This window comes from Mytilus edulis, chromosome 10 (genome assembly GCF_963676685.1).
Source record: "Mytilus edulis chromosome 10, xbMytEdul2.2, whole genome shotgun sequence".
Classification (NCBI taxonomy): Eukaryota; Metazoa; Mollusca; class Bivalvia; order Mytilida; family Mytilidae; genus Mytilus; species Mytilus edulis.
The window spans coordinates 18,906,423-19,025,918 of NC_092353.1; the positions used below are offsets into that span (position 1 = coordinate 18,906,423).

General features: G+C 32.0%; 6 protein-coding genes across 21 annotated transcripts; 3 read left to right on the top strand and 3 right to left on the bottom strand.

Moving 5' to 3' along the window:
- Positions 1 to 5,233: 5,233 nt before the first annotated feature.
- LOC139490557 (dehydrodolichyl diphosphate synthase complex subunit Nus1-like) lies at positions 5,234 to 13,987 on the top strand. The gene is made up of 5 exons (XM_071277392.1): positions 5,234 to 5,621; positions 10,212 to 10,346; positions 11,303 to 11,461; positions 13,259 to 13,358; positions 13,772 to 13,987. The coding sequence occupies exons 1-5, from the start codon at positions 5,345 to 5,347 to the stop codon at positions 13,860 to 13,862; spliced, it is 762 nt and encodes a 253-aa protein (XP_071133493.1). The 5' UTR covers positions 5,234 to 5,344; the 3' UTR covers positions 13,863 to 13,987.
- An 11,609-nt stretch (positions 13,988 to 25,596) lies between these two features.
- Positions 25,597 to 51,961, bottom strand: LOC139490560 (serum paraoxonase/arylesterase 1-like). Of its 2 annotated transcripts, none has more exons than XM_071277399.1 (10): positions 51,854 to 51,961; positions 40,257 to 40,328; positions 39,401 to 39,477; positions 38,178 to 38,236; positions 37,512 to 37,653; positions 36,809 to 36,938; positions 34,601 to 34,804; positions 32,564 to 32,645; positions 31,841 to 31,978; positions 25,597 to 26,067 (listed from the first exon to the last, which is right to left on the bottom strand). In XM_071277399.1, exons 1-10 carry the CDS (start codon positions 51,874 to 51,876, stop codon positions 25,894 to 25,896), a joined length of 1,101 nt encoding a protein of 366 aa, XP_071133500.1. In that variant the 5' UTR covers positions 51,877 to 51,961; the 3' UTR covers positions 25,597 to 25,893. The 2 variants fall into 2 exon arrangements, with proteins under 2 accessions (XP_071133500.1, XP_071133501.1); XM_071277400.1 differs by lacking the exon at positions 51,854 to 51,961 and adding an exon at positions 42,475 to 42,583.
- LOC139490558 (5-aminolevulinate synthase, erythroid-specific, mitochondrial-like) lies at positions 48,392 to 68,186 on the top strand. Of its 10 annotated transcripts, none has more exons than XR_011656362.1 (12): positions 48,412 to 48,463; positions 56,423 to 56,586; positions 57,460 to 57,561; positions 58,077 to 58,280; positions 59,230 to 59,452; positions 59,880 to 60,064; positions 60,594 to 60,773; positions 61,248 to 61,412; positions 63,291 to 63,430; positions 64,666 to 64,794; positions 65,360 to 66,029; positions 66,440 to 68,186. XR_011656362.1 is itself a non-coding variant. In XM_071277394.1 (11 exons), exons 2-11 carry the CDS (start codon positions 56,442 to 56,444, stop codon positions 65,696 to 65,698), a joined length of 1,812 nt encoding a protein of 603 aa, XP_071133495.1. In that variant the 5' UTR covers positions 48,392 to 48,463; positions 56,423 to 56,441; the 3' UTR covers positions 65,699 to 68,186. The 10 variants fall into 10 exon arrangements, 5 of the variants coding, with proteins under 5 accessions (XP_071133495.1, XP_071133497.1, XP_071133496.1 ...); XR_011656365.1 differs by lacking the exon at positions 48,412 to 48,463 and adding an exon at positions 51,837 to 51,984; XR_011656363.1 differs by lacking the exon at positions 48,412 to 48,463 and adding an exon at positions 51,933 to 52,050.
- A 2,170-nt stretch (positions 68,187 to 70,356) lies between these two features.
- Positions 70,357 to 88,897, bottom strand: LOC139490561 (TLC domain-containing protein 4-like). Of its 6 annotated transcripts, none has more exons than XM_071277403.1 (7): positions 88,381 to 88,897; positions 85,900 to 86,089; positions 85,039 to 85,128; positions 78,585 to 78,643; positions 73,729 to 73,823; positions 72,455 to 72,528; positions 70,357 to 70,848 (listed from the first exon to the last, which is right to left on the bottom strand). In XM_071277403.1, the coding sequence occupies exons 2-7, from the start codon at positions 86,070 to 86,072 to the stop codon at positions 70,539 to 70,541; spliced, it is 801 nt and encodes a 266-aa protein (XP_071133504.1). In that variant the 5' UTR covers positions 86,073 to 86,089; positions 88,381 to 88,897; the 3' UTR covers positions 70,357 to 70,538. The 6 variants fall into 6 exon arrangements, with proteins under 6 accessions (XP_071133504.1, XP_071133507.1, XP_071133506.1 ...); XM_071277406.1 differs by having other exon boundaries at positions 88,737 to 88,893; XM_071277405.1 differs by having other exon boundaries at positions 88,453 to 88,893.
- A 6,000-nt stretch (positions 88,898 to 94,897) lies between these two features.
- Positions 94,898 to 111,578, top strand: LOC139490562 (UDP-N-acetylglucosamine transferase subunit ALG14-like). Its single transcript, XM_071277408.1, has 5 exons — positions 94,898 to 95,030; positions 102,764 to 102,912; positions 103,457 to 103,579; positions 104,182 to 104,241; positions 111,316 to 111,578. The coding sequence occupies exons 1-5, from the start codon at positions 94,973 to 94,975 to the stop codon at positions 111,484 to 111,486; spliced, it is 561 nt and encodes a 186-aa protein (XP_071133509.1). The 5' UTR covers positions 94,898 to 94,972; the 3' UTR covers positions 111,487 to 111,578.
- Positions 111,579 to 114,553: 2,975 nt separating this feature from the next.
- On the bottom strand, positions 114,554 to 116,771 carry LOC139492375 (uncharacterized). The gene is made up of 3 exons (XM_071280582.1): positions 116,585 to 116,771; positions 116,401 to 116,472; positions 114,554 to 115,063 (listed from the first exon to the last, which is right to left on the bottom strand). The coding sequence occupies exons 1-3, from the start codon at positions 116,739 to 116,741 to the stop codon at positions 114,585 to 114,587; spliced, it is 708 nt and encodes a 235-aa protein (XP_071136683.1). The 5' UTR covers positions 116,742 to 116,771; the 3' UTR covers positions 114,554 to 114,584.
- Positions 116,772 to 119,496: the final 2,725 nt, after the last annotated feature.

Below are 119,496 nucleotides of genomic sequence, written 5' to 3' on the forward strand. Positions count from 1 at the left end.
GAACGAAAATAACCCATCAGGCCCCTCAAATAAGATCAAATAAGATCAAATAATTCCAGTTAAAAATTATAATCTTCCTTTTAAAAGTCTTGATAAAAAAATTCAAAAAGAGAAAAGAGAAATGATCAAAACTATACAGTTTAGTATATTTATTAAACTGGTTTGTTTAAAAATCTAAACTATTAGGGAAAATTAAGGGGGAGTGTATGCGGTTTTTTTCTTTAAAAATATTCTTAACTCCTATTTAATGAGAAAAAAAATATCCTATTTAAGTAGATGACAAAAAAACATTCTGTTTCCAGATTTCACCCATACCTAATAGTGTTCAATATTTAAAAAAATATTCTGACTCAGATAAAACGATATTCCCCTTTTCTTAAACTAAATTGTTGCTCCCAAACAAATATTTCACAGGACGAATTACGGATATTGAATCAGCGGGAACCCAGGCTAAATAAATGTATGTTATCTTATTCAAGGAGTTTATATATTTCCCGTTGTCATAAGTAGATATAGGAAGATGTGGTGTGAGTGCCATAAACTTTCATGTGACTGTCGGCGTTTCGACTTTGAACTACCTTTTTTATCCACGATACTTAGGAAGCTACCATTCCATTTTTAGGGACGGGGGGGGGGGGGGGGGATAAGATGAAATTTGAAAAAAGACAGGACAACGGTTTTGCCGGATTAAAAAAACACGCAGGATGACAATTTATGCACAAAAAGTCAGGATCAACTATAATAAAAAGGGCAGAACAGAGTTTCAGTTCAACTAAATAAAATGCATTCAACATTAAACATCAGCAAGTTTTTTGTTCCAATATTTCAACTTTTATTTCCAACTTTCAAAATTCGATTTCAACGTTCAACATTCGTCTTCAACAATCCGGCAATTTTCTTCAACATTTAGCATTCGTTTTCAACATTCAACATTTAACCTTCGATTCCGAATTCAACATTCGTTTTTAAACTTTCGATATTCGTGTTTCAACATTATGAATATTCGTTTTCAACATTCAAAATTCATTTTCAATATTCAACATTCGTTTTCAATATTCAACATTCGTTTCCAACATTTGTTTTCACATATTCGATTGTCAACATTCATTTTCACCAATTTACTTTCAAAATTCAACATTCGTTTTCAATATTCGTTTTCACATATTCGATTTTCGACATTCATTTTCAACATTAAACATTCGTTTTCAACATTCAAAATTCATTTTTAATATTCAAGATTCTTTTTCAATATTCAACATTCGTTTTCAACAAATTCGTTTCCTTCGTTTTCAACATTTGTTTTCAACATTCGTTTTTAACATTCGTTTCCAACATTTTTTTTTCACATATTAGATTTTCAACATTCATTTTCAGCATTCAACATTCGTTTTAATTCAACATTCGTTTTAATTCAATATTTGTTTTCTACATTCGTTTTCTTCTTTTTCAACCGTGATTCGTTTTCAACATTGGTTTTCAACATTCGTTTTCAACATTGGTTTTTAACATTCGTTTTCAACATTTTTTTTCACATATTCGATTTTCAACATTCTATTTTCAGCATTCAACATTCGTTTTAACTTCAACATTCGTTCTAATTTAACATGATTCGTTTTAATTCAACATTCGTTTTTAAACTTTCGATATTCGTTTTTCAACATTCAAAATTCATTTTCAATATTCAACATTCGTTTCCTTTGTTTTCAATATTCGTTTTCAACATTCGTTTTCAACATTTGTTTTCAACATTCGTTTTCTTCGTTTTCAACATTCGTTTTTAACATTTTTTTTCACATATTCGATTTTTAACATTGATTTTCAGCATTTAGCATTCGTTTTAATTTAAAATTCGATTTTAAACTTTCGATATTTGTTTTTCAACATTCAACATTCGTTTTCAACATTGAAAATTCGATTTCATTCAACATTCAAAATTCGTTTTCAGCATTAAACGTTCGTTTTCAACAGTCATTTTCCATATACAAAATTCGAATTTCAACAATCATAAAAAAATTGTTTACAATTTTTGTTTTTCTCTTTTTCTTTTTTGAAATAATTTTGTTCTTCAATATTCATTTTTCAAATTTAACATTTAAACTTTCGAAATTTGTTTTTCAACATTCAACATTAAAAATTCATTTTCAATATTCAACATTCGTTTTCAATATTCAACATTCGTTCTCAGCATTCAACATTCGTTTTTAAACATTCGATATTCTTTTTTTTTTTTAACATTCAACATTTTTTTTTCATCATTCAAAATTGACCTTCAATATTCAACATTCGTTTTCACATATTCGATTTTCGCCGGACATTCATTTTCAACATTCAACATTCGTTTTCAACTTTCAACTTTCATTTCCGATCAACATTCGGTTACAGCATTCAATATTCAAAATTCGATTTCAACACCACTTTGGTCTCATACAATTCACATGTCATCCATCTCAAGGTAAGGGGTTAAATTAAAGTTCAAGATTCAAGATTTCAAGATTTTATTGTAAAGCAACGCTCAGACACATATATGTGTAACATGAGGTACATATATACAATGATAAACATGATTTATAACACAAAGGTAACATTCAAAAAACGAAATAAACAATAAAAAACAATAAAAAAATAAAGACAAAAAATAAAAAAATAAGACAAAAAAGAAATAACTCATACAAATTAATATACATATCACAATAAGTTATTCAGCTTTCTGATAAAAGATGCCACCTGTCTATATAAATTAACATTGCAGTAAGATACCATTACAGATAATTTCTGCTTACTGGTATAATAACTAGGGATAATATATGTTGTTCTCTAAAACAAACCAGTTGAGGAGACTTGCATATAAAAAGATAGTGAAATTCGTCTCCTGCACTCTCTTTACATATGTGACATTTTCGGTCATCCACCGGAATATTGTACCAACGCCCAGTTTCAATCGGAATTTTTATATTAGACGTTCTTAATTTTGTCATCCAGATTCTTGCATTTTCCGGTATTTTTATAATGTTAATTTTCAAAACCAAAACAGTTTTTATAACTAGAATAAAATACACCTCGGGAAGATAATTGGACATCTTGATGCCATTTTTGTATATATTGGTCTTGTCAAACCTGTTTTATCAGATGCTTGTAGTCAGCACTATCTTGATTGACAAACACATATCCTAGTCCTGTATCATTAAATATTGATTCTATAAAGTTCAGCCATTTGAATGATTGACCGCTAGTTTGCATTAAACTTAATAATAATCTATATATATATTACTACTTAATTTGTCACCATGCATTATTCTTCTCCAAAATGATGTCATTCTTATTTTAACTTTTATTTCTAATGGAAATCTGCCTAATTCTCCATATACCATATAGTTTGGCGTTGAAGATCTTACTCTTAGAATACGTTTACAAAAATTTAAGTGAATTTGTTCTAAAATTTTCAGGTTTTCGTATCCCTAAATCTCACAGCCATATAAAAGAATAGGCATCAAACATTTTAAGCTGTAAATCTAGTGGGATGGCTTGATTTCTAATACTTTTGTACAAGCTGTATAATGCTTTTTATGCTTGATTAACTAATTTTTTCTTCGCCTCCGTAAAAGTACCATTACATTTAAATATAAGGCCAAGATATGAGTAGGTATCGACTAATTCTATATTTTTGCCTTGTAATTTAAATTCGAATTTCCGTCGCACTTTGCCTTTACTAAATACCATGCTATTTGTTTTTGTAACATTAACTTCCAGTTTCCATAATTCACAGTAGTTCTGGAAAATATTTAGTGCATTTTGCATACTTTCTGCAGAATCCGCCATACTGATGACGGTATCATCAGCGTACAGTATGGCAAACAGTTTCATAATTGAATTTAACTCATTTTGACATTTTTCTTTAACTATCTCAAGGGGACATCCACCTAAATCAATAAAGAATTTTTCTATGTCATTTAGAAAAATTGAAAAGAGAAAGGGAGATAGATTTCCCCCCTGCTTACACCAGTTAGACAGGGGAAATATTCTGACTGTTGGTTGTTGTATTTAACACATGATTTAATATTATTAAACATATTAAAAATAACAGTAAATATTTTTCCTTTTATACCACTGTTCTGTAGTTTTTTCCACAGACCACTTCTCCATACAGTGTCGAAGGCCTTTCGGAAATCAACAAATGTACAAAATAGTTTTTTACCAAAAGACTGATACAGTGATATTAAGGCATGCAATACGAATAAATTATCGGTTGTAGAGTGATCTTTTCGAAATCCAGCTTGGTTGTTTGAAATTAAGGAAATTTCATTTGCAAAAAAGGTTAACCTAGAACTGATTAATTATTGATGTGAGGACTTTTCCTAGACAGCTTATTACTGTTATTGCTCTGAAGTTATCAGGATCCATGGTATCTCCTTTGTTTTTAAAAACTGGTATTATTATACCAATAGTCCAGTGCTCTGGTATTATTCCTGTTTCTAAAACAATGTTAAATATTTTACAGTAAATATGTACCAGTGCTGGAGTTGAATATTTTATATACTCATTTAAAATATTATCTAATCCTGGTGATTTGTTATTCTTTAAATTTTTTATTGCATCAGTTATTTCAGAGGCATGCATATGGATTCAATGAGGTCAAATTATTCACTTTCAAGTGAATAATTCATAATCAATGTGGTTTTTTTTTAGCTTATTTTGACAAAATTGAACCATGCTGGCTGCTAAAAACCAAATATTATTTCCGCTATTTGCATTTCATTAATGATTGAGCAATGTTTTATATATCTCCTAGTGCCCCTTTAACATTGCGATGAATCACCTGTCAGTTTTCAGAATAGAAATAAAAAAGTACACAAGGGACTCTCTATACTAGTATATTAGTATAGAAAGTCCCTGTCAGTTTAATAATTCAAGATGGTCAATTTTATAAATCAGATCAACTCTAGGGCATATGAGATTGTGGTCATAGTATTTCAATCCCATTTTTTTTTAAATTTTTATAATTTATGTTCAATTTTAAACGCGGACGTCAAGGAAAGCACAGTGAGTTGAAAATGTTATTTTTGTGCTCCATACTTTTTATACTTTTCCGTTTTCTTGACAGATTCAATGCACAAGCAAAGGGGTTTTAAGGGATACTGATATTTTGTATTTAATTTCAGTAGAAAGTTGATCTGCATCAGGTTTTATTATCTTATGTGTTTTTATAGTGTTTTCCACGAAAGAGGAAGTGCCCTCAGCATTCTAACCGTATTACTTCCGGTACACGAGAACACAAGACCGGTGCCTGATCCGATAAATTATGATATCCACTCTTTCAGAAGCTAAAACTAATAATACTACGTAAACTATGTTTGAACAACTTGTGTTACGACTAATTCATTGTATTTTATCATTTGGAGTGTTTGTAAAACAATGTACAAGTTATTTTATACATTTCGGCTTGGTATTTAAACAAAAATCGTCAGTCGACTTCATCAAAGCTGATGCAAGGCAGATAAACAAGTTGCCGGTACATATAGGAATAGTTGTTTTAGAAGAAAAACTTTCATACACAGATATAGCTAATATTATAATATGGTCACTAGCTTTAGGGATATCTTGTATCAGTGTTTATGATGTGAATGGTAAGTTCAAATGGTTAAACTTCAAGCAAATATAATTTTCTGACACATGAGCAAATTCTAGATAATATAAGAACACTACAATACACCTTATCGCTATTTGTCGGCCATTGCTTGATATCATGCAGGTTCCCATAAAATGTTGACGTCATAAAACAAAACATCTGACGCCACAATGGAAAAGTTGTTGTTGTATGCGTCAAAAGTTCAAGCGGCCGGGTCAACTGGGATTAGCGATAAGGTGTGTCTTCTTCATCTCTTCTTTTGTTAATCAGCAACGGAAAAATGCCATCAAGCTGATGCTGTATCATCAAGTGCAGGTGCTGTACAGGTTGTGATCAACAAAACCAAGAAAATAAATAAAATTTATATATATCATGTATAGACAAGTTTAAAATTGTGATCAATGCAGGACAAAAACAAGGATGGTCTTTACAGCAATTCACTGTGTCTCTGGCTCAGGATGAAAGTGTGACCAGAGGTTGTTCGTTAAAAGTGTCAGAGTCGGTGTCAATTGTGTTTTTTCCGGGTAGATGGTTCCAGTCTCTGATTTCGTATTCGGAGGTGTTGCATTGTGACTGCATGATGCTGACTGTGTGGCTATGTCGTGTTTTCCTGTTGTTGACGAGGTAATATTTGGGATTTCAGTGGTTACTTGATGGTACACTATTTTCTAAAATAATATTAAGCGATTTGCTGTTCTTCTCGTTTCAAGAGTAGGCCAATTCAAAGATTGTATATGATTGCAGTCATGGAGCCAGGTTAGTAGTTGTAGTTCTTGGTTACAAAAATCTTGCTGCCCTGTGTTGTACCATTTCTGTACATTTGATGTCCAGTGCAATGGGGGTCCCATACTTACCAGAGCAATGTAAGCGTGTTGTTTAATTTCTTGAGGGCATTTATATAAATTTCTTCTTTAAAATACAAAATTCAGCTCCACTCCTAGGTATGGGTTATGTTCTTTTAGTTCCAGCTGTGTAGAATGTAAGAAGTATGGTCTATATGATGAAGACATAATCTTTCAATCAGTTTTAGTTTAATTGAAGTCTGGAGCTGGCATGTCAGTTAACTGCTAGTAAATATATAGTCTGGTGTTATTTATGTATTTTTGTTTTTTTGTTGGTTTCTTGTGTATAGTTCAGAGTTTAGTATGGCGTTCATTATCACTGAACTAGTATATATATTTGTTTAGGGGCTCAGAGACGGATTTAGAGGTGGGGCCTTGTAAATAACAGTGATGTTATTAGTCAAATTATACCTTACTCATGACTTCCTCTTCATCCATAACAGTTTAAATATTGAAGTTTTGCATGATTTAAAAAACAAATAAAAATATTGATGAATTGTTAGTCACGTTTGGCTGTCACTTAAAACTTGAGTACATGTATCTCACATAGTTTCATTCAACACAATTTGTATGTATACTCTCATTTACAATATGGAACTTCTTGTTTGAACAGGCTTCTCGCTAAGGATTTTTGAAGGAGAGTCCAAGGACTCGTCATTTTAAGCCATGATGAGTCCAACAGCAAGAAGAAAATATCTTATTGCAATAAGGCCAATTAAAATTAATTGATAGATTTTCATCCCCGCCCGCCCCTCTGAAATCGTCCTGCCTCGATTTTTTTATTTTGCAAAATTTACGATTTCCAGATTTTGTTCATTTCCGTTACCGGTAACTGTCAATAATTTCGTTTCATTCGAACTTCCTGTTTATAAAATTTCGGTTTTTCATATTTCTTGTTTCGAGTGACTTTAAAACGATTATGTTGACAAACAGTGGTCTCGCTAGCCCAAAATAGAAGGGCGCCGCACCCTGGGTGCCCTCAGCCGCGCCCTGGGTGCCCTCAGCCGCGCCCTGGGTGCCTTCATCCGCGCCCTTCTGCCCTGACGTCTTTTTCCAAAATTATCTTGTGCCGTTTTGGTAAAATTTTGTTTCATCGATTTCTGATCTCCAAGTTAATTACATATATGACACCTGTGTGATTGCCCCCAGGTTAATCATGTCATTACAATCAATTACAATGATAAAGACTTCAAAAGTGTTAATAACTAGGTAATTTAATTAGGACAATGTATCTTTTTGTCATACTTTTGATGAATGTGTCAACGAGTGTGTTTAGCTTGGGTCGGCATTTTCGATCTCCAAGTCACAATGGAAGAGCGTATATAAATGAAGACTTTCATGACTTTAGAATTGAATTTAAGTCATCAAAATAAAACTATGCTTTTACAGAATTGCCTTCCATCTCAACTTGTTAGCGACAAGCACAGTTTTTAATTAACTCAAACGTGGTGGAAATTGATTTTGGAGTTACTTCCCCTGTTTTAGCTTATTACAAATTTGTGCTCTTAAAATATTATCTAGTATCAAAAAAAAGAATAAGTTACCAATTGAATATATAATAACATAATAATGTTACCTTAAAGATATTAACTGTCTTTGAACATATTAAAAAATATATATTGCAATTTCTACTTGATAATTATACTTTTAGCAATCCATGTTCTAAACATTGTTAAATTAGTAATGCTCTCAGTTTTAGGTCAAATGATGTATTAAAAGCTGTAATTCCTATATAGATTAAAAAAAAAAAAAAAACACATATTCGATAATGGGTAGAGTGAAGTTAAACTCTAAAAACATAATATGTTAATGAAGATGTACTATACCATTCATAACTACACAAACAATGAAATAAAGACTATAGTTGAAAAGCATCTTTATTTAAAAAAAACAACATATACAGTCCAAAAAAAAAAGAGATTCGTTAACTCGTGATACACACAGAAACGTAGACAAAAAAATGAGCAGTGCCTTTTCTTATCAAAAAAAGTGCCCTGCCCTCCACTGGCACCCTGCCCCTTTTAATTTCTAGCTAGAGCACTGACAAAATCTGCTGCTCAATGATGACAGTATCATCTACAGAGAATATAGAAAGATTACCAGAAGGGCATGAAATATTCGGATTACGAGTATTAAATACGCTGTGTCCAACGCAAATCGCGGTATATCACAAATTGGAACTTATGATTTCTTTCATCAGAAAATTGTGGATTTATTTAATAATACATTGACTTTGTGTAAGCAAATTTGGGCTGTGAATGATTTCCAAAGTGCAAGAATCGTGGAACAAATTGGTAGAAAAAAAAGAGTTCAAAAAGTCGGCAAACATACACATTGTGTACTAGAAACCCCTTAGATTAACTTATGGCTATTGTTTTTGTTTTAAAAACACAAAATACCATTTACAATGTAATTATATATGCGTCACTTCTTGCATAACTTGAGAGTCTTAAAAGTGCCAACTTTACTATTCCTTGCAGCACTTGTTTGAGTGTTCATTTCATTCATAATACTTGTGCTGCATTCCATTGCATTTGCATAAGTTTATGGGGACTACAAACCATCGCTTAGAGAGCAAAATAAATTTGGAGTTGGTAGTCAAATGAATAGAGAATTTCTCCATGGTTTTACTGTTTGCTGAAAATATGTTTCTAAAGTAGCAATTGCATGTAGAACAGTCCGCGTTGCAAATCAGAGATGTTTATTCAAGAATTATGTACGATTCTTTATACATGTTTAAACATTTACATGGTATAAGCTAAATTTTGTAATGATAACACTTGCATATATATATATATATATGAAGTTCACGCCACAAGAAGATTTCAAATTGATTAAAATTTAAAAAATAAAATCCTCCCACCCGCCCCATTTTTTTCAAAACTTTGGATGAAAATCTACTAATTAATTTTAGTTGGCCTAATATGTAGTATTTTACAAATGTTTTGGTCTCTATTTCCTAACAGAGCAATGAAATGACATTAAACTCAGATCACTTTTAAACTTTTTCTATAAAATGATGATATTTGTGTTAAACTGTGTTCAGTTTAAACAAAATATTTCAATCTTGATGCATCTGTGGACTCACCAGTTTTGAAAATGGTAAGTTCAGACAGATTTTGATGAGTCCACGACTCATGGACTCGCCTTAGTGAGAACCCTGTTTGAAGGAATATATACTAATCTATGGCTACCAGGTCATTTTTTCAGTCTTATGAAACTATGTTGATATTCCTGGAATCAATAAAAAACACACCAATTGAATCAAAACCGACAGTACATATGTAACAACCTAATATATAGCTCTAGCACTTCTCAAGGTTGTACATGTAATTTGCCACTATAAAAAAAACACACCTGTATATATATATTATATACAATGTAATATATACAATGTAATATATACATGTAAATAAAAAATCAAATGTAACTCAAAATGATAAAGAAAATGATAATTTCAAGTAAGTCAGGGTTAAAGTAAACTGAATTTCTTGGTACATCAGATACTAAATTTATAAGCAGAGTTATCTCCCTTTGTCCTTTAGATTTTTGTTAAGTACATGTTTGTGTAACTAAAGAGCTAATCATACTTTAGTCTACATACAAGATTATTTGTCGAAAACATTTATACTACAACCTTGAACATATTTTATTATAATATGTTTATATCATTGTGTACCATGTATATATCATGTACATGTAGAAGCTGAGCACTAATTTACATGTACATTTGTATGTCTTTCCAGGTGATTTTAAAAGAAATCATGCTGTTTTAAAAGGGGTTGTAGCAAAGAAACAGAAAGAAATCTTACATGATGAGAGCACAAAATACAGTATATGTTTGCATACCAATAACCAGACAGATTTATATTTAGAAAATGGTATGCATCAAATGTCAGATTTTCTAAATATTGATAGGACTAAAATCATAAAACAGTTTCTGACTACATTTCTAGTAATAAAATCTTAGGATCAAAAACCAAACTTCGTCATTTGCCATATTTAATGTTCCAAGGGTGTTCTACAGATAGTGAGATCACTGATCCTTCAAGATAATTTGGAAGACAAATTCCCTCAGCTGTATTTAGCAACATTTTTAGGAATTTTGGATCTCAGTGCTCTTCAACTTCATACTTTATTTGGCTTTTTTTTGATTCAAGCGTCACTGATGAGTCTTTTGTAGATGAACTGCGTGTCTGGCGTATATATAAAATTTAGTCCTGGTATCTATGATGAGTTTTTTTACAACCACTGGGTCAATGTCACTGCTGGTGGAGATTTATTTCCCCGAGTGTATCACAAGCCCAGTAGTCAGCACTTTGTGCTGACATGAATTATTATTGATATTGTTATATTTATAAATTAACTGTTTTCAAAATTTTGAATTATTTGAAATACTAAGGCTTTTCTACCTCAGGCATAGGTTGCCTTGGCTGTATTTGGCAACACTTTTAGGAATTTTGGATCTCAATGCTCTTTAACTTCTTACTTTATTTGGTGTTTTTTTTTAACTTTTTTGGATTCGAGCGTCACTGATGAGTCTTTTATAGACGAAATGCGCATCTGGTGTATATATAAAATTAAGTCCTGGTATCTATGATGAGTTTATTGACTTATCGTTTTCTGCTCTTTGGTCAGATCTCTTTGAGTTTGACACTTTTCAAAAATTGCTACCAAAAGTGACATTATAACGAAGAACAGAATTGGAGGCTAATAAATTTGATTAGGTACAGGTACCCTGAAACAATTTGATTTTGACCTTCTGGATTGCTACTGACATGACTGATATCAATAAATATTTAACTTTTGATATATATGCTTTATATTATCATTGCAGGATATAGTAATAATTGTAAAATAGATATACAACTTGTGGGTCCTGAAGATGGTAGGAGAGAACTAGTCAAGTTAGCACAAAATTTATCCAGAGAAGTAGCAACACATCAGCGAAAGTTGGAGGACATTACAATACAGCATATAGATAACATTTTACAAGGTATACTACTTAGATTTAAATTTCATTACTAATATTCTTTTTCAGTGATACTGCATTCTCAATTTCCATGTTTACTATAAAGGTAGAACTCCTGAAATGTACACCTGGTACTTTGGCATTGGTTGTTAAAATACAAAATTTGCCTCTGACTTTTTCAGAGAAATTGACTTTGTTGAAAAGAGACAGTGAACATTATGAACTGTTACCCAAAAGAAATATCCATATTACTGCTTGCTCAACATGGAAGTGGGTAACAGGAAACTGTATATGTACATGTACAATTAAAGCAAAAAAAATAATGATGTACCTGTTATTTGTTCAGTAATTAACTGATTGCAGGATAACAAGGTGACATTTCACAGGAAAACATTCATATCTTACATGGACAAATATTTTTGAATCAGAGCTTTCATAAAAGGCTTTATATCAAAATCCCAAATACTTCATTAACTAGAAAAAGAAAATCCTTGTGTTTTATAGGTTAAGAATGGTCCATAGCCCAAATGATTGCACCCTTTAAATGTTGGGTAGTTACATGTAAGTGTAGTTATCTTTTTTTAAAACTCTTTATTAGAACCCAGGAAAAACTGTATATTGATTTATTATTGTGGGTTTTAATAGTAAAACTTACATTCTAATGCAATTATTTTGTATCAATGGTTCTGATTGAGTGACAGTTAGCGTAAAATTCTCTATCTCCTTGTCTGTAACTAAGGAAGCCGACATTTTGAATTGCTGAATGCATTGACATGTAATTTCTACAATTATAAGCCAAAAAAAGTCACATGTTGCACCTAAAAATCTTCTTTTTATCAAATTTTATTACATTCTGAAGCGGCATAGAAGCCAGAAAACGCCCGGTGTTTATGCTTGACGCAGGAAGCATACCTATGACATCACCTAGTGTAGGGACCTAAGAAGATAACATCTTTTTGCGAAATTTTCTTTAATGAAAATTTTACACTGAAATAATGATTGACATTAAATTATGAACTTGTTTTGCATTAGAATAGAGATAACTGTATTGTATTTGAAGCTTTGCGGACATCCATCGGTAGTTTTACTGTCGCAACTACCCGTTTACTTGTCTCTGCTACGCTTTGCCAGGTAAACTAAATTTGTGATAGTAAAACTACCGATTGACGTCTTAAAGCTTTAAATACACAATACAGTTATCTTTAATTGTTTGTGGATATTTAATTTGACTTTTGTAGAAGCCTATATAAAATTTGTCAATTGTTGAGCATTTAATTTAGTGGTTCACCTAGCCCTATACCAACAAAATTCACGAAAATTGTTATCCAAGGAATATTACTGAATCACAGTAGACATGGTAGATCATTATTGGAAGATCATAAATGTGATTCTGTACTGAAAAGAGAATGTGTGAATATGAGTGAATGGTATTTGTTTGATAGTCAAACAAAAAAGTATATAAAAAAATTAGGGAGTTGTTTGTAACATGATTACTGGTAAAATAGTAATATCACAAAAATACTGAACTCTTGACAATCTTTGAAGAAAATTCAAACTGGAAGTCCCTTATCAAATGGCAAAAGCAAATGATAAAACACATCAAACATTTTTGTCAAATGAATGGACAACTGTCATTCCTGACTTGGTACAGGCATGATTTTCAAATGAAGAAAATGGTGGATTGAACCTGGTTTTATAGTGCTAAACCTCTCCCTTGTATGACAATCGCATCAAATTCAATTATATTTACAATGATGCATATACAAAACAGACATAATAAGTAAAATTGTCAAAATATGATGATTTTCTTTGTATTTTTAGGAACAAATAAGTTTCCAGATCCTGACCTTATCATCAGATTTGGAACAGTTGATTCATTACTAGGATTTTTACCCTGGCAAATAAGACTTACAGAAATTTTGTAAGTACTAGACTATTCTAAATTAGAGCATATCGTGCATATAGATACAACAAAAAATTAAAAAAACAATGAAAAAACTACTTACTCATACAGGGGGAGGGGAGAGGATTTTATAGAAAAAAAACAAGTAATAAAGAACAACACAATTTTCTGACATGACCTGGTATATTCATAAAATGTGTAAGCATGAAACTTCCCCTCTTTGTCTGAACTTGTCAGAAGGATTTACTCTTTAATTTGAAATTGGTGGTCATAACAGAAAAGATTTTTTAGATGATACTTAATTGAAATATGCACATCAGCTTAAAAGATTAAAAAAATGGGAAAACAAAGTAAAAAATATAATATATTTCATTATTTCAGGGGATTAGATTATTGATATTTTTATATTACAAACTTTTTTTATTTTTCAGAACGCATCAAACACATGATGGATTGACATACAAATCTTTTATATCATTATTACACTCTTATGGAGATACAGATCAGAGATTTGGAAGATAGCATAGTCACATTAGAATTTTTACTATCATAGCATTGTAGTCATCCAGAATACTTACTGTGAATGGAAGGGGGATGGATCTAGGAATTGTCATAAAAATATAATATATAAAAAAATTCACAAATGAGCTTTGTATTAATTTATGAAAAGAGGTATCCAGTGATAGTTTTCTAATTGTTATTAGATCCTCTATTTTAGTTTCCATCAATTTTATGTAAACACAAACTGAGTGCACTTCCACATGACCTTGAATTGCATCTTTTGTTAACTTCTAAAAAAATTAAAGGAAGGACAACTCAGTAATTGTGTTCAGTTATTCCCCTTAGAAATGTAAAACCAAAACAGGCTGTCAAGTCTCTTATTTTGAGTTCTTAAAATTTTCTCTTTGTTGCAAAAATCTCCCATGTGTCCTGTATTTCTAAATTGGTAAAAAAAAATGAGTTATATGGACTTATAAGGAAAGATATAGTCCTAAGTTCGTTGATTTAGGAGCTATAGGAATGTAAGATAAAGGTAAAAGTAGTGATTAAATCTAAACAGCAACATTATCAAGGGGTACAATCAAAATCACGTGATGGATAAACACACACAGGAAGTTACAGTCGAACTCGCCGCTTGAAAGGTTAGTAGTTGCATTTTCTTGTTTATATCAATTAAATTTTGATTAATAAGTTGGCACACCGAATGTCGGATAGTATGTAGTTTTAAAATACACAATTGTTTTTGCTAGAAAGCGTGCAGTTATTGCAAACACTTCGACGGTGAAATTTTGGAACTGTGTCGAAGTGTTCGCATTAACTGCACGCTTTCCAGCAAGGATAATTGTGTATTTCAAAACTAGATAGTATCCTACATTCGGTACACTACCTTATTTATTAAATTTTATTGATATAAACAAGTAAATACGACTACTTACCTTTCAAGCGGTCTGCTCGACTGTTACTTCCGGTGTGTGTATATCCATCACGTGATTTTGATTGTACCCCTTGATTATGACATTTATCAGGTGTTGAAGAATAATTTGTTCCATTTTCTACATCTTGACCTACATCTTGACCTACAGCTTTTCCAAGTTGTTTCTGTACTGTTGATTCATTTATTTTCATTGGTTCCAATTTTTGTAGATTGGGAAAAATTTGCATTTTCGTTGATAATTGATTTTGTGGTTTTCTCAAAAGAATGCATATAATCATATAGCAAATTTCAATTCGTTGAACATTTATATTTGCGGTTTCACTGTTCCAACAAACTCCTAGAAAATAGGTATACTTCAAATAATAAATCCATAGTATTCCTAAATATTCTGTACGTTTTTTTTATTCTAATTTAATAACTATTAGAAGGACAAAGTGAAACCTTTATGGCGAACAACTAAAGGTGATAACAATGTCTTGATAAAAGTTGGTGTAAAGCTTGTTCAAACGTTTATACAACTTATTGCTTTTGGTGCAAAAAGAAATTTCTGTTGAAAAATTAGAATTTAATTAAAATGCCAATACACAATATTTTATTTATTTATTCAAAGTGTTTACTAGTATATCTTTACACATAGTTTCAAATATAGATGAAACACCAGAAACTTGAGGAAAAAGTGACAGATTTACATGAGATATCAAACTGTTTGACAAATGTTACTAAAACAGAAATAATTTTGTAATATTTTGAGGTAATCTGAAATATTCTTTTGACTAAGTCAGCTTGATATTATGACCAAATGTCTAGTTTCTAAATGGAGTACAATATTACATATATTTATATATCCAATTTTCAGTATCTTCCCATTAGTTGGTCTCCTGGATTATTTTCTCTATTATAATTATGCCCCGCGACGAAATGAAGAGGCGCCTATTAATTTTCCCCTTTTGTCCATCTGTTCATCTGTGGATATAAGTAGATGATTTGTATGGCTATCTTCATTTTTGAGCTACATCTTTAATATCTTGCAGGATGCTTCTATAGGTACTATATTATTTTTATGCCCCCACAGTAGTGGATGGGGCATGACATTTACCCTTGTTCGTCTACATCCGTCTGTAAGTACCAAATATAAAAAAGAAGATGTGATGATATGATTGCCAATGAGACAACTCTCCACAAGAGACCAAAATGACACAGAAATTAACAACTATAGGTCATCGTATGGCCTTCAACAATGTGCAAAGCCCATACCGCATAATCAGCTATAAAAGGCCCCGAAATGACAATGTAAAACATTTCAAATGAGAAAACTAACAGCCTTATTTATATAAAAAAAAAGAATGAAAATCAAATATGTAACTGTCATGGTGTGTTATTTGGCTTAAATTTGTGTTAGTGTTATTTTGGATAAAAATATGTTTTATTTTATGAAAGAAAATTTAATGTTTGTATTTTGAAAAAGTTTTATTAATCTGTTTAATTAATTTTACCTATGCTGTGGCATTAGTACTCGAAATGTCACAGTTTGCTCAAAGCACTTATTTTGAAATATTAATTGTAATTAACACATGTCACTTTGAAAGTTTAGGTTTTATCAAAACATTACAGGATTAGGCTTTGTCAATTAAAGTATATTTTTGCTAATGAGAGTATTATTAACGTGTCGAGACATATTAATTTATTTTAGATTTTAGTATAAATATCGTTGTGAAATTTTGGAAAGGCAGTCAGTGTTTCGGAAGCGTGACCTCACACTACTCATGTCATTATACTGGCCCTATAAGACTGTCTACCAGTCTACCAGTTGACTGTGTAGTGTGAGACTAAATTTATCTCTGACTCATAAATTTAACTTTAGAAAATACTTTTGAGAAACTTTTATTTTGAGACTTTTATATTTTGAAATTGAGATTAATTACATTTTATGTTTTAGTAGTTTTGGCATTTATTTTGGATTTTACATTTAAAGAGAAATAGTTTTACTTTGGATTTGTTATTTCGAATTGATACTTTGTACTTTAATTAGATTATTATTATTTGGCATTGTTTATTGATTGATTTGTTATCATTCGTCTAAATCGTTATCGTTAATTAAATTATGAAAACCTTCCTTGCGTTTTAGCTATGCCTATCAGAACATTAAGTCTAGCGATAGACTGACCCCCTGTCCCTTGGTTCCAGCACATATGAGTTAGCTCCCCCTTATCTAACAGTGCTCTCGAGTGGACCTTGGTGACAGATATGGTGGATTGACCCGGGGCATGATACAAATTAGATTCTAAAACTGCATAGCTAGAATGTAGGTTGGCAAAATTAATTCAAAATTATTTAAAACTTAAAATTTCAAAATTGAGATAACAGTAGGAGAGACAATGAGAGGAAGAGAGAACCAGTAGCAGGAGAGACAAGTTGCAGATTAAACAACACATAACTAAAAGATAAGTACATCTTGCCTATTATCATACACTTTAATAACTTTTAAGTGAAAAGTATAGATGTATGTTGATTCTTGGTGTGAATCTGTTAACTTTAGATAAATATTTATTTGTGCAAAAACTTTACAGGAGATAAAATTCAGTTCAGGAGAAACTGTACTTGTGCAAATAATTTTATACGATCTGGAAATTTGACTCATAGTAGAGAGAATTTAACATTTAGTTCAGGAGAGATTTTATTTGCATAATTAATAAAGTTATAACTTAAGTCAGAGAGAATCGAACATAAACAATACATGTATACTGACAAAAATACTTTAAGTTTCAGTTTGGTAATTGGAATAGAAATATCATCATGGGTAGAAAAAGGATTTCAAAAGGATGGTGCTGCCAAAAAGACAGATGTGCCAGGCTATCCAGTGTAATACCAGGAACAGCAAGTTTCCAGTTTACTACAACCATGGAGAGGAACTTTGTCGAAATTGGACTAGAAGACCACCAAGTGAGATGTTTAGTTGACAGTGGAGCATCTTTTAGCTGTATCAGTCAACATCAGCTGTACCGTCTAAACACCACTACAGCGATACAGAAATCAACGATAAATAGTGCAATAGGTGTCTGTGGAGAAGTGCATGCGATAATTGGTGAAATAGTACTACAGCTATCTTTTGGACAATACAAAATTTACCAGAAATTCCGTATATTTGAAACACTACATGCAAAAGCTATATTAGGATTAGATTTTTTGAGAGACAATAAAGTGAAAACCGACTTTGAAAATATGACTTTAACAATACCAACTCAGAAGAATTCAGCAATGAACATGGAACATCAAGATAATGGTGCTCATGTTACCATAGCAACCTTTCAAGACAATAGTGCAGTTATAGCTTTGGCAGAAACCGTGAATTCAGTGATTTTAGAACCTCAGTCAGAAACAATTATACCGGTTAAAATTCCAAAATTTCATATAGGAAGTACTGTAATTTTAGAACCGTGCCATAAACTTCAGTCACGCTTTTCTATAGCTGGTGGAAAAACAGTTTGTAATATTGATAATAACAACATGGGAATTTACAGACTTTTAAATCCAACTAATCAAACTATCTATTTGGACTCGAAATTACAAATTGCTGTTGTGCAGCTACTTAACTTTAGAAATATTCATGCTTTCAAAGAACAAGATGAAGGATTTTTATGCAGTGTTTTGGAAAGTGAGAAATATTGGAATAATAACTGTCAAAATGTGTTAACAGACTTAGGGATTAATTTAGATGGTGCAGACTTAAGTTTAAATCAGAAGCAGAAACTTTGTGAATTTTTAAGCCAGAACAGAGATATATTTGCCAAGGATTTATCTGAACTTGGTAAAACTGAAATGCATTATCATACCATCCATACAAAAGGTGATAAGGTGGTTAGTTTAGCACCTTATCGTCAATCACCACAGATGCGTGCAGAAATCGAGCGACAACTAGATGAGATGGAGAGACATGGTATCATCGAAGAGTCTACATCTCCTTTCCACAGCCCTGTAGTGTTAGTGAAGAAGCAAAATGGTGAATTTCGTTTTTGTGTGGACTTCCGAGTGCTCAACAAGATAACAGAGCCACTTTCGTTTGGAATTCCACACATGTCTGACATTTTGGATACATTAGCTGATGCCAAACCTGAGCTATATTCAACTATCGACCTTCGTTCAGGATTCTGGCAGGTACCGTTAGACCCTGCCACAAAATACAAGAGTGCATTCATCACACACAAGGGAGTTTATGAATTCAACAGACTAGCATTTGGTATGATGAATTCACCAATGACATTCCAGTGTTTAATGACCAAAGTGCTGAAAAATCTAAATTTTAAGATCGCGTTAGTCTACATAGATGATGTTTTAATTTTTTCAAAGAACTTTGAGGAACATTTGCAACATTTAAATTTAGTGTTTACCAATTTAAGAAGTGCTAATCTAAAATTACATCCGTCCAAATGTAAATTCGCAAAGAAGGAAGTTAAGTATTTAGGACATGTTATTTCTAAAAATGGAATTAAAGTGAACCCAGAAAACACAGAAAAAGTGAACAATTTTCAAACTCCTAAGAATGCGAAACAAGTGAAAAGTTTCCTAGGGATGGCAAACTATTACAGGAAATTTGTAAAGGACTATGCGTGTATTGCTACACCATTAACATCACTATTGAAGAAAAATATAAAATTCAACTGGACATTGGAATGTCAGAGGGCATTTGATACTCTGAAAAATGCACTTATTTCGGCACCTATTCTAGTGTTTCCAGAATTTGATAAACCATTCATATTATCCACAGATGCATCTGAATATTCAATGGGATATGTGTTAAGTCAGATTCAGAATGGAGTGGAGCATTCCATTGCTTATGGTGGAAGATCTCTTCGTGGTTCTGAACTTAGATGGCATATTACACAAAAGGAAGCACTAGCTCTAGTGGATGGAATACAGCACTTCAAACATTATTTGGCAAATCAAGAATTCACTGTGTATACCGACAATGTATCTGTTAAGTATCTGCAGAAAATCAAAGACTGTCAAGGTCGTCTAGGAAGATGGAGTTTGCTACTTCAGGGATACAACTTCAAGATTATACACCGTGAAGGCTCTAAGAATACTGCTGATTGTCTATCCAGGCAACAGTACACAAATTCAACAGCACAAGATTCAAACGATTTGGGAGAACATTTGTACAATATCAATGAAAAAGAGTATACTGAAACTGTATTTTTTTATAAAGGAGAAAGTGAGGAAAATGTAATCGCAAACATACAAGAAACTGAGATTCAAGAACTTGAACTTAACAATTTATCCAAACATCAGAAAGAGTGTCGAGACTTTTCCGAAATTTACAATTATAAGTTTAATAGAGAATTACCAGATGATGCAATTTTAGCGAGAACAATAGTAGCGGAATCATACAATTTTGAAATAGAGGATGGAATTTTAAAACATTTTTATTCAAAGAGGTGTAAACAAGTACCGAGACATGAGCGTTTAGTGAAACAGATAGCTGTTCCTAGAATTTTACGTGACGACGTTTTAAGGTCTTACCATGACTGTATTCTAGGCGGTGGTCATCAAGGTTTCGACAGAACATACTCATCTCTTCGTAATAAGTACTTTTGGCCTTCAATGTATGAGGATATTAAACAATATGTTAAAACATGTGAAGTGTGTCAACAATCGAAAAGGAATTATGGTGCTAAACGACCACCTCTTAAACCACAAATAAGTGATGACATATTTAGTAGATGGCATATGGACATACTTAGTGGTCTACCTACAACTCCAGACAAATACAAGCATGTACTTTTAGTGGTGGACAGCTATTCTAAGTGGAGTGAAATATTCCCCTTAAAAACACAAGAAGCTGGTGAGGTAGCAGGAATACTGTACAGGGAGATTATCTCACGATACGGAGCACCTAGAGTTCTCATATCAGATCGCGGCAGGAATTTCACCTCAAACCTTGTAAAAGCATTATCTGAAATGTTTCAGATTACAAGACATTTAACAAGCTCCTATCATCCGCAAACCAATGGATCTGTTGAAAGAATGAACTCCGTTATTCTTCAATCTATTCGCAGTTATGCTAAAGATCAGCAAGATGACTGGGTTCATCTATTACCAGGAATCATGATGGCATACCGAGCCACTCCAGCAACTCAGTCAACTGATTTCTCACCATTTTTCTTGTTGTTTGGACGAGAGATGTGTCTGCCGATTGATACTTCTCTCATACCTAAGGAACATTTAGCCCAAGATCATAGGATATTTTTAGGAAGAATTCTGCAAAATTTAGAAAGAACCAGGAAAATTGCATCAGAGAACATAGAAGTAGCCCAAGAGAGAAATAAACGCCAATACGACAAGAATACACAGGAACCAGAATTTAGACCTACCCAAAGAGTTTGGCTATACTGTACTAAAGTTCCTGTAGGAAAGGCCCCAAAACTGCATCGTAAATGGGTAGGTCCATATTATATAACACTTGTGAATAGATCAAACCACACATACAGAATCCGTAATTGTGCTAACAACAAAGAAGTGAAGTCACTAGTAACTGCCCATAGGTTGAAGCCATACTATGACCCTAACACTAGACCAACTAATCCGCCTCCAGAACATGAAAATGATGACGATGAGTTAGATCCAGACGAAATAGGAAGACAAGATAACAACGACAGACAACAACAACATCGAAGACAGCAAAATGGGGACAACAATGTCAGACAACAACAGAACAGAGGACAGCAAAATGGAGACAACAATGACAGACAACAACAGAACAGGGGACAGCAAAATGATAACAACAATGATAGACAACAACCAAACAGAGACCAGAGAATTGGTAACAACAACCAGAACCAACCACGCAATCCACCTGTTGGCAACACCAAACCATCGTGTCAAGATTGTAAACGTGGAAATTGTACTCCATTTAGTGAAGAAAACATTGACCGTCTAATGGCTTCAAATCGAGGTAATGGTACACTATATTACAAAATAAAATTCAAAACAGGACAAACTGAGTGGCATTTTCCATGCAAAATTCCAACAAATATAGTGCGTCAATTTCATGCGGATAGAACAATGAGTGGGAAAAAGAGAAAAAGACCTCTAAATCAAACAAAGCATAAATTCTTTAATAAATCTGACAAACCAGGAAATGAAGGAAATAACGAAACTAGTACCAATTCCCAAAAGGAATCTGTAAATGTGCTATCAACCAATAACAACCCTTCTTTGGATTATTTACAACCTGAAAAATTACTGGCAGTGCGTTTTATAAATCAAAGGGCTTATTTTCTTATTCAAACTGGAATCATTCAGAGGTGGCATTCAATTACATCTGTTCGAAACCATGCTCATAATTTTATCAAATACTTTACAACAATATTTGAGGAGAGATTGCTGAAAGAGAAATTGAACTATCTTCAGGAAAAACACCAAGGAACACTGAAACAGGAATTTAGTAGCTGTGGTCAAGGATTTAAAGTACATGAAGCAAGAGTTGACAATAGTGGAAAAATGGAGTTTTTGTTAAGTTGGATGAACCCAAATATGCCTCCAGAATGGCAGACTTTTGATGAAGTGCCGAATGGGTGCATTGACACTTTCTTAAAAGAGTTAACGAGAGAGTTCCAAAATGAGATAAATCCATGGTGATTTGTTTTAAACAATTTGTGACTCGTTAGGACAATGTTTAAAACTTGAAAATAGTATTTTAGTAGCATGTAAATCTATTTAGTTTTTCTAAAACTTTTTTTTTGATGTAGGTAGTTCTAGGATTTAGTGTGAGTGCACGCATACTATTTCTTATTACTACATCTTTTGGTTAAAGTGTCTTGTTTTTTTGGGAAATTAACACAAAAATATAAAGGTTGAGAGAAGCTAGCTAGCTCACAATAATTGTATATATATTTTTTTTCTGGCGCCAGGTTATATATAATTTGTATAGAGTGTATTGAGATATTTTTAAGTTGTTAATATGTGAATGTATATATCATGTTTGGGGACAAACATATTGGAGTAGGGGGGAATATGTCATGGTGTGTTATTTGGCTTAAATTTGTGTTAGTGTTATTTTGGATAAAAATATGTTTTATTTTATGAAAGAAAATTTAATGTTTGTATTTTGAAAAAGTTTTATTAATCTGTTTAATTAATTTTACCTATGCTGTGGCATTAGTACTCGAAATGTCACAGTTTGCTCAAAGCACTTATTTTGAAATATTAATTGTAATTAACACATGTCACTTTGAAAGTTTAGGTTTTATCAAAACATTACAGGATTAGGCTTTGTCAATTAAAGTATATTTTTGCTAATGAGAGTATTATTAACGTGTCGAGACATATTAATTTATTTTAGATTTTAGTATAAATATCGTTGTGAAATTTTGGAAAGGCAGTCAGTGTTTCGGAAGCGTGACCTCACACTACTCATGTCATTATACTGGCCCTATAAGACTGTCTACCAGTCTACCAGTTGACTGTGTAGTGTGAGACTAAATTTATCTCTGACTCATAAATTTAACTTTAGAAAATACTTTTGAGAAACTTTTATTTTGAGACTTTTATATTTTGAAATTGAGATTAATTACATTTTATGTTTTAGTAGTTTTGGCATTTATTTTGGATTTTACATTTAAAGAGAAATAGTTTTACTTTGGATTTGTTATTTCGAATTGATACTTTGTACTTTAATTAGATTATTATTATTTGGCATTGTTTATTGATTGATTTGTTATCATTCGTCTAAATCGTTATCGTTAATTAAATTATGAAAACCTTCCTTGCGTTTTAGCTATGCCTATCAGAACATTAAGTCTAGCGATAGACTGACCCCCTGTCCCTTGGTTCCAGCACATATGAGTTAGCTCCCCCTTATCTAACAGTGCTCTCGAGTGGACCTTGGTGACAGATAACATAAACAAACAACAACCACTGAATTACAGGCTCCTGACTTGGGACAGGCACATACATACATAATGTGGCGGGTTTAAACATGTTAGCGGGATCGCAACCCTCCCCTAACTTGGGACAGTGGTATAACAGTACAACATAAGAACGAACTATAAAAATCAGTTGAAAAAGGCTTACTCATCAGATGGACAAAAATACAAGTGGACGTGGCCGGGTACTTGTACATTCTAACAACAAAAAGACACTAGGAACAGATCTGAGAGTACTCGTAAATAACTGACAGCTAGTTCAATGCCTATAAGAACTTAAGAAAATAATCCTGCATATAAGACTAAATCATCAATCCGTACACATCCAGCATCCAATGGATTTAGTAAAAAGACGTCATAAACGGTCAGAGAAAAACATGACCTTGTGCAGTTGGTTTCCGTTCTCTAACTTCAGTTTGTCTCAACCAAATGGTATGAAATTATAAAACAAGTTATTACCACAAAATACAGATCAAGTTTTAAATTTGCAGGTGTCACTTTAACCGTTTTAAATTATGCCCCTTTATAATTGGAAACATTGCTAAATATTTTGTTTCCGATCTCTTACTTTGGTGATGTGACATGCCACTTGTAGACAGTTCTATAATGCTTCTGGTACTAAGAACAATTCATTGTTTGATATTAACATTACATATATTTAGTCAATATTTTGAAAAGATACAAGATCAGTGAAAAGTAATATAACAAACATACTGAACTCTTACAAAATTTAAAGCCAATTGTCCCCAATCAAATTGCAAAATCAAAAGCTAAACCACATCAAACGTACGGACAACAAATGTAATATTTCCATACCTGCCAACTTTTCAAAATTCCCATGGGGGTTTTGCGTGCAAGATGGCTGTCATAGTCCTAAAAAACCTTCAATGGGGCCTTTAAATACATTTTAATGTTGTTTTTTGGCTTCTTCATACTTTTATAAGCCTAAAGTCACTAAAAATAATTGTTTTGTTTAAAATTGTGGACAAAATTGCTCTTTCAAAATTTCAATTTGGGAGCCTCCATGGGGGAAATCTCCCGCAAATAGTGACAGTTGGCAGGTATGTATTTCTGCCTTGGTACATGCATTTTCTTATGTGGACCTGGTTTTATAGCTAGCTGAACCTCTGACTTGTTTGACAGTTTCATAACTGTATGAACAAAATAAACAGAGTCTGACATAATAGTTTAAAATGTCAAAAAAGGAATACAGCAGTCAACATTGTGTTTTAATCTCTATCACTATAAAAACAACAAAAAATATGTACCAAAGCAACACAAAAAGGCATATAGACAAACTAGATGGCGAAAATAGAAACAAAATTTTACCATAGCATAATAAAACAATGACGTGATGGGGAAGTAGAGAGCCTAAAGAGCTAAACAGTTGAAGTAATATATTCATATTTAAAGATAAATAAAAGAATACTTAAACACGTTAAGAGGATAAACAACATCAGTAGCCGCAACCTACACTACAAAACCATCGTGTATTAGTTGTGAAGTTGATACGAAATATTTATCAACAACGTCTTGGTACCATCCGATGAACTTTTAAGAAAAGGACGAGACGTTTTTTGACAAAACCATCGTGTATTAGTTGTGAAGTAGATACGAAATATTTATCAACAACGTCTTGGTACCATCCGATGAACTTTTAAGAAAAGGACGAGACGTTTTTTGACAAACCCATTGTTCATTAACTCGGATAATGGTGATGTTATACAACCTGAGTAGCAGCTGGAAGCTATTGAATACCGAATAATTTAGGAAATATATATCCCTTATGCATTGGCAATTTTGCTGAAACATTGATATTTAATGAAAAAAAATAGTCACCTTTCTTTTGAATTGATAGCTATATATACGTTTAAATCAATCAAAAAAGGAATACTAGTACATGTACTAAAATATATTCTTGTTTCTAAGTCTACAGAAATGTGAAAATACATGTAAGTAAATCAGCATAGTTCGAATTGATGATATCATGTAAATCAAATCAACATCCAATGCTTACAATTAAAAGTTAAAGCTAGCATATTCCTGAAATATACAAAATACTGAGGTAATAGTTGAAATCATAGATTGATCATACATGTTGACACGTAAGCTTACAGATTTAAGACACAAAACAAGTTTAATAATTGAAGACATAAAGCGATCAGTATCCTAAGAAATAAATGAGTATCATTCCTCATTACGGGTTATAAAGAACATCACATAGTATCAGTTCGGTTCCAACTGTCCCTATAAGTAGTCGTCCTTTATAATACGAAGCTGTCGCTGATCCTGAACAAAATTCACCATTGTCAAGAAATACTTCTTTGATATCAGATGTAAGGTTGCCATTCTTTGTTTTTATTTTGAGGACCTGGAAAATTTGAAAAATCTACTAGCATTTTGATAATTTAAGGTTTAGTTTAAGACGTTATTAAACAGGTGAAAAAACAAACTTTTACAAGATGATTTTTCAATACTTGTCTGGTATATTGAACATTAATCGCTAGAAAGAAAATCACATGGCTGATTTTACATAGAGCCATCATAACAATATAGGCATTGACTAAATATAAAACAGAAGATGTGGTATAATTGCCAATGAGACTACGGTCCACAAGAGACCAAAATGACACAGACATTAACAACTATAGGTCACCGTACGGCCTTCAAAGTCTTGCACAACTTCGATATGTTATGATACAGAATATTATTATAACTGATCATGACGATTCGAAGTTTAAAGTTCCCTATTTGAAAACATCGATAAACAAGACGAATACTTTCTATGTGAAAGACGATACATAACTTTTCTTTTGATTGTTTGACGTTTGATTATGGCTCAAAATGACTTGGTTCTTACTCATACTTTGTAAAACTAAGAATCACACAAAATTATTGACCATTAATTTAAAATTTGACTATAGGTTTCTAAATATGTAAAACTGTAAAATGATTTCTAAAATGACATTTGGTTGTCTACGTTTGAAGATCATTTGTACCAATTGTCATGAAAAAGCCAATAATGCGATTTTTTTTAAAATTTGAAAACTATACAGCCAAAAATAGACGGTTTGTTCTACATTTATGAACATCTGATAAATTTTAGTTATTTCTAAACAAACAAATTAATAAATTTATAAGATACTTATATAAAAGAGAAATTATAGATTATAATTTAACAAAAAAACAGCTTGTGTTTATATTTGAAAACAAAAAAGTTATGTATTTCTGTCGAAGGTAAACATGGTAAAAATACGCCTACAAATCAGATTTTTGAGCAAATATCTAAAATTCCGACCTCATTTTACTCAAACTATACAGCCAAAAATAGACGGTTTGTTCTACATTTATGAACATCTGATAAATTTTAGTAATTTCTAAACAAACAAATTAATAAATTTATAAGATACATGTACTTATATAAAAGAGAAATTATAGATAATTTAACAAAAAAACAGCTTGTGTTTATATTTGAAAACAAAAAAGTTATGTATTTCTGTCGAAAGTAAAAATACGCCTACAAATCAGAGTTTTGAGCAAATATCTAAAATTCCGACCTCATTTTACTCAAAATGTAGCACATGAAGGTATATGTTTTATTACATATTTTATTTAAGCAGGTAAAAAATAGCTTATTGGCACATGTTCATCAAAATTTCAATATGGGATAAAAACTGTACCGTATGCCCTTAAGCAGTTTTATTGTATATATGTTAGCGGCAATAAGTGAAATTAGGCATTAAGCTTAAATCCTAGCTAACGCCTAGGCAGTAGGTCTATTGCCTAAATGATATTATGCATTAGTTTTAAAGTCTTGGATTTAAGCTTAAATCCTGAAAAATGTGTGCAGGTATTAAGCTTAATGCCTGAAATATAAACAAAAGTAAACTTAAGACACTTATTTATTTAAATAGAAATCTATGTGTTACATAATAACATTTTGAGAACTAGGGCCTGTTTATCGAAACTGTTCAAAGATCGGTCCTATAAGATATTCTCAGGACAAAAATTATGATAAAGTTAGGACCGACTTAAATGTCTCAGTATATGCACATGGAAGCTATCTCATCTGAGGATTAACTTAGCTAGGATGTCATAACCGCTGTCCTACTTATTGGCGTAAAAGAAATAAGCAAATGAAAAAATTGAAATACGGTATCAAATTTAGCCAACAAACTTTAATTTAAAAAACGATTAATTATTAGAAAATAATTATTAGTTTTATATTGAAGGGTAATAAATAATTTTGATTATATGATTGTACATTTAAACTCTTTGAAACAAAACATAAGTAAAAAAAATATAACTATGTTTTATATTAGAATTGAACAAACTAACTGTAAATAGTTAAAATGCAATATATAATCGGTGAAATCATTATATGCTTTGAGGGAGCTTAATTCAAAGTGTCACAGTTTCATACTCAAAAGTTCAAATCCAAATCTCGTGCAAATCAAATTAACATACGTTTGAATATGAGCAAAAGAAAAAAAAAATCTAATTTTACCAATGCAAAACAACAGGGCCAAGTTTCATCCTAAGTATAAAAAAGAAGTTGTGGTATGATTGCCTATATGAATGAATAAGACAACTGTTCACAAGAGACAGGAAATAAAATCACTCATACAATATGTTATTTATATTAAAAAACATCAAATAATAATTCAAAACTAAGAAAACTTGATAGAAAATTGTGTTAAAATCATTTTTGTCGAGCCTTCAACTTTTTTTCCGGCGGCGGCGGCGGTAGCTCACTTCTTAAAAGCTTTATATTTTAGAAGGCGGAAGACCTGGCTGCTTCATACTTTGTATATAGATGCTACATATTACGAAATTTCCGTCAGTCACATGTCCAATGTCCTTGACCTCATTTTCATGGTTCAGTGACCACTTAAAAAAAAAGTTCAATTTTTTTGTAATGTTGAATTCTCTCTTATTATAAGTAATAGGATAATGATATTTGATGTGTGTGTACCTTGCAAGGTCTTCATGTCTGTCAGACAGTTTTCACTTGACCTTGACCTCATTTCATGGATCAGTGAACAAGGTTAAGTTTTGGAGGTCAAGTCCATCTCAGATACTATAAGCAATAGGACTAGTATATTCGGTGTATGGAAGGACTGTAAGGTGTACATGTCCAACTGGCAGGTGTCATCTGACCTTGACCTCATTTTCATGGTTCAGCGGTTATAGTTAAATTTTTGTGTTTTGGTCTGTTTTTCTCATACTACATGCAATAGGTCTACTATATTTGTTGTATGGAATGATTGTAAGGTGTACATGTCTAGCGGGCAGATATCATGTGACCTTGACCTCATTTTCATGGTTCAGTGGTCAAAGTTAAGTTTTTGAGTTTTGGTCTTTTTATCTAATACTATATGCCATAGGTCAACTATATTTGGTGTATGGAAATATTTTATCATTTTTATGTCAGTCGCCCAGGTTTTATTTGACCTTGACCTCATTTTCACGGTTCATTGCACAGTGTTAAGTTTATGTGTCTATTTTTCTTAAACTATAAGTAATGGGTCAACTATATATGTTGTATAGAAGCATTGTTAGCTGTACATGTCTGACTGGCATGGTTCATCTGACCTTGACCTCATTTTTAAGGTTCATTGGTCTTTGTTTAGTTATCTTGGTTAATGCTAAGTTTATGTGACAGTTGTAATAAAGCTTAGCTTTATACTTAGGACTATCAACATAATATCAATGATTAGTATAGAAGGTGAGACATTTCAGCGTGTGCACTCTTGTGGTATTACAAGTTGTGGTGTTAACAAAGAAAATTTACTTATCAAATAAAACAAAAATGGAAAATGATATGCGCAAAAAAATATATCAAACCAGCTCGAATACAATAGTGAAGTGTACAAATTTTCAAATAAATATAATAATTATTCTGTAGAATCTCACCCCTTTTTAAATTGGATACAATCACTTTTTTAAAAATCTTTTGAGTAATTTGTAAATCCACAAAAACATGAAAAAGTATGAGTAAATTCTGTTTTTAACTGCTAAAATTGCTAAATAAACCTACTTAATTTAAATATTTGTCAAACGAATGTATATTTATATATGTAATTATAGAAATACAATTAAGAAACAACTTTATATCAAGAATAAATTGTCAACGATGCATAAATTCCAGAGTTTACATATTGCCTAAAATCATGTTCGGCAATAGGATGAATCAAAGTACTGAAGTACTGAACATCGGATGACTGCAGGTTCTTGTGGATGGTCAAAAGCGCATGTCACAGAAACAGATCACATCTCTATACCTGAAACTTGGGTTAATTTACAGAGATATTTTTTTCTGATAGAAGTTCGTGCTTGGATGATGAATAATTGACAGGAAGTTCAACCTCACCGTAATAACTATTATATTGTAGTGCAAGAAAGCAGTATACCTTGGACTATTATACTTATATAATAATAGTCGTAGAGAATACACTGGTTTGTTGTTATATATATTATTAATATTACGATTGCATGTATATATAATTTTCATCTATTTGTATATGATAATTCTATTCTACTATTATTATAGTGCAGTGCAAGTGCATGGTGGACACTCTTCTGTAAAAAAATCAAAGCCTTAAAGACTGTAAAAGCAAATGCTGCCATGTTAATGTTTTGGGGACTTTTATTTTTCATCTACATATATAAGAATTAAACCTGACAGGACATGGTTGTCTAGTGAAAAGCAAGAGGGTTTTGACTTTATATCAATAAAAGACTTAACAAGGAAATCATTTTTAATATGTTTTATATTTCACAAGGAGACAACAAGCTTACCAGGCTAAAGTTGGGGGTAATTATGTATTATCCCCTGGTAGTGTTTGTAACTGGGCAATAATTACTTTTATTTATTTAATTTTAACAATTTTCATGATTAATTTAAATTAACCATTCAGTTAAACATTTCACCTTTCGAGACGCTAATGTTGAAAAATGGGACAGAAATAAAATAACTTACAAGACATAAACATAACATGTAAAAAATAAATATATATTTCAGCTTACTAAAAATATTTTCATAGTGTTACTTTGACATCATTTCTTAAAACTAAGTCCCACACATAATTGTTCATTTGATATGTGTCATCCTCATGCGATACGAGAAGTTTTCATGTCGCTAAATAGTCTTCGTGTCGCTTAATTTATTCTTCTTGTCCGTTCTTGACGCTTCTTGTCGCTAAAATTCTTCTTGTCGTTATTAGTGAGACCGCTATTTTTAGATTACAGGTGGTCATTTACACTACACGTATAACCTGTGTAGTGATTTTTATTTTACGATAAATTTTATGAATGAACGATAATTTTATGAATGAACAAGAGCACCTGACCTCTTTCTGAAACACCAATTAAACATATAAAATCGTATTTATTAAGATATAATTCAGTCAAATTTTCACCACTAAATCAACAACTGAAATGATTCCATATTTTGTTGAAACATCGTACAACCGGAGAACAGAAATCGCAGGTATGAAAATGCACTTTTTTCACTGGTGTTGAAAACCCAAAACTAATTTGACTATAATTTATGAATGACGGAAATTTAAGCGATAACAATACATCGGAGTGACCTCAAGGTCATCCTCTGTAAAAATCATCTTCAAATTTTAGTAAATAAGCTAAATGCCTGCGAACAGGCAATAACTTAATGCCTAGGCGTTATCTTATTGCCTAGGATTTAAGCTTAATGCCTAATTTCACTTATTGCCGCTTACATATACATTCCAAAAAGATAAAACAAATCCTCTGCAAATTACCGAGATGTGAGATAAATTCAGGAGATGTTGGCCCTACGTTTTCTAAATCATTCTATTCTTGTTATTTAAGAAAATTGCATAATTTTTCGTTCTTGATGCATGTTAACATTGTTCAGGAATTAAACCACTGGAATGTAAAATTAGAAACAGGGAGAGTGTCCGTAATAGAAAATATTTAACACCCTGGAACATCCACTAATACCATATCCCATGTTCCTTCTATTATAGTTGATTTCAAGTTAATTGCCAAATATTCTTGTAAAATGTTTGGATTATCGTATTCTCTTTTTTGTCCTTGTGCTAATTTATCTTTTGATATTTTTTTGGTATTTCAGTTATATTTTTTTTTCTTTATTTTCTTACCTGGGATGGTGACCATGATTGACCATTTACTTCTTCATATTTATGAAGGAGATGGGTACGAGCGTGGCATCCAATCCAAAGGTCTCCTGTCACAGGATCAACTTCTATGTTGTCTGGTGCTGTATCAATGAATAAAGTCTGCAAAAACAAAGACTAATTAACATTTGTAGTATAGAACATCTGCAAAATTTGGACCATTCGACGACAGACAACGATAATGGAACGTTTTCCCTTAGAATTATAAAATCATAACCATAAGTCCAACATGTCATCTCTTATATCATTTCATTCTGTCATATATCGAAAATGAAGTACTTAATTGTTTCTTGATATTTAAATTTGATCTAGAATAGAAATCAAGAGTAAAATACACGGTCTGCATCAACAGATAGGTGAAGATATAGTTAACAGAACTGTCCTAACGACCAAAGTCTAGACGAGCTGATAATAAGTACTATTAAAGACATATCTTTTAAAATACTTGAAGGTGAACATCAAGTAAGTATAAAAAGCGCGATATATATATATATAGTGATCAAGTATGTTATACTTTGGTCTTTAATTATTGGGTTTCGACTGGTAACATCTAATCCATTATTGTCCATAGTGAGACAAAAAATGAAATGTCAAACGTTAGACAGACAGTTCGCGCGAAAATGCGTCATATATACCAGCCGATACTTAGATAATTGACGATATATGTTTTAGAATCATATAATATACCTGCATCAAATGAAGACTGTTGTCCTTCTGTCGCTTGAATGCATTGATTTGTTTACTCCAGAATTCAGCGATGTATATAGTGCTGTTAATAAACTGAATGTTAGATAAAACAATCATTTTTCAATCAAATATAACACTTAGGAATAAAAAAATCTCCATAGACTCAATGCTTTCATAACGTACACAAGATGTGTGTTAGGTTTGGGAAAGACTCATCAGTGATGCTTGGGTAAATAGGTTTATGTCTATAAATAAAGGCAACAGTAGTATACCGCTGTTCAAAACTCATTAATCGATGGAGAGAAAACAAGTCCGGGTTGTTACAAACTAAAATCGAGAGAAACACACCAATTATAAGAGGAAAACAACTGAACAACAGAAACACTGAAGTGCAACAAAAACAAACGCCAACATACATATAAACAGACTATTCTATAACAGCTGCCATATTACTGATTTGGTACTGGAAAATCAAAGAAAACTAGCTAGCCTAAACCTCCCGCATATATTACAATGTTAAAAATATCGCTAAAATGACAACACTACGCGACAGGAATACTGTACAAACAAACAACACTCAGCACTGAGAAACGCATAAACAAATAGTATAATTCATAGTTCATTTGTACATGTATTGTTAACCACAGAATAACATTTCCTCATTAACAACACCACAGTACACCACAAACAGTGACGTATTTTTAAAACAAAAGGCAAGTATTATAATTCAACATGGCAGTCCTCGAAAATTTTGAAACAATACTCTTTTGTATCTTTTTTTTTTAAATAAGTGGATCGGCGGTCTTTTTATGATAACACCAAAGTAACATTCATAGAAATACCTGCTATGTGGAAAGTCCCCCGTGTGATATTGATCAAACAATATTCTTTTCTATTATTTGATATGTGGATTTTAAAACCAGAAGAAAAGCATGGAAAGTCAAAGAAAGGCATTTGATTAAATTGGAATTGCGACGTCATTTTCGATTGAGTGTTTAAAACCCAGACAAAGCCACTCTGTGTAATAAATTATAGTCAGTTGCCGATTGCCTATTATTATGGAACTTTTTTTTACAATACAGACATAAGAGATAATATAATTGAACGGTCTTGCAAAATAAGATTCTCTCTTAATTTTGAAATAAAAGAAATATACCATATACATGTATAATATATGTCTCTGTTGATAATAATAAGGATACAACAACAAAATATCACATTGCTTCTAACAAAGACAAATACAACGTTAAAAAATAAAAGTGAGATGCGACCGTAAAACACACTATTTAAAGCAATCTCAACAACTCCAGGAGATATATCACGGGATCTAACCTAATGCTACCAATATGATTGGAACCGATATTAAAATTAGTTAATCATGTTAAATCTTAATCAAACTCCAAAAACATCCAATAATACTCAGACATTGAGCTTGCAATATAATAATGCCCAATATATTTTCAGAATGTGTAAAAGTTGCTATTTACCATAGAAACAAAACGTTTGGAAAATAAATGAGCAAAAGTGAGACGGAAAATAGCAAAGGGATATAAGTCGTAGTAACCGACGGCATCCAGATAAAAAAGAAAAACAATGAATAGACCAATTAAAGCCTACAAAAACAAAACCTAAACAGCTAAAAACTGAGCAACAAGAACCCCATAAAAACATCGATGAGATGTTATATATATGCTTTAGCTCTACATATGGCAAACGTCATGTTGTTTGTGTAAGTATATATTCAGGGATATCACATTGCAGGACTTTGGATTTACAACAAACAAAAGCTCGGAAGGGTATTTGTAATTGATTAAAATCACCTGAAATAACTGGTATGTGGAAAAACACGAACCATAAAGGCAGCAGTAGTATACCGTTGTTCGAAACTCATAAATCGATAGAAAAAAACAAAACAAATCCGGGTTACAAACTAAAACCGAGTGAAACATTTTTATGTTTTTTTTTTTCAAAAGTGTTTATTACCCTGTTCTTTAATAATATTTATGTTGTAGTACTTAACCTGTACTGACCACCGACCTTAAATCTGGTGAAGCATTTATTCCGTTTGGATATCCAAGATCAGATATAACTTGTTTAAACTCATGCCCATCATAGAACCAGACTTTTCCCAACTTCATCATACCGTATATTTCTAATGGTGATAAATATTTGTTGTTGTAATATTCCAGATACTGCGTTGCATAAAATGATTCGTTACTAATTGCTAAGATATCATTCATTCTGTAAAAAAAACCAGACACTGCATTGATAATCTATCAAACGGCATTAAAGACATTATATTCAATGTTTCATTCAATTTGCAAGGTTAGCTCAACCATTTTCTACATGGCACAGCCTAACCTCTATTCTAATATGGCGTGCTTCTTTCGCTTTGTGAATAAACACATGTTCTAAATCCAATAAAATTTGTGTGCACATGCGTATATAGACTTCTTCAGAATAATGAATTTTATCAAATTATCATGCACTAAATATATTTCTTTAACTTTAAAACACTTTTTAACTTTTAAATGGTGCACATGATGTTACTAATTCATTTATTATGACTGTAATATGTTGCTTTCCGAAATTGACATGTTTGACCTAGATACGACAAGCGTTCATGCTGGCTATTCAAACTCCTCCCTCTGAAAAATTACAGTGCCTGCCGTTTGCTTCTTTACAAACAAGACAGGGAGGTTCATGGAAGAGCCTTCACAAACGCTTTTACACTTATACTTAATGGACATAGAAATGACCTTAATTGTCCTATTTAGAATCGAAATAATTGACGCAAGCTATACTTTATTGTAGTTTTAACATGGTTAAGCATTATATTTGTGTTATTTTAAAAATAATTACGAATATAATGCCTACCATGTTAAAACTACAATGTAAAGTATAGCTTCCATCAATTATTTCTTAAACAATGAATAAGCAGATGAGAATTATATATATATATATATTGGCAATTCATCACTTCATTTGCACAAATTTTAATTTGTAGTCAACGAATTAAAAGACAAAATGTAACAGTCGTATTAATGAATTTATATTATGAAATTTTACTTTTCAAATTTTCTACACCGAGTCTATTATATATGGCCGTTTTTATTTGTTTACATTCGAATTAAAAAAATGTTTGTCTGTATGAACCTTGGGAAAATTTGACTCTTCAATGCACGTTCTTAAACTTCGAACTTTATTTTTGGCCTATTAACTGTATTTTGAATTGAGCGCTACTGACAAGTCTTTGGTAGAATAAACGTGCGTCTACAATGTTAATACTATTATATACGAAGACTTTATTTGCCGTTAGATTGTGTCAGCTAGTAATTTTTAAAATCTTGTTGTTTCATAAATGTAAATTAATCATCACTTTTATTTATTTTTAACACTCAGATAATCATAAGCAAATGCATGTAAAATGTTCATTAATTGCAAACCAATTGTTTTATAAGACGAACCGATACTAGTAGACTACTTTCCTACTCCTCAGCACATCAGTTTATTCCCGAAATATGGTAGTGTTCGTGCGTGCTGTTCAATTTATTGTTTTCGGTGTTGTTTTTTTTTTATTCTGTATAATTTTTTTTATCTTAATAAGCCTTATTTTAATGTTCTATGTAGTGTTTTGTTGATTTATATACCTCCCTCCTTAATTTGTTCTCTTTTCCAGTCTTTTGTGGTATGTGGAAATTAATTACGGATGAAAGGGCAGATGTATATGATTTTACATCTGAGTTTCATATGAATAGGATTCACATATTCGTATGCAATGAGAACATAAAAGCAGGTATAGTTTTCAATCTCAAAATTGCAAACATTAACTGCTAAACGAAAACATCAGAAACATAATTCAAATCATTGATGACACGAATATTTGCTGTTTGTGTGATGTTTAAAAGAATTCGGCTCTGTATTTTGTATGTTAATATATAGACAATTGTCAATTGCTTAATCGGCACGTATCAAGATTACAGACAAGAACACATACAATTATCATGTTGAGGTCATGCTACTTGGGATCATCTTTAAGGTTTTATGTTTGAAATTCTGAAATCATACGGATAATTGATGATGAACTTTATTTGTCATAATATGATGAAACAGTACTAGTCTTTATAGTAAAACGCATCATTATTAAATATTTGGTGTTAGACAGATGTCAATCATAACTCAAATAAAATAATTACAGACATGTATTCTTATGACCGACAACCTTGTATAAAACTTATTACTTACAGTCTACCTTCTGATGAAATGGTTTTTATATGCCACAGTTTTGATATTCCACGTTTGAATTCAAATACCTCAATCGTTTCTGTTACTCCGCCGTCAAAGCCCGTATTCACAACAAAAAGAGTTATTTTGTCTGAAATATTCATTGTAACATCTTATCTTCTACATAGCAATGCAGTGATAAATGAAAAAGAAATCACCTTAGATATATACCCGTCTTAATTCTCATTAGTGCCACTCGATTTAAAAAAAACTTGGACGAATACACGTATGTGTCGAAAAGAATATGTATATGGTCGAGAATTCGTAACCCTGAATTACATAGTTAGCCCAACAGTGCATGCAGGTATTAAATTCTGATCATGTCAATGCATATCGTCTCTGTCTATTTGGAAAACATGCTGTTCCGACCGTTCGTTTTTTTCCCTAACTTTTATTTTGGTGTACCATGTTGGCGTTTGTTTTGAAAACATGTTTTTCGTTATTATATATGTAGTCTTTTATGTAATTAGTTATGTGTTTTCAATACAAAATATGTTTTCATACGTTAAAACTATAAACGTTTATCCAACTTTTAGCTTTGATAAAACTCTGAAGTTTGGTTTTTTTTTATCTATTAGAGTCAGTACCAAGTTTAAATTTAGTCCTATATGATAAACAAAGTGCAGGTAAACAAAAATACATAGGAATACTACATTATTATTACTTGATGATTGCTCTTCCCAAGCACTTAATCCAACGGGGTGAAACTTTGGAACCGTAGGCTCTATTACTAATTCTGTTAGGGTTTCATCGGGATCACTTAAGTTGAATGTAAGAATCCGACCTTTCGATGATGGAAAAAATCCCTGAAAAAATATATATTGTGATCCTAAAACAACAGTTAAGGCGTCCGATTAATTACGTATACTTTATAAAGAATTATAAATGATTTATTTTCATTGATAATCAAAATAAAGAAAATATGCAAGATATTTTTTGTTATATGAAGTTCCTTATATCATATGTTTGTTCACATTAGTCAGAAGAAAAAAGGAAATGAATAGATGATAACGAAGTTCGCATTACTGTACGCTTCAGTGTAAATCCTCCTGAAGTCAACTATATGATGGATTTCAGAATACCATAAATAAAATGGTATATTAAAGTGCAGTTAATTGTAATTTGATATAAAAAAGATTTTGTAAAAATTGACTCTTTACATATAAGGAAAATTCAAATTGCAACGTATTTCTTTTATCATATGATTCAAATCTGTCAGTAATTTACCAACGTAGATTTTTTTATATGAAACTTTAAAAATATAAGAATAGTGGTTATGATTCGTGCAACTAAGCAAATCTCATTATTGTAACTGAACACTAAAACTTACAGAGCTTATAAACGTTAGACCATCAGACAGAGTAGTGATATCCTCCGAACCTCCGCCGTCTAAAATGGAACATTCACTTGTTTTAATGCAAAGACTTATTACAAATAATTGACTATCTACAACTGTTAGTGGATATCTTCCACTCTGTGGCCATTATCTGTACGTCTCTGAGGGCAGCATTCATATTTCATACACAATTAAGATTAAATATAAATAGATATTTTTGAAATGTTTATCCAAACATTAGTAAATTCTTCACACAAAATTTGACATGTGAGCACTTAAAAGTCTCTGATGGACACTAAGTATTGTTAACTGTTGTAAATCGCATTTTTGGATGATTGATTGTTTGATTGTCTGTGTTTTATAGAGCCCTCCTGACCGCGTATTGTCGTGACGGACAGTTTTCGTTGGTGGGTATTGTGTCGTTAGATGAGTGTTTTATTTACGTATATCTTAGTTTCTTTGAACTTATTGTTAGTCCTCCTTTTTGTATTAAGTAGTCATATTGAGGAAAGTCAAGAGAAATAGGTTCAAGCATCTAAAATTCTTAACTTTTGATTTAATAATAATAACGAAAAATACTAAACTCCGAGGAAAATTCAAAACGGAGAGTCCCTTATCAAATGGCAAATTTAATGTCCCTAACACATCAATTCCAATTTAAAACAAGTCATTTCCAAACCATCAAATAAAGGCAACAGTCGTTTACCAATGTTAAAAATTCATAAATCGATTAAGAAAAAAATCCGGGCTGTAAACTAAAACCGAAGGAAACATGTCAACTATATAACTGCCCTATGGTTTCCTTTTTAAAAGACATTGTTCTGACTATTCCCTATCCCTATCAAATCATATTTGATTTAAAGGGATTTTTTTCTAATGCCTTCAATAGCTATATATGACAATGAGGGTCAATCGTTTGAGGAAGTAAGCTATTATAAAACAAGCTGTCGCTTAATGCCTTAAAATAAAAACTATTTATATAAAGGCCATGGTTGTAATCAAATAAAAATTATTATAAAATCATTACCATAAGCCATAAGTCATTAGATAACAATTATGTATATATATATATATTTGTAACTATTTGTATGATATTTCATACAAGATTTTTAGTGAAGGATCTTAAATCTTGTGTTTTGTTCTGATGTGTTTTATATAAGCATTAACATTTTGAAGTCATATATTCTTTGTCTATTACATAGGTTTTAAGTATTTACCTTTTCCCAATAATTGTTTACACGGTCCAGGATAGTGTGTATATATAACATCATATTTCTCATACTGCATAAGTAATCTGTAAATTAAAATCAAGATAAATTATTATGAGCATATTTATCTAAATGAAATTCTATGGAAGTGAACAACAATAATTAATAAGAAAGAAGGATATATAACAAATATGGATCTCTGTTTTTGCATATAGTTATTTATAAGATCCGATTATCGAGTTTGCATATTGATTTTAAAAGAATCAGATGCCAAGCACAATATTAAGCTTTGTGCAGCGTGAGCACAGGGAATTGGTTTAAAAAGGCTCCACATTTTGTAGAGTAGCTATTATTGTACAAAATTAATATGCAGACGTCCAGATACTCAGTAATCGATAGTAATTGATTTAAAGTATCGTTTGTGTGTGCGTTTTTGTATAAAAAAAACAAGAGTTTTCTTTAATTCACTGAGAAACCTAAAATAAAGTGATAAGTTCGGGTCAAACTTATCAAAATCGTTTCATTCATTATGGAGTCGGTGATATGTCCAAGTCAACAAATTTGGTAGCATCACCGTAATCTGCAATCTTATTAAGAGCTGAACAGAGTGATACAGACAGTGGAATAATTCAAAATTGTGAAACTGCCTATTCTAGAGGTGGCGTGAATCCGATGTGGATATTAAAAAAATCCTAAGAACTTATACGAGTACATACAATTTAACTCTTTTTCATCTTGCAAGAGGTGGTATATCTAGTATTAATTCCTCTATGGCAATTCTATGACAAATTCAATGTGTGTGATCATTACCGAGCTGGTTGCAATAGTTGTTACTAATGTTAGGGTATATAAAAATACTACTTACATGTACTTGTATACATGGTGTGTAAAAGCAGCACAGAATAAAACAAAACCTAATTTAAACAACATCGTGTGCCTGTAAATAAAGAGAAAATTATGTCACTGTGTCAAAAATGATTATACAATACATGAAAGATTTCAGTTTGAAAAGATGGCAAAAGAAAGTGTTGATTCGTTTTAATACAGTTCATAAATTCATACATACACACACATATACGCATTAAGGGAGGAAAAGTATTTTATTTGTATTTATCCAAATTTTAATTGGGGATATTTTACTGTTTTTTTATCCAAATTTTAATTAGGGATATTTTACTGTTTTATCAAAATTTTAATTGGGGATATTTTACTGTTTTTGTTCAAATTTTAATTGGGGATATTTTACTGTTTTTGTTCAAATTTTAATTGGGGATATGCATGCACACCCGTAAACACGCACGCAATTCATCAAGTGGTCTACATAAGTGTTAAGATGTTACTAGTAACACCCAAACCTATCCACCTTTCTCCTAGGGACCATGGATTGAAAGAGCACAAAAAGAAATTTTGGATAAGGCTATCAAATGTATCTTTTTTAATGTGTGCTGTTTTATTGTGGTAAAAAGGAGACACAAGAATTGCAACAAAATGTGCACATAATGTCAAATAAAAATGCGGGCTACCAAATTTTTAACAATCAGAACACTGTATCAGATTGGTAATTATCAATCTATGTATCCCAGATATACCAAGCACGTTCCCCATAGCACGGCTTTCAACACAAAATTTTGAGGTAGACTTTTCAACAAATTGTCAACATTCCTATGGAGACAACTTGTGTGTCGCTCCTTGTCCTATTATTATTTTCATATGAGTCGGAGTTCTATCAGACACTTATCAAAAACTAGAAAACGTACGTACGTACGTCCATACAGACAAAGATAAACATAATGCCCCTCTGCTACGGCTGGGGCATAACAAAAGTTCATCGGAAGATACCAAGACCTTAATGATAAATTTTCCTTTAACATCAACTTTACAATTTAAATGATGGAATTTTATGCGAGTGTCATACAAGTGATAGGTTAACCTAAATATAAAACAATGTTGTTTGCATCGGATTGATGTGTTTGATATGTTTGAGCACTTGAGCTTTTGATTTGGTTTTGGATTTTTCTTCGTGTTCGGTAATTTTGTTTATTTACTATAGTACATCCAAAAAGTCATTGATCTTGTGCATTGGTTGTTTTAAACTTTCTTTCAATTATATTTGAATTAAACTTGATTTAACCCTAGCAGTGTATTTCACCTTCACCCTTTTTACAGATGGTGTAGCTTTATCAAAGGGCGATAACCTAAAATGTTGTATAACTGTTTAACACGTCAGTAATCTAGTAAATAGATCAGGTAAATATTCATATAGAACAAACAATCAGGTGAAAATGAATACCTGGATTTGAAAATCTAATGAAAATAATAATTCACGATCTGTGTTTGTAACGAGGAATTCAAAGTTATATGTCCCTGTTAAAACAAAGGTATAGCATTTTAAGTTCAAAGGGTGTACGATACATCAACAAAGTTCTAGGCCAGATGTGTCTAATTATTTAAAAAACGACTACAAATTGTAATGTGGTTTGTTATGTTGATTGTTATACTTACGTAGTACTTTAGCCTGTTTGAGTCTATCTAGGAATACGTATTAGATATAGACTTTTGCCACATATCTGAGTGGTGACAGTTACGAACATAAGAGAAAACTATACCTAATTTACCTACAAATAATGAATAATTATTTTCTCTGCCGTCCTGTTCTAAAAAGGGCAATTAGTTTTGCTAAATTCGGAATACTATCAATCTCTAAATGCATTATCACTTTTTAAAGATATCTTTAAGTTATGGATTTTGGAATTAAAAATCTTTATTGCGTCTTTTTTCTTTCATCAACAAGATACCTAACCACTGTTGTTAATGACAATATGAATCGCTGTACTGTTTGTCTTGTTTATGTGCGGTTAAATTGCCAAAAAAAAAACTGAAATTTTGCCGATAAATGATCACATGTCTATGAAGATTACCATACATCAGCTTTAAACAGCAAGTGTGTTAACGATATTTTAGTGATACAATTTAAAGTTTTTTAAGATAAATAAATTTACTAATATACCATCTTGACGTGTTGATTTTGCTTTTAATTTTTCATACTTTTGTTTAGAAGATCAAATCAATGTATGATTTCTTACTTGCGAACTGCTGCATTTCATGACTAAATGGGTCATATCTAAGATATTTCGATTTCCACAGAAATAATCTTCACCCCATCGTGTTGGTCAGGATATTAATTGGCATCCTAGATTTGAAATTATAAAACTTCAATTATTTGTATTCTCCCTTCTCTTAAATTGGCTAATCATGTTACTTCTGATATTCTAATGATACAGAAATTGTACGCCGTCTTTCAATTTGCTCAAAGATAATCAAAATTATGATTTCAGTCGAAAAGTGGTTATTTTTGTATTTAAAAGTAAACTCATTATAGATACCAGGATTAAAATTTACGCCAGACGCGCGTTTCGTCTACACACGACTCATCAGTGACGCTCAAATCCAAAAAAAAGTTAAAAAGCCAAATAGAGTACGAAGTTGAAGAGTATTGAGGACCGAAATTCCTAAAAAATTTGCCAAATACAGCTAAGGTAATATATTCCTGAGGTAGAAAAGCCTTAGTTTTTCAAAAATTAAAAAGTTTTGTCAACAGTAAATATATGAATATGACCATATCAATGATAATTCATGTCAGCACAGAAGTGCTGACTACTGGGCTGGTGATACCCTCGGGGAATTAAATCTCAACCAGCAGTGGCATCGACCCAGTGGTTGTAAATAAACTCATCATAGATACAAGGATTAAAATTTATATTTACGCCAGACGCTCGTTTCGTCTACATAAGACTCGTCAGTGACGTTCAAATAAAATAAGTTAATAAGCCAAATATAGTACGAAGTTGAAGAGCATTGAGGACTGAAACTCCTAAAAGTTTTACCGAATACAGCTAAGGTAATAAAAGTGTAACATGGCATTTTTGGTTTATTTTTTTTTGTTTTTCATACATATATATTACAGTTCAGGCGATTTGGTGTCACGATATCTCAGTAGCATGGGTTCGAATCCCGGAGAGGGAAGAACCAAATATGATTGGGAAGACTCTCTAGCAAATACTAAAGGGTTTTAGTTAACAACTTGACAAGTACATTGAACCATCGTTGCATTGTAAGCTATCCAGTTAGACTCGGTCTAGTGTACCAAGCATCCTCATCAAGGTGCGACTAATCCTCTCTGGAATTCAATTTCCCATTGGATGGTACGGTGTTGTTCTGGATTTCTTCATCCCAGTTAAGACGCAAAACTCTTTGATCATTCTACTTTCAATATTCGCTCCTCTGTCAAAGTGGAAACGTAGTGGCATTCCATGGTGAACGATGTAGTTGTCAAAGAGTGATTAGGTAGTCCTTCTAGCTGTTTGATTCCACGTTGGTATTGCATGGGCGTATCTAGTGAAATGGTCCATAATGATAAGTGAATCTTTGTATCCTCCCTTAGAACGCTCAAGTTTCAGAAAAAACTAGCTCCAGTGGAGATCCGGTAGTGATGCTGACCAATAGCACAACTTGACTACTAGCTGGTGTTTTTCTTTTCAAACATATACTGCATTGTCCTATTCAGTTATTAACTGCCTTGTCCTTTCCTGGTCAGTAGAATATGTCATGCAGTAGTGATAGCGTTCTATCGTTGCCAAGATGGTCCATATCATCATGCAGTGCCTTAAGGACGATCATTATATCTGCAGGTGGTAATACCAGCTGTGATGTCCTGTCATCACAAATCATCACGTCTCTATACAATACGCCATCTTTGAAAATAAGGTGTTGAAACTGTCGCAAGAGTAGTGACGATCCAACCTCTGCTTTTGAAGGTTTCCTTCCTACTCTAACTCTAACTCTCACAAAAGGCGTTATCTGTGAATCCAAGGCTTGTGAATGTTTCCAATCGATAGATAATATCTTCATCTTTGTATTCTTCGTCATCATCATCTGACTGCACAACATCTACGTTAACAGCTAAACGCTCGATGAATGCGTTTGGAACCTGTGAGTTGAAGATAACCTGTACGGACTCTATCGATATGATTTCTCCATTATCGGAATCTGTACTTTGTGCATCTGGAATTCTGCTGTGTCTATCGGCGTCTCCATTTTCTTTCCAGATATTATGGTTGAAGTCTGCAAAGCTGCTCAACCATCTGTGACCGGTGTCATCGAGCTTAGCTGTGGTCAACACATATGTCATGGGGTTGTTGTATGTTATGACTGTAAAGTTTTTGCCTAAGAGGTAATCTCTAAACTTCCGACAAACAACCCTATTCAAAGCGAGGATTTCAACTTGTGTGATGGATATCTCTTTTTAGGCTTGGATAAGCTGTTGCTGACTAAGCTGACAACCCTTAACAGAGGGTCAAAAGATACCAGAGGGACATTTAAACTAAAAGATCGAAAACAATCTGACAACCACAAAAAAAACCTGGGAGTGATCCTAGGTGCTCCGGAAAGGTAAGCAGATCCTGCTTCACATGTGGCACCCGTCATGTTCTCCCTGCTTCTAGTACAATACAACTCAAAGTGCAAATCCTGATGCATTTGTATGTAACTCGTGTAAAATATTGCTAATAGCATATCCAAGTATGGGTGCTGACATAAGCAGTTCATTAAGTGTTTCAATAGCTTTTTCTTGGTCTGGACCCCAGTGCCATAATTTCTGTTCATGTTTCTTGACTGTCTTCTTTATTTAATTCGGCATTAATTCTGTAAAACGCTCACTTATCTTGCTGAAGTGTCGAATGAAGCGACGATAATATCCGACGAATCCAAGAAATCGTCTTACATCTTCAGGAATGGTGAGTTTTGGCCAATTCACAACTTTATCTGTCTTGTCTGGGTCAACCTCCACACCTTTCACTGAAATAACATGACTGATGTATTTTCCTCAGATCTTTAAGAATGAGCACTTGCGAGCTTCATGTTGTGTTCTTGAATTCTGTCAAATACTACGGTGGAAACTGTCAAAATGATCTCCATATTATCTGCCAAAGATGATAACGTCGTCTATAAAGATATCTTAAGGTGCAAATCAAATAAACATTCCTCCATCATTTTTTCGTGGGTTGCAGGCGAATTGGTCAAACCAAACGGCGTCCTGATGTATTGTTAGAATCTGATTGGACACATCGTGAAGGCGGTTCTTTCTTCGTGCTGCTCTAGGGTCTTGACTTGGTGATACCCGCTCTTCATATCAACGCAAGTAAAATTCTCAACTTGGTGATACATGCTCTTCATATCAACCCATATAAAATTCTCGAAATGGTGGTACCGGCTCTTTATATCAACGCATGCAAAATATTAATACCTGCAGGTTCATCAAAGAGATCTTTTATTCTAGGCAAATCCTAGTTGTCCTGTTTCGTGATTCGGTTAAGGTTTCGATAATATATACATAGGCGAAGCTTGCCGTTCTTCTTTCTAACCGGTCTACATTCGAGGCATAATGGTTGTGTGATGTTCTGACAGTTACGTTTCCAAATAACTATTTGAGAAGTGCCTTTCCTTCATCATACATGGCTGGTGGTATATATACGCTTGTGACGTTGTTTGAACGGGTTTTCCTCTAACAAGGCTATCCGATGTTTTATTATTGTAGTGCTGATAATGTCAATAATTCTTTGCATAAATGTCTTCCATTGGCGGATCCAGGGAGAGGGGTCCGGGGATTGGAACCCCCCTTTTTGGCCGATCAATACATTTGAATGGAAGCATATAGTTGTAACCCCTCTTTACTCTGGGTTGGTACCCCCCTTTTTCAAATGGCTGGATCCGTCCCTGTCTTTCGTACGACTTTATAAAATCTACCCCTCTCTTCAGCTACTCATCTGTTAAGTCAATGGTGTTGATTTCCAATTGATCAATAATGGGTATAGTTCTTTTCCGATGTAACCTGGTATCTGAACCGTTGAATTTGGTTTGATGGTAACTGGTTTGTCACATTCATTCTTGATAACAGCCAATGTGTTGTTGTGAAGTTAACGTTGAAGTTCCTTATCTGTGATTGTTCCAAAGGTAAGGTACCATGAGGTGCTGAGTTCAGATGTCTGTAAATACCTGGTGCCATGTTGGTGTTGTAATGATTCATGATGAGTTAAAGAATGGTGGCGCCAATAAGTAGTGGTACTTGGATGTTGTAGCTGCTACTAGTATCTGGAACATCCAAAATAATGCATGGGTATTACTCTCTCTAAAGTGGTAGCTGAAGTCCTGTTTCTATATAACTTTCATATGACAGTTGCTGTTCATCTGCAAACTCTATGTCTAATAAGGTGTTAAGTTGTTGAAGTGACAAATCCATCAAGTAAGTTGGTGTTGTGTGGCTGACTGTATAAACAGTTGATCCAGTGTCAAAAAGACTATTTACTGTTTTACCACGTAGTAGAACATCGGTTTCTGTAGGACTTCCAAACAATGCTGGTGCATGGTACTTGGTTATTATGACTCACATAAGCCTTATCGTGGTCCTGATCCATAGACTTTAATAGACTTTATAGAGTTTAAATCCTTCTTTTCATCCAATATTGCGGTACATCCAATCTTAATGTGTCCTGTCGATCTTCATCTAAAGCCTCACCTTTCTTCCTAGTGTTTATAAGCTGAAGTCATTTGTGGTGCAGATAACTCATGGTATCCCTGTCGTTGTCCTTGTCCTTGTTGTCTGTTGTATTGGTCCTTAAAATTGGTCACTGTTTAAATATCATCACCTCGACATTTGCCTTCGTCTTCCTCTAAAATATGTTTCTCATCTATCCAGCATGGTTGTAAGTTGATTAATCAATTCCTTTAAGTCAATCATCTGTGATTCCTGCGTGGTGATATCAGAAATTACATTTCCTGAAGCATGTTAATAAGGTTAAGCTGGTTGTGGCTTATGAGCTGATAACTTCTTCTCTGATCTCATCAGGGTGTTAAACTTGTGGCCTGATATATCCTTATATATGTTATGTATGGCGTTGTCAGTTCATTTTCGATTTATGAGTTTGACTGTCCCTTTGGTATATCTTTCGTCCCTCATTTACAGGCATTTTCTAAATTTAGGCATTTTGTAGAATGACTGAATTTTTAAGTCATTTTAGATGACTGCATTATTTAGGCATTTTTCAAATTGATTATTTTTTTTCAGGCTAAATGAAAAAATTGTAAGGGATTTAACCAAATGCCTAAAGGTCTAAAACTGAATGGAATGTACACAGGCACTTATTTCTATCCATTGGAAGACCCACTATCAACGTATATTAATATACGTTGATAGTGGGTCTTCCAATGGACAGAAACAAGTGCCTGTGGGAATGTACTCAAAATTGAAACACTGGAAATATTAAACAGTTCATTTTATTCTATCATTAAATATATACTGTTAATCTTGTGCAAGATATCTCGGGTATGCTGGCTTTTGTCGAAAGGTGCATGCTATATAATAGTTATCTCAGTATGTGGTAAATTTCTTATTAATATAAAAAAGAAGATGTGGTGTGATTGCCAATGAAACAACTTCATTTTTATTACATAAATAAGGCCGTTAGTTTTCTCGTTTGAATTGTTTTACATTGTCTTATCGGGGCCTGTTATAGCTGACTATGCGGTATGGGCTTTGCTCATTGCTGAAGGCCGTACGGTGACCTATAGTTGTCAGGACTTAATGACTGTGTCATTTTGGTCTTTTGTGGATAGTCGTCTCATTGGCAATCATACAGTCCACATCTTCTGTTTTATATCTCCACAACTTCAAGTGACCTTAATGACACAGAAAGTAACAACAACTTTGGGTCACCATACGGCCTTCAACAATGAGCAAAGCCCATACCAAAGACGGAAATGGCAATGTAAAACAATTCAAACGAGAAAACTAACGGCCTTATTAATGTACAAAAAAATGAACGAAAATATATTTAGAAGTGATAAAGTATAGTTAATATTATTTGATCAACTGGACCATCTTTGTTATCCTTAATAACATGCGTGAAAGAGACGACATGGGGACGAGTTAACGTTAATTCAGGATATCTTTTTAAAAGGTCAAGGTCAAGGTCACCGTTCAGGAAAAGTAAACACCATACCGTACATTACGAAAGACAGGTATGACAGTATAGTGTAAAATTATATGTTTATTTTACAGAAAAAAACTCCCTTCCGACAACTCATTTTTTTTAATATCACATGGTTTAAGTAATACGTGTTTTGCCTGTATGAATAGAGATCTGATAACAATAATTGAATAAAACTGTTCGAGACGTTCCATATCGCGACCATAACTTGCATAAGGGCAGTACATGTACTATCGCCTACTATATCTGCGTTTTTGCAAATGAACAAGAAATCTTGTGTCCGCTTAAGTTTGCTGCTGATGTAATTAGGCAAGATCTATTGCAACCAGGAGATTAACTATGCAGTACATCATTTGACATTATGACTGTCCATAGCTGTGTTCTTGTAGGGTTTGCCATTTCAGCTGGTGTTATACTAGGTTTGTTACACTGATGATTCGATGGTACAAAATGTAGTCACCAGTTACAAATCTTGCTGCCCTACTTTGTACCATTTCCAGGTTATGAATTTTGTTTGCAGTGTATGGATCCCAAATCATGCTAGCATACTCCATCAATGGCATCATGTCCATCTGTGGCCTCACAAGGGTTTTGAAGCCGAGTTCCTTGGTCTTGCGTGGGCAATTGTATATCTTTCTCTACAAAAAAAAAATCCTGGTGTTGTTGGTTTCCCTTCCTACTTGATTAACAAGAATGTGGGTACACTAGTTTAGTTTTTGTGATCGATGTTGGCTCCAAGTTATTTTGCCGATTCAACTTCTTCTAAGATGTGGCCATGGATGTTATATGGCTGTCTTACAGGCTTTCTCTTATTGGTAATGTGGACCCTTTGCCTTTGGCTGAAATGGCTGCATTTTCACCTCAAACTTTACTCTGAGTACAAACAAACATGTGTATCTACAAAAGATTTAAGCAGTCTGCCCCATTAGCCACTATTCCGATGCCCCAGACCAGTAAATATTGATTCAGTGGTAAACGGACAGAAAGTCACAGGACAAAAAGTCACAGGACATAAAGTCACAAATTTGGTAGGACAAAAAGTCACAGGACAAAAAGTCACAAATAATCTGTTGACAATTATTTGAAAATATATAAGAAAAATATGTTGAAATTTTTACTTTTTAATACATATATTCATATTAAAGTGTAGGAAATGTGTCATTATACTTGAAAAATGAAGATTTATTTAATTTTAATCATGCAAAGGGTATATTTCTTGGCACTATGAAGCCATTTAAGTGCAAAGCCACGTTGACATTTTGTTTTTTTAACAATTATTTGATCATCTTTGATATTTTTTTGATAAATTTTGTTTACAATGTTGTTTTACATACAATACATTTGTAGTTATAAAAAAAAATACAAAAATATTCTTGTAGAAATAAGTGTTTTTTATTCAAAGAAAATATTCAGAAAAAATGAATTGTGACTTTTTGTCCTGTGCCTTTTTGTCTGTGACATTTTGTCCTGTGACTTTCTGTCCTACATTCGATTCGGTTTCCTGAAAATTCTAACACTTTTATATAGGAGGAGGGATAGGACCTTTATCGGGATTCCGGGATCGGGAATTTTTGATTTCGGGATTGACCCTTTCAGGATCAGGGAGTTTTTTTTTCGAATTTCGGGACCTCGGGATTTCGTGTTTTTAAGCCCGGGAATTCGGGATCTGGTGTTTTTAAGCCCGGGATTTTGGGATCAGGACTCCTCCTACCATCCCTCATATAGTCATATAGGGACAAATTTGATATTTAGTGTCCGGACTAGTAGATGAAAAAGTTTTTGGCGCAGACTGTTTAAGCCATAGCATGCACTAAATAAATACAAATGATATATATTTTATGTTGAAGAAAATGAAAAACTCAGAAAAGAATTTTGTAGTGCACTTTTTTTCATTCCTCCAGACATGCCAGAAGTTGTCAAAAAAATTAAGTTGTAAAAGAGGTTTGAGAATTTCCCCACAAGTAATAATTAAAGTGAACTTTATTGATTGACATTCATACACCCTGTTCAAAAGAATTTCACTTTGTTTCAGACATTTTGTTTCAGAACTTTGGGGCCCAAACAATTTTGCAAATCATTTTTTTTAATACATGCATACACCTACATTTGTATACCAATATGTTAAATATGATAAAGAAATGAGAAATAAATATTTGCAATAAAATACCTAAATCAAACTTGATTATGTTTCTAGATATATACACATGTAGTCAAAACATAATTGATTTTAAAGTTGTGAATTTATCAATATTTCAAGTAGACATTATATGTTTTGTGCAATGATTATCAAAGGAGCACAGATTATGTTTGTACATTGTAGATGGTGATCGTTTGATTTCTAAAGTTCTAAAGAAAACCTGTAAATACATGTAGATTTGATTGTTATTTAAAACATTCCAATTATTTAGCCAAAAGGTGCAAGTCATAATTGACTATAATCCCCAGTATCAAGAATCTTAAAGCAACAAAAACAGTTGGGATATGTATGCAATGATAATTATACATGTATCTAAAAGTTAATTTTGGAAAATAGACCAGGTACATGTAGTTCTGGGAAAATTGTAAGGTTCTGACTTGTCTTGCTATCAAATGTGTTTATTATGTTTATGGGCTGGGATATATTATATTCAATTGTTACTTTATTTCCTGTGACTTTTGAGCGTGACTTTTTGTCCTACATTTTTTGTATATTAACCATTATAGAATTGAAAACTGTTCTTATAATTAATGAAAAATGAAAACCTATGAAATTTGCCATTTTTAAAAAGAGAAATTTAAAACAGCATGAACAGTTAAAATTATCAGCAGGCATGGAAGGGCATGTCTACAAAAGTGTCAACATGGGGCCAGCTTTCATAGCTGACTTTATTTGATAACAGGAAATAAACTGTAAAAGACAGGACTGTTCAGCAGGCATAATTCTACAAACAAGTGGTTTTAATGCTAGACAGATCAGAACAACTGTTAAAAACAAAAAAAATGATCAGCAAATGCAAGGAAAGATCTACAAACAAGTCAAAATTGTCCTTAACAAGTTATTAAACAGCAATTTTCCTGAATATTTGTAATTTTGCATAAACTTTAGGAAATAAAGAGAAAATAGAAATAGAAATAGTATCTGACACCAGGATGTTTAAAAATCTACAAATTTGAAGATCCTTAGCTATGCATGACTAACCCCTTTTAACATGTTTAAAGACCAGAAACTAAACTTTTTTTTTAATTTAAAAAAAATTATTACACTTTTTTTTTAGGTCCCTGGTAACAGTTGTTGACTTCCTTTGTATCTAGGATACTAGATATTTATAACCTACATGTTCTTGTATTGAACTCCATTGCCTACATTTCTTATATATTACATCAATTAACTATACAAAGAAATAGGATTTAAATCAGGAAATCGTGACAGATACAGTTTTACCTTAAAAATAAAACATCTTTCATTTCCACACTTTACTGATTTCGTCCAATCATAATATATCATATGTTGACATTGACGTATGTCTTAAAAACTCTTGCACTTATAGAAAGGACTTTGATCTAAAGACACAGGTGAATTAACATTGTTTAATAACTTTAATGTACATGTATAGTATTGCCACATCATCAATTTGACAGGTAAGAGAAGGTTCTTATTATTTGATAATATATAGTATAGTTATAATAAATTTAATCTAAGTAGGACTGGGTATTATCTATCTAGTGACTTTAATACATTTTAGTTATAACAATAGGATTGAATTTTTAATACTTACATAATTTGAAATTCATTTCATAATTACTTTGATTGTATTATATACTTTATTTTGAGTTTTGAAATTAAACAATTTGGGGTCATCTATATCAATAAGATATAACATGTATAATGAAAGTGTAAAAATATAAAGACAAAAAAAAAAGAAGTTTATTTTCAACTAATTTTATCACACTTATATCTACTTATATATAATGATAATGTTATGTATTTCAGACTTCTGCATCATGGACATAAATTTTGTAATAAAATAATAAAATTTAAATAAATTAGAGCTTTACCAAAAGGATTAAATTCAGTTGTCGAAACTTCTTTCCTCTAAACATGTTTAATATAATTTGGTCAGCAAATGTCAAAAGAAGGTGGTCTGCACCCCCCCAACCCCGCTTTAAATGCCAAATGGTAAACACTGTAATAAGTTTCATAAATTTTAATGTAAGAGTATGGATACATACATATTAAAATCTTAATTTCTTTGAAAAGAAAAAAAACACATTTAAATGATACATGTACATGCAATACACAGCCCCTTTCAAGAAGCTGTTTAGATTTTCATGTTTGTTGACATTATATTTTTCTCAAAAACATAAAAGAAGTATGAACCATCCAAACAAAAAATCTCTTTCTAGGACTCCATTTAACTTTCAATATTGTGATCCATTTTTTTTAAGATCATTGTTCATTTTGTTTATTAATTCTTTTTGAAACTTATATATGGTGAATTTTTCTTTTAGAAAGGATTAAGGATGTAAAAGAACTACTTGAAAAAAGTTGAATGAAAAATAGTGAGAAAGATATATACGTGTATGCTATATTGTTAGATATTACATTTCACATACATGTACATGCCAATCTTGGGTATTGTTCTATCTTTTCTTGTTTTATTGAATTTTCTTTATTTCTTGAAATGTTATAATCTATGATATTTCATGATAAATATCAGCAATTTAAAGTAAAATTTATTATAATGACTTGCCATATAAACTTAAGATGTAAGTTATAAATTATTGGATTATTCTGTTTGAATAAACTTTCAAGGGCCAGACTTAAAACAACATGTAATGATTTTATATCGTATCAGAGTTGTCATGGTTGTATAAGAAAAATAACAAAAGTCTTTTGTTATTATTGTAAAAGAGTTGTTTTTTTGAAAACAACTCATCTTTTTCTATTCACTTCATCATCATCAGCATTATTTAAAACAAACACCACTTAATCATAAAAACCATGAAAACTGTGCATATATTTGCATGTCCCTACAGCCTCCAGCAGTTTGCATATATAGCATTATTTGTCGTTTAATTAATCAGTAAATGACGAAGTTACTATGGTAACTTGCTATTTATTTTGATTTATTGGTTATTATATATGATAATGAGAAATTTAATCATTTATCAATATACTTATAAGTTCAGTAAGAAAATTTAGTCGGAAGTGTTTTGTATTATCATAAACTTTTATTAGGTAAGTCTTAAAAACTAATAAAAGGCATATATACAAATGTATGTTAAGTTGAACCATACTAGAAATAGATTTGTAACATTTGATCAAGCAAGGCATATAGTCATGATAGGTTTATAGATGTTACAGGTAAGAAAAGAAATGTGTATACAAATATGTCCTTTTTACCTTTATGTTGTTTAGGACACAATTATTATACCAGGGGTATTCAAATGATAACAATAGTAATTTTACATCACCATGTATGACATGCATGAATTTAATGGTTCAAAAACTAGACTTTCAAAGTTTTTAATCTGAAGTTGTTAAGGTTTCAAACTATAATAGTTTGAAACCTTAACAACTTCAGATTAAAAACTTTGAAAGTCTAGTTTTTGAACCATTAAATTCATGCATGTCATACATGTATAGGTGATGTAAAAATGTTAAAAGTTGATAATGAACTGACTAGATTTAAAATTACTATATATATATATATATATATGAGGAGGGTGTTTGTAATATGGTTTGAACAAACATCTATTATTAAAACATTCAGGATTTAGCGAAAAGAAAAATGATTGAATGACATTGCAGGATGTTATTTTATTATTAATATAAAGCCACCCTTTGTTATACTCACTGTTGGGTTTTATTGTTGTTTGTGTTGTTGTTCTTTTGATGATATCATTTTTCATTAGACAAATGATGCTCATGTCTGCATAATGGAATTATGTATTTAAAAGTGTAATGTTTTTATCCACATTGCAGTATGAGGAATAATCAAACAATTTATCTTCCCTAGCCAAGTGTATGTTAATGCAATTTTCTGGAATCCCTCGTTTACCTTTAAACGTTCTCTATTGCATGACATCTTTAACTTTTATGATACATGTAAGTTTTTGGCAGGGTTAATCATTCATAATTCTTACTTTGTTCCAGTGGAAGATAATAGTCAGAAATCATTTATTGATTAATTTGTTTATTTTTAAAATTGAGAATGGAAATTGGGAATGTGTCAAAGAGACAACAACCCATCCAAATAAAAAACAACAACAGAGGGTCACCAACAGGTCTTCAATGTAGCGAGAAATTCCCGCACCCGGAAGCGTCCTTCAGCTGGCCCCTAAACATTTTTTAAATTCTTCTCTCTGGCCACTACAAGGCATTTGGCTTCATAACAGCAGCAATGATGTTTCAGTTATTGAGTTATGTCCCTTTATAATGTTATGTTTTTTTTGGGGGGTAGGGGGGAGGGATCATCTGTGTGCCTTGGACATGTTCCCCAATATTTTTTTTGTAATTTGAGCCCCTATCCTTAAGTTAATGTTGTATCTAAGTATTATAGTTATATGAAAGATTTCTTGATGAATTTAAAGTTTAAAAATTTGTGAATAAACCAATAATTGTCCAAAGTTATCCATCAAAAGGATTATTGAAATTACATACAAAATGAACATGATATAGAAAGTAATATTTTATGATAAGATTAAATATTTGAATAACTACATAGTCCTGTTGACCTCATTGAACACTTCCTGGATGGCAATAACTTTTAAGTGAACTGTTTGTGGTTTTAAACTTTAAATTAAATGTAGATTTGTTTAAATGAACATTTGATTAGAATGGGAGGCAGTTTAAATTAGGTCAATGTTTTAAAGAATGACAGCTATTTACATAACTTATGAAAGAAATTGAATCAAAATAAAAAAAATCATTCTATATTGTAAAGTATTCATTAAATAGTTTAAATTGAACAAAACATTAAAAAATAACTTGAATATTTGGGCATTATTAATAAGCATGATAAGTATACATGTCTTTCAAAAGTTCTGCTTTAATAATTTTCTTGATTGAAAGATGTCAGAAAATATGAGTATGTCTGTAACACATAGATTATTCTTTATAGCTCTGTTTGAGTTAAAAAGGCCATGAAGTTTCTACGGATAGTCATTGACATCTAATTCAGTCTATTCAATTTTCTTGTTACATATATGTGCGTCAAATTAAAAAGAAACAACATTATCATTTTAACTAACAGGCAATTAAAAAAATGGAGGATTATTCATTAGGGTGTTCAAAATCAAAACTTTATTAGAAAACACTACCAATGAATAAACATGGCCATTGTTACTATAAATAGAACATAAAAGCATATATAATATCTTTAGGTTCACCATACATTGTACTTGCTGCAAGGCAAAGGATATGTAATCTCTGTGTTAGCAGTTTGATTAACACACATTTCTGTGTTTACATGGTGTGACATAGTTTGACATTGTACATGTTGAAATTACATACATGATTATAGGAAAATGTTGAAGTTAACAGGTTGTTGAAACATTAGACTGTAACATTTGTGACAACCACCTACATAATTGATGTTATACATTTTTCGGTTTGAAAATTATAAAATGGCATCCTGTTGTTAAACTTTTTCTATGTTCTTGTTGGAGTTATCTCTAGATGTACATGTATATTTTAACAAAACTACAGTCCATATATCTATATACATGTAAATACCTCAGTACTGTGGTCCAGAGAAGATGTTAAAATCCATTTACCGGTATATTTATAGAATTTTTAGAGGGCAATGAGTTGAAATATATTTTCTTATATTTCGGTTGGTCACAAAATTTTCTTGTGGTAAATATCTTTTGAAAACTTAATCAGGCTGCAAATATTCTTCGTTATAAATATACAGTTAGATTTTGGATTAGTTACATTAAATGCTAATTTCTTGTCTGTTATATATGGTTCAATGAATTTGATATTTGAGTTATTTATATATTTTAGATCTAGAAACCAGAAAACCATGACATTAAGATGTCCATTTCTCAGTCGAATTCCAGTATGCCAAGTAAAAACAGCTGCCCCACAGCTGATGAATTATGCAGAAAGATGTCCTATTATGGCACATGCAATGAGATACATGTCTGTGGGAACAACTCAGACAAAAGGTATAATATGCTTCTTACCATTTTGGGCTTTTTGTTCAATTGAAAACTAGGACTCTGTTATCAATGCTCTTCAACTTCACACAATTACTTGTTTGGTTTTCTAACTATTTAGATCTGAGCATCACTGATGAGTCTTATGTAGACGAAACGCATGTCTGGTGTATGTAACTATAAGGCTGGATAACTATTCTCAAAAAAATTATATAAAAATTAGAGAATATTGTATGATTACCGATGAAACAGTTCCCTATCAAAGACCTTATAATGAATAATAAATGCTTATCCGGGCGCAGACTGAAATGACCGCAGAGGGTTAACCCTGGTGCAAGGTTGAACACAATATTCAAGCTTTATACTATCTGAAATTGGATTGTGATCAATTTTTTTGCGATCGTTTAAAACCTACCGTATATAACAAGCTATTAAAGGCCCTGAAATTGCAAAACAACTCAAACAAGAAAACAGTTTGATTTATGTACAAAAAATAACAAATTTGGTACAAGCTTTAGCTTTTAATGTTTCTGTTGAATGGATCAATCAAATACACTATTAGTTCAGATGAATCATCAAAACAAGAAAAATTCTGATTGTGTTAATCATTGTATCATACAAACCGATTTTACTTATAACATTCAAACTGCTCAAAATTATACAACTACATGAAAATTAAACAATTATAAGATAAAGTTTTACTTAAAAATAATCTTATAAGAGAAAAGAGAGGCTATGTGGTAGGATGACTGGTATCCATCCATGAAAAAAACATAAGATAAATATGCAAAAAGCATACATTTGTAGGAACAACACTCTTATTGCTGTTCTTCAAATAGAATTCACAATAAGACCTGCAACTTGTTATGTTCTTTTTTTCAGAAATAAGTGCAGATCAAATGCAACAATGCCCATATATGTCTCATAAAATGATCAAGGAAACACCAAAGCAAGAGATGAAAGTAGAAAATATGCAGATGATGGGTAATTATTGATTGTATGGCAATATAAAAGATTCTTAGCAAATAATGGTTCCTTGGACTATGAAAGATGTTCACTAGTCATGTTCCTTTTTATTAGTTTATGCTCATTTGGCTTTATTAATTTAATACCATTTGTAAATTTTGCTTAACTTATGTTATGTAAAGGAGGAAAGGTTTGATTATAGATTTCTCTATGATAAGTTGTATTTTTCGTCCCTGAAGAAACTCTAAAAATCATCAGATGTCCTTTGTTTTATTTTGTGTGCCATTGGGTTGCCTTATATATCATATACAGTGTAACCTGTCTGATCTGACACCTGAATATTACAACATCCAGTTTTAACTGACACATTTTCATGATCCCAAAATATGCCTATCCTTGCAGAAAAAAACTGAGTATTCCAACAGCCTGCTTAATCTGACATTTTTTTCTGGTCCACTTGTGTGCCAGATTACACAGGTTGCACTGTACACATCTTTTAGTCATATCTCATATCTATCTTCTTATATATTCAGATGTTGATAAAGAAACCAGTAGAGACTATGTAAGGGAAATGTCACCAACACCAGACAGTAAACCAGTTAAAACACAGAAGAAAACAGATGAAAAAACATCCAAGAAACCAATTGAAGCTCCAAAGATAGATTATGCATCTGGCTTGAAAGTTGAACAAGTTTTGGATATGTTGAAAAAAAAATCTTTTGCAGAAACATCATGGGGTGAGTAAGCTTAGAAAAGAATAAACATAAGTATAGTTAATGTTGTCTTCAGCAAACATATCTTACAGTGTATATTGTGTTTTTGTCCTGAAAACCTTTAAAATACCTATTGGACAGCTTTGACCTAAATGAACTTTCAGGAAAAATATTACATCTGTCATTCCTTGAAAAGAAAATGAATTTGTTAACTGGGTCAATAAATAGGACACAGAGTTCAAACACAACATGTAACATGTCATTAGTTATATTTTGTCTCAAATGTCTTCTCCAATGAAATTCTTATACAATTTATAATCAAATCTTTGAGTGTTCTCTCATACAGTGTCATGTTTATTGCCTGACTGGTCAGATCCCTAGACAGGAATCATGTCAATGTTCAGGTCCAGACTGAAAGTAGCATAAACTACCATTGTTGGGGTCCAGACTGAAAGTGACATAAACTACCATTGTTGTGGTCCAGACTGAAAGTAGCAAAAACTACCATTGTTGGGGTCCAGACTTAAAGTAACATAAACTACCATTGTTGGGGTCCAGACTGAAAGTAGCATAAACTACCATTGTTGGGGTCCAGACTGAAAGTAGCATAAACTACCATTGTTGGGGTCCAGACTGAAGGTAACATAAACTACTATTGTTGTGGTCCAGACTGAAAGTAGCATAAACTACCATTTTTGGGGTCTAGACTGAAAGTAACATAAACACCATTGTTGGGGACAACTGATCTAACTTAAGTTACACATTCTAAATCATATTTAATCCATCCAATACCTGCATCTGAAAAATAAAAATTAAAAAGCTCACAACTAAATTAAAAAAAAAACCACAACAGTAATTACTTGTACAAATAGGGCACAATTTCACACTGGAAAGCCATCATCTAATCATTTACAACTATTCATTCATCATGTTCATATCTCCACACAATTCAGTGTATAATTTTATATTTCAGCACAAACTGAGGATGACACATTTGACTATGAAAGCTTTTTTGGTGAGCAAGTGGAAAAGAAAAAACAAGACCATACATACAGAGTATTCAAGAAAGTTACTCGTAAAGGTACACAGTTCCCATTTGCAGAAGAGTATTCTGGCCAGAAACGAGATATCACAGTATGGTGTAGTAATGACTATCTTGGTATGAGTTGGCATCCTAATGTTACCAAGGCTGTTAGGTAATTATATAATACAACATACTTTTAATTAAAGGACAGTTCAAAGTCATATTTACTTGCATATAATTTTGTGGTTACTTGCATATAATTTTGTGGTTACTTGCATATAATTTTGTGGTTACTTGCATATAATTTTGTGGAATTTGTGCACCATTCCTTTGTAGCTAAGTTTTTGAAATCTACAAAACCATTTTGTTTGTTTGTTTGCCATTAGACACCTATTCAGACTTTAAACTTTAAATGTAACTCGACCATTATTTGAATAATTTGCATGTATCACCAACATGACCAATGAGCTTTCTCAAAACAGAATGTAATTTTTTGATATTTTTCAAATTTGGCTGGCATATATATGTATCCTATTAATTTCCTTTAAGTGTTAAAGATGAGTATTTAAGCTTAGTAATAATACTTGTTTATCTTTCAGTGATGCTTTGTACTGTCACGGAGCTGGGGCAGGAGGGACACGCAATATATCTGGTAATTCACCCCTCCATGAGGATTTGGAAGCTGAGCTAGCTGGTTTACATCAAAAAGAGGCTGCTCTTGTATTTACATCGTGTTATGTGGCTAATGATACAACATTGGAGACACTAGGGAAAATGCTGCCAGGTAAAAATAAAGTCTCCTTATGGGCCTTACAGATCCTACTGTATAATAGTATTGGGTATAAAAAATACTTTTGTTGAATGTTGATAGTAAACATAGCAACTATGGTCTCAAATTCTAATAATTTTTTTTTTAACAGTTTCAGTAATACAAAAATAAGTTGTGGTATATGATTGCCAATGAGATGACTACAGATTTTTCAAATTTTCAAAATGGATTTGAAATATCAGTTTCCTTGAAACTATAATACCAAATTTATAAATAGATTCTATAATTATAATAGCACCATCATGCTATATGTATAAGAACCTTATGAGAAAACTATTTAAAAGAAAATATTTTACATGAATGACAAAAGGAAAAATAAGTTTTAAATGAATTATTTTTGAAAGATTTATAGAGATCAAACGAACTATATCATAAATATTAAAAATAATTAAGGTTTGACTTTGATATCAATGTCACAATTTTTTATGACAGATGGGCGTCATCAAATGATATTTTTGTATGATTTTCTTTCTTTTTGTTATAGGTGTTCATATATTTTCTGATTCTGGAAACCATGCCTCAATGATTCAGGGAATAAAGAATAGCCGTGCACCAAAACATATATTCCGGCACAATGACCCTGTACATTTAGAAGAGCTTCTAAAACAAGTGGATATTAGCATTCCTAAGCTGGTTGTATTTGAGACAGTTCATTCTATGTCTGGTAAGAAAAATAATATAAAATTCTGTTGGATCATAGGTGAGGAGTATTGAAACCCAATATGATTTATAGAAAATATGAGGTTAAATTAAAGCATCTCAACAACTTAGTTAAAGAAAAAACCTCTCCAAGTATGGCTGTTATGTCACCTTCTCTAAAAAAAAAAAATAATTTAAAAAACCGAAGGTGTTCCATTTCACCCAATGGCCATTTTGGTACTTTTAAATGTTAGTACACAGATCAATACTCTTTTGTGTAATTCCTAGCTTGGATTAAGAATTAATAATAAGGTTGCCAAATCTGTTTTGAATAGAAGAGGCCAGACACCCTTTGTTTTCAGAGTAAAAAATTGGGTAAAAAAAACAAATATGATAAAGTTTTAGGGTTTTGTTAAAAAAAGAAATTAACAAGCAGTATCTAAATAATTTGTGCATGCTGTGTATTTTTTGTTATATCTATTGTAATGTTGTTTTTTAGGTGCTGTGTGTCCATTAAATGAACTATGTGATGTAGCTCATAAGTATGGGGCACTGACATTTGTTGATGAAGTACATGCTGTAGGATTGTATGGACGCCAGGGAGCTGGAATTGGACAGAGAGATGGATGCATGGATAAAATCGATATTGTATCTGGAACACTTGGTAAGCAATACAATTTATATTTGATAATTTGGAAGTGTCATTTTATTATGTCCCCAATCAGAAAGGAGGGTTTTTTCTGGTTCACATCTGTCCATCCTTCTGTTAGTGTTTTTCTTCACTATGTCAATTACACTAAAGATTTAATATATCTTTAGTATACTGACTTATCCACTTTTTATACGACCGCAAAAAAAATTTGTGTCTTATAATGCTATCATGTCGTCTGCGTCGTTGTCGTCTGAAGACGTATTTAGTGTTTGTGTTTGTGAATGGATCTCTATAAATTTTTACCAGAATGTTCAATACCACTAAAGGAAGGTTGGGATTGATTTTGGGGGTTGATGGTTCCAATATTTTAGGAATTAGGGGCCAAAAAGGGGGCCCAAAATAAGCATTTTTGTAGTTTTCAAACAATAACTTGTGTTTAAGATTATGAATCTCTCTGAAATTATTCCACAAGTTTCCATACCATGAAGGGATGGTTAGTATTGACTTTGGAGGGTTATTGCTCAAAATGTTTTAAAATTAGGGGCAAAAAAGCGGGAAAACTAGGTTTTTCTGGTCAATGGACAATGAAGACAATTTAGGTGAAATTTTCATCAAGGAGTCGCACGTTAGACGCGGACAAGCTACAGTGGGTCTCTCGACCATCGAGGGCGGCAAACTATACCCTCGGTAAAATTAAAATCATTGTAAGGGAGGTAGTTAAAAAACATTTAACATATAATGTTGGGTATGTTCGGATTTACCTCCCTTATACTACCTGTAAATTATGTATAAAGAAATGTCAGGTTTTGGACTTATTGCAAAAAAAGGGGGGTGGTAGTAGTTTTCATTTTTTTTCTCCAAATTTCTCAAATTCCAAGTTTTTGAAAACTTAACCCTTTCGCCGACGAGTCCCGGTTTACCGGGATTCACGCTTCAGACAGCTGACGATGAGTCCCGTTTTACCGGGATCGGAATACCTCTTTTATGTTTCCCGCTCAAACAGTGCAAACGTGGGTTATCTTTCTTTGATGGATAACCCGGATGAAAGTGTAAACATGGCGGTTCCGTTTGTTGAAAACCGTGTCAAAATCAGAGGAAATTTACGGAATTTACGAGAATTTGAAATGAGGGAACATTTTTTTTGAAAGAATATGGAAGAATTGAAGCCAAACTAGTATACTTTTTTGACATAAAATGTCGTTTTATGTACAAAACAGTTGGAATGGACATCGATCAGTGTGAGGAATTTGTACAGCCTCATAAAATTTTTAAAAATTTTGCCGTTTTGGGTTAAAAAATTATGATTTGGGGTGAAAGAGTCGAATTTTGAGAATTTCACCTTGATAATGACGAAAATTTGAAAATTTTGATATTTTATGAAGAAAAAATTGTCAAAACATGAACAAAACTGTGAACATGGTCTTAGTGAATAAAATAAATACACAAATAACTATAAACAAGTTTTTATTGACATTTATTATGAATATTTCCAACTTGAGTAATAGTAGCCAGGGACGCCATCGTCTCAGAGTAGCTTCTGTCTGAGCAGCAATCGGTGAAAGGGTTAAAAGAAGAAATGTTTAATTGCATAAATATTGCGCAATAGATTTGTAAGATTTCGACATTTTTTTTGTGTCAGAAACCCATATTATGTCAAAAATTTGATCACAATCCAAATTCAGAGCTGTATCAAGCTTGAATGTTGTGTATATACTTGCCCCAACTGTTCAGGGTTTGACCTCTGCGGTCGTATACAGCTGCGCCCTGTGGAGCACCTGGTTATAAAATCAATCCAAATATAAGAAATGAATTTGATATTTGATATTCAATTCAGTATGTAAAATCACACATTTTAGATATGTTATCTTAGATGTTTTATTTGTTTTGCAGGAAAAGCCTTTGGAAATGTTGGAGGATATGTTGCCAGTACAAGTAAAGCTATTGATACAATCAGAAGTTATGCCTCAGGATTTATATTTACTACATCACTGCCCCCTACAACTTTGTCTGGAGCTATTGCTTCTGTTAAGGTACTTGCATTACATTTTAATTTGGAGTCCACCAATAAATCGACAAAAATCCTATTTAGTAATAATCTTTCTTATTTCAAACAAAGTTGTTGTCTCAAAAATATTTCAATTTAGCTAACCCTAAGCATACCTGAAAAAAATGTTTTCTGATCTTTGTTTATTAAGGTAGCACAATACAAAGATTTTATAACTCCAACTCCAAAGTTTTAAAATGCTGTAACTTTCTTAATAAAGCTTGCAAATTTATAAAAGTGGTAGTTTTGGATAACAGATTACTCTTTCAAATAAATGCAATGTTAGTATTATGCTTTAATTATGTAACCAATTATAATGTTAACTGTGTCTAAAATATTTTTCACCAAATTTCCACTTTCAAATGAAATTAGCTTCTGCATATGTATCCCTAGAGGGTTGATTTTATTATATGTTGTTCCTATGGCCATTATCTACAAAAGGGTGTCTCAGATTTTAGATAGAATGTATAGAACAAATTTTACACCTAATTAATCATTATCTTCTTTTATGTGGTTAGGATGTTTACACTAATTAGAGATTTGTGAGAGAATGGAATACCATAGAGACAATCTGAGACACCCTTTTGAAGCCCAAAATGTGTTGATTAAGATTTCGTTAAAATCTTTAGTATAGTTAAAGAGATGATAGAGCTAAATTCATTCAAGTGAACGTACCAAGATTTTGCCACTAATTACATAATAATTGATTACATAATGATTGCATAATAAAAATATTGCATTCATTTAAAAGATAAATCTTTTATCTATCTATATATACCTCTTTTATTATTTTCTATGCATTCATAAGAAAGTTACAGCATTTCAAAGGTTAGTGATTGGAAGTAAAAAAATCTTTGTATTGTGCTACCTTAAATCCCTTGTAGTTAGGCAATGGAGTAGTGATGCATCAGAAAATGTTTGCTTTCCATTGGTTTAACATATGTTTAAATTGAAAAACCAATCACAATTTACTTGTATACTTTAGCTGCACCCTCTCATAATTCCTATGACTATCATCTAGTTATTTCTATATTGATAAAGCTTAAAAAAATGAAAACATATGAAAGATATACATGTGTGATAGACAGAATCAAAAATCTATGTCTTAAAAGTTAATTCTAAAAGCAATGTTTTTTTTGGTACATATAGTATGTTAGAGTCTTTTCTACAACCCAAATATCTGTCATTAGTGAAAACAATATTTCTTCATTTTTATTATAGATTTTAAGAAGTGAAGAAGGAAGACAGCTAAGATTTAAACATCAGGAAGCTGTCAAATATCTAAGTGAGAAACTGCTGGAAGCTGGTTTACCTATAATACACTGCCCAAGTCATATCATACCAATACATGTAAGTTATAAATTTGGAATGCTAATATTTTACTCTGAATGTTCAAAAGTTCAGTTGGCTCAAATTATTTCATAGGCCGTTAATAGTGTTGCCTGTAACATCTTTTTTTGCTGAACTAGTACACTGTTTTGTTTAGGAGCCACTTGGATCCAACCTCGGGATTTTCCAGCTGTGTTAACAACCTATTAGTGCCCTTCAGCTGTTTTCGGCCCTTTGGTCTGGTTTGTCTCTTGTCTTGTGACATATTCCTTGTTTCTATTCTCAATTTTAATGGAACTTTATCAAAAAGGGAAAATTGCTATTTTTTTATATTTTTTGTAAAAATGGCAGTTTGTTCTTCTGTTGGGCTATCCCAGTTAAGGGGAGGATTGAATGCTCTTTAATGTGTTTTACCTGCCATATTCTGTACTTCCCAAGTCAAAAACCAGTACTTCAGGGGTTGTTATTGGTTGCTGTCTGCCATATATTTGTTTTTGTTTATAAAATTTATATAATGAAGTAATTTATAAAAAATGAACATAAATTGCACTGTTTTTTAATCACTATATTATTATTTTGTTCTCAGGTTGGGGACCCTGCACTCTGTACACATTTGTCTAATGAACTGATGACAAAGCACAACATATATGTACAGCAAATCAACTACCCTACAGTGGCTAAAGGACAAGAAAGGTTGAGAGTGGCACCTACTCCCCACCATACCAGACCAATGATGGACCATTTTGTTAAAGCTGTCAAAGAGGTGTGGCTAAGTTCTGGGTTGGACCTCAAGCCAGGAGGATGCTGCCCAAAGGAATGTGAATTCTGTGCAAAACCTCTTGATTATGAAAAGTTTTCTGCCCGTGAAAAGATCTGTGATCGTTCCAACTGTACCTATGCTTCTTTACAGTCAGCCATGACATAAACCATTTGGTTTTATTTCATACATGACTTTATTTATAAAATATTAAACATATACCGGTTATAATAAAGATAAGATTATTAAGAATCTGTCTGTAAACTGTATTCAATTATGTATTATACACACATTATTTTGTCAAGCAAAAAAAGTTAAAAGACAAAAATGAACAGGTGCATTTTTGGGGAAAAGAAGGTTGACAAAAATGTTAATTTTGACCCTTTGACAAAAATTTCAAAATTTCAAAAAGCTTGAAGCACACACTCTATATGATACATTTCATCAGATGTAAAGCAGTTTGACAAACTAATTTTGAAAATGTTTTAAAATAGTTCAGGTGATTTTTACAGAGTTAAGGTACCACCAAAAATCAGTGTAAAAATTAATTTCTAATTTGATAAAACTATTCTTAATGTGATTTTAAGAAGCTGTGATATGTGATTTTGTATGGAGGTTATGTAGGCATAGATAAAACCAATGATGTAGTTGAGTTTAGTTTTACAATGGGGGTAATTAACTGATATTTTTCCATTGCTAAATTGGCATAAAAAAATGATTATTATTGATTAAGTATTTAAACTACAAAAAACAGTTAAAAAGAAATGACAAATGTTAAGGAACATTATTATTTTTTATTTCATTACATAATTTTTCAGACACATGTATTATTATTTCTTTTTTTATTACGCTATGTAGTGTAAACGAATTAAAAGGTGTGTATAATACATATTAAGATTACAGGAACAGTAATAATAACAGTAATGGGAACAGGATTGAACTCCTTTGAAGTTTGTTTCAGAGGATGGTTCTTGGGTTCAGGTCTGGAAACTTGGGTCCTTAATGATTGTTACCACCATAGTATCTAATAGATTATATTTTATATACTTAAGAATACTAAGTTTAGTTGTTAGTAAACCTCAGGACAAAGGGCATGAAGACTCATTTTAACCCTCAGAATTCTGGCTAAAATAGTTCACAATAGTGTGCATATTCTATAATTTATTTTCACCATAAGCTTTCTATTGTTTTTACTATATAAAGGAAGAGGAAAATATACAAAAATGAAATAAAGAAGTCAGAAAAAAAGGTACTATTCAAAATATTTCTCTGCAGTTCTTAGATTGGTGCTGCATAACTTAGAAAATAATTAATTTTAAACATATCTTTTTTTTTTTTTTTTATAGTTGAATAGTAATGGTCTAATGCTAATGTCAAATGCTGTTATAGCATTTATTAACAATATATTTGACTTGTGTTAATTATATATGAATAAAATGATTTTGATGCTTTTAAAGGGCTGAAATTAGTCTTTTTGCGTTTTGTCCTTTATGAAAGTCAACATTTTCTTTGGCTTATTGTTATCTGTTAAGTTTATTCTCAAAGTAATTATGTTTAATATATTATCAAATCAATTTATTGGCTTATACCAATAATATATTTTTATTGAGTAATTATCTTTGTTATTTTATCTGCATGATTGTCTATCTTACTTCAATTTGTCAGGTATTTTTTTAAAACAAGATCAGTTTTTCATTGCCATTGATCTGTTCATGTGTATGTTCAAATTTTTAAAGTATGGGTTCTATTTGAGTACAGGTAACTTTGGCTTGTGATTGTTAAATGTAATAACACACTGCCATATAAACTGTACTTATTTTAAACTTTGATAGAAAAAAAAGTAAAAAATGGAAATCTCTCTCTCTCTATATATAGCATACTGTAAACCAACTTATATACATGAGATACAAAAGTTGAAAATTTAGTGAATATAAATCATCAAAAAGATGTCTAAATTTGATCTTTCCTTACGTCAAGAAAATCACTAAAATAATATCGAAGTTGGACAGGAAAGTTTCAACACAAAAATACATATCTTTGAAAATAAGATGGTTTGCAGTACAAATGTATAAGAATTTGTGATACACATATATACATTTATATTAAGTTACACATAAATGTTGTATGTATCAAGAATAATTATTATAGAATCTCTGTGAAGTTATTGGCTCTCAAAAGTATGGAGCCAACTATTTTTGAAATTGGTATAATATGAGAACACTCTCACTAGATGTGTATTGTATCTATCAAAAATATATGGGCAATATTGTTAAAGACTTTAAAATAAGAAAATATAAACCTTGTTTAGGTTAACTAAAAAATAGCAAAAGAAAAAAAACAGAGTTTGTATTTATTAAACTATAGAAATATTCATCCAAATGAGTGAGATAACCAACCTTTTTGGGGGGTGGGGGAAGAAGGGTAAGGGGAGATAATTTACAAATTCTGGTTACATATGTTTAAGAAATGAACTTTATTTAGCTTTGGATTGATAGACAGGGTGTAAAGTTGGACCATTGAAGTAGATTCTTTTGTGTGCAATTGGAAATAAAATGTCTGTTCTCTTTAATAAATTTTTCTTTATGGGAATTGGATAATACATATATTATTTCTACAACATATCATAATACAGTTGTAATAAAGTAATTAACTCTGATTAGTTTGAACTTTTCTTGTTTATGGTCTTCAATGACCAGTGGATTTTTTGCATATTAAACAAATAGAAAATGAAAACAACACTTTAAAAATTTCCTGCATCCAAAACACTTTCTGGATTTACTTTCACCAGGAACACGCAAAGTCTTATACCAGTATTATAAAGTCAAGTATGTATAAGAACCGGAACAGGTGAAGAGCATATGACCAAAAAGATAAAAAAAAAAAAACAATAATCAAACCCATCTAAGGTCAACTTATAACAGTTAAAAAAACACACAAGTTAATGTCAGATACCTGGAACAATTTACAAAGCATATAATCATTGGTTTCTCCTAGATAATAAATCTTCCCTTGTTTTATAGAAATGAAACTTGCACAGCTTAAAAGCACACAGACAAAGAAATTGCCTTAACATTTTGAGGTCAATAGGTCAAGTTGCAAGGTCTCTGGTTCTAATATAGAAATTTTGTGGAAAATGTTTTCCAGATGGTAACTAGTTCGTTTTGTTCCATTGGCATGAAAGTTGCAGATAAAAGATATAGAGAAGACACCTATTTATTTTAGAGTCAATAGGTCAGATTATCAATTATATGTTTTGTGAAAGTATGATTGTAAAGTGGACATGTCTGTCTGATGTTTCATATGTCCTTGACATCATGTTCATGGTCCATTTGTCAATATAAAGTTTTTGTGGTTTTGTAGGATTATCAGATACTAAATGTCAATTATATATTTAATATATGGAATGTTTGTAAGGTGTACATGTCCGTCTGGCAGGATTCATATGAATGTGATCTCATTTTCATGATTCATTGGTCCATGTTTTTGTTATTTTGTCATTAAATCAGATACAAGAAGCAATATGTCAACAATATTTGGTGTATGGAATGGTTCATCTGACCTTGACCCTAAATTCATGGTTCATTGAATATCTTAACATGATCAAGAGTCTATGATACATGTAGTAAAACCTTCATATGATACACTTTTAACATCAATTCAATCATGATAAACAAATCATATGAGACATTTCAGAGAGTGCATTCTTGTTTAGTATAAGCATGTGCTCCACATCTGGAGGGTAAACCTAGGTCAGACCGTCAGAGAAAAAAAAAACCTATCAAATTGGTTTAAAAGGGATCAAGAGAAATAATGGTAAACATTTTGGTTTCTAGACACCAGACTCATGTGCAGCTCAGGGAGTATCTGTTGGCAGTGCAGCAGAAGAAATATGGTAGGCAAGGCATACAATAATCAGGGTATGATACAATATTCTGAGGGCAAATCACATCCTAAAGGATATATGGCACAGTTCTGAGGGCAAATGACATCCTAAAGGAGATATGGCACAGTTTATAGCTTACAGTAGCTGTTGTACTGATGTAATTGATAATAAGGAAAGATTGATATACTGTAAATTCAGAAATTATTGTGATGTTTTTATTTTTGCTAAAAATGCACTAGGGTTATAATTGTAATAATTAAAACTCGCATTTTGAATTTTTTATATAAATTGAACAGGATTTGCCTCAATATTGCAAAAATTAAATTAGTATTTTGGTCAAAATTGACAAAATCGAAATATTAAATGAACACCATGATTTCTGAATTTACATTATTTCTTTGGTATACAAATCTTCTTTTCATAAATCCTCTTAAACCAGAGTATAGATTTCAATGAAACTTGAAATTGAGTATTGTCCATTTTTTTCTAATTTAATTTTATGAATTGGAAATCTTGTTAAAATTTTTAAAAACATTTAGAATGAAAATATGTTAATAGGTAATGAAAATGAACTCTTCTAAAAAATAAACCAACATGCTGAACCAGAATTAAGATTTGTCAGTTAACTGGAGTAACACTGCCAACAGGACAACATTTAATCCTCCCCTAGATATAATTTGATGTAAAGGTACTTCCAATTTGTTGCCATATTGATGGGTAGGTGCACATATTCCTTCATATATCAGCCAAATTCAACTTTTTACACTGAACACTAGACTTAAGATCTTTTATCAGACTTGTTTGCTCCACATGTTTCAACTTGGATAGTAAAATAAGAAATCGACCATTTACCCCTTCAAAATAGCAAACAATAGAAATAACTCAGGCAAAACCGATCTATACATGTGAAAATTTGAAGGCAAAAGAAGTTTTAAGACAGCACTTACATAGAAACTTAATTTATTTTGTATAAATAACAAATAAATGATAATCAACCTCATTACTTATAAACAACATACATTGATTGTTCGCCAACATGACTAATAATAACTGATTTAAATCATACAAGCAACCATAAATAAGTGCATCCAATAAAATAACATTAAATACTTTTAAAAATTCACATCAATCATTTTTATGAGCTACTTCATTTTTATTTGCATCCAATTTTAATGTAATAACCTTTTTAACTCCTCTACACATTTTCAAAAACCAAAATATATTAATCGTATCTAAAATAAAACAAGAAAGAACAAGTACAAGTCTTATATGACCGATTCTATTAAAGTCTTCAGTCCCAATCACCGAGTACACTATATACCAAAAGTGAGGCATCACTAATATACGCACTATCAAAAACGAGAGTGTCATTAACACACCATTGACCATATTCTGTAAACTGGTTTTAGGGTATCCAAGTGTATCAATAAACCACCTAAAAAGAGAAAAACACAATTATACTTAACACATGTAACACATGTTGATGTAGTATTATTTTCAGTTCTTAACAAATTTTGTTATTTAACCATTTAAAAATATAGGGCAAATGAACACAATTATAAAAAAAAAGATGAAACATCTGTTTTAATGTAATTTTTGCTCATTTTCTCACATTTGACAAATTGTAAATGGATAAAAAAAAAATGTTTTATGGGATTTTAACTTGATTGAAAGGATACATTATCTTTAATTCCAAACCATCAACTCCTAAATGTCGATGTTAAGACCATCTGAAAGTAGGCTAATTGTCTACTGTGCCTTCTACTGTATTTCATTCCCCAAAAACTAAATTATAATTATCACTGTCTTGAATTTTGGAATATCAAAATAATTTGTGTCAAATATAAACTAGAGGCCCCAAAGGAGTCTGAAAAACTCATCTGGTCAAATGACATCATATTGATAAATTACAAATACCAGAACAACTATATTTACAAAATTTTCATTAAATTTCAAAGATCTTGAATTGCTAATTATTCTTTGGCTGTTTAAAGTTTCTGTCTGTTTATAATACTTTTTAAAATTAAAAAGTATTAAAGGACAATAAATCCAACAGGAGTGGATAATTGGTTTCCATCATTTTCATAATTCTTAAAAGATCTTGTTGCTGATTAGTTTTGCTGTTTTTATGTTTTACTATGCATAATAAGATCAAGATATAAAGCAAGAACCCAGATATTTATTATACAAAGGCAATAATAATAAGTGGTTAATTAAGCATTTCATTAAAATTGGTATTTTAGTAGATTATTTTTCATTCCTGACCATTTATGGAAATTATGTATTTCATCCATTTCTCAAAGTTCTCAAGATGATAAGGCAAAAGTGATGAAATTCCTTATTTTCAAAAGGGCATTTACTCTTGTTTGTGACAACTATACATATCTTTTGTTTGTTTGGATATGACAAAACATTTTTGTAACTTATCCAATGATTTATTTTGCATTATGTTCTTATCCAAAATTTTAATTCTTAAAATAGGATTTTATGATTACAGAATTCTAATGAATGCATCCTCGGTTATCTCCCTTACAATTATGTGTTCCTTAACTTTTTCTCTTCATATTTTTGTGTACCGTTAATCACAGATTGTTGTTTATCTATTTTGGCAATTGTCTTAAAATATTTCTTTCAATAAAAAAACATTGAATATTTCTAAGCACCTTCCTACATACATGGTGACAAAACCAGAGGCTTAAGTATGACTAAAACATAAAAAAGTAATATAAAAGTTTTCCTTCAATATAATTTAAGCTTTGAATGATTCCCTTTGCCATAATGTTGTCTGGCTATTTACCACTAGACATTAAAAAAAAAGTTGTTTTCGTATCTTAGTATTTTTATTAGCTTAACCCTTGTACAATTCATCACTATGATATATACATGTAGGAATGATCTTTAAACAGACATGCTTGTACCACATGTTCAAACTTATCTGTCAAATAAGAAAATAAATCTGTCTACAAAAGACCATTAAAGGGAAATAATTCCAACTCAATAATTTATTGACTTTAAAAGTCAATGGAAAACTATATACATACCTTAAATCTACAAAAGGTGTTGAAATTTCAGCCAACAGTCTGTATATTGCAAAAAATGGTAGAACGCCATAAGACTAAAAGAAATAAAAACTCATGTTAAATCTTGAATATTTCACACAAACTTCTTAATCATAATTAAATATACGCCAAAGTGTCATGCTCAGTGCAATTGACACTTGAAGTTAAAAAACAAATATGTGAGGTTATCAAGTATTTGATTTCTAATTTGTTAAAGGTTTTGTCATAGGTGTTGCCAATTAATCTAGGACTGCAAACAATAATTATTACTGCTTTGATATCTTTAACATATTGCCAGGACAATCTGGTGAAATTTCATTAGAAGCATATTATTCAAATGAATGATATTTGTTTTAAATATTTTGAATAATACAATAAATCACCAAGTTTTCTTTAAACAGTCAAACCATTAAATTGCAACTCTATCTCCAAATTTGCAGATTTGGGCAAATAACTAGACCAATTTTGTACTGTAATTGTACAATCCAAATGGCAGTATACCATGAATCTACCTTAAATAAATTGTGAATAGTACTCATCCTAGCTATGTGTTAAAATTGTTAGTATAAGCTTGCACACTTTCAAAAGTTATCACCAAACATCATCTGACAAAAGTGAAATTATCAAAAAGCATATAAAATGGGCCACAATGCCACCACATAAGCTTTTTTTTTTAAATTTTAGGACAGGACTACAAGCTGTGTATTTTTCTGCATACTAACTAGTAAGTATAATGCCTGTCTACCATTGGAGAAATGGCATTATGTTTTCTGAAACCCCTCTAGCTTTATTCTTGGCTAAAGTTTTGGTTTTAGTTATTTAATCATGTAGTAGTTATTAAAAGAAGATGTGGTAAGATTGCCAATGAGAACTCTTCACAAGAGACCAAATGACAGTTTTTACATCAACTTGAAACTTGGTGTTCATATTAAGGTTTAAAACCAGGTTTCACTGTCACTAAAGTGTGAGTGGTTCCTTGTGTCCTATGGACATACATTCTTGTCTAGTTGTGCAATGACAGCAATTAATTTTATGATAAGGTCATATTTCCTTAATAATTAATTGTTACTGTCTTATTTCTACAACACTATTTTTTTTAAAGATACCTCAGGAGATTACGGTATGTAACAATATCACTGCATAATGTGTGTTTGCAGTTGTTCTGGGAGGAATAATGAGTTATTAAAAGCTTCATGAGAATTTGTTATATTTCCTATGAAATTTTGGAATTCCTAGTGAGTAATTGGTTTACTTACCATTACTGCTAAATAAGCATATATTGTGGCCGAGTGATGAAAGACAAAGAACCAATCCCAAAGTTGCTTGTAATTCTTAAGCATAATATAAAAGTCTGCAAATATAAAACAAAATTATGGTCTTAAATATTTCTTTCAAAGGCAAAACTTTGTTTTAGGACTGCAATAATTGACAGATTATCAACTTATCTGTAATAATATAGGGTATACAGTAACTGTAAAAAACACATTAAATTTGTACTTTATTTGTTAACGTTAACTGTTTATCAGATCTAATCGTGACAGCTGAACAAATTAACTACAGGCTCTTGAACCTGTGTTGCTCATCTTGGTCTATGTGCATATTAAACATAGAACACAGATGGATTCATGACAAAATTGTTTTTTGGTGGTGGTGATGTGTTTGTAGATCTTACTTTACTGAACATTCTTGCTACTTACAATTTTCTCTATCTGTAATGAACTTGGACCTTCAGTTACAGAGGAAAATATTTTATGAAAATTGTTAAAAAATTGACTATAAGGGCAATAATTCCTTGAGGGGTCATTTGATCATTTTGGTCATGTCGACTTATTTGTAGATCTTCATTGCTGTAAATTATTGCTGTTGACAGTTTATCTCTATCTATAATAGTATTCAAGATAATAACCAAAAACGGCAAAATTTCCTTCAAAAATTACTAATTATGGGGCAGCAACCTAACAATAGATTGTCCAATTCATCTGAAAAATTCAGGGCAGATAGATATTGACTTGATAAACAATCTAACCCCTTGAAAGATTTGCTCTAAATGCTTTGGTTTCAGTGTTATAAACCAAAATCTACATTTTCCCCCTATGTTCTATTTATAGCCATGGCGGCAATCTTGGTTGCTTGGTTGGGTCATCGCACACATTTTTAAAACTATATACCCTAATAATGATTGTGGCTAAGTTTGGTTAAAGGAGTAAGTTCAGTAAGGGCCATATTTGGCCCCAATTATAAAGTTCATAGTTACAAGACAATAAATGTTTTAAGTTGTCTTAAAGACATGTTAGAAAGTTAAACAGAACTGTTTTTGTCAAAGTTTAGTTCTAACACGTTGATTTTTACATCCAAAAAAGGTCAAGATAAGTGATTTTGGTTAAATTTGACAAAATCAGCTAGATTTCAACCAAATAAAGGACCAGGAAACATAGAGCGCAGGCGTCGACAAGCTTAAGATTCATATAAGACATGTGAAATGTCTTCACAAACATTATTTTAAAAGATCTTTGTTGTCGACGTATGCGCTCTATGTTTCCTGTCCAATAATCTATAGAAATTTACCCATTTTCATTGATTTTTTCGTGAAAAATCAATATGAGTACAACTTGTGACGTCATAATGAAACGCAGAAACGTAAAATTTTCAACAAAATGGTTTATATCCTAGCTAGTCAATGTATTAGCTATAATTTATCGTAATATTGGTTGATAAATCCGAATTTGAAATTTACGCTAAAAAAGGGGGCCATTTTAGGACCTTATCGAACATACTCCTTTGGCCCAGTAGTTTCAGAGGAGAAGATTTTTGTGAAAGATTATATACAAAAATTTAGAAAAAATTGGTAAAAAATGCCTATAAAGAGCAATAACTCCTTAAGGGGTCAACTGAACATTTTGGTCATGTTGATTTATTTTTAGATCTTTCTTAGCTGCACATTATTGCTGTTTACAGTTTATCTCTATCTATAATAATATTCAAGATAATAACCGAAAACGGCAAAATTTCCTTAAAATTACCAATTCAGGGGCAGCAACCCAATCACCGGTTGTCCGTTTCATCTGAAAATTTCAGGGCATATATATTTAGACTTGAAAATCAATTTTAACCATGTCAGATTTGCTCTAAATGCTTTGGTTTCAGAGTTATAAGCCAAAATATACATTTTACCCCTATGTTCTATTTTTAGCCATGGCGACCATCATGGTTGGTTGGGAGGATCACTGCACACAATTTTTTTGAAACTAAATACCCCAATGATGATTATGGCCAAGTTTGGTTAAATTTGGCCCAGTAATTTTAGAGGACAAGATTTTTGTAAAAGTTTACGGACGTCAGATGCCAAGTGATGAGAAAAGCTCACTTGGCCCTTTAGGCCAGGTGAGCTAAAAATGTTCCTTTTCCCTTGTTTTGTTTTCTAGTCACCAAAATAATCACAACATGTTCTTAGTATTATTACTGCACACAGGAACATATATAATGACAGGATTTGACACTATCTTTTTGTAGCCTAAATCAATGTAGGGTCATAATAAATAAAGATACGTTACAGAAATGGACATGTGGGACAAAAACGTACTTGCTATGATCCTAAAAAATTCTGAAAATCAATTAAATGTCATTCAAACTCAGTTTTATAGTGTAGCCAGTGTATCATACTTGAAATCTGTCACTTCAAATTTGCTATAATCGCATCCGTTTCAACACAGAAGGGTACAGAATGCAAACAGGGTAATAAACTAGAGGCTCTAAAGAGCCTGTGTCGCTCACCTTGGTCTATGTGCATATTAAACAAAGGACACAAATGGATTCATGACAAAATTGTATTTTGGTGATGGTGATGTGTTTGAAGTTCTTTCTTTACTGAACGATTTTGCTTCTTACAATTATATCTATAATGAACTTTGCCCATTAGTAACAGAGAACTATATTTGGTAAAAATTTACATAAATTTACCAAATTAATGAAAATTGTTAAAAATTGACTATAAAGGGCAATAACTCCTTAAGGGGTCAACTGACCATTTTGGTCATTTGACTTATTTGTAGATCTTACTTTGCTGAACATTATTGCTGTTTACAATTTATCTCTATCTATAATAATATTCAAGATAATAACCAAAAACAGCAAAATTTCCTCAAAATTACCAACTCAGGGGCAGCAACCCAACAACCGATTGACCGATTCATCTGAAAATTTCAGGGCAGATAGATCTTGACCTGATAAACATTTTTATTCCATGTCAGATTTCCTCAAAATGCTTTGGTTTTTGAGTTATAAGCCAAAAACTGCATTTTACCCCTATGTTCTATTTTTAGCGGTGGCGGCCATCTTGGTTGGTTGACCAGGTCATGCCACACATTTTTTAAACTAGAAACCCCAAAGATGATTGTGGCCAAGTTTGGATTAATTTGGCCCAGTAGTTTCAGAGGAGAAGATTTTTGTAAAAGATTACTTTAATTTACGAAAAATGGTTAAAAATTGACTATAAAGGGCAATAACTCCTAAACAGGTCAACTGACCATTTTGGTCATGTTGACTTATTTGTAGATCTTACTTTGCTGAACATTATTGCTGTTTACAGTTTATCTCTATCTATAATAATATTCAAGATAATAACCAAAAACAGCAAAATTTCCTCAAAATTACCAATTCAGGGGCAGCAACCCAACAACCGATTGACCGATTCATCTGAAAATTTCAGGGCAGATAGATCTTGACCTGATAAACATTTTTATCCCATGTCAGATTTCCTCAAAATGCTTTGGTTTTTGAGTTATAAGCCAAAAACTGCATTTTACCCCTTTGTTCTATTTTTAGCCGTGGCGGCCATCTTGGTTGGTTGACCAGGTCATGCCACACATTTTTTAAACTAGATACCCCAAAGATGATTGTGGCCAAGTTTGGATTAATTTGGCCCAGTAGTTTCAGAGGAGAAGATTTTTGTAAAAGATTACTTTAATTAACGAAAAATGGTTAAAAATTGACTATAAAGGGCAATAACTCCTAAACGGGTCAACTGACCATTTTGGTCATGTTGACTTATTTGTAGATCTTACTTTGCTGAACATTATTGCTGTTTACAGTTTACCTCTATCTATAATAATATTCAAGATAATAACCAAAAACAGCAAAATTTCCTCAAAATTACCAATTCAGGGGCAGCAACCCAACAACCGATTGACCGATTCATCTGAAAATTTCAGGGCAGATAGATCTTGACCTGATAAACATTTTTACCCCTGTCAGATTTGCTCTAAATGCTTTGGTTTTTGAGTTATAAGCCAAAAACTGCATTTTACCCCTATGTTCTATTTTTAGCCGTGGCGGCCATCTTGGTTGGTTGACCGGGTCACGCCACACATTTTTTAAACTAGATACCCCAATGATGATTGTGGCCAAGTTTGGTTTGATTTGGCCCAGTAGTTTCAGAGGAGAAGATTTTTGTAAAAGTTAACGACGACGGACGCCGGACGCAAAGTGATGGGAATAGCTCACTTGGCCCTTCGGGCCAGGTGAGCTAAAAAAGCACTGATTGCATTCACAAATTCACAAACCATTAATAAAACACTTCACAACAAAAAAATCACACTTATTTTGGTAATTTTATATGAAAAAATATATCTAAATGATAGTGAAATTAATGAAAGTAGAAATTATGACATCTTGATTAACCCGGTACATTCTTATGACATTGATAAGTATCAGTTCCCCTGTTCTCTTTGGACTTTTGACAGTTTTGTACAAAGTTTGTGACCTTAGTTTTAGTTCTGAACACTTTCATGCAAAAGAACTTTACTTACCTGTATATTCATTTCAATTAACTGTTTTAAACATGTTTTAAAGACAAAAATTGATTATACAGTTATAATAAAAAAAAAAAAACTAATAGGCAATGTTAGAATTGATAATGCTTAATAAATTTAAGTATATGATATAGATTTATACTAAATGGTTATTTTGAATTATATCAACTCAACTACAAAACACTCAAAGTTTACAAAGTATTGCAAACGTTTACCAAAAGATGAGCTAAATATATCCATTTTTTCTGCTGAACTTCACAGGTTACAGTCACCTCATATAATGAAATTCAGTGCTTTAAACTTACCAAATATCATATATCCAACACAAATACCACAGATAATTCTTGATATAGGGCTATTACACCTGAAATAGAAATTGTGGTACATATGTAAGACTTTTACTCATTTATTGTGGTACATATGTAAGACTTTTTTACTGATTTATTGTGGTACATATGTAAGACTTTTACTGATTTATTGTGGTACATATGTAAGACTTTTACTGATTTGTGGTACATATGTCAGACTTTTAATGATTTGTGGTACATATGTCAGACTTTTACTGATTTGTGGTACATATGTCAGACTTTTACTCATTTTGGAACATACAAATACAAAATAAAAAATAAATTTTGTTCTGTTTTGTTGAGTTCTTATATGTACTCAATTTTCAAACTGTTACAGACCTTGATTTGCATGGAGTTTTTTCAACCTGAAAAATGGGCAACTGATATTTAAGTCACCAAAACGGAGTTTTGGAGATCTTATGTTTTTGTCCCATTTCTTATTATTATTATTCTTTTTGTGACCCCTTAAACTGTCGCACCATTTTCTTTGAAGCAGTAGAGGATGGAAACTTTATATTTATTATGGGTATAGGTCTGCATCATGGGGGTTGCAGAACCCAATGTCCATGATACAAGGGTGTCATCTTGGCATAATTAGGGGGGCTCAAAGATGGGTGGGGTCAATTTTTTTTTTACATTTCTTAAATTTCCTACTGTATGTAGAGTAGATGGAATAATGATTACTTCTATGAATAATAAGAGACACATGTCTGCTTCAACATGGAACTTTTTTTATTTCAGTAGGGGGTCTCCTTGGCATAATTTTAGGGGGTGAATTTTCATGGAACATTCCAGAACATCAATGTTAAATTTATTCTGAAGACATTTAATGTTATATGATGGTATATATTTATGGAGAGAACAAATTGCAGCAGCAGTTTGACTTTGGAATTTTCAAAATGGCCGCCGTTTCCATGGAAACATAAAAAATATGAAAAACTTCAAAATGCTTCAAATTTTATGAAACTTATTACAAATGTTGCGTAGCTGACCTACCAAGTTAGACTATTTACCGGATTTGTTATAACATAATCAACACGACGGGTGCCACATGTGGAGCAGGATCTGCTTATCCTTCCGGAGCACCTGAGATCACCCCTAGTTTTTTGGTGGGGTTCGTGTTGTTTATTCTTTATGCCCGCGTCACACTGTCCCGATTTTTATATACGATGGACACCCGAATGCGAAAATTGTAAGTTCGTACGAAGTTGGTCTCGATCTTGTTAAAATACCAAAAAGTGACCGAGGCAAGTACATTGAATAACGAAGTCTATACGATGGTGCCGAAATTATATACGATAGCAAAAGATGGACATACGAAGGTTAACCGAAGACCAGTATTTAAGCTTCATATCTCAGCCGAAGCCTACACGATGGATCACGAAGGCTACACGATGGATTACGAAGGCTACACGATGTATTACGATGATGGCGCGATGACCATACGATGTCTAAAAGACGTCGTGTACAGCTTACGATGCAAGGTCACAGTGGCAGTTGTAATACAAGGCAATATCACCCGTGTGGACACTCTAAAACCAATATGCTTCAAAAGATTTTAACTACATTTGGTATATTGTTCCTCCTTGTAATGATCTGAATTTTTTTACGTTCAAGGCCAAAGGTCAAGGTCATGCAGATGGACTTGTTTTTTCTCCTTGAAATAGCATAATACACAGGAAATTGATTGCTCATTTTTTACCTGCTGGTTCTAAAGACAATATTAAAGGTATTTCCAGTTACTGAATGTTTTGGTTGATTTCTAAAAAAATAGTTTATGTATCAAATATGCATATTCAATTTACCATTTTCTGCATGTGTCATATACAAATATAGTGTCCATATTTGTCCCCAATATGTTACATACGAGGGGATGCAACGCTCAGCATTGCATTGCTTGAACTGTAAAATGTGTGCACTAGTCTGAATAATCACCTATAATTATGCCCATGTTTACTGATCTATCTTAAAGGTAAGGTAATGGGTTCGTTGATCCCTTTTATTCAAAAAGAGCTCTTTCCAGGAGAATATCATAATAATATAGACAAAAGAAAGGATAAGGGGAAAGCAACAAATGCGGCAAAATATGACATATAGAAAACAAAATGGTTATGGAGTAAACATTCGTGTGACAACAACTCAGACGATACATAAAAAATCAGAATAATGAAGAAAAAGTTGGTTTCCCTATATACGTGTACCTGCAGTGTTGGTGTACGAGGCGCGTTTATGATTTCATTATGTTACTTGATATGAAAAATTGACAAAAAAAATATTTTACTTGTAAAAGTAAATCCTGAGCCTGTAATAGCTACTCTTCTTGTTCCATTTGAATTAATAGAAACAACGCTGTCGCCTTTCTTGTTCTCATAGAATCATATGATATGAGCTCCATGTTTTGTGAACGTCTTTCTTAATTGTCGTATTAGACTGACCAGTGCATATCGCGCATGGCACTTTAAATGTATTTTAGCGCAAAAATTAACTTACATTTAGCTGGATTTATTGCCGTCGTAGTTCCATCTTGTCGCCTTCGTACTTTTATTCGATGGCAACACGACGGGATTACGAGGTCTTCACGAAGTCGTGTTGCCATCGTAAGACCTTTGGGTAGCTTCGTGATTCATTCGTGTAGACATCGTAATGTCAAAACTGCCCGATGGAAACGATGGGAACACGAATGCAATACGATGTTCAAAGATGCATTTCCGGTGACATTACGATGATGAGGATGGTGATACGAACTCAATACGAACCCTCAACATCGGACGCACCTTCGGGGATTTTTTAACATGTTAAAAAATTTAGAACCCTTTCCGAAGTTGTCCCCGAAGGCTAGAAAAAGTGGCCGATGGTTCTACGATGGTTAAAGATGGCACTACGAATAGCCCGATCTGAATACGATCAGTCCCGATTTTGAAAATTTCCATAATCGTGTTGCCATCGGCGTAAAAATCGGGACAGTGTGACGCGGGCATTAGTTTTCTATGTTGTGTCGTGTGTGCTGTTGTTTGTTTGTCCTTTTCATTTTTAGCCATGGCATTGTCAGTTTGTTTTAGATTTATGAGTTTGAACTTTGACTGTCCCTTTGGTATCTTTCGTCCCTCTTTTATGAAGACCTGACTTTTGAATTTGGAATTTCCAAAATGGCTGCTGTTACCATGGAGACAGCAAAGATATGAAAAACTTCAAAATGCTTAAAAATTAATGAAACTTAAAACAAATGTTGCCTAACATATGAAGACATGACTTTTCACATTGGAATTTCCAAAATGGCAGCCGTAACCATGGAAACTGCAAAAAAATGAGAAAAATGCAAAATGCTTTTTTAAAATAGAATGAAATCAAGGATAACGCAGAACCATGATTTGGGGTCCGTTTTGGTGACTTTTATGTTAGCATCCTAACACAGGATTACTTGTTTGATATGCATTTATGTAAGGTCAATTTCTATCGGACACAGCTCAGTTCTTAATTTCAATGAGTTTGAATGAATGTGATGTATTAATCAGTTGTTAAAAGATTTCACATCTCTTTAAATCTTACACAGGTACTTGGCAAATGGCAATGAAACTCATTACTTGGGTTTTTATATTACAAAATTACAATGTCTTACCAAGTCCATCTTTTCACAAAAATCTAACAATCTTAATTCATTTTAACCAAACCAGCAAATCTATGCACAAACAGATTGACAAACAGACAGACTGACAAAAAGATGTAGAAGGTCATTGCATTCAGGGTCTTAACTACCTATGAGGCAGGGGAGGCAGTTCAGGGGAGGCAACTGCCTCCCCTGAATTTTCTACACCAAAATTTTTTTTTTTGAAGTAATAAAATGAAATATTGACAATATGTACACGAAGAACTTGAATTTATATTATAAACAACACAAGTTTACAGTTTTAACAGTGTTATCATGATAGGTGATATATCTGTCATTTTCTGGATTTTTGATCTTACCAGTTTGATTTCTAACAAAAATATCTTTAAATACAGATAATAATTGTTTGCCTAAAAATTGCTTCCAGGATCCAACAATACTGATGTTTCTTAAAGTAAGGAAACTGAACTTTTTTAGCCATTTTACTGAGAGAAAAAAATCGGAGATGTAGGATAAGCAACAAAATTAAAGTCTCCAAGGAACCTAAATCACTCTTCATATGCAATTTTTATCAACATAACAAATAAGAATCACTAAAAAAATATTTTATAGAAATTGAGATTTTTTAGTTCTTTACATTAAAAAAATGTTTGTATTGATTCAGATTAAAAAAATATTAGAGAATCAACTGCATTCTACCATAATTAATGTTCTATTTTTAGCAACTATGGCCATATTGATTGCAGATTGACTAAAAGATAGTTTATTTATAAACTAAAATCTAGACACTTTAAAGACCAACATCAAATTTACAATGTCAATTTTTACTTAAATTGATTCAGTATTGTTAAAGGAGGAGATATTGAAAATGTTTAGAAACAGCAGATATAGAATGACAATTTATAGCAAAAGTTTCAACCAGTTGAGCTGATAAGTACACAAATATTTAAGCCAACCAATAGGTATTTCATAATAGATAGCAAAGATACTGAATGACAAGAACTAAAAGACAGCTAAATAATAACTATCATCAGGTATATTCACGATAAAAAGTTTGCATGCATCAAAACCAAATAAAAGCTTAGCAAAACAGATGAAGCAGTTTAAGGTCAACTATATATCAGAAGATAATGTTTTGATCATGAAAATGATATTGTGACTTCTTATATTCTATAAGTATATAATTAAGCATTTGATATACCTGTGTATCCAAATTGAATGTATATATTAAGACAATGCAAATCTTAACATGGCAAAAGAAAAGATTTCAATAATTTAAGAGTTGGGTCTATCAGCAGTTTGATCTTGTTGTATGGTAAAGCATGATAAATACAGAATATCCAATTATATTTTCATTTTTCAGTAAAATTGTTTGTTTTTTATTTACACAAACTGTCCACTTTTTTCTTAGTGCATGTTTGATGCATATGTTACTTACCATATATTTGGAAACGGTAACAATCAGCCTGTGGGGATAGAGGTATATAATATTTGACATGCCATAAGGAAGTGCATAGGAGGTTTATACTGTGAAATACGATTTACTAGACTTTTGCTTAACATCATGAGTCAAATATGTGTCTACAGCAAACCAACATTTTATCCTAACATTAAACTACACCCAGTAGACTTTATAATACACTCTGAGTTTGATATTTCAAACATGTCAGCTTGGGATAGCAGCTTATCCATTATTTTACACATTATTATGAATCAACCAGTCATTCCTAAAGTTATTACATCTTTCTACATGTAACTATAAAATGATTTCTGCTCATTGGAAAAATAGCAAAAAACAATTATAAAATGTCTGTTTTGGTCCAAAAAGGGTTCAAACCCCATCCTCTTACACTTGTGACTAGATATCAAGCAACCTACCACCATATTGGAAAATGAAGTGACAAATAAAATTTCCTTTAAAATTCAAACAGACTAGCCATGCTGAACCCTTGTGTTTAAATATAGAAAAAATAAATCAACTACTGTGGTTTCATTAATATTCGTTGGATACCAATTTTCATGGATTTCATGGGTATAGCATGTCTACATGTACAAGGGAACCACAAATTTAAATGCTCAACGAATTACAAATTCTCTAGAGAAATGTATGCAGACCATGCCAAAACCATGAAATTAAATATCCAAGAATATGCAAGTTTTTATCAAACCACGAAATTGATATCCTTGAAAATAAATGAATCCACAGTATCAACTTTCATGTAAGCTTATTCAAATTCTACTGAAATACTATTCAATCATAGAAAACATCAAACTTTTCAATTTTTTTTCTTAATAAATATTTCCTATTTACAAATGATTTAAATGCAGATCTCTTGACCTTGACTTGTTAGAATCAAGATTGACTAGATTTCCCATAGCAAGCCAAGAAAAGCAAACTCTGTCACAACACTCAAATTCTGTATTGAATCATTATAAGTACTAATATGCACAAATTTCACCATATCATCAATAAATTTTAATCAGTCTGAGTTTATATCCAGTCATAATTACTTCAAGTACAACCATCCCGCCAAAATAAACAGTCATCAGAAACCAATAAACATCTTATGTTACGTTTCCTATGGCATGCCTCAAAATCAATGAAAAAAATTTAAACATGGGTTGAAATCAGTATACTAAAAATCAATAAATGCTCTATGTAATCATCCTAATGCCTCAAACATTGTCAAAATCAATAAACAAATATATTATATATGCACATAAGTGGATATTCAAATTTGTGCTTTAAAAACATGATAAGTGCAAATGTATACCCACAAAATGAAACTTTTATCACAACACTCTTACCATATTGGATCTGTCCATAACTGTTTGTCTGTTGTTAATGCATACACTGACAGGAAACTCATAATAAATGCATGTAGCATGGAGAACACACTGCACAAGAAAAATACACAATTAGACTTTATCTTGAATTAAAATATTATACACAAATTAATAAATTGTTGACACAAAGATATGTCTTGCCTGTCTGCAGAAAATTCAGAAAAAGACAATTGGATGGACATCAGTACTGGATATCCATTTGAAGTCACTAGATCATGACCCTTAAGGGGGCATTGACTCAAAACAGTCATCACAATGATATGTACAGTGACTATTGATAATATTTATACACTTTAATAGAAATATATCAGTGTCTATCATGACAAATTCCTTTCAAACTGACTTAAGCCTTAAGGACACTGAACATTGTTTATCAATGCAAGAAACAACAACTTATTGTAATCTGGAATAATATTGAATTCTGAAAAATTGACCAGAAATCATGGGAGGGTTAGCACAACCACAAACATATTTAACCTATGCTTGTCACATTCTATATGAGCCTGTCCCAAGTCAGGAGCCTGCAATTCAGTGGTTGTCGTTTGTTGCTGTATATTATTTTTGCTAAATCTTTTAATGTCTTGTACATCATGTGCATTATTTTTCTTGTTTAAAATGTTTAACATTTGTAATTTAGAGGCTTTTCATAGCTTGCTATTAATATGAAATTTGTTGATGGTTGAAGGTGTATGGTGATTTACAGTTGGTTACATTCTACATGTTCTTTTATGTCCTTTTGTCTCCTGTGGAGATTCATCTCATTCTGCATTTTTTTTTTACTTTCTTGTGGTGTTGTGTTGCTGTCTAATTTAATATACTTACTATGTGTGCCAAGTTATCTTTTTTTCTTCTGGCAGATGAACATAATTTGGGGAAATCCTTTTTGAAAATTCATCAATCTTGGTGTTAAATAAAAAAAATATAGCAAAGGATGCAACAGCATATCTGAAGTAATACCAGTCAAATGTCAGTTCTTCTAGTCTTTCCATTGTCATCAAATAGGAATTTTAATCTGAAACAAAATTTTAATCTAACATATTACAAATACACTGCAATTTAGTTTTTGTTAAAGATATGAATGTGTGTGGTGTAAAGATACCCCAAACATCTCTAGACAATGCTGCAGATACCTTTTACTAATAGGAACCAACCAAGTGCTGTCAAAGAAAAGTACATTTGTATAGGTATCAGGTCTGTTTGCACCCAATATACTTTTGTACCCTACATGTTCGCACCTCACATGTTCGCCCCGAAGTCTGTTCGCACCCTACACGTTTGCGCCCAATTCGAATTAGAATTTCAGTTGAATTATCAAACATTTTTTTTATGTATATACCAAATAATTTTATTTTCTTGAATACAATTTGAGGAATTATCATATATTCTTTTTTTTATTAATTTGATGATTAATTATTAAATGTTAATTATACTACTAACAATGACTAATTGGTAGTTATACACAGCCTAATTTGGTGGTTTTTTTTAGTGTTTAAAAATCGTGATTGTTGTTTTAAATCTTTTAACTTGCTTTGATGTGAATAACTGCATGGGTAACCTACATTCACGCAGATTTTAAAATGACACGCATTACATTTGCGCGAAGAAATGGTATTACGTTTGCGCGAATTTACCTGCAGTTTAGCTGAGTTTTTTTTACCTGTAATTTGTTTTTCGATTATTGTTTTGAACATAAATTGGCGATCATGCCACATCTTCTTGATAAATATATATTAATACAAGTCTTAATTAATTTATATAAACATTAAAAAGTAATATGTAATATTTTTATGTAAAATAAACGTTTTGAATAAAATACAGCGACTATCATGGAAAAGGACATTCAAAGTATATAGTCATAAATAGAACGCAATAAACATGCAGATGATATCTATACAGCAATCATCTATTATAGATCTATCAGTCCTAATGCCTGGTACTTGTAAACTTGCGATATGAGATAAGCATTGACTGGAAATTTCACCATTTTGAAATTTCAAAAATTGTCAAACGGTAAACTGAATTTTCTTTTTGTCTTAGCATTTTACAAGGGCTTGGTTATCACTGTCGCGAATTTTAATGTAAATAGTTGCCTTAACTTGTATAATAATCTCAACGAAAGTGTAGATGGCTGGATAAGTTGAATTAAACTTTTATTGTAATGGCTATGAAAAGACTCTGGCTACTAAATAGTTGTCAAATTTGTTAATTAATTAATTCTTTTTTTATTTTGTTAAGTTAATTTTTTCAAATATCAGTTTATTTAAACAATCTTAAGTATTATTTTTTATAAAAAGTAATGGATTTATTTTTCATATAACTTTGTATAAATCCGCGCAAATGTAGTAACTTTTCAACAGGTAAAATTCGCACAATCGTAATGTGTTTTTTTGCGCAAACATAATGTGTTTTTCCGTGCAAACGTGGATATTTTCTGCGCAAACATAACGCGCCAAACTGCATATATTTAGCTTGATATGACTAAAAACTTTGAAGATTTTAAATAAAAAACATGAAAAATAATTGTTTTTAACAGCTTGTCTCCTTTGATCTCATGTGTGTTTGGACATGTATGACAATATGATGACTACATACTTATATCAATACACTTTCCAAAACTTGTTTATAAATCATTGCAAATTATTACAAACACATGAAACACAAAACCAATAAAATTTTGACTTGATCATTATTACTTTTTTTACAAATAAAAAAAGATATGAAGATACAATATACGATTTGTTTTTCATAGCATATGATAGTTTAAATTAAATTTGGGCGCGAACATGTAAGGTGCAAACAGAGTTTGGGTGCGAACGTGTAGGGTGCAAATGTGAAAGGAGGCAAATGTGATTGGGCGTGAACGGACCCAGTTTCATTTGTATATAAGAGAATTTGAGAGAATGTAGAGAAAAGAGATATGTTAGATTTGTTGTTTTAACTTTCATATTTTATCCTTGTTTTCAAAATTCCAATAGGGAACTTACTTTTTATAATTGTATAAATAAATAAAGAGTCTTTTATCATTGTTTATATAATGAAAGTATGTAGGTACATGTACATCTACAGCAGAATGCTGTATTTGTGCAACAACGCTGTTATTTCATATAATACCTGCCAAGTGTAACTGGTTCAATATTGTGTATGATTTTAAGCTTATATTTATAACCTAGAAGCATTACCTCTGGATCACTAGACAGAATATCACAGACGTATGATGAACCTATAATAATCAGTATATGGAAATATCAAATACGCAAGAACTAGCTCCTACAAGTGCACCAAACTTCAATATTTCATTAATACCTGCATGAATATGTGTGTTATCCTATTTATTTATACATGTAGCCAATATAGGTGTCAAAAGGTGTCAATCACCTGTTTAAAGTCTAGACTTTAACCTCAAGTTTGTGATGTCAATGGTTTCTTCAAATATTCACCAGCTTTTTGTCAGTTTAATATTTTTAGAATATTCACATTTCTTTCACAAGTTCTTTCCCGACTACATCACGTGTACATAGGCTAGTCATAGACGATAGCATCCAGGAAAATTGTTTCAAAACTAAACAGACAAAAGCTGCCAGTAGGCAGTTCAAATGATTATAAAAAATAATATTTGATTGTCGAAATATACACCAATCTGTTTTTATATATATTTGAACCTTTGTACTTTGACCATAAACGGAGATAGCAACATAAGTTACGCTTATTAAGTCAACGTCAACATTGAACCGGTCAACAACCCAAAATCTTCATAAAAACTTTCGTGGGAAGGAAACGTGTGAGTTCTTCATTTGTCGTCCTTCTTCTATAAATCCCTCCGTTGATGGAGCACATGTAAATCAATATCTATAATCCATTTATTAAGATCGGATCTATTAAGCATGTTAAGACTTTTATAACACGTTAAAAGGGATTGACAAATCCTTTACAAATCGAATAAATGCATAATTAAAGTTTTAAAAGGAATTTAATAATGTATTCAAATCATTAAGAAAATACACGAAGGTGTGGATCACGGGGGGGTCTCAACATGGGATTTTGGGTACAGGTGTGCAGCTGGGATTTTAAAAACACCCCCCATTCATATATTGAATAATTGTGAAATCCCTACCTATACATATATTTCACAGCGAAATCATAACCCATTCGTATATTTATCAGCTCAAATAGTACCTATATGCATATACAATTTTATTATACATCAAAAACACTTTTCAATTATACAATACACTTTAATTTATATGAAACATTGAACTTTTCAAACAATAACAAGTAAAAACACTGTTTTTAAGGTGCAATAGCACAAACAATATGACTTCACAGCTGGTTATAATTATGAGCCAAAAACATGCAGTTTTGAGGCAATAAACCTGTATTTAATGCATTTTTTTTGCTCTATGAGCAATCAGTTGAAAAGTTACAATTGTGACAGTGTAATTAAATTTAATCAATATCAAAACTTGTGTAAATAAGTTTCAGCAGATGTGGAAATTTTAATGACAAAGAGTTTGGGAAATTCAGTGAAGATCGTTGCACAACAAACTGAAATTTATGACCCATTGATATATCACAATCGGTCAATTACTACCTATTGATATATTTCCTCGGTAATATTGCACCCCATTGATATATTTGACGGATCAAAAAAGGGACCCATTCCAGCGGCACATATGTATATACCTTTATATAGGAAGAGACCCCCCGTGGTGTGGATGAGCTCTCGGGGTTTACAGATTAGATAATAATCGGGGCAAAAAATAAATGTACAAAAAAGTTTACGAAAAGGGAATAATTAGGTCTTAAAATATAAAGAATAGAGAATAATGGACAAACAGAATAAAGAATATTGAGAGATAAAAATAGAAGTATTAGCACATATATATAATTATTGCGGAAGATGAAAGTATTAAGATAAATACACAAATCATCAAACAATATAAAGGATCTGGATTGGGTATACAGAAAACATATACAGTAAGGTCAAAACAACAATAAATAGACAAAAGTGATAAAAAAAAAAAAGAGTAGTACAGAATAATGAGGCGCAAAAATATAGAGAATACAGAAAAATATTAAGATTATAGAACAATTGTACTATAAAACTGAAATTAATTTTAAGAATACAAAAATGAGGGACTGACCCCATTTAAGACCTTCATATTACAATAAACATCAGAACACTTTTAAATTGTCACGTAAGCAAATAATGATGATTTGAGTTTTTAACAGCCTTGACTCACAGACATGTGTTTCTATCCATTGGAAGGTTGACTATCCATATCGGGGTATAGTTGACCTTCCCAATGATAGAATAAGTGCCTGTGTCTGTGCCTTGACTGGCTATACAGCCCTCGCACGATCGACCCTGGTTTGTCCTTTTTGGGCATTCAAATCGAATTTCATTTTTACCATTAAGCAAATAATGAACAAATCAACGAGGTTATATATAGCCACCCTGAAATGTACCTAGTAAGATAATACCATGTGGACGTGACCGAAATGAAAAGGTTTTGAACACTGCTTGACAGCACATAATTATAGTCATTCATCCTCGGTACTGGACTTGAGCTACGCAACAAAGCAATTAAAGCATATCGAATATGAGACTACTACAACACATTACAGAAGTCTCAGACCAGATATACAACCTCCTTGTCTTAGACCATATGCATTTTTTTATCCATCAGAAATGTCAAAAAGATGAAGATTTTGTCAGAACTCCATTTTTTTTTACAAACTTGTCACGTTTTTGCATACACGGTACAGTCAGAGACAACTCACTTTCAGAAATCCATCCCTAGGGCTCCGACTGGCGATTGTATATAAAGCATGTCTCTGATACAGTACTATCGTTTTCGATAAATAAGTAATTTGAATTTGAATTTGAATTTGAATTTGAATTTGAATTTGAATTTGAATTTGAATTTGAATTTGAATTTGAAATTGAACTTGAATTTGAATTTGAATTTGAAGAATATTAGATTTGAATTTGAATTTGAATTTGAATTTGAATTTGAATTTGAATTTGAATTTGAATTTGAATTTGAATTTGAAATTGAACTTGAATTTGAATTTGAATTTGAAGAATATTAGATCCCAGGTTATATATTACATATCGGTAGAACTCTGAACCGCAATGGTATACCCCGAATAGCGCGATCGTCACGTTCTAAAAATGCGTTTTTGACCACGCCGAAGTACGATAGTGGCATTGTGACAATTTTTTAAAAGATGACTTTTTGTGAATGTCGCATGGCGGCGTTTTCGTACATTTTTCTTTTTCCTTTTTCCAGTGAAAGCTTTATCTGTTGATATAAACTTAGATTCACCTATTTTGGATGAATGTCAAATAATCAAAATACAAAATGTTAGGTCTCAAAGAAAACTTTTAAGAACATTTTCCAGCTGTTTATGTTGAATAGGTGTAATTAGGGTACTCGTTGCAATTTGACTACCGTGACGTAACATAAACTTTTCCGTGTTCACATGTCGAAGTAGAATAGAATAGGATATGAATAGATAAGTTTTGAAGACCGGCAAATTACGGTTGAAAACTCTATAGCTATATAAATCGCTATATATAGCAGGAGCCGATAAAATAGCGTCAAGCTAGGGGGCTATCTTGCAGAAGCTGGTATTGTAGATAAAAACAGCACATACGCCTTTTTATATATATATAACGTGACGGTACCCAAATTGCACCTATTTTGACAGTTTTTTCATCTACGTTTTTTTATGATAAAGACAAAAATGTCCATTCTGTGTTTATTTCGTAACCGTATCCTTCTTTATTATAAAGGTACACCAATTTGATTTTTATTCCATATGGAATCATAGAAAAATTGTTCTAAACTGACCTCCAAACCACCGATGATTCTGAACTGAGGAGTACCCAAATTGCATACATGCTTAAATCTACATCGTCAAAAGTCTAATAATAACAGAGCTCAATAAACCATATACATAGGTATAGAGTAGACAAATGAATTATGTACAATATCTACAATAAAACAGAGCAAAGAAATCAGTTGCGAAGACAATATATAAAGTACATTTTAGCCAGGAGCACATATACCTGTGCGAATAATCTTTATAAATTTACACGGGTTTAATCAATTCTGATTTGTTTTTTGAAGGCTATTTTGTTGGAGCCGGCACAATCACTGTCATAATTTAAATAAACGTAGGCGAAAAAAACTGTCAAAATAGGTGCAATTTGAGTAGCCGCATGCATGTAACTTGTTATACGCGACATGGAGTTAATCGATCATTAACTGAAAAGAAAGCATCGCCATGTTTTATCAGCTTGGATCATAATATTGATATACTAGTTGTTCCCAGTTTTTAGGATCTTCGAGTGCTCCGCGATGTGACGTCTCACATGCAGGCGCCTTTTTGTAATGAAAAGAAATTATACTAATTTAAATTGAATAAAGCTAAGTTTTAATTATAAAATTGAGAATGGAAATGGGGAATGTGTCAAAGAGACAACAACCCGACCAAATAAAAAACAACAGCAGAAGGTCACCAACAGGTCTTCAATGTAGCGAGAAATTCCCGCACCCGGAGGCGTCCTTCAGCTGGCCCCTAAACAAATATATACTAGTCCAGTGATAATGAACGCCACACTAATTTATATATACCCTATTTTAGATTTTAATGATGAATATCATTTCTATGTTATCTTTGAGTGAACTAAGATTAGATTAATTTCAAATAGGCTATACAAATAAACACTGGATTTTAGTTTTCTACAGTATTTGTAAATATCACAAGTATGAGTTTTTAGATTTATACAATGAAATAACTAGAATGAAGACTGAGATACTTTTATTGTCTTTCTTGACTGTATATAGAAAATTTGTTTTTAGTCAAATGTACATGATCTCATGATTTTTATATAGCGGGTGATTGATTATTTGTAACATTGGGGTGGATGGATACACGAATAGTTCAGTTCAGTTTCTTCTATATTCCTCCATTTATAATTGTGAGATATTTGCACGGTTTTGCTCGTTTCTTTTGATACCTAGATGTTTGGTTTCATTGGTTATATTGATGTCATTGTCTTCAAATTGCAATGTTGATATGTTTGAGCCTTTTGCATTGTATAGAACAGCTTCAGATTTAGTTGGATTGATTTTGACTAGATCTCTGCTTGTATGGTGTTGTACTATGTCTAATATTCCTTGTGCATCTGCAGTACTATTTACCAGGACAGCAATGTCATCCGTACATGTTGGTGCAGGGACTTGTATATCACCAATACATGCTCCAATTCCACTTTTTAATATGCTATCCAGTCTGACGTTATTGTAGCATTTATATAGCGTTGTATATAGATAGTTTTGCACCTTGTTGAATTCCTTGTAGCACCATTACATCTTCTGTACATTGCCCAGGCCCCTTCCCATTTAACCTTAATGCTCATTCCTTTATACAAGTTTCTCAGTAGTATCCAGAGTTTTCCTTTTATTCCATAATGGTACAGCTTGTTGAATAGGATTTCATGGTTTAGCCTGTCAAATGCTTTTTCTGCATCAAGAGTTATTATGATCTTTAATTTCTTACTTTCTTCGATTGCTTCTGATGTGAGGAATACTGCGCATAGTGATGATACTCCTTCTGTAAAGCCTCTTTGCAGGGAGTTTTGTATGTTGTTTTAAAAATACAGAGTCAACTCTATCCTTCAATATACTTTGTAATATTTTTGCAAAGGTTTTAGTTACAGTTATTCCTCTATAGCTAGATGGTAATGTTTTGTCTTTTTCTTTCTTTAAGATTGGTGTTAGAATCCCTGTCTTTAGGAAGAATGGTACATCCAAATATGTTAAGATTAAATTTAGCAAATGTACTATAACATGTATAAAAGGAGTTAAATCTTCCATCCCATGTTTGTAGTGTTCTGCCGAAATTCCATCTTCATCGGGTGCTTTTCCTGCTTTAAGTTTTTCTATAGCTTGTTTTACTTCCTTTACATTAACAAGATCTATGCCTTGACCTTTTTCCCTTTCTATGACTATGGATTCTATTACTAGTATATTGTTTTGTATTTCTACTAGCTCTAGTCAGTTTTCAGTGTCAAAATTTTCCTCTAATGTTGGTGTAGCTAGTTGATGGAAATGTTCTTGCCAGATGTTCATTATGCTTGGTCCATCTTCTGCAGCCTTTTCATTCAGTTTCAGTATCTTGGTGTTAGTAAGTGGTGTTTCTCTTTGCATGTTGATAAGCTTGTAAAAGAGTTTTGTATCTGCATTTGAAGCTTTCATAACTTAGTTTTTCCCACTGCCGTTGATTCTCTCTGAGAGGCATAGGCTTGTCTTTGTGCTTATTGAAGTATTCTCTTTGGAAATTAGTATGGCGTTCATTATCACTGAACTAGTATATATTTGTTTAGGGGCCAGTTGAAGGACGCCTCCGGGTGCGGGAATTTCTCGCTACATTGAAGACCTGTTGGTGTCGACCTTCTGCTGTTGTTTTTTTCTATGGTCGGGTTGTTGTCTCTTTGGCACATTCCCCATTTCCATTCCCCATTTCCATTCCCCATTTCCATTCTCAATTTTATTTTATCTTTGCAGCTGTCATTTTGATTTTGAGCTCACTAAACTTTTAGTGAGAAATCACTGTTGGAGTTGAAGATTATATTATACCGAGTACAGAATGAACCCGTTGTGACCCTTTTTCTAAATACGTTTTGTTTTCTTTAAAAAAAAAAAGGGGGGGCTATGGGTTTCAGTTGGCCCTTAAATAACAGGTATAATGCATACTGGGACATGTTTATATTCTATAACTATCTAGTATAATAGTAGCAAATGTTAGTATGATCATAATTTCAGCGAAATGGAATTGAGCTGCTTGAGTTAGTTTCTCTCCCCTATCGCATTGGTGTCCAACGATGCCACACGAAGAAAAAGCAACTCGGAAAACATCAATGATGATTGTCATTGGTTCAGGTAGTAATTATATACTGTTCATATAACACAATGATGACAAGAAAGAAGTTATAGCCAACACTAATTAGATTATTGATGCGGGTAATATGTGGTCCCTTCGTCCACATAGTTTGTTCGCCTTCATTTTTGATGGAAGTAGGACAAGTCGCCCCACTGGCAAGTCGCCCCACATCTAGTCGCCCCACTTTTTCACCAAATCGCCCCACTTTTTAAAAAATCGCCCCACATGTGAAATTGGTTAAATCATGTTTAATATTACTCCTGCCAACTCGCCCCACTTAATGGAAAACGGTAATATTTAGATATAAAATTAAAATATAAAAACTCGCCCCACTTAAAAATAATTTTCGTATTATTGAAGAATAACTTTATTTTTTAAGATTAGTTATTTGCATAACAATTGAAAAGAAACCTGTTAATTGTATCATAATGCAATATATCATAATACTTAACGGATTTCAATTAACAGCAATTTGTTATCATAGCAATTACCAGATTGATTACTTTTGTCTCTGAATTTAGAATAATTCAACACTAACGAGCAATCAGAGAAAGGCAAATGTTTCTTTCAAGTAAATATCAAAGAGAATGCCTATTCATTCATTTACCATAAGCGTGTGTCGTGTTTTTGTTAGTAAAAGTAGTCAAAACAGGTTATTAAAAAAAAGGAATAATATAAGAAGTTTCTATAAGGTTTTCAATGGGATAGCAAATAAGTGGGGCGAGTTGGCAGGAGTAATATTTACGGAATTTAACTTATATACAACGGGATAACATCTTTTTCCATAAGTGGGGCGAGTTGGCAGGAGTAATATTTACGGAATTTAACTTATATACAACGGGATAACATCTTTTTCCATAAGTGGGGCGAGTTGGCATTACTACATTCATCCTGGTTAATAATATAATATAAATCTAGATATTATCGTTTTCTTTCAAGTGTGGCGAGTTGGCAGGAGTAATATTCACGGAATAACATCTTTATGTTAATCTAGATTTTATCGTTTTCCATTCAGTGGGGCGAGTTTTCAGGAGTAATATTAACGGGATTTAACACATTTCACAAGTGGGGCGATTTTTTAAAAAGTGGGGCGAGTTGGTGATCCAGGTTGGGGCGTTTTTTTTTAAAGTGGGGCGAGTTGGTGAAAAAGTGGGGCGACTAGGAGTGGGGCGACTTGCCAGTGGGGCGACTTGTCATGGATTCTTTTTGATGCATGTAGCCTTCTAGGACGCATCCGGGTGCGGGAATTTCTCGCTGCATTGAAGACCTGTTCTATGGTCAGGTTTTTGTCTCTTTGGCACATTCCCCATTTCCTTTCTCAATTTTATAAACTAAGGATTTTCTTACCCCAGGAGTAGATTACCTTAGCCGTATTTGGCACAACTTTTTGGAATTTTGGATCCTCAATGCTCTTCAACTTTGTATTTATTTGGCTTTTTAACTATTTTGATCTGAGCGTCACTGATGAGTCTTATGTAGACGAAACGCGCGTCTGGCGTATAAAATTATAATCCTGGTAATTTTGATAACTATTTACACCACTGGGTCGATGCCACTGCTGGTGGACGTTTCGTCCCCGAGGGTATCACCAGCCCAGTAGTCAGCACTTCGGTGTTGACATGAATATCAATTATATGGTCATTTTTTGTAAATTTTCTGTTTATTAAACTTTGAATTTTTCGAAAACTAAGGATTTTCTTACCCCAGGAGTAGATTACCTTAGCCGTATTTGGCACAACTTTTTGGAATTTTGGATCCTCAATGCTCTTCAACTTTGTATTTATTTGGCTTTTTAACTATTTTGATCTGAGCGTCACTGATGAGTCTTATGTAGACGAAACGTGCGTCTGGCGTATAAAATTATAATCCTGGTAATTTTGATAACTATTTACACCACTGGGTCGATGCCACTGCTGGTGGACGTTTCGTCCCCGAGGGTATCACCAGCCCAGTAGTCAGCACTTCGGTGTTGACATGAATATCAATTATATGGTCATTTTTTGTAAATTTTCTGTTTATTAAACTTTGAATTTTTCGAAAACTAAGGATTTTCTTACCCCAGGAGTAGATTACCTTAGCCGTATTTGGCACAACTTTTTGGAATTTTGGATCCTCAATGCTCTTCAACTTTGTATTTATTTGGCTTTTTAACTATTTTGATCTGAGCGTCACTGATGAGTCTTATGTAGACGAAACGCGCGTCTGGCGTATAAAATTATAATCCTGGTAATTTTGATAACTATTATAAGTAATAAAATTGAGAATGGAAATGTGGAATGTGCCAAAGAGACAACAACCCGACCATAGAAAAAAACAACAGCAGAAGGTCACCAACAGGTCTTCAATGTAGCGAGAAATTCCCGCACCCGGAAGCGTCCTTCAGCTGGCCCCATAACAAATATATACTAGTTCAGTGATAATGAACGCCATACTAATTTCCAAATTGTACACAAGAAACTAAAATTAAAATAATACAAGACTAACAAAGGCCAGAGGCTCCTGACTTGTGACAGGCGCAAAAATGTGGCGGGGTTAAACATGTTTGTGAGATCTCAACCCCCTCTATACCTCTAGCCTATGTAAAAAAGTAAACGCATAACAATACGCACATTAAAATTCAGTTCAAGTCTGAAGAGAAGTCCGAGACTGATGTCAGAAGATGTAACCAAAGAAAATAAACAAAATGACAATAATACATAAATAACAACAGACTACTAGCAGTTAACTGAACTTCATCTTCTTCTTTGTATATTAAGCTTCATATAGACAGGACCACCTCTAATAAACATGATAAATATTAGAGAATATATAAGGGTAATTTTGTGGAGAATTTTTGATTTGCTTTATATAACTATGTACAGCACACTATGTGTAAGGTTGTTAATACATATATGTTTTTTGTTGTTGTTGTGACTTTTAAAAAAGTTATATATCATGTATATACAGATATTGCTTTTAACTTGTTTATTTTTATAAGCTTATCTTAATTACATGTGACGATGATGTGTGTATCTTGTGCATGTTAGTGACAATAAAATTATATAAATAATAGATGCTTAAATGGGTGTAATTTACATAGGGAGTTTATGATGTTAGAAAAAACAGCTTGGGCTTACATATTAAATTGTAAATGAATTTGAATTTGGTAACATGATTTATAATTTTTTGGATTATATGGTATCATGTATTAATGTAGACCTTGTAGTAAATAAAACTTGTTGGACTTTAATCACTAAACACCTTTCGTTACCTAGAAATCTGTCCCGGTTGACCTGAGATTCTGCCCTGCTTGAAATATTGACGTCATATAACAATCACTTTTCCATTGAATTGCACGGCATTGTGATATTTTGTATTATCACTTTAACTTTTTACGGGAACCTTTGTGATGTCCAGTAATGGCGTACAAATAGCGAGGCCACACTTAAAAATATTTTGGTTGCACAAACTCTACCCAAAGGTAGAGAATGTGGGTAGGTACATGTAGGTAGGTATTTTTTTCTTTAGTTTTCTTTGGCAAAGATAAATTGAAGTGTCAGATGTTCATTAGTCTTCATGCCTATCTGATTAAAAAAAACTTTTTCCCATAGGACAATAAAAGATTTTCGTAGGCAGCTATTTTCTGGGTAGGTAGGGTTAGGGCAAACAAACACCTTCTTTTTTATGGCCCCATATTAAAGATGTATTTGGAAATCTAAAACACTCTACTGGAGAATTTGCATCACTTGTACTATTGAAATCATACAACAATAATTTCTCTACATAGTATCTATCGAGGGTAAAAAAAATAATGGACATGTGTTGTTCTGCAATGGCAGACAAATAGCAATAAAGTGTATAACAAATATTTGAACAATTAGAGGATAATAAGAATCCTTTTAGAGGTCCCATTGAACATGTTGAAAAGATCAAAACCTGGAACATTTGTGGAAGGTAAAATGTATGAAAGATTTCATGAATGAAAATTTTCAGGTATTATACTACATAATATATGTGTATGTTCGCTAACATCAGAGAATTTTGAAAACACACTAAATAAAAAACAAATTTGACAAGTATAAGGTGCACCTTTAGATCAGCTCCTCAACCCTCATCATTTGATTTATTTTTGCTATGTGGGGTTTGAAGAGCTGACACAATTGGTTATGCACGGTCGATATAATAAGTTACAGCAAATGGAAGTTTTTAACGACCTTGACTGGCTATACAGCCCTTGCAGGGTAGGTCTATATTAAGTTACAACAAATGGAAGTCATATGTGTTATTTAACTTCTCAATGAAACAAAATGCAATTTTACCAAAAAGGCATACAAGTTTTTTGTAACTATTATATGTTAATTTTCTGTTCTTAAATCTAGCTATGCATCAACCCATTATCTGAAAAATACCTTATTTTGTTATTGTTTTACCTGACAATTTCAAAATAAATGAATGTCTGATCAGATTTAGTCCTTCATAAAAAATGATAACTATTTCTTTTCGACTTTTGAACATTTAATCCCACTAAATATTGACAGCATAAAATCTCTTCTAAAGGTTATATTACCAAACATTACTTTTAGATATATATAACAATACATTTATTTTTACTTAATCAACAAAAGAAATGACAGCTTTAATCATGTAAACTAAAAGGTGCTAGTTTAGCTTATCTACCATTTAATTTGAATGTTATTGTTAAAAACCAAAAGCGGGGGATTCTGATATCAGGATAAGAGGATTAGGGATAATGTAGAAATGGTTAACAGATACCAAAATTATTTTTGAAACTAAAATGCTTGCAATTTAGTTTTTGCATATGATTATATGGAAAACCTTTCTTCACATATATATTTGAAATTTCTGAAGGTACAAATAAAACCAGATGCAGGGGCGGATCCAGCCATTTAAAAAAGGGGGGGGTGGGGTTCCAACTACATGTCCCCATTCAAATGCATTGATCGTCCAAAAAAACTGGAACCCCCCCATAGATTTACGCCTGCGATGCCTCTAAAAGTTATTTTTTTATATAATTCAAAATAAGGACAAACGCCAAAAATTTTCAGCAACAATGTGCACTTTAATATGCGGTGACATTGTCCTTGTTCTACAAAATGTTCTATGAACATGATGGATAAAATAATTTTTTCTACAAAACATAAAAAATTAACAAAAACCACATGTTGGTGTGGAAAAATTGGAATAGCTATTCATCTAAGACAGTCTTAAAACGGATAAACATTTACCAATTTACTATTTGAACATGTTGAACAATGTTAAGAACAGTATTTTAAACCTTAATTGACTAATGATTGATAGGACAGAAAATTTTAGAAGACAATTTTTATACGACCACAAAAATTTTAATTTTTTGGTCGTTTATTGCTATCACGTTGGCGTCGTCGTCGTCGTCTTCGTCGTCCGAATACTTTTAGTTTTCGCACTCTAACTTTAGTAAAAGTGAATAGAAATCAATGAAATTTTAACACAAGGTTTATGACCACAAAAGGAAGGTTGGGATTGATTTATGGAGTTTTGGTCCCAACATTTTAGGAATTAGGGGCCAAAAAGGGCCCAAATAAGCATTTTCTTGGTTTTCGCACTATAACTTTAGTTTAAGTGAATAGAAATCTATGAAATTTTGACACAAGTTTCATGACCACAAAAGGAAGGTTGGGATTGATTTTGGGAGTTTTGGTTCCAACAGTTTAGGAATTAAGGGCAAAAAAAGGGCCCAAATAAGCATTATTCTTGGTTTTCGTACAATAACTTTAGTATAAGTGAATAGAAATCAATGAAATTTTAACACAAGGTTTATGACCACAAAAGGAAGGTTGGGATTGATTTTTGGAGTTGAGGTCACAACAGTTAATGAACTAGGGACCAAAAAGGGGCCCAAATAAGCATTATTTTTGGTTTTTGCACCATAACTTTAGTATAAGTAAATAGAAATCTATGAAATTTAAACACAAGGTTTATGACCATAAAAGGAAGATTGGGTTTGATTTTGGGAGTTTTGGTCCTAACAGTTTAGGAATAAGGGGCCCAAAGGGTCCAAAATTGAACTTTGTGTGATTTCATCAAAAATTGAATAATTGGGTTTTTTTGATATGCCGAATCTAACTATGTATGTAGATTCTTAATTTTTGGTCCCGTTTTCAAATTGGTCTACATTAAGGTCCAAAGGGTCAAAAATTAAACTGAGTTTGATTTTACCAAAAATTGAATCCTTGGGGTTCTTTGATATGCTGAATTTAAAAATGTACTTAGATTTTTAATTATTGGCCTAGTTTTCAAGTTGGTCCAAATGGGGGTCCAAAATTAAACTTGTTTGATTTCATCAAAAATTGAATAAATGGGTTCTTTGATATGCCAAATCTAACTGCGTATGTAGATTCTTAATTTTTGGTCCAGTTTTCAAATTGGTCTACATTAAGGTCCAAAGGGTCCAAAATTAAACTAAGTTTGATTTTAACATAAATTAAATTCTTGGGCTTATTTGATATGCTTTATCTAAATATGTACTTTGATTTTTGATTATGGGCCCAGTTTTCAAGTTGGTCCAAATCAGGATTCCATATCAAGTATTGTGCAATAGCAAGAAATTTTCAATTGCACAGTATTGCACAATAGCAAGAAATATCTAATTGCACAATATTGTGCAATAGCAATTAATTTTCAATTGGAGTTATCTTTCTTTGTATAGAATAGTAGTTGATAATATATGTTGGAAATTTGCCAGACATGACTATGATGTCATTTTCTATTTTTATTTGCCAATAACTTTATGTAAATAACTTCATTGGAAATTTGCCAATATAAAATGTTGCTGATGAAGCTTTTTTTCCTTATCTTATCTAAAATGTTTTTAGATAATGTATGTTGGACATTTGCCAGACATGACTATGATGTCATTTTCTATTTTTATTTGCCAATAACTTTATGTAAATAACTTCATTGGAAATTTGCCAATATAAAATGTTGCTGATGAAGTTTTTTTTATTGTTTTATACAATAAACAATGTATATTCACTTTTACTACCAACCAATCTTTACCATTCAGTGATAACAAGCACTTTATTTTACATTTTAATATTTTATGATGTATTTAAAAGAGTAGTTATTGTTGCAAACTCCATTAGAAATTTGAATTGATATCAGTTTTGGAAAAAGGGAAACAGGCCTTAACAGGGATGTGAAAAAAAAGGGGGGGGGGTTAAATTTTTCTCATTCAGATTTCATAAATAAAAAGAAAATTTCTTCAAACATTTTTTTGAGAGGATTAATATTCAACAGCATAGTGAATTGCTCAAAGGCAAAAAAAAACTTTTAAGTTCATTAGACCACATTCATTCTGTGTCGGAAACCTATGCTGTGTCAACTATTTAATTTTAGATTTAAAAGTTTGAAGAAGAAATCTTTAATTGATTTGTAAAATCTTGACATTTGTTTTGTGTAAAAAAAAAACATGTAATGTCAAAAATTTGATCACAATCCAAATTCAGAGCTGTATCACGCTTGAATGTTTTGTCCATACTTGCCCCAACTGTTCAGGGTTCGACCTATGCGGTCGTATAAAGCTGCGCCCTGCGGAGCACCTGGTTTAGAGACTGTATGACAAGAATTGTTGGCTTCAAACTTAATACTTATATCTGGATTCCTGATGTAACTTTTTGAAGAAACATTTGCTTCAAAACATGATACTACGCATGTTTACGCTGTTTATCATGTTATATTGTATATAATTTTATAGGAGGACATACCAAAGAAATGTTGAGTTTAATAAGCTTCTTGGGTTCCCAATATACCCCTAGATATTATATAATGGCAAACACAGATCAAATGAGTAATGACAAAGTCACAGAATTTGAATCCTCAAAGAAAAATAAAGAAAACAATCAGGTATGTAAATTCTTAATGCTGCTAAAATTCTGAATATTCACATGTAGATGATTGAATCACTATACTTTGGAACTTCGTTTGCTGGAATCAGATTTAGATTTGTTCTGAAATTCCTTACCTTTGTCTTCCAGTCAGAGTTATTACATGATACTAGTAAAAAAACATGAACTAAATACTTGATTTATAATTCACTAAGGGGAAAATGCGTTTCATGAAATATGAGTAAGAAGTTACACTACATGAACTTAATTGACTATATTGCTCGAAACATGTAAAAATACAGTTTATTTGTCTGAGTGATAGTGGTCTTCATTATTCATTAAGCATTGCTAAGGTACAATCTCATTAACCATGTTGACAAAGAAATTCTCATTTGTTCGCTATTAAAAATATAAAACCACCAAAAAACTAAATTTACATGCCTCAAAAGACAAGTTTACAGTCTTTTGGCACCTACTTAACTTCTGTGTATGTATTATTACAAAACAATTTTTGATATTCAGTTTAAAATCTTAACAAATTTTTTTACAACAATTTTTTGCAGCATAAAATATACAGAATTCCAAGAAGCAGAGAAGTTAGACAGTCATGGTTTACATCAATATGGACTACACTTGTAGCAATTATTTATGCTTTTCCTTTAGTTTTTTACATCAATCCTAGAATTGTAAGTGTTTTAGATTATATATTTATGAGTTTGACTGTCCCTTTGGTATCTTTCTTACCTCTTTTATAAATGATAAAGCATTCTTGTTATATTAGGATATTTCATTGAAAACAATGGGAATACATTTGGTTATATGAATTCAACCACTGCATCAAATTAAATACAGCTATCCAAATTTTTTTTTGGGTTATATATGCATTAGAATAGAAACAACTGTTATGAAAATTATTTTTTTCAACTCTATTTGCTGAAAATACAGGATTCTGTAGACAGTACTGCACATGAATAGATCACAGTGAAGGTTAGGAAAGTAGTTTCAGAAACAGGGTATATTGAAGTGTAAACCAAGGGAAAAATTCAAATTGACAAATTCAATTCAATTATTTATAGATGTGCAAATCATACAAGAATTATATTGAAATAATGATTTACAATCATTCGAACTCTTATAATGTTTACCATAAACCCCATATCATACTAAACTTTGATAAATACAAACTGTTTCATAGATAGATTTTGATGTAAAGAAACCCTATGTCATTGTCATAGCACTTTGCACTAAGCTTACAAATCTTCTCAAATTAAAAAAAAATTTGTTGCAGATTTTATGCAATGGACCAGGAACATGTATACCGTTATGTTTTGCTGGACTATTACTAAAGGTATAGTTTTTATTCTTTTAATCCTATCATATCTTCAATGCATGATAAATGCCTAATGCATTTTTGATTTGATATACATGAAATACATAGATTTAGGTAATGTTATTTCCTATAAAATGATACAGAACTGAACATTTGGACAAGTACCCCTATTGGCAAACAATTGAGATCAAGAAAAACAATCAGGAGGCTATACATACATCATGTACATTGATTGAGACTAAGTTCAGTCATGTAAGTTAGCGCCAGTGGTTACCTTTTTCAAGTATTTAGAACTGAAATGATATATGTTATTTGTTTGGCTAGACATCCCTGCCCCTGGCTTGCTACAGTTTTTAACCAGATTTTTGTGACAAAAATGTCGGTTATTGATTTGGAGATGTACGTCAGGCGGCCGGTCGGTCAGTCGGGCGGGCGGGCGGGCGGCAATCTGTGTTGTCCGTGCATTAACTCATGAACCGTTCAACCAAAGCTTTTAAAATTTTGATATGTTGTTACTGACAACTAAATGAAGGTCAAGTTCAATAATGACGATTTTGTGACAAAAATGTCGGTAATTGATTTGGGGATGTAGGGCGGGCGGTCAGTCGGTCGGGCGGGCGGGAATCAAATGTTGTCCGTGCATTAACTCATGAACCGTTCAACCAAAGCTTTTAAAATTTTGATATGTTGTTACTGACAACTAAATGAAGGTCAAGTTCAATAATGACGATTTTGACTTTTACCATTCAGGAGTTATGGTTCTTGAAAGATTGAAAAATGGAGTTTTCAGTCGTGTCCGTGCATTTATGCATGAACTGTTCTACCAAAGCTTCTCAAATTTTCATATGTTGTTACTGATGACTAAATGGAGGTCAAGTTCAATAATGACGATTTTCACTTTTACCATTCAGGACTTATGGTTCTTGAAAGATTGAAAAATGGTGTTTCCAGATGTGTCCGTGCATTTTCTCATGATCCATTCAACCAAAGCTTTTGAAATTTTTAACCAGATTTTTGTGACAAAAATGTCGGTTATTGATTTGGGGATGTACGGCGGGCGGTCGGTCGGGCGGGCGGGCGGGAATCAAATGTTGTCCGTGCATTAACTCATGAACCGTTCAACCAAAGCTTTTAAAATTTTAATATGTTGTTACTGACAACTAAATGAAGGTCAAGTTCAATAATGGCGATTTTGACTTTTACCGTTCAGGAGTTATGGTTCTTGAAAGATTGAAAATGGAGTTTCCAGTCGTGTCCGTGCATTTACGCATGAACTGTTCTACCTAAGCTTCCCAAATTTTAATATGTTGTTACTGATGACAAAATGGAGGTCAAGTTCAATAATGGCGATTTTGACTTTTACCATTCAGGAGTTATGGTTCTTGAAAGATTGAAAAATGGTGTTTCCAGTCGTGTCCGTGCATTTAGACATGAACTGTTTTACCAAAGCTTACCAAATTTTAATATGTTGTTACTGATGACAAAATAGAGGTCAAGTTCAATAATGACGATTTTGTCTTTTACCGTTCAGGAGTTATGGTTCTTGAAAGATTGAAAAATGGTGTTTCCAGTCGTGTCCGTGCATTTTCTCATGAACCATTCAACCAAAGCTTTTGAAATTTTTATATGTTGTTACTGATGGCAAATTAGAGGTCAAGTTCAATAATGACGATTTGGACTTCTACCGTTCAGGAGTTATGGTTCTTGAAAGATTGTGAAATGGCGTTTCCATTCACGTTGTTGCATTTACTCATGAACTATTCAATCTAAGGCAGCAACCATTTGATTTTCTGGGGGGGGGCTATGGTTTTTTTTGGAAAAAAAAGTTTGTTTCCAGTTTTTGGAGAAAAAAATAATTTGTTTTTGATTCTGAGAAAAAAAAAATTGTTTGTTTCACCCTCAGCTGCCACTATATGTAATGCTAAAATTGAAAGAAAAAAATTGTTTTTGACTTGTCCAGAAAAAAAAACCATAGCCCCCCCCAGAAAATCAAATGGTTGCTGCCTAAGCTTTTCAAATTTTAAGATGTTGATACTGATGACAAAATGGAGGTCAAATTTGATATTGACGATTTTCACTTTCACCATTCATTAGTAATGGTTCTTGTGATATTGCCAGGACACAAATAAATATTAATAAATCCGGTTTGCTGTCGTTGTGACAGCCTCTTGTTATATGTTGTTACTGATGACAAAATAAAGGTCAAGTTCAATAATGACGATTCTGACTTTTACCGTTCAGGAGTTATGGTTCTTGAAAGGTAGTAAAATGGCGTTTCCATTCACGCTGTTGCATTTACTCATGAACCATTAAATCTAAGCTTTTCAAATTTTTAAACGGATTTTTGTGACAAAAATGTCGGTTATTGATTTGGGGATGTACTGCGGGCGGGCGGGTGGTCGGGCTGTCGGGCGGGCGCCAATCTAATGTTGTCCGTGCATTAACTCATGAACCGTTCAACCAAAGCTTTTAAAATTTTAATATGTTATTACTGACAACAATACGAAGGTCAAGTTCAATAATAGTGGGAGATATTAAGGACATAATTGTGCAAATCGTGATACAAGCATGAAATTTGGTATAAAGGTTGACTAAATGATACTTAAGAAAAATCCGCTGCTGGCCAGAAAAAAAAATCATTTTTCAAAATGGCCACCACACATTTCGGAAATGGCGTCATTACAAATTGGCAATAATTCGTTAAACCTTTGAAAGGTGTCTTATATGTAAAATCCAATTTTAGATTTGATAAAAAGTAAATGACAGTTCCTAAATTAGGACTAGACAATACATTAATGAAACTAAAGGTGACTTCCTGTTTCAATTTTTATACTTTCAAGCAACTTCACAAGGGATGTATTTCCTTAAAGATGTGTGATAGGTATAATCCAATGTAAGTTATGATTAAACGTTAAAAACAGTTCCTAAGTACGACAAAACAACACATAAATGAAAAAAAATGGTGACTTCCGGTTAAAAAATGGCGGCAAATACGTAGAAAATATTTTTATTATTTCCATCAAATTAACAAGTGATAGCACTCTTTGTTAATTTTAAATGCCTTGTTTGGTTAGAAAGACAGGTTGCTTATCTTTTAATTATCTGATAGTTGCCTATACAACAACCCGTACAAGGAAGGCCAGAACGGTAGCATCTACAGTTACCAACACAGCTGTATTTTCGCCTCCGCATTTCAAAATTTCCTGACACGAGGATGCAACGACAGTCAAAGAAGTCCATTTTGGTTTCCAACTGTCATTCCTTCTTTCATCCAACCCCAGTGCTCATGACTTGGTACATGTACCTGTAGAATACATGAATCAGGCTGAGCCCAAACAACTCCTCCTTGATATACTTATCTTTTGATGTGCTCTGGAAAAGAACCTCTTGTAGGCGGAATTGCATCACAATGCCGCTGCTTTCTGACAAACAATTTACATAGTGCCTCGCTTCATACTTCAGCCAAAAAAAAAAAAACGTCCTTTACATCATGATCTGGAAAACCTTCCATTGTTAGCCAAACTGATATCTTCCCTTTCTCACGACAATTCGACAAAGTCCCACATCCACTGAATGCATGGACGAAAGTAAGAGCAGCAAACAAGGACCAAACGCGTTTGATATGTCACGTACAGGAAGCCATCAAAAGACGTTATTCCTTCCATAACCTATCCACAATTTGTTCTATCTAATTTTGCTATTACTGCAATTCCTGAAACTTTTACATCTCTGTCAGTACTACATAAAATTACATTTTACAACACTTTTCATATTCATGCCGATTATGGACAAACATTCGTGTATCTGCTTCTTCATGATTACAAGGGGGTAGATAGGAAGTATCTTTATTGAAATTGCAAAGAATATTTTCACCATGAGTAACATACACATTTTTGTTAGTCTCTTAAGAAGCAATTTTGTCAGCAAGAAACTTGAACAATTTCGTTTCGTTGTCATCTTCACAGAGAAAACTACTACAAACCTTTGGTGTTCTACCAGAATCAACAACTTTCCATCTGGCACAAGAACCTTGCCTTTGTCTTGCCACAGCCTTTACATTATTCATTTAGTAAACATCAAATAAAATGTCTACTTTTGAATACTTATATATAAGGCAGTATGACATCATTAGCATAATCATCAAATATTTTTGCCCAACTTTGTGCCCTGGGATTAACCATTGCTGCCCCACCAACGATAAATGCGTCCGAATTTGGATCAGAAAATCGCAGAATAATTCAAGTAAACCCATTTGCAGCGATTTAATACCACTATTTCAAGTGACATCCTGAGATACAGACGGAGGGGCAGTTTAGTTTTTATGGAAAAAGAAATATTCCAAGTAAAACTGCTTACTATGACAAGATATGAAATGTCTAGAAAAGATATCGAAATCATTTTTAAGGTTCTCAAGCTTTGTTTTTGACAAAGACATTTCCAGTTTAATTTTGTGGCCAAAATAGGAAGTTGTTCTTTTTTATTTGGTTATAAAAAGCAGGTTCTCCTTCGTTTTGCATTTGCTTCAAAAGATCTTCGTTTTGTTTGGACCAATATTTTGAAGTTTATTTACATATCTTACCTGTTCCCGAATCAACAATTTCCTAAATGGAGTATTTTTTTACAAATCTGACGACTCGTCATCACTTTACAATGCCTTTAAAGCTGTTTAAAGAAATCCTTTTGTGTTTTCGTAGAGTTTTCAGTATGTCGTTCGTCTGTTGTAGAATGACCCAAACCACTAGATCTTTCAAATTCATCTTCTAGTATACTGACTCCTGGTGCAGCTACCATCCATTTGTCTAAAAGGGATCTTCGGTTAATCCTATGGCACCAACATCACCCTTCACAATTGCGTTATTCTGTTTTTGTGCATGATCAATTGTGCTATAAGAAAGACATTTGCTGTTCTTACGGACAGTGAAATTTTCATTTTCAAATTCCATTGCCACCTGTGTTCGGGAAGGGAAGTCATATCTCCGAGATGGTCGGTAACGATCTAGCATAATTTACACGATCAAGACCTAAAGCAATACGCTTTCGTGCTTTAAATGGACTTTTTGAAAAGTACGAGATCACACTCATGAAATGAGCATAATACCAAAATCAAAAGAAGTTCTTAATTCATAATTGAAAGCCAGGAATTAATCTGTGGTCTAGATGACTCTATTTCCTTACACCAGTCTTTAAAATCCTTGAACGCCACAGAGTCATGACATAATTATATATTCTAAGTTGAGCTTTCATAATCCAAAATTAACAATTCAAGCAAAATACATGCGGTTGTCTAATACGCCTGTCTAGTTCTAGGTACATTAAAAATACATTACAAGAATCTGCTGTTCTTGGTGTTGCAATATTGGCTTCAGTAAGACGAAATGTCCATCCCCTATCACGCAATATATCACCAAGAGTTTTATAACAAGTCATTTCAATGTGCAATCCACCAAACATGATGATACACTTATCTTTTCTTTACAAATCAGGCCATTCCCACTGAATTTGATTAGGCATTTCCAAAAGTGGCTGATCTGCAGTTACAATTGATGTTTCTCCGGGATTAACCACATTTTCACCTTAACCATCGAATACCTAAGAAATGCTTGGTAGTGCATTCAAATCGCTCTTGATGTCTATAAATAGTTTGCGCATGCGCAAAAGTGTCAAACACATGTGTATCATAACCTTGAAAAATTCATAATATCATTAGAATTCCAAAAACACTAAATATATGTTAAATAAATCAAATGTTTTTGAAAGAATTTTGTTACATTTTCGCGCATGTGCAAATACTGGATATGTCAAATATTATTTTTTAATAAATTTGTGATGTAAGGAAGGTATCCACCTAACCAGGTAATTGGTTTTTACTAAAAGAAGTTCAAAGAAAAGTTTTCCAGAAAAATCAGTATTTTCAAACTAAAGAAAACAGCCATTTTAGAAAATGGCTGTGGCCATCTTGAAATTTTTTTTTTTTTTTAATGGCCAGCAGTTATTTCTTAAAGAGTATATAATAATGATGCTTTGTGGTAATTTTCATGCTTGTATCATCATTTGCACAATTCCCTCGATTTTGCTTGCTAATATCTTCCACTATAATGGCGATTTTGACTTTTACCGTTCAGGAGTTATGGTTCTTGAAAGATTGAAAAATGGAGTTTCCAGTCGTGTCTGTGCATTTACGCATGAGCTGTTCTACCAAAGCTTCCCAAATTTTAATATGTTGTTACTGATGACAGAATGGAGGTCAAGTTCAATAATGACGATTCGGACTTTTACTGTTCAGGAGTTATGGTTCTTGATAGATCGAAAAATGGAGTTTCCAGTCGTGTCCGTGCATTTATGCATGAACTGTTCTACCAAAGCTTCCGAAAATTTAATATGCTGTTACTGATGACAAAATGGAGGTCAAGTTCAATAATGACGATTTTGACTTTTACCGTTCAGGAGTTATGGTTCTTGAAAGATTGAAAAATGGTGTTTCCAGTCGTGTCCGTGCATTTTCTCATGAACCATTCAACCAAAGCTTTTGAAATTTTTATATGTTGTTACTGATGACAAAATAAAGGTCAAGTTCAATAATGACGATTCTGACTTTTACGGTTCAGGAGTTATGGTTCTTGAAAGATCGTAAAATGGCGTTTCCATTCACGTTGTTGCATTTACTCATGAACCATTCAATCTAAGCTTTTCAAATTTTAATATGTTGATACTGATGACGAAATGGAGGTCAAATTTGATATTGACGATTTTCACTTTCACCATTCATCAGTAATGGTTCTTGTGATATTGCCAGGACACAAATAAATGTTAATAAATCCGGTTTGCTGTCGTTGTGACAGCCTCTTGTTTAAACATTAGTTTAAAACACAGTTATGTGTAATTTTACACTTTTCTCATTTTGGTTGTTGAAGCACATCCCTATGTATTTATTTTACAATATAACTATAAGTTTGTATTCTTAGTATTTTTATTTACACAGTTTCATTAACTTTTATTTTATCTTATTTTGTATGTATCTTTGAATAAATATATAGAACTAAGTACACCACAAAAATTAATTATTTTTCATTGAACATTTTTCCTTTGTTTCAGATTTTCACATTTGGGAAGACACAAATGATATATGTTGAAAGTATTTGTAGGGTTGAGACTCTATCATTATCAGCAAAACTGTTGTATTATATAGTGGATCATATGTTTGTCCAATGGCCTTCATTGCAGCAACAATATCCAAGGACAAAATATATTGGCAGGATTGTATAAACCTGGAAAACTGCGTTATAATTTATTAAAAAATGTTAAATTCACAATTTATTTATGTTTTAAACCATTAAAATGCAAATCTATGCCCTGAATGATGACATGTTTTAATTGTATGGACATCTTGTTGTTTGTATTGGTATATTTCAACTTGGAGTAACTTGGAAATTTCTCTATAAATTTTTGTGAAATTTCCGTATATAATACAGAGAATTCTTTTTGAAATGCACTTAAATAGTAAATTGTATTACTTATTATCCATTTAAATGGATGTCACAGTTGAAAGCAATACATAAGTTGAAAATATAAGTTATTCTCATAGATGTTGAAAACCATAATAGGTAGAATAAATTTGGAGTGGGACAAGTGTTCAGAATAACGAGAGCTACCTGCATTTCATAGTGTCAAAATTATCAGATGCCTTTTAGGAGTTATTGCTCTTAAATATTTAAGGTCACAACTGAATCATTGTAATACCAAACGATTTTTCTAAGGATGTCTATCCAATAGTATGTGAATAAACCTATTTTCACTATTTGAATTAAGCTGAATTTTGTCTACAACTGACCTTATATCTGCTCCGAATAACTGAAGTAAGTCAAGCAACAATCACTTTTAAAATTGTGAATTAAAAAAAAAGTGATGTCAAATTTAATAGGAACATTTGTGATTTTATCTAGTGGCCGACTAATAAGCATACAAGTGTAAATAGGTCTATTATAGAATGGTACATCAATCAATATGGCTGTCATGGCTAAAAGTAGAAAAATAGGATTAAAACATTTTTTCAAAAACACATACAATTGTCTAATATAGTTTATAAGATATCTTATATAGTTTATAAGATATCTCATATAGTTTATAAGATATCTCATATAGTTTATAAGATATCTTATATAGTTTATAAGATATCTTATCTTATAAACTATATGAGATATCTTATAAACTATATAAGATATCTTATAAACTATATAAGATATCTTATAAACTATATAAGATATCTTATAAATTATATAAGATATCTTATATAAAAATTGTTTATAAGATATCTAATATACTTTATAAGATACATGTATCTTATAAAGTATATAAGATATCATATAAACTTTATGAGATATCTTATATAACATTAAAGATATCTTATATAATATCTCATATAACATTAAAGATATCTTGTATAATATATGAGATATCTTATAAAAATGAACTTATATAAGATATCTTATATATTAAAGGAGATATCTTATATATTATAGGAGATATCTTGAAATTCAAATAAATAGTAAAACGGCTTGCCATACATTATGGTCATATATTCTGAGGTAAATAGTACTAGGTATTGGACAACTATGGTTCATTTTACAGGCATTCTAAAAATGAGCTGCATCATAATTTTATTGATTTGATAAAATTGAAAACTTATATCTTATGCCCTTCTTTTTTGTTATGTTTATCTCAGTTCCTACAACAGTATCACAGCATGTTGAGTTTCAATCTGGATACACTGTAGACACTAATAACCCCTTAATAGCCTGAAGGAGAGGACACAATAGATGGATCAACGGTGAGAGTAGAAATTCCCAACATTTGATGAAAGCTCAACAGTATCTTCAAGTGGTTTTAATCAATGATAGTTTTCACAAACAATGACTTGGAATATTGCTGTTTCTTGCACTCGGGATGTCCATGCACATATCTTAATTAATATTAATTAATATATATATATATATATGTTATATCTTAATTTCTCGTGCAAAGTTGAGAATTAAGCGTCCAAACAAATCTGAAAGGTTTTGGCAATGCAATAGGCTTATAATTTAATACACCAGACGCGGTCTACATAAGACTCATCAGTGACGCTCAAATAAAAAAAGTTATAAAGCCAAACAAGTACAAAGTTGAAGAGCTTTGAGAACCATAAATTCACAAAGTTGTTCTAAAATGAAATACGGCTACGGTTATCTATACCTTGGATAAGAAATTCCTTAGTATTTCGAAATCTTCATACTTTTGTAAACAGGAAATTTATAAAAATGACCATATAACTGATATTCATGTCAACACCGAAATGCTGAGACCAGGGCTGGTGATACCCTCGGGATAGAAAATCTATAGTTTTTCGAACAGAACGGGATATAGCAAAATATACAGGTAGGGTAATGAGGAACACTGTTTGATTATAATTATGATTAATTATAATACTGATTGACTTATGAGAAAGAACATATCATCAAAACAATTAATTATGATACTGATTGACTTATGAGAAAGAACATATCATCAAAACAAGACAGATGAAAATAATTCTTCATTTGTGTTTTGAAGTTTAGTATGACGTCCATTTTCACTAATTTAGTACACATTTTTGTTTAGGGTCCAGCTGAAGTTTGCCTGCGTCTGCGGGATTTTCACACTGTTGAAGACCCATTGGTAGACTTCTGTTGTTTTTACTCTTTGGGCGGGTTGTTGTCTCTTTCACACATTCCAATTTTCATTCTCTATTTTATTTTAATATAATTTATATTGGTAAGAAGCGCTTTTCTAGATTTACCCTGATCAAGAACGGTTAAACACAAACATATGAAAGCCAGGGGGAGTAGAAAAACATAGTAATTGTAGGAGTTATATATCCTAAAAGGACTCGCTCAATGGTGAACTTTAGGTTAAAGTCCATGACATTTATTAATTCAAAGTACTTTTGATTGTATTGGTTTTGAGATAATAAAGTATTGTATTCACCAAGGCATGCATCTGTGTTAAATATCTGTAAAACTATCAAATATGGAACGCAAGCCCATAATATAGGAGTAACGGAGAGTATATGCCCCCGGGTGTTGCTGGAATAATTCTTCATAGAAATAGAAGGTTAACAAAGGTGAAATTGAAATCATCTCTTTTGTCAAATGAAGTTCCGGTACCAACTTCTAAATGTAAGTCGAGACGTGGAGCATACTTTATCTGTGGTCTCATTTAACATCAACGGGGGTAAATATGATCGATTCATTATGGAGTCACTCAACTTTGAATTAGTTAGTGAAAGGACAAATAATCATACAACAGATTTTTAAGACAATTCTAATATTTTATTGGCTTTATATTATTTACTTGGAACAGACAACACAAGTAAGTTCTCTACCACCAACATACGGGGGACATTTCAAATTCCCACATACAGCTTCAACTGGAAAAACAACGCATTGATTTCGATCAGCCGCACCACCTGGAAAGGACTCCAACTTCTCGTCTACGCATATGTATTCCGAAGGTGTACGTGTTGAAGTGCTCATTTCCGACATCAAATAACCCGAAAATTCTTTATTCCAGCCTTTGTGACATTTTAATTTTCCTGGAACCATCAGAACCGTAGATCTAGCTGTCAAACACACTGCACATGGCATGTCCTGATTGTGAAAACTCTTTTGATAGGGTTTATGGTTTAATATTTCGTATTCAACGCCAAATATACGACCTGTGCCGCGATTTGCTCCGCTTGTATATTCTTTCCAATCCGGGTTCTTTGGTAGGCACAGAAAATTTGAACCCGATCCTCCAATGCTATAATCGTTACCGGCAGCATATCCTGCAAAAATATACCATTACATATCATTGAAGTAGAGAGACAATGAAAAAAAAATGTAATTCGTACAACTTATTTTGATATCAAACAAATTAAATATATAAACGACTAAAAATTTGTACAAAACAACACCAATATTTAAAAAAAGAAACAGTAAATACAAGTATCAATATATGTTCCAGATAACTATCTTCAGAATGATGTAAAACAAATCTTGTCAATCTATTCGGATTTAAATCAAACTATCGTGACATAATCAGAACCACGATTGTATTAGTCTAAAAATTCAAAGTTCGTACACATTATTTTAAAACCTTACACACCCACTGCAATGATGAACACTGCGCGATTTGAAATATACATTTCAATTGATACCATTTGGTGCCAACGCTTTTTGTTTTCTTATCAAACATATTTCTTTCGATTTCTTTCCAGTACTGTATTATTTAAGAATTGACTACTTCTTTTTGTAACTTCATAGGGTTGGTAAAGCGTTGACCGAAGTACATTTTAAAAATTGTGCGCACGGTCAACGCTTTTACAACCCTTTGAAGTTACAAAAAGAAGCATTCAATACTTATAATTACATTTTTTTATAATAACATTTTTCCACTGTTGATGGACGTTTCGTCTACAAGGGTATCACCAGCCAAGTAGTCAGCACTTCGGTGTTGACATGAATATTAATTATATGGTCATTTTTATAAATTTTCTGTTTACAAAACTTTGAATTTTTCGAAAAACTAAGGATTGTCTTATCCCAGGAATAGGTAACCTCAGCCGTATTTGGCACAACTTTTTGGAATTTTGGGTCTTAAATGATCTTCAACTTTGTACTTGTTGGCTTTATAATTATTTTGATCCGAGCGTCACTGATGAGTCTTATGTAGAAACGCGCGTCTAACGTATAAAGTTATAATCCTGGCACCTTTGATAGCTAGGATCATGATAACACGATTTTTTATCAAGTTTTTATTTAATTTACCTGTTCACTTTATTGTGGAACCTCGTGGCATCATGAGTGACAAATTTTATTGTGTAAAGAAGTTGATTAAGAAATAACGCGAGATTGCAGTGTAGCCAATCAGAGTAACGAATTATAATTAACCATACATCTAATGTAATTATTAATGCATAGTAATTGGTTTAAATTAATATTATAATTGTTTTAAATGGAATAACACAAACATAAAGAAATTGCATGTTCTGAAATTGTTGAATAAGTGATTTTAGTGGTGAAAATATGAATGAAATGAAGTATTTATGATCATAATATAAGAAAAACAAATTGAATGTTATTCGTGGATATGTGTTTTCAATTAACTATAAAATAGAATTACCATCATAAACCAGTGTTGCTTTCTGTGGACAACTGGATTTTCCCCATCTTATATACGTTTCACCATGATGTCCTGAAACGATTGTTTTAGAGTTTGATTAAATACATTTAGGATATTTAGCAAAATGAGAGGTACCACAAACACATAAACATGTAGACTTCACCTTGATTACAAACTATCTTACCGCCATATTCGGGTGTATGAACATGCAAAGACTTCAGTTCCACCAAGTTACTTTCAATCTCTCTGATTAAATGATCCTTTAAAGCACAAGGCTTTTCAGACTTGCCATAACAATTTGTATTGAATACCAGAAGAACAACCAGTACGACTAGAAACATATTTGTCAACTTTCAACGTATCTCTGAAAGGTGAAGTCTATAGCACAGTTTCTGGTCACATATACTTCCAACAAATACAAATGACACACATTAATCGATGTATCAAATTGCAGAAGTTGAAACATGAAACAATAATTACATTTTGACATGAGAGATCCTGCTAGCTTGCATCAAATGTTTTTCCAAGAAAAGATATGTGATTAGCCGATGAGGTTCGAATGTCTTATTATTATTTTTTTTTGGCTTTTAACATTATAGTCGCTCTCAATTTGAAAAAAAATGAAGTCAACGGTCCATATGCCTCAAATTTCGAAAGTGTTAATTATTTTACTAGCACTGGGTCGATACCGTAACTGGATGACTGTTAGTCCCAAATGGTATTAGATCAACAGTTCGTGCTTCACCAATGGCAATTGGCATTTATAAAATTAATCTTAGATGGCTTTGGATATTCTTTTGAATATTGTGTTGGTAATATAGCTCATGTAATGTTTATTTCTCCTTGTCTTTCAACTATTTTAGCTTTGAGCATTCCAGATGAAGGTAAATCAAAAAAATTGATTATAGGTTCGGACGCACCAAATATTCAGCGTTTTATCTCATTTCTGATGTCTATGATTTCATATATAGGCTGTAGTGACAACAACATGTTGTACATATAATGTATTAAGTAAATAAAATTAATTCCCCGAGGGTATCACCAGCCCAGTAGTCAGCACTGCTGTGTTGACATGAATTATCATTGATATGGTCATATATCTATACATTACCTGGTTACAAAACGTTTGAAAATTTGAAATACTACGGCTTTTCTACTTCAGGAATAGATTACTTTAGCTGTATTTGGCACAACTTTAAGAATTTTGGCCCTCAATGCTCTTCAACTTCGTACTTTATTTGGCCTTTATAACTATTTTGGATTCTAGCGTCACTGATAAGTCTTATGCAGACGAAACGCGCGTCTGGCGTAAATGCAAAATTTAATCCAGGTATTATTTATTTATTTGAAATAAAGATTGTCAGTTAGTTCGTTTCAAACAATCATAATGATGATAATGGAGATTCATTATACCCATATGTATACACGTATAAGCTTTTCTTTGCAAACTTATTGGTCATGGCGGTAAATATATAACATTCATATTTTAAGCACTAATTATAGCACATACTGAGCTGAAAACATTTTGTGAAGTAACTATATATATATAGAAATCAATGTTTGTCTACGGTTATAAGTAATGTACCATAACATACAACGGTATGATCAACTACAAAAACGTTTTATCGGTGTCCATGATAATTTTCTATCAACTACAATAACTTTTTTGTTAGCGTCTTTGTCATATTTATGAGTCTTTTGTAGACGAAACGCGCGTATACCATACAAATTTAATACTTGTATCTATGATGAGTTTATATACAATTGTCAACGTATATTTGTTCCTAATAATATTTGTTCCTGAGGGAAACCATTTTATAATAATATTTGTTCTGTTGAAATTATGTCATGGAATACTTTTTCCATCTGTATTATATTTGTTCCACTGATATTAGGAACTTATCTTATATGCATGTTGATGAGTATAACAAATGTTCCTATTATGCTGAAGTTTTTTACACCTGATTATATAAATCAAAACAGGTTTTAAATTTTAGTTATATGATTATTATGTAAAATGAAAAGTGTTAATGAGTTAGATATATTCATCTGTACATAACACCTGAATGTATACTGAAACATGGAGGCTGATGAGTATGAGACAATATTCATGTTCTTAGATGATGGAACTTATGTTGAAGGTAAGTAAATATGGTATCAAGTTCAGCTGTAAACTATGAATGTTAATTTTAATGAGAAAAATATCAGTTAAAGTCAAAATATGCATACCAGTTATTGTGGATAATTCAGAAATGACTATTTAATGTCTACAAAATTGGGAACAATTATTTCCCATATCAACGATACCTGTTCTTATAATAATTGTAAATACCAATTTACCATTCCGGCATTATCAATGGATAGAATATAATAATATTATTAGGGCGGAAAAGATATTATATAATATTTTTCCAATCGGAATAAATATTACATAATATTTTTTCCAATTAGAATAATTATTACATAATATTTTTTTCCATTTTTTTCATTTTAATGAATATGTCAAAATGATGAAAGTCAAAATGTTATACCAGTCATAAGATAAAATTTCCACCATGATATTTATTTCAAAAATAATTTATTATGTAATAAAACTTCCTATTGGAATTTATTTTATGTAATAAAAATTCTGAGGCATCGGTTCTTTTATTATGCTGATGGAATAAATATCACATAACAATAATTCCAATTGGAACTTTTGTTACATGATAAATTGTCTTTGGAATAAATATTATGAAGGAACTTATATTCTGTGACACTATAACTACAACGTCATTTTTTTTTAAAGTCTATTAGAATTTTTTGAATGTTTTTTTGAATTTACTCAGTTGTGTACCTTTTCTGTGATCTTATACTATGTTTGCACTGTTTTGTCCTGTTGGTCTCAATTAGTGTCACATTAACCTTTTATGTCGGCTTGGGTTGCTCATCCATTTTTTTTTTTACAAATATTAGGGAAGAATGACCGAACAAGTGTCATAAAACTTAGATTCCACCCAATATTTTGTACGGAAAATCCTTATTCAAAGTTAGTTATATCATAGATTTTATCAACTCGTTCATATGGTCGACGAGGTTAGATTTTGTTAGTTTTGA

Coding starts and splice junctions, on each gene's coding strand:
- LOC139490557 (XM_071277392.1), top strand. CDS start 5,345: ATGTTTGAACAACTTGTGTTACGACTAATTCATTGTATTTTATCATTT. Junction 11,462..13,258: donor TATAGATAACATTTTACAAG/GTATACTACTTA, acceptor TTGTATTTTTAG/GAACAAATAAGTTTCCAGAT. Junction 13,359..13,771: donor ATAAGACTTACAGAAATTTT/GTAAGTACTAGA, acceptor TTTATTTTTCAG/AACGCATCAAACACATGATG.
- LOC139492375 (XM_071280582.1), bottom strand. CDS start 116,741: ATGTTTCTAGTCGTACTGGTTGTTCTTCTGGTATTCAATACAAATTGT. Junction 116,473..116,584: donor TCATACACCCGAATATGGCG/GTAAGATAGTTT, acceptor CAATCGTTTCAG/GACATCATGGTGAAACGTAT. Junction 115,064..116,400: donor AGCAACACTGGTTTATGATG/GTAATTCTATTT, acceptor ATATTTTTGCAG/GATATGCTGCCGGTAACGAT.
- LOC139490558 (XM_071277393.1), top strand. CDS start 56,173: ATGTTAAAATCCATTTACCG. Junction 60,774..61,247: donor GACAGTTCATTCTATGTCTG/GTAAGAAAAATA, acceptor GTTGTTTTTTAG/GTGCTGTGTGTCCATTAAAT. Junction 63,431..64,665: donor GAGCTATTGCTTCTGTTAAG/GTACTTGCATTA, acceptor TTTTTATTATAG/ATTTTAAGAAGTGAAGAAGG.
- LOC139490561 (XM_071277403.1), bottom strand. CDS start 86,072: ATGACAATGGAAAGACTAGAAGAACTGACATTTGACTGGTATTACTTC. Junction 72,529..73,728: donor ATGCTTATTTAGCAGTAATG/GTAAGTAAACCA, acceptor TATTTCTTTTAG/TCTTATGGCGTTCTACCATT. Junction 70,849..72,454: donor ACACCTTTTGTAGATTTAAG/GTATGTATATAG, acceptor TTCTCTTTTTAG/GTGGTTTATTGATACACTTG.
- LOC139490562 (XM_071277408.1), top strand. CDS start 94,973: ATGCCACACGAAGAAAAAGCAACTCGGAAAACATCAATGATGATTGTC. Junction 102,913..103,456: donor AAAATAAAGAAAACAATCAG/GTATGTAAATTC, acceptor AATTTTTTGCAG/CATAAAATATACAGAATTCC. Junction 103,580..104,181: donor TTTACATCAATCCTAGAATT/GTAAGTGTTTTA, acceptor AATTTGTTGCAG/ATTTTATGCAATGGACCAGG.
- LOC139490560 (XM_071277399.1), bottom strand. CDS start 51,876: ATGAAAGATGTTTTATTTTTAAG. Junction 37,654..38,177: donor GTCTAACGTTTATAAGCTCT/GTAAGTTTTAGT, acceptor ATATTTTTTCAG/GGATTTTTTCCATCATCGAA. Junction 36,939..37,511: donor TTGGGAAGAGCAATCATCAA/GTAATAATAATG, acceptor TGAATATTTCAG/ACAAAATAACTCTTTTTGTT.